The sequence below is a fragment of the Saccostrea echinata genome, unplaced genomic scaffold (assembly GCF_033153115.1).
Source record: "Saccostrea echinata isolate AGI-Se365-2 ecotype Australia unplaced genomic scaffold, CSIRO_AGI_Sech_v1 ptg000053l, whole genome shotgun sequence".
In the NCBI taxonomy this organism is placed as follows: domain Eukaryota; kingdom Metazoa; phylum Mollusca; class Bivalvia; order Ostreida; family Ostreidae; genus Saccostrea; species Saccostrea echinata.
This window is the reverse complement of record NW_026889802.1, coordinates 387,064-531,242: the sequence shown is the minus strand read 5'-3', so window position 1 is coordinate 531,242 and position 144,179 is coordinate 387,064. Positions and strand designations below refer to the sequence as shown.

The following is a 144,179-nucleotide window of genomic DNA, read 5'->3' as shown; positions in this document are numbered from 1 at the left end:
TTCTCAATACATAGAAAATATTCTCTAACATGAATCACCAACTTGTATATACCCGGTATGTACAATGACATGTATTCTCAGTTTGTTTGTTTTTTTTTCAGGTTTCTTTCATACTGGTTTATTGGAGAATTATATAACATGCTATGAAATTAATAACTCTCATAAAATCATGATGATGAACCTGCATCAAGGAACCAAAACATAGAGGAATTTATACGTACACCTTAAAGTGATGTAGCCACAAGTTCCATAGGAATGGGAACCAAGGGTGGCATATCTTTGGTCAACTTTTGTGTCTTCAACCCCACTTATGGACCCAGGGAAGGAGAGGTCTAATTTTCTTAGCTATCCTTAAAAATTAAAAGATTATTATTTTTGGAAAACTCTTCTCTCAAAATGATTACCTGACTATTGTTTCTTGCGAGATCAAGAATATCTGTAAAATATTTCAGTGCACAAATTGTATTAACTTCCCTAAACTACCTAGATATGATGTCATAATAGCATATGACATCATGGCACTGCATCATTATGCCAAAATTATTTAAGCACTGAATTCTTATTTTTAGATGTCATCCAAAAATAAGAATTCAATGCTAATATTTACATTCTCTAATCTTCTCTCTTCATAATCCTTAATTTTGTTGATCTTTATTATGAATTTAGAACTGGTTTGCTTAAAAGACATAAGAGCCATTATGACATGGAAAGTTAAAAAATGCAAATGAATATTACGAGGGAAAAAAATGACAAATTTATTTTAATTCTACAATTTTTTTTTATGATAATAGGGAAATTGTTTTTAATTAAATTGAGCCAAAAATATACATTTTTAATTAGTGTTCCTAGAGTGTTGAAAATGCATATAGTTCCTACGTTGTATTCTACCATGCAGTGACAAGGTTTCATCCAATGAATTTCATAAAGAAAATTACTCCGATTGTAGATATCAACTTTAACAATCCTTTCATGTTGCATGTAGAACATTTTTACGTTAATGATAAATTCATTTGTCTTGATTAATTAATGTCATAAGCAGGGATGGGCATGATTACTGAAAAATGTAATCGATTAATAATCGATTACTTAGAGGAATTTTGTGTAATCGATTATTAATCGATTACACTCATTTTAGTCCTGTAATTGATTGTAATCGATTACTTTGTAAGATGTAATCGATTAATAATCGATTACCTCCAAGTTTTTATCCCTTCAGATATCAAAGCAATATTTAAATGGTAAATGTTGATGTTATCCACTGAAGTTTGAATGTGTTCCTGCAGTTTCAGAGCAGATTCTTTTAAGGTTTTATTCTGGCTAACATTCTCACTAAATGTGTGTATTAATTCTCACTGTATGTGTGTATTAATCCTGTTAATTTGTTTTATGTTATTATTGTTCATGACTGTATCCTGACATGGTAATTGTCAATAAAGTGAATTGAATTGAAATGACCAAATGAGGGATTCTCTACCATGGAAAGTGGAGACATGACTCCTACAATAAAATATGCCAAGGAATTAATTATGAATCCTTTCAACCTTGGATCTGAACCTCCATATTTATTGACTTTTTGCAAAAATTATTTAATACTGTATTGTGAATTACTTCATTAGAAGTATTTTGGCTGCCCGTATGTTGACAGTACACATTAAACATTCCTGTACGTGTCTTTAAAAAAAAAACAACAAGTAAATTAGAACTCTTAGTAATAAACATATAAATTAAATGGGTCTTTTAATAATCAAACTAATACCACAATCTCATTCTGTATTGAAATAAGTGTTTTGAGAGCTATTAATTGTTTTAATGATATTGTTTGTCTTCCATGGAATGAAAGTTAAACACTAGGTAGTTCACAGTTTACACCTCATTATCTGCAAATCATTGATGTCTCAGTCAATTAATTAGCGAAGATAAGCAAACACAGTGACACTCACTCCCTCTCTTACAGACACTTATAACCCCTCACTGATACAAAAGAAACCTTACAATTTTGAATGAAAACATGAGAATGATTTTGCAAATTTTAAAGTTACTAAAACACAAGTTTGAATTTGTTTAAACATTTTCAGATATGAATAAGTCTTTCCATCTTCTTCTTTTTCAAGTACAATGTAGTTTATTTACCAAATTATTTATATATAATATAGCACTTAAATCTGTTTTTGCTATTTACAATTTTCTATTACAAGACAAAGTTTTTCAACATCTGAAACATTAAAAAGGACATGCAGCAAGAGGACAGTGGGTCAAATGCAAAATGCACACGAAAATCTGTATATTTTATTAATAAATGGTTGAAATACACTTCTGAATTATTTAATACTAGACCAGAAGGTCTGTAATGCAAACTTTATTGAGAACATTATTAAACTTATGATAATAAAAGTTAGGAAATACAAACATTACACTAGGTGGTTTATATTTGATATTTATGTGTGACTGACTGGAAATAATTCTCCAAAATAACATCCATTTATGTATAAAATAATCGAAAGTAATCGAAAAAGTAATTATAATTACATTGAAAATTTTAGCTGTAATCGATTAAATTACGATTACAAGTAATCGAAAATCTCTTCGATTACAGATTACTGTCGATTACTTGAAAAAAAGTAATCATTACAATCGATTACGATTACTCGATTACGATTACCCCATCCCTGGTCATAAGCTTATTATAAATGTGCTGTTATGATGGTGAATATTTGGAATTAAAATACAGTTATTTCTTTCTCTTGTCTGATATGCAGCATATTTAAATAATAATAAAATCTAGAATGTTAAACATGTTAAATGTTCCCTCTTATGCACATGTTTAGATAAGAGTAAGAATTTATGAATTGTGTATAGAATTGACTGGTTAAAGTCATTAATTAGGATAAAAGTATGAATCTTTAAAAGGGGTATGTTCTCCAATTGAAATTTGCTAGGGAATTGTATGTTTATATCATTTTTTGTGTAAATTGTGACGAAGAGGGGAAAATACCCTCAGATGTGGGTGAAAGTTGAAATTTTCATGAAATATTTACCATACAAGTAAAATTCAGACTTCCCTGAGGATTGCAATAAGATTAATTGATATATGTAGCAAAAAGGACACAACAGTTATGTTTGTCACTTGTGCCAATATGATTTTTGTGCAACCTTTAGGAAAAAATCAGTGTGTTCCCGAAGAACCGGCTACCGACCAAATTGACCGCTTCAATTGGAAAATGCCACTTTGAAATAAAAAAAATCAAAATGTATTTGTTGCAAGGTCCACAGAAATTTGTCATAATCCTCAACCCAAAGCCTGTTTAGAATCGATCTCTAACCCTTTACTTTGAAATAAAGGGAAAACACCAAAAAATAAAATTGTGCATCACATGATCAACAGTCATGTGACTTCACAAAAATGCATTTTTACATACCTAATAAAACTCTTTTTGCAAACTGGCTGTACTTACATATCTAGTTTACAAATTGAAATAAAACCTAGCTTGAAATGAAATGGTGTGTTTTAAATGTATTTTAAAGCTTCGGACAACCTTATCATAGCTGCAAAGTTGCATATGAAATGAATGTTCAAACTCTGATGCTATTAATTTTTATTATTTAGGAGCACAAGAAGATAGTGTTCTTTCATCCAAAAGACACAGATATAGACAGTCAGATAAAACACATAGGTCTATGTGAGGCAATAGTAAGATTTGCAGAGTAAGTTATACAGTCGTAATTTTCTTTGAAAGTTGGATTATTTATTTTAAATTTATTCTTAGGTCAAAAGTTGCAACTCTGAGAATTTTTTCCTTTTTGTATTTTTTTAACAGAACATTTTCTGATAAACCATGTCAAAGTCTCCATACAACCAAACGAAGGCAGCTTTTCCTAGAACCAGAAAAAGACTTCTGGATGATCATGGTTAGTTCTTCAGTTCTATCCAAGTTGGAACAGATTGCTGTAAAGAAATTTACTTAAGAAATTTGATTGGACAATGAGATATCCATGGTATTTGAGATATAGATGTTCAAGATACCAAAGTTTAACTGTACTTTTGAAGGGATGTTCGAACTTATTTTTCAACTGATGTTTTGATGAATTACAATTGAACTTCGGTATCTCAAACACTGATATCTCAAATACCATGGATATGTCAAAGTGATTTGGAAGTCCCAACTGCTTATTCTTAAAGCATTTTACCTTCGATATCTCGAATCTTCGGGTATGTCAAATTTTTTCTGGGAGATAAAGAGGTTTGACTGTATTTAAAAATTAATCTTACAATTCCACAGACTGTAAGTGTACCCTTCACTGAGAAAACAAAGGATGGTCAGCCTGTGTATGAGTATCACGAGGAAGATGTTCAGGACCCTGTTTATGAAGCTATCCTACAACAAGCCTATAGAATGTTCCAGGTAACTATAGCTTTTCTTCAACAGGCCTCTGAGCATTGCGGTAAATTGGTAATCAGAATTTATCTAATAGCAATCAACCATATCAACTATATAATATAAGGTTTTATATGTAATTGTAGAGAGAGATATATAACACATTTATAAACTTTTATAAGGTTAGCCTGTAGCAGGCTTGGAGTGATTCAGGGTAGAGTTAAGCTAAACAGTATTATCAAAGGTCAGATGCAATCTGTACTACTGTATAATAATTATGGACTTGTGCTTGAATACCAATAAAACAGGAGAGAACTGTACATATAATAATTTTACTGTGATAAACATTGTACCTACTGAAAACTTCAAATCAGAACTTATTCTTTCTCTATTAGGGTTAATTAATCATTAATCGACAAAAATGACTCTTATAAATCCAGATTTTGTATCTAGAATATTTTAATTCTACAATCTCTACCGCTGTTTGATATGTCAGACCAAAATTTCAGGTTAATTTTCACAATATCATTGTTTAAGAAGAAGAATAACAAATTGTAAGATTTATATAGAGAACATTATATAAATATCTTTATTGTTACAGCTATTTAATGGTACATTTGCCTACATATTAGACAGAACAGGAAATAATGTCAAAGTTTTGCAGCAAAGACTGGAACATTTCTATGTTAGAGTAAGCATATATTTACTAGCCATGAGATTTATTTATTTCATCTTTAAATGTTTACAGAAAAAAATAAAGCTTCAATATACTTTGATTGATAAACAGTTAGCTTATCATGTACAATGCCCTGTAAGCTTGAAAGTTTTACTGTATAATTGGAATTTTTCTTTCAGTACTTGCAGACCCTGCGACTGCCACACAGTGACATCCTTGACATTTTTTCTGGGATCCACTTTATGCCACTGGACAAGAATACTTATCTTCATGTTCAGTGTTTCATCAACCTCTTAGAGGCTTCCTTTACCTGTATTAAATACACAGCATTCCTGTATAATGACCAACTAGTATGGTAGGTTGGGATCAAAGGATTAAAATTTGTATTGTAAACATATTATATATTTCTTTAGAAGTTCAAGGTATATGTATGTTTGTGTTACAGACTTATATGCTGATTTATTACTCCCACATTTTGCTCAACTTAAAGAAATTTTCAAGATTGTATTGCTTGTACCAACTAACCACACTAATGTAGAGCTATATATGTGTGTGATACATGCAGGGGCTTTCTTTGTAGGAGTGGGTTAGAGCAGGAAGACATGAGAATTATCTATAAATACCTGATCAGTAGTCTTTTTCCGTCCTACCAAGACCAAGAACTCCAATCAACAACTTCAGCTTCCCCCTCTAGGAACTCCTCAGCCATGGGAGATGTGCATTATGGGAAGTAAGCACATCTGATCGTCTTGTTTTCTTATAGTTCACAGATCATAAATTGCTGGACATGGCTTGCTCTTACACAGCTACTTTTGAATCATGTAGGTTTGTAACTGGACCACCTGATATACAGGATGAGAAAAATTTGGGTAAAATTCCTAGAGTGTACATCAACACAGAGTCTCCCAATGAAGAATGTTATCTCCTGGTATATAGGGCTCATAATGCCAGTGTCTGTATGTTCCTTCAGGGTGAGTGGATTTTAACAAGACTGCTTACTAGTGGTACCTCTGAAAATCATCTACAGCACATCCTGAAAAGTATGCTATTGATATCAATAATTTTTTTCCAGGCTCCACTAAAGTCAGTTTTGATCTTTGTCATAAATTGGACAGTTTCCTTGGTTCACGGCTGTCACAGCTGGCTTCAGACATTGGGGAGCAGTTTTCTAAGAGAGCAAATTCAGGGTGAGACCCATTTAAAATCCCTTAAAAAAATCTATAGTGCTGCTCAATTATTGAGACATTTCACGTACCAATTGATGTTGTTAAATTTCCTTTCTTCCAGTCTTTCTTAAGAGGGCTTATTTGATAGTTTACTTGATTTACTTCAGGCACCTTTATCTCCTTCATTTTTTGATAGGGCTGATTCAGCGTATCGATTTATCTACTTCAACCACATGAACTTGGCTCAGAAGACTACGGTTCACGCAGACATGAGGAAGACGGGCAGTGTCAGTATTCCTCCAGAGACACTGAAACTACTGACAGATATCAGCTCCGACATGTCCAGGTATTTTCTACTTCAAGACAATTAATGACAAGGGACATCATATTTGGGGACAGGATCCATAAACAAAACTTGTCTACACATTGGCTTTCTGTCTGTCTGTTTGATCTATTTTGTTGGTCTTTAGTTTTACAGTAGTTAAGTTTTGAATTAGCTATGCAGAGAATAATCTTAGAATTTAGCACCTGACTAGTAACTATTGAAGATGACCTTGATCATTGACCTTGAAATTGGTAAATTTTTATCTCGGTTGAGTATGTCCTTCTCTGGAAATCAAAGTGTTTCAAACATAGCCATTGGAGTTAACATTGAACAAGACTTAAATTTGATTACTTATGTAATTTTATTTCATTTGAGGATGATTTTGTACATACTTGTATATTAAAAATTACCAGGATGAAATGTTTTCATATGCTGCGATATTGGTTTGATTTTGGACTTGACCTTTGATGATTGGTTAAATGTATTTAACTTTCTGTTGTAGCTGACTAGTTTAGCTTATCATCTTTTGATCATAATCAGATACTGTGGTTTCATTAATATTTGTGGGGCACTAGTTTTCGTGAATTCCATTGTTGTCCACAAATTCAAATTTTCACTGAAATAAGAAATTTGAATCCAATTCAAATTTAAAATTTGAATTTACATATCCTTGTAACTGTGAATTTCATTTAATCCTAGAAAATTGATGCCCTTGAATATTAATGAAACCACAGTAAAATGTTTTATACCACCATGAGTTTGTTGATCTAGGAGTTACTTTGAAATCGATAAATGATACATAATGACCTGTTCTAGGTGACTTTTCCTACCAGTGGAATTTCAGGTGTACATGCACATAAATTAGGATAGAATATTTTGAATATGAAGTTGTAGGCTGACTGCAAGCTTTAATGGGAAAATTATTTACAGGGCCATGCTTGTTTCAGTATGCTTACTGTTCATGTAATTTAGAACCAATCACAGTAAAATCATGATTTCATGTTCCTTACTTGTGAATACTGGTCACATTTTGTCTGTAGTCCATCTGTCTGTATGTCCGTCTGTCTGAAAATTTCACATTTTGGACTTCTTATCCTGAACCACTGGGCCAATTTCAACCAAACTTGCCAAAAATCATCCTTGAGTGAAGGGGATTCAAGTTTTTTTCAAATGAAGGGCCACATCCTCATTCAAGGGGAGATTCTCAGGTAGTGTAAATTCAAATTTGTTGAAATGATGACCTCCGGGGGTAGGGTGGGGCCGCAATGGGGGATCAAAGTTTTACATAGGAATATATAGGAAAAAATCTTCTCAGGAACAGAAAAGCCATGTTTAGTCATATTGATATGGAAGAATCCTCAGGTAGTGTAGATTCAAGTTTGTTCAAATAATGACTCCAGGGGTCAGGGAAGGGCCACAAAGGGGGATCAAACTTTTACAGATGAATATTTAGGAAAAAAATCTTTTGAAAAATCTTTAAAAACTTTGTTATATTGATATGGAAACATCCTCAGGTAGTGTAAAATTCAAGTCTTCCCCCCCCCCCCCCCCCCCATGTAAGCTTTTCAATACTTGACTGATTTTTGCTTTTTCCTAGCCAATGTGCTTAGGTGAGCGATGTGGCCCATGGGCCTCTTGTTTGATAAAAACTCAAGAAATCAGAGAACATGTTTGGCTAACAGGGATACAATGAAAGTCTTCAGGCTTTTGTTATCTTCTACAGCAGCTAAGTATTTGATGCATGTATTATTCTAAACATGTTCATTAATAACATATTTATTGTAGTAGCCCAGAGGACGGTGAGATTATAGTGAAGACTTCTACAGACAACTGGGTGGTGGGGAAGAAATCCGACCAAAGGGAGTTCTTTGTGGTCATTAATCAGAAGAATGCCAACCTCATAGAAATAAATGGTGAGAACCAAACAGTATTCAGTGTTCACTCTTACTGATTATAATTTGGGCTGCTTATTTTTCGTTGGTTTATTTTATTTTTCAGAGGAAGTTAAAAGACTATGTGCATCAAATTTTAACAGTATATTTTTCTTGGATTGATAGACTATGTGTGGATCTTAAATGTTTTTAATTCCTTGTGTGCAATACAAACTCTAACATTGTATCAATGTGAATAGGAAGTCAATGTATTTATTTTAAAATTTTATCAATAAAATGATGTAAACTGGTAATTGTTTTGTGTTTGGCTGAAAGGGCAGAAATGGATCTATAGCCATATCAATCTGTAATGATTGATTGATTGTATATTGTTTTATGTCCCATTCGAGAATTTTTCACTCATATATAGAGTGACGTCACCAGATACCGATGAAGGGCTTCAAATTTTGACCTTTACTCGGCACTTACGGCCATTGAGCAGTGAGGGATCTTTATCGTGCCAACGCCTGCTGTGACAAGGGGCCTCGGTTTTTAAGGTCTCAAGGACCTGCAACTTTCACTTCAAAGTGCTGAACGCATGGCGAAGGAACAGTTGCTACCCATTTTTTATCAACTTAGGTCAGTCGCAGTCGAGATCTGAACTCACGCCCTCCCGATCACGGAGCGAGCGCTCTACCGACTGAGCTTCCGTGAACAGTCAGTCTGTAATGTAATTCATTATTTTTCTCTATCATTCCAAGTTATCTGATTGGCTTAGACTAGATCACATGATCAAGTACAAGATAATATATTGATGCAAAGAATCAAGTCGGCCACAAATTTTTCATGTGCTGATCTTGATACCCTGGATCTATGTCACTTGATGATGCGGAAGATGTCTGCAGGTGATGGATGTCACAATAAATGGGATATGTCGAAAAATAATTGTTGTGTCATTAGCAGCTGTACCTTATTCAAAACAAAATTTAGTACCAGTTTTTCTTTTTTGTAGTTATCTGAAAACTTGTATCAAGTTGTTTAAACATTACACCCCCCCACCCCCCACTCTAGTTAGCACTTCTTGTATAAACTTTTTAGCTCACCTGAGCTGAAAGCTCAAGTGAGTTTTTCTGATCACCCGTCGTCCGTCCGTCCATCTAGCTGTCCGTCCATCCGTCCGTCTGTAAACTTTTCACATTTTCAACTTCTTCTCAAGAACAACTGGGCCAATTTTAACCAAACTTGGTACAAAGTATCCTTGGATGAAGGGGAATTTAAATTGTTAAAATAAAGGGCCAAGTCCCCTTACAAGGGAAGACAATCAAGAAAAGACAAAAATAGGGTGGAGTCATTAAAAAATCTTCTTCTCGAGAACCACTGGGCCAAAAAAGCTGAAACTTATGTTGAAGCATTCTGGGATAGTGTAGATTCTAAATTGTTAAAATCATGACCCCCGGGGGTAGGGCGAGGCCACAATAGGGAATCCAAGTTATACGTTGAAATATATAAGAAAAATCTTAAAAAATCTTCTCAAGAACAACTGGGCCAGAAAAGCTGAAACTTATGCGAAATACCTTTATGATTTATCTTTCTTTCTTTTGTGAATAGATGCCCTGACATATATTCATGCAAGAGACCATGAATTGAAATCCTCAGTCATAAGCCATCCTCTTATCAAGTATGAGCTTCCAATGATTCTCGATTCATGGACATGCATCCATAATTGCTTTGATTCAAACCAAGTTCTGATAAAACTCTTAGTATTGCAAGATATTACTAGGACCTTGAACTTGCCCAATTGACCTTGGTTCAATTCATAACTTTTGCTTTTAACTTTTTGTTGTGACAAGACCTTTCTTTGGGTACCAACATATCTGACCTCTTGACCTTGACATTTGACCTACTTTTTGCAAAATTTTATCCAACTTTAACCTTGACCCTAACTTTTAAACGGTAAGTGTTAGGGCTTTCCCATTTCAAGTGTATTACTTGCATGTGAGAACACTTTCCCTTGGGTACTGACATATTTTACCTTTTAACCTTGGAGTTTTGACCTAATTTTGAAAAACTGTAGCCTTGGTCATAACTTCTGAATGGTTGGTGCTAGGGCTTTCATATTTCTTATGTGTATTCCTTTTGTCAAGACCTACCCTGTAATAAATTTTGACTTTTTGACACTGACTTTGGCCTACTTTTGAAAAACTTTAAAACTTTGGGTATTTCTTTTGAACACTTGGTACTAGGTCTTTCATATTTCACAGATGTATTTCTTGTGACAAGACCTTTCCTTAAGCACCAATGCTTCTGACCTCATGACCTTTAGCTTGGAGTATGACCTACTTTTGAGAAAAACTCTTAACCCTGGCCATTGCTTTTGAACAGTTGGTGCTAAGACTTTCATATTTCACAAATGCTTTCCCTGTGACAAGAAATTCCTTTGAGTACCGAGATTTTTTACATTTTGACCTTGGAGTATAACCCTCTTTCGAAAAAATTTAACCTTGGCCAAAATTTCTGAATGGATATTGCTAGAGCTTTCATATTTAACATGTATATTCCTTGTGATGAAACCTGTCTTTGTGTATCAACATTTTTGACCTTGACCTTGGAGTTTGACTTGAATTTGAAAGACTTAAACCTTGGCCATGAGCTACCTTATTGGGGTATCAGAGTTTTTGCAAAACACATCTTGTTCTTTTGTCCAAAATAATTCTTGATAAAACATCAATCTCCTGTTTGACCTGTAAGTGGATGCCCAACTGCTTTTGTATACTCCTAAAAGTCTTATCTGCTTCATAAGAAATTGAACTTTTATACGTTTGACCTGTGACATTTTCACAGGTTTGAAATCATTTTAAGTCATTTAACACACCTACCAAAGCAGGATTAATATTACTGTAAACATACATTTTTTCCACAGGTCATAATGCCACAGAATCACAATTTCTGTTCAATCTCCAAGTATAAATTATGCAAATTTCTTGGGATTCCCATTGTATATATTTAACGTACTTTAATGTACTTTATGCTGTGACAAATTTTGATGGAAAATCTGCAACTACATAGCATAAATTATTCTCACATGGAAAAATGTATGCTACAATAATTAACAGGAAGATAAATATTCACTACATAAGCAGTTACCACCTGTTATAAGGAGAAGGAAGGAACCTTGAAAGAACTCCAATCTATAATCACTCCTTGTTCCTCTTGTATGTTAGTTACTTTTGGATGAGCCATTCTAACACAGCTAATACAAGATATTGAGGATTCTGAATGTACAAGAAATAAACAAAGGCCAGTCCTGGACAAAGTTTATTTACAAATAACAACAAATGTCCAGCTTCTTGCATCCACCAGCTCACTACTGAAAATACAAAATAATATAGAATTTAATAAGACAACAATGCTTGGAAATTTCTATAGCATTACTTAGCCAGTTTATCATCACAAAGAATAAATATGCAGATGGTTCTTTAACATTACAAATCAAGCAATAAAGTTTACAATTTACTTGCAAAATCACACTGTATTAAAATGGAGGAAATTGAGAAATTTAGTAAAAGTTGGCCACTATTGATATTTATTAAAGTCTTCATTAAGCTAGAAAAGATCTCACACAACACTCCTTATGAAAACTACATAACAAACTGAACTCTCGAATGAAGCATTCCTAGAAGTCAGAATCCAATTTCATATTGATCTATCAAGAAGCTCTAGCTCAAATTTTTAATCATTTCTCCAAAAGAGAAACATGTAGTTACTCAAAAATGTATCAGTTTTTCTTTTCGATGTCAAAAACTTTATAAAATATGTACACTGAAAAAGTAAACGAAATGTTACTCCGAAACAATTCTTCATTAACCGTATTCTCCCTATTAAGGGCCCAAAGCAAGTAGAAAATTGCAAGAAGAGGGCAGTTATTTGGTAGTCATGTTGAAATTAAATGAACTGATTGTGTCAAAAGCTGATTCAAGTTTATGTGCTAACCCTATCCATAAAAAGTTTTGTGGGTAAAACAAATTATTCAAGATTGTGTCAATCACTTGCTCTGCTCACCCAGATCAATGGCATGGTCAATTTCATCGACTTTCAATCAATTTTGCATGGTCTGGTGGATTTGGAAAACTTTGATGAGACCATATCTTGATAAAAAGGGGGCTTATTCTCAGACAAGTAGAAAATACTCCAGGGGCGCTTTAGGGGGTGGGGGAGTATAGGGAGAATACAGTATATCTTTCTTTGTAAAAGTCACTCATTTATTATAATTATCATCATGATTATTTTAACTTGGCTGCACTCACTCTGTTAGTCATCAGTTAAATATTAAAAAAAGGCATTAATTTAAAAGATGTATGCAATTTTTTTTTTTTTTTGGGGGGGGGGGTTAAAAAGAAAAGAAATGTACTTTGGTGCACACAGTATATTGAATAAAGAACACACTGACTGGTGCTGCAGAGATTGAAATTTCACACTTTGGGAAGGGTGCACTCTTGGAAAATGTTCCTTGTACTGTTTATTAGTAAGTTTAAAGGATTGCTATTATAAACCATCAATCTACTACAGGAAAATAAGTGAGATATATAGAATAAATGCTCATATAATGCTTAAAATCTGATCATTTTTTAAAATCATTTTTTGAAGACTTTTGAACAATTTTCAGCAACCTCCATGTCATTTTATTAAAATTCAAACTCACTCATGAAGATTGCTACATACCCTAGTTCAGTGATTTATGTAAGCACATGAAAAGATCTACTGTGAAGTCAAATATTTTCATGGAGGGCAAATTTTCACAGTTTTTATGATAAGAAGAAACCCTCAATTTCAGAGTTGTTGAAAACCATCGGTCCAGTCAGCAAGGTCCACTATTTCGTTAAAAAATTGTCTGGACCAATAACTTACAAGAAAACGTCAGTTTAAACGACCATTTGAAAAAAATCTGGCGTGATGCAAATTCTTAAAACATCTGGATGGGGGACCCCGGGTGCCCAGCTGAAGGTCACAAAAACAGCAGAGATGGCCATGTGGTGAAGGTGGTAGATCAAATATGTTAAAGCAGAGAGATAATTAAATCATGTTATTAGTATTTCTAATTAAAGACTCTCTATCCTAAGAGAAGAAAATTGTGAGATCTAATACTGCTGAACATAGTAAAGGGCATATCTGGTTTGACAAAACTTCCTCTGGTCTGACAGAACCTTTGACTCTGTCAGACCAAATTAAAAATTTCAACAACTCTGCAAATTTATTTCTTGCATAAAATGCTAAAATTTCAAACACGTGCATTATGTTCACATCTTCAACTGCAAAATCAAATCCCAACAAATCAATCTCTCTTCCTTAAACCACAAAAATTTGAGCCCATGAAAATAAGTGACTTTTTTGTAATTTTACTTAGATTGAGAGTGCCAGACATGTGACTTCTTAAAACCTCTCCTTCCCTGACCTACATGTAGCTGCTGAATAAGCAGCTAGAATAAGACCTAGCTTTAATACCAGTAATATACATTATAACTATTACTAGAGAGGGAAGAAAGAGGTAGTAAAGGAGAAAACAGGAACACACAGGCACACACACAAACCTTTACATGTACTGTGGAACCATGGTTTACTTCTGTAAACAACATTGTAAATACCATCTCAAATACACTTTACAATTCATCTGTTCATGATGTGAGGCACATATTTATTACTCAAATGTTTCACTAGGAATTGTTCTCTTAATGAGGCTTTTATTTGTTCTATATGACCATTACTTTATGTTCATTAGTTTTAGCACCATTTGTCTTTCACAAAATAATAATGACCTACAAACTTTGCTATATCTGTAATTTATTTATATTATATCCGTTCAATGAATTTGTTAAAGTATGCATGTATATAGCAAATTCCCAATTAAAGTTTTTTTACCTTGAAGTACATTTATGACTACCAAATGTATAATTCAGGGAAGTATTAAATACAAAAGTTACCTTGGAGGTCAGAAGTTTTCAGATGAACTGAATTTTTTATATAAATACATGTAGTTACAAAATAACTTCATTTCATTAAAAAATAAATTGAGATATTTGAAAATTTGTTATATAAGATGTAAATTATTTTATTTTTAACCTCAAGGGGACACAAAATCAGTTTGCTAAATTTGCTATATCAAAGTTTGTTATATCTGTAGAATTTTACAAGTAATTGTTAAGAATTTCACCAGGAATTCCAAAAAACTTTGCTATATCTGTAAATTGCTATATATCCATGTTTGTACCAAATGATTTTTACTGTATATTATTATATCAGGACTGAATCACTCCTCATTATCTAGTTACTAGTAAATAATACACCTTAGCAAGGAAGTTGCGGATCACTTCACTCTGCAATAATGATTATCTCAAACATCGTGTCATCATGTGAACTGTATTATTTCGTATTCATGATCACTTTCATATGTTGGTTTTAAGAACTGATACATATATATAGGTCTGAAATTTAAAATGATTATTCTGCAGTCACAGACATTTACTGAATAGTTTTCAGGACAAGATTTTTCTTGGACATAAATTGTGTCCAGTTTTAATCTCTGTGTGACATTTCTGGTGTTTAGACCACTATAAATCCCTGGATGAGATCACAATACCCAATAATGAAGACCTGATGTCAACAAGACCTTACCTTCTTTCCTGTTCCCACTTTAGCCTTCTTTGTACCACGGACTTTCTTTTGCCTGTTTTTCCTTTCTTTCCTTTGTTTTCTGCCTGATTTCTTTATTTCAACTAAGCCGTGCTATAAAAAGAGAAACAGCAGGATATTTTTACAGTCCATCTTTGAACAGCTTGATATTACAGGAAGTGACTTTTTAAAATATTTTCATTTTGATGGACAAAGTGTCCATGTCAACATTCATAGGAAATGGCTACCTGAAATGAAAATCGAGCACAAAATTTTGGGAAAATGAGGGTGGAATATTTTCCCCCAGATTGGTCTCCACATTACCAAAATATGAACAAAAGGCCCATGGGCCACAACGCTCACCTGAGTAACTTTGGCCTTGCTGTTTTTCACCTGATCCCCCCTTGTAGTACTTATTGTGGCCCCGCCCTATCCCAAGGGGTCATGATTTGAACAATTAGAATCTACAATACCCCAGGATGCTTCCAAATAAGTTTCAGCCTTTCTGGCCTAGTGGTTCTTGAGAAGAAGATTTTTAAAGATTTTTTCTGCATATTTCAATGTAAAAAACTTGGATTCCCTATTGTGGCCCTGCCCTACCCCCCAGGGCTCGACATTAACTTTTTTACCTACTTGTCCATTCGGACAAGTGACCAAGACATTTACTTGTCCAAACTTCAACTTCACTTGTCCGAAAATTGTTCAATAAAGATACACTACTGTCAACTTGAAAACTAAAATAAAGTCCATTACATGTGATTGATTAGTGATGTTATCTATATCTATAAATACAACAAGCACATAAAAACAAAATTTTATCTAGACTTTCTATCCTGACAGCAACATAAATGTTCACAAAATGAAAATAGCAAAATCAAACGGAATCTAACCTTCGTAACTCCTATGAACTTTCAACAGTCGTTCTTTTTATTATTTGAAGACTTCTTTATAATAAAATGCACTTGTCCAATCGGACAAGTGCCAAGCAATATTCACTTGTCCTTTTTTTTTTTCACTGGTACCGGACAAGCGTTAATGTCGAGCCCTGCACCCGGTGGTCATGATTCAAACAATTTAGAATCTACACTACCCCAGAATGCTTCTACCTAAGTTTCAGCTTTTCTGACCCAGTGGTTCTTGAGAAGAAGATTTTTAAAGATTTTTACTACATATTTCAATGTAAAACATGGATTCCCTATTGTGGCCCCGCCCTACCCCCCTGGGTCATGATTTGAACAATTTAGAATCTACTCTACCCCAGGATGCTTCCACATAAGTTTCAGCCTTTCTGGCCTAGTGGTTCTTGAGAACAAGATATTTAAAGATTTTTACTACATATTTCAATGTAAAACTTGGATTCCCTATTGTGGCCCTGTCCTACTCCCAAGGGTCATGATTTGATCAATTTAGAATCTACACTACCCAAGGATGCTTCCACATAAGTTTCAGCCTTTCTGGCCCAGTGGTTCTTGAGAAGATTTTTAAAGATTTTTACTACATATTTCAATGTAATAGGAGTGAAACGGTTCACCGCGGTATCGATTCACCGCGGTATTTTTTCTCGGTTTGATACACGGTGCAAAATCTCTAATTTTCAGTTCGGTTCATTTTTCGGTCGGGATCGCTATTCAGTCGGGTTTGGCATAAGGTAAAACACATTACTCAGTATAAATAAGTATAGAAAACGTAAATTTTTGATGATTGATATTTTGTAAAATAATTTTTGACAGTCAAATAATTTTAATCAATTTTTTCTAGTCAATTTGCAAATAAAATTCGTAAAATATGTGACTAGATTAACAAAAAGAAAGCATAAAACAACGTTGAATTTGTTTCCTTCTATCAAAATGTATCGTATCGAAAATAACCGAACCGAGACAAAATTATACAATACGTATCGAAACGTGAAGGAGGTGTATCGTTTCACCCCTACAATGTAAAACTTGGATTCCCTATTGTGGCCCCTCCCTACCCCCAGGGGTCATGATTTGAATAATTTAGAATCTACACTACCCCATGATGCTTCCACATCAGTTTCAGCTTTTCTGGCCCAGTGGTTCTTGAGAAGAAGTTTTTTAATGACCCCACCCTATTTTTGTCTTTTCTTGATTATCTCCCCTTTGAAGGGGATTTGGCCCTTCATTTTAAAAACTTAAACTCCCCTTCACCCAAGGATGCTTTGTACCAAGTTTGGTTAAAATTGGTCCAGTGGTTCTTGAGAAGTGGAAAATGTGAAAAGTTTACAGGTGGACGACGGACAACGGGTGATCAGAAAAGCTCACTTGACCTATATTTTCCTGTAAATCTAAAATGGAATTTGTGACTTGAACTGGATGCCAAATTGCGTAAATATAGATAGAAAGTTGTTTGAAGCACAAACTGCCTTTCAATATTTATTCTCAAAGAACTATAAGATTTATTCATCAGTTTCATCTCTCCTTTTCAGCAAACTTGAAAGAATAATAAAATTAATACAACTGTCTTTTTCATATTATAGAGAAATGGTTTAAATAATTACTCTTTGTAATCTGTACTTTGGTTCAAACTTCTTCGCATAATCTAAGCTGTCGTATATTAATCCAAAGCCTGAAGTTTTGCCTCCACCAAACTTCGTCCTGAATCCAAAGCAGAAGATGGTATCTGGGGTAGTTTTGTACATCTTGGCAAGTTTTTCTCTAACTTCTGTTTTAGGAATTGTGGCCTTGCCTGGATGCAGTACATCAACAATCTGAAAAAAAAATTAAACCATGAAAAATGAAATTATCAATGGTTTACTGAACAGTCTTGGTACCATTTCGTACTATGCATGGTCTACATTCAAAATTAATAATACAATTATGCTTAACCATCATTCACTCAAAAAGTGCCAGACACACTCCATCTCTCCAAATGTAGGTTTACCTACTCCAGCTACAAGTAGGCTTCTATTCAGTGATCAATTGCAGCATTAGTTTGCTTTATAAGTGAAATTTATGAATTTTCTGATAAATTTATTAATTCTACTGAAATTGCTCATGGCAGCCCTTACTGTAAATCTGGAAATTTTTACCTCAAATAATTTTTGCGAATTTGAGTCAAAATGCTATACAAGTATTTTTGTTACATTTCTAACATGTCTAATATTTGCAAATTCACAGAATTTTATTGAAATTAATGGTAAGTAAAAATATTTTTTTTGTGCTTCGTCACTTGTTTGTTTATCCAAACACTGCTATTTCAATCAGCGTACATGCGATTGATTAGATAGAACATTTGTTCAGCACGTCATTTTTAAAATTCCTTTGCTTGACTTTAATTTCTTATTGATACCTATATTTTTGTATAAAATGTGAATTTTATTTTGTGAATGTATTGCATGCACAAATTTACTAAAAATTTACTGACAATAAAAATTTACGGATTTATGGAAATGATAAGGAACATAATTTTACCATTTGCTTTCTGCACAACAAACGATTTGTCATGAACTTTCTAGTTCGGATGGTGGCCGCCCCTTCACTCTGAAATATTAAAAGAAAACCAACATATTAAATGCATGTTTACAAAATAAAACTAAATTTGGTTCCTAGCCAGAGACACCCCCCTTTCCGTTGTTCTATCACGGTCCTTATTTTTAATTCTTATGTCCTAAGTGAGAATAACAGAAATTATATAAGTAATAATGTATATATTTGGTGAGCTATATAAAATATTGCCTCTTTTCATATTTTGCTGAGAGAATCGGCAGGATTGCACATAAAAACCTCAAATTATGCAGATGTAAACAAACATCTCAATGGTGTTTTACATCCAAATATGCATCTAAACGTTAAAATATAAAGGGAATATAATCACTATCACTTTAAAATTTTATTTCTTGTTCCTTAAAATGTTTATAAATATTAGATCCAATAGATTTAACGGGATTTAAAATAAGGTATTAAGTCCCACCATGTTGAATGGTTGTACGAGCACCGGAAAAGGACTTAAACCGGAAGTGTTAAAATGAAAGTAGAGCTGTTCGAACTAGTCTCTAGCAAGTGTGCATCTTCTTTTTAAGGATGCCTCTGTAAATTGCGAGTTCTCTTGGTGGGTACGGCTATATGATCAAGCAATTTATTAAGTTCTATATCTCGAAATCACGTGATTTTTGTTATGGTGGCCAATTTGGTAATTGTGCTGGAATCCTTAACGCGAGCGAATGCTGTTTGTTCCACAGATTCAAAGGTTGTAAATTCTAATACTCACACATCAGAACCCATTAGTTTTTGTTTTTTTTTCATGATTTAATATGTGTTTGGGTGAATTTAAAACAGGGTAAATTTTAATCTCAGAGAGATTCCTAGGGACTAAAAATTTTGGTCTGGTGTCCCTACCAGCAGCTGACCAGATCAAAATTTTTAGTCCCTACGAATCTCGCTGAGATTAGGTAAATTTGTTTTCAAGTGTGAAAGGGCAAAAACAGCACGTGGTGAAAATGGTCTTGTACACAATATCAAAGTCACTGAAAGTGATAAAACATTGAAATTTAAAATCACTTTAGATCCCTTAAATGGAGTAGATACAGACTTCAAATAAAAAAAAATCTTGACAATTAGAAAATTCAAATGTGTAAATCTGAAGCAAATGTATTGATTTTATGGTTCTTGCCACTTAAGGTCAATGAGGATGAAGCTGAAATCTTCGAAATTAGTGAAGTCTCTTCTCTTGATCATGAAGCATGCAAACTGGGTGAATAATTATACAGAGAGAAAAGCCCTGTGCTAGAATGTGGAAATTCAACTTCTCTGGTTCCAGCGTTTACGTGCCAGGGTCACATGGACTGTTAGTCATATATATTTGAATGAATTATAGTTAATTTTCTCCTTTACTCAAGGCACCTGATATCTGACAGGCAAACAATTTGTATGATTATAGTAAGCAAGAAGCCCAGTTGTTCTAGCTCTTGTGTACCTTCCTTTGGAAATAGAAAATTCATGACACAATGATTTAGGGTTTTGTCCCAAGATAAAGATGTTAACAATTTTAAAGCTTCTTTGAAAATGTTTATAGAGTTGCACATGAGATCTCTATATTTACACATTTTGACCATGCATTTTTCAGGAATGATCAAGGGTCCTGTGGTCAGGATCACTGGATGGAAAACAAAAATTTTATTAGGGTTATATTTTTAGTATCAGTAACAGAGAATCATTAATTACAGTGACAAGAAAATTTTGAAACTTTTACATGGGTAAAAAAAATTGTGTCAAAAGAAGATGAGGAACTTGTTTCATTATACATGTACCATTCAAAAATTTATGTCTTAGAGAAATGTGAAAATACTGTTGAAACTCAAGTGACTATCAAGGCCCTAAACTTGATGTTTTATTGTAGAAACATTTTTTTTATATAACAGTACTGTATAAAAGCTCTCCTTGTGGTACTTTCTTTTACTAACAGAATAAATTTATTTCTAAATTTTTTTTAGTTCAACACTATTTTTTTCTAACAAGGTGTGGAAGTACAACACAAAGTTCCTTCTTACTAAAAATATCAAGATAAATCATTCTCTTAGTTGAATTGGTGCGTAATAATTTTTTTTATTTCACAGAACTGTTTGATATGAGTGAACCACCTCAGAAGAAAAGAAAAACCATCTTAGATTTTTTCCGCAGAAAAGAAAAAGGTACCCTAGAATGATCATTTAGATTGAAAGATGAGAGCATTATTTAATTTTACCATCTTTCAGTAGATATAGATGAACTCAAATACATGTACTGTGATGTACATTACATTTCTCTTTCATTACAAACAGTGAATTCTACAATTTTTTTCTCAACTGTTAAATTTTCGGATCAACATTTGTTTTCCATTTTTTGTAAATTTTTACTTTTTTCCCAATCCTTTTCAATTAAAACCACTAAAAAAATTTCAGCCAATTTTGATGATTTTGTCACTTTCAAAAGTAAATGATAGATGTGTGGTCTGAAGAGCACTGAAGTAATTGCAGTATTACTTGATGAAATGTGATCAAGTAAAAATTAAAAAAAAAAAAAAATTGACATATATCTCACGTTTAGCATTCATTGAGGTTGTAAACCTTGGAGAAATGGGTACCCACAAAGTCCATGAAAATATTGAATCCATATGAAATATACATGGTAATTCTGCAGAATAAATGAAAGGGAATCAAGGTTCAAAATTTTTATCACTTGTAAATCGAATTTTGTATCAGTAATTCTTGGGAAATGAGAGCATGATTGTAAATTTAAAATATGTACAGCATACAGTACACTTTCTTAGTATTGAAAGTACATGTACAAGTACTGTAAAAGTCTTTAATTTCACATGTTTAAAATTTCACGATTTCCTGTGCTGGTACATTACACAGTGGTTTTTAATTCACAGACATTGAATTTACTATTTTAAATATTTGCAATTTCTTGAAAATATTCTTTGAAAAATGAAACAGTTTTCACTAAGGAAATAGCCATTTTCATGTACTGTACCACGAAATGTCAACATAAGTGAGTCATTGCTCCATAGTCTTCTAAATATGAGTGACACTGTAGACTTTTCACTCATTAAAACAAAATCCTGGAGTGAGGACCCACTATCAGGGCTCAACATTAACTAAAATATCCACTTGGCCAATTGACAAGTTGTCAACGAATATTAATTGTCTGAATTCATTGCTAACTTGTCCAACTCTGAACAGATATAAATAAATTTGTAGAACTTTATTTTCAAAAGTGAAGTAGTTATAGATAATATTAACTGATAGAGATTTGTAAATCATAAAATTAAAAACATAATGACGTGAAATACAGTTACACTATCTGTAACCTATAGTCTTGATCACCCTTACCAGTTAACAATATCCCCTGAAATGAAACTGAACCCTGAGGATTGCAATTTTTGCAATTTTAAATCAATGACAGTGATTAATGAATTATGTAAAAAAAAAAATTAAAAATCATATTTACAGTATTTGATAAAGGGGAAAGAGTCACTGTCCAATCGGACAGGTGTGTCGAGCGATTCACTTTTCAGATCACAAAAGAAACTGGTCATAGACAATGGGACAAACATTAATGTTGAGCCCTGACTACTGTAAATTCCTTATTTTACGCGAGTACTTAATATCGTGAGATGACCCAAGGGCGTCAAATCGCAGGAACAATAATTCGCGAATCGGTGATTTATCTAGAGATTTTACATACATTAAAGCACCATAAAAATAAAAGTGAGTAATTTTATTTCGCAAGTGGTGCTTCTCGCGTATTTACATGATAATTTATTCCTCGCGTATATTTAGGAATCTACAGTAATCACTATACATTAAAAATTAAATTTTATAACAAACCATTTGTATCTTTTATGGAAACAAAGTTTAGTTAAACTATAAAATAATTTTAAGTTAAGTCATATCACAAACAACATTTCTATGCAAATACTTCTTAGTTCCTTTGCTTAGTGGTGAAAGTGCTTGTTGTACTGATGGAAACTGATTAGGAATTTTAATCATTTGGGCCCAATCCTTCCACAACAGCTAATCATCTTCCTTTTTACTGTAGAATGATTTTTACATAGAAAAGTCTTGTTTGGGACATTTTATGTGGCGATAAGGATAAAAACATTGCAATAAACACTCAGTTAAAAATTGAATTAAATTATGGGCATTTTCCATGCCTTGTTCTTCCATGTTTTTTGTTTATTTCCCCAGCCTATGGGGATTGTGTCTTGTTGGCCTCATCAACTTCATTTTTTTTTTATTTTGACATACAGGCAAAGTTTAAATATCATGCACACATGTCTGCTTCAAGGAAGTAAATGCTAAGATAATTATAGATGCTATATTTGGAAAGTTAATTTTTACAAAATTTTAACACTTCATCTGTTTCCTATAAATAATAGACTCTTGTATTCACTTCACCAGATGACAAAATGTTTGGATGGTTATTAGGGCAGGTTGCTTATTTTTTGAGTTGGTTTTTATTTAAAGGTAAAAAAGAGACAGGTACAAACATGGAGGATAAGAAGCCACCTGCTCAAACTCACAGTACATCCCAGTAAGTATTCCATCAACAGAATTTTGATAGAAATTTTTTTAAAATTGTTTTTTGGAATTTTTTTCCCTTGTTTTAGCTCTACCAGTGAGAGACCTGAAGAAATTATGCAAAAGTAAGGTGTCTGTCATCTGTATGTCTGTCTGTAAACATTTTTTTCATATTGCTACTCCTCCTTAAGTTTTGGTCCAATATTAAATAACTTGGTTCATAAGTAGACTACACTATTAAGATACATAATTCTGTCTATTGGTTTTGATTTTGATAAACAATGTTGCCATGGTTACTAAAAATAGAAATTTCTGTTCTACTACTATTTCCTGCTATTTCTCCTATAGTTCAAGTTCAATTTCAGTATAACTTGGTACACAAGTAGACTACACTTAAGTACATAATTCTCTTTATTGGTTTTTGATTTTGATGAACAGTGTTGTCATGATTACTAAAATAGAAATATTGATGAAATTCCTTCAAAACGCTACTCCTACTACATTTTTGTCCAATTTCAATTAAACTCGACTTAGAAAGAGACTAAACTAAAGATTCATTACTTTATTTATTGCTGTTGCTATAGTTTCAAGTCTAAGTGCTACCTTACCCTACCTTTGTTAGTTAAGTATAAACCAGTAGAGATACAGTCTCATCAGAGACTTCTGGTTAATTCACATATACATTACTATAATTTCAGATCTGTCACCTCAGAGTCTGGGAAAAACAAGGCCACCTTGTCTGATAAAAGTTCTACTGGATTCAGTAATAGTGACACAGGTTAAATATTGAGAAGGTTTCATAATACATAATTATGTATAATAGAAATTTAAGATCTTTTTATCTTATTTTTAGTCATGTTACTATTTTTATTGAGAATATGTTCTTTCTTTGTGATACTAATATGATTAATAGATTTAAGCAAACCAGTTTTAGCATGACTAAAGGAGACATGTATGCTTGTGTGTAAATATCAGCTTTTATGGATTCTGCACACTTGACTCAAACTTTTCAAAGTACCACCTGAAATGAACTGGACCATTAAAATCTTAGTACTTTTGGCCTTTTGTTGAAATTCTTCATATTTCTCTTTGAAATCACACGACTGACTCAACTTGGCCTTTTAAGGATAATATATGTAATGATAAAGGACCCCAACTTCCATCAAGATTGTCTTTCACTATTACTTAAAATGGAAATGTCTTTATTATTCCCTCTACAGTAAAGTTGTTGGGGAGAGTGTACTGGAATCACAATATTCCTTTGTCTTTTTTAACTGTCTGTGTATAAGAAAAGTCAAGGTTAAGCTGTGATTTATACTTAGTTTATCTCTTGTGGTGTCTAAACCAAAGTTGCCTATACAGATGCTTTGGTCTGTGCAATACTTTAGGTACACCAAGTTTTTGAATGTGTTAGTCTAAAAGAATCCAATCACCTCATTTTAAAATATGTGATTTTACAAATTTAAATCATTTGAAATCATGTTTATCAAGTTGATAAACAATAATCCGATATCTTCAGGATGACCCAATTTTCTGATGGACATATAATGTGCCCTCTTGATACATGTGTTTATTTTTGTCATCATATTATCATACCTTGCCATAAATAAATGTATTTTTAGATCATTTAAGTAGTATCAAGAAAGCCCAGACTCCTGTTGGCCCCCTAAGCACACCAGTTACGGCAGCATCAAAAGCTGGAACCTTGGATGCAGGCACCTCAATAGCGGCAACATCAAAAGCTGGAACCTTGGATGCAGGCACCTCAATAGCCGGGACCTCTGTGTTAGGAGGAACCTCAGTTAAACCTGGCACCAATCGGTCAGACTCCCAGACCAGTGACTACAGCGATGGAGACCCTACACAGGAGTACTCCCCAGATCTGTTTGAGTAAGTTAAGCTGTATGTTATAACTGATAGAATACTGTACTAGATAATATACTGTATGTTATAAATGATAGAATACTGTACACAGGTAATATGTATGTGAGTAAGTTATTCTGTATGTTATAACTGATGGAATAGTTCTATAGTGTATATAGGTAATATGTATAGGAGTAAGTTAAACTGTATGTTATAACTGATAGAATACTGTTCACAGGTAATATGTATGCCATAAAAGATTGTAGACATTTAAGAAATGAATTTAATTTTTGAAGATTCATGAGGACGTGAACTACGACGCTTCACGCCGGCATATTTCATGAAGCCCATTAGCACTTCATGATAAATATGCCGGCGTGAAGCGTTGTAGTTCATGTACCTCATGAATCTTCAAAAATTAAATTCATTTCTTATATTTACATTATTTTTCTGATGAGTTACCACAAATTTCACCATTCAACTGTCATTTTTAAAGCAAAACAGTTTTCACTATAGTTTTGACGTCAAGTACGGCATTATGACGTAACAATTGAGATATTCATGCTCATCCATGGTAGTTCATGAGAAAATGAACAGCATTCTAATTTGCAAAGAATATTAAGAAAAAATATTTGGAAATGTAAATATGTAGATATGTATGCTAAAGAATACTGTATAAATGTAATGTGTAAGCTATACTTTTTGTGTCGAATTTTTAAGTCAATACTAATTTACATGATACTAAATTTTAGGCTCTTTATAACTATGTCACATTTTTCTTTTTTTACTATTTTTTTTTCTAAAAATGGGACTTTTTTTTGCACCTTTTGTAGTTCAGAACCAAATGAGACAGATCCTGATATACCTGACCACAAACCGAGTCAGAAAAGGGACAGTAGTTTATGGAAGGTCAGTGTCCAATTCCATATCAGATATCCACAAACTGTTGGATTTTAAACCATAAATTTTAACATGGTAGTGCATTTTTTAAGATCCAAGGAACATACATTTGAATATATATACAGATTTTTTTCAATTCTTAAGCTGCAGTGACACTTTGTCTTGTTCATGGATCATTGATTTAGCTGAGGTACGACTTAGGAGCACAATTTACATTGTTATTTATCAGACCTATCATACTGCCAGGCTCTGGCTGTTGGTAATTAACATGTTCACAGGTGTGCATGGTAATGTGATCACTAACAATGGTAAAGATTCAATTGTAAGTCATGTGACTTATAGTAGTGAACATATATCTATAATATGGGTCATACTTACACATATAGTGGACCACTACTAGTTCTGCAGTTAGTCTTACAATTAGATAATTTAATCCATCTTTTTCGATGTGGTCATGAGTGATTGGAGGAGACCTACCAGGTTTCGAACATAAAAATCAATCTAGTGTAATAGGTGGTGAAAATCACACCTCAACAGGGTATTGAACCCAGGACCTCTGGTATACCATGCCAGTGCTCTTACCACTGAGCTACAGAGACCCAATATATTGACTGACTTTCATAAACCTGTTAACCCAGTGACTTATTCACCATCAAAGGTGATATTCGTCCTCAATTCAACAAGTTAAGGAAATGCTGGAAAGCATATTCCAAGGACAAGTGGGTTTTTTATGATTGGCACCAAATGTAACAGATGGTGAAAAATCAAGTTTCAACTAGGGCCTCGGACGTACTGTACCAGCATTCTAATCACAGAGCTGTTGAGACCTGGTATATTGACTAACTTTCACATGTCTGTTAATCCAGTAACACGAGCTCAACTGACTACATGTATGCTTTAGTGATTAAGTATGGATTCTTTGACCATGTTTTCTGGTCTCTACAATTTCCCTCAAGCCCACAGTTTCTGCTTGCAGTGAGGTTGTAACCTTGTTGGTCCATATGAAGCAAAGTTCTGATAAGAATCTCTTTTTATTGTGAAGGAAAGATTTTGTTTGTTTTAGGGGAAGTCGCTAGCCAGCTTGAACAGAAAACCTGACTGCATGAATCCTCTGCCTGCACTGAGAACCCATGCAGACCACGTAGTCTTGTTTAAAGTCCCTGTAAGTGAGCTTGTGGTGCTTTTTTACTTAGTTGTCATTCATCCAAATCTGTATTAATTAGGATTGGCAATTCTATAATTTTTTGTAACCAGTTATATTTTTTTCTGACCGAGTTTGAACATACGAGACTTCTTTATAATCCTATTATGAACTTTCCTATAAAACAATTTGTTAAAAAAAAAAACAAATTATCAATGATATTCAGAATTCTTTACTTTTTAAGAATTTGAAATTTGTGGGAATTTTGCACTCTTTAATGTCAAATCACCACTGAAGGGGAAGTAATCTTCTACATATTTATTGACTCAAGACTCTGTTCTTTTTAATTGTTGGGTGTTAAAAAAAAAGTGAGGAAGTGTAAAGATTGTTTGGTCCCAGTCTCTTAAAATACAGCCAAGCTGTATATGGTGGTGGTGGCCTCTTAAAATACAGCCAAGCTGTATATGGTGGTGGTGGCCTCTTAAAATACAGCCAAGCTGTATATGGTGGTGGTGGCCTCTTAAAATATAGCCAAGCCGTATATGGTGGTGGTGGCCTCTTAAAATACAGCCAAGATGTATATGGTGGTGGTGCTGGAAAAGTTTTGTAATGAATGAGATCAATTTCCATGTAAAACATTGCTGAGAAGAAAATTACTTGTTTTTAATGCATCAATTGAAATAATAAATTGAAATTGAAAAAATAGGCAGAATTTTTTATGATGGGGTTACTTAGTTTTTATTAATATTTAGGGTTATTGTGAGTATAAAATTATCAGGATTGACTTTGACAGTGCTCAGCGACATATTGTGAATAATTTAATTTTTCAATTGCAGCATTTCAGTTTAAAACACCCTATCTAAGAGTTTCTTAAATAATATCATTTAAAAAATACATATACTACACAAAAAAATTGACAAACGGGTTATGAAAATCATGACCAGTTACGATCTTTCTGAATGATTAGTTGGTTAACAAGTTAACTGTTACCATCCCTAGTATTAATATTTTTGTAAAAGAAATTAGAGGATTAAACTTTTCTTTGTTTTAGTACAACTACAATACTAAGTACCCACCAAAACCACATCCAGACCAGTATGTAGATAAATGGGACAGTTATCATGTACGAATGCCTTGCTCAAACCAGAGTGAATTTCCATGGAACAATAAGGTATTTCTTAATAAGAAAACACTAAAAGATTTTGAGACATAAACAGCTCACTTCTTTAAAAAGATATTTTCATTTTTAAAATTATTGATATCAGTAAAATTTCTCTCTTTGATAGATAAGAAGGAGGTGGGAAATAATAGAGAATGCCTTGAGGAGACCAATACCTGGACCAATGGAATTATCAGTAGGTGTTTTTAGCTCACCTGAGCCGATGGCTCAAGTGAGCTTTTCTGATCGAAATTTGTCCATTGTCTGTCGTCATCGATGTCGGTATTGTCGTCATTGTTAACTTTTCACATTTTCATCTTCTTCTCAAGAACCACTGGGCCAATTTCAACAAAACTTGCCACAAAGTATCCTTGGGTAAAGAGGATTCAAGTTTGTTCAAATGAAGGACCACGCCTTCTTCCAAGGGGAGGTAATAATGATTTTGTGGAAAATTAATGGCATCATTTAAAAATCTTCTTCTCAAGAACCACTGTGATTGAAAACATGAAACTTATGTGGAATCATTGTGAGGTAGTGTAAATTCAAATTTGTTCAAATCATGACCCCCAGGGGTAGGATGGGGCCACAATGGGGGATCAAAGTTTTACATGGGAATACATAAGAAAAATCTCTAAAAATCTTCTTCTCAAGAACAGCAAAGCCATGATTGGTCATATTTATATGTTAGCATCCTCAGGTAGTGTAGATTTAAATTTGTTCAAATCATGACCCCCGGAGGTAGGGTGGGGCCACAGTGGGTGATCAAAATTTTACATAGGAATACATAAAAAAAATCTTTAAAAATCTTCTTTTCAAGAACAGCAAAGCCATGATTGGTCATATTTATATGTTAGCATCCTCAGGTAGTGTAGATTTAAATTTGTTCAAATCATGACCCCCGGGAGTAGGGTGGGGCCACAATGGGTGATCAAAATTTTACATAGGAATACATAAAAAAAATCTTTAAAAATCTTCTTTTCAAGAACAGTAAAGCCATGATTGGTCATATTTATATGAAAGCATCCTCAGGTAGTGTAGATTTAATTTGTTCAAATCATGACCCCCGGGGGTAGGGTGGGGCCACAATGGGTGATCAAAATTTTACATAGGAATACATAAAAAAAATCTTTAAAAATCTTCTTTTCAAGAACAGCAAAGCCATGATTGGTCATATTTATATGAAAGCATCCTCAGGTAGTGTAGATTTAAATTGTTCAAATCATGACCCCCGGGGGTAGGGTGGGGCCACAGTGGGCGATCAAAGTTTTACATATTAATACAGAGGGAAAATCTTTAAAAATTTTCTTCTCAAGAACAGCAAAGCCATGATTGGTCATATTTATATGTTAGCATCCTCAGGTAGTGTAGATTTAAATTTGTTCAAATCATGACCCCCGGGGGTAGGATGGGGCCACAATGGGTGATCAAAATTTTACATAGGAATACATAAAAAAAATCTTTAAAAATCTTCTTTTCAAGAACAGTAAAGCCATGATTGGTCATATTTATATGAAAGCATCCTCAGGTAGTGTAGATTTAATTTGTTCAAATCATGACCCCCGGGGGTAGGGTGGGGCCACAATGGGTGATCAAAATTTTACATAGGAATACATAAAAAAATCTTTAGGGAGAGGGCTGAAATAGGCTATGCCTGCTGCCTAATCCCATTCACTTCATGTGAATAAAATTATGTATAAATAAATAAAAAAATCTTTAAAAATCTTCTTTTCAAGAACAGCAAAGCCATGATTGGTCATATTTATATGAAAGCATCCTCAGGTAGTGTAGATTTAAATTGTTCAAATCATGACCCCCGGGGGTAGGGTGGGGCCACAGTGGGCGATCAAAGTTTTACATATTAATACAGAGGGAAAATCTTTAAAAATTTTCTTCTCAAGAACAGCAAAGCCATGATTGGTCATATTTATATGAAAGCATCCTCAGGTAGTGTAGATTCAAATTTGTTCAAATCATGACCCCTGGGGATAGGGTGGGGCCACAGTGGGCGATCAAAGTTTTACATAGGAATACATAAGGAAAATCTTTAAAAATCTTCTTCTCAACAGAACAGCAAACCCATAATTGGTCATATTTATATGGAAGCATCCTCAGGTAATGTAGATTCAAGTTTGTTAGCTCACCTGAGCTGAAAGCTCAAATGAGCTTTTCTGATCACCTGTTGTCCGTCATCCGTCTGTCTGTCTGTCTGTAAACTTTTCACATTTTCAACTTCTTCTCAAGAACCACTGGGCCGATTTTGACCAAAGTTGGTACAAAGCATCCTTGGGTGAAGGGGAGTTTAAATAGTTAAAATGAAGGGCCAACAAAGCGATGATTGGTCATAATAATATTAAAGCATCCTTAAGTAATGTAGATTTAAATTTGTTCAAATCATGACCCCCCTCCCCTCGGAGAACAGAGGGGATATAACAGGGGGATCATAGTTATACAAAGGAATGTAAAGGATATATCGATAAAAAATTTCATCTTAAGAACAGCAAAGCCATTATGTGTCATATTAATTCAAAAAGCATCCTTAGGAAGTGTAGATTCAAGTGTTTAAATCATTTCCCCTTTTATATTTAAACCTTTCAATACTAAAGTGATTTCTACTTTTTCCTAGCCAAAGTGCTCAGGTGAGCGATGTGGCCCCTGGGCCTCTTGTTTTGGAGAATAATACTGTATTTTTTTTTTGCCATTATACAACCAGAAAATGTATTGACACTCATTCTGTTGCCAATTCAAGTCTTACATTTAGTGAACCTGCAGGATTACTTATTGGGGCAGTAACTTACAAATAAATGCCTCCCCCCATCCCCTCCCACAAATGAAGTTTTTTTTGGAGGGGGGAGGGGGTATTTAGGAATCACCTTGTTCATCTGTCCATCCATTGGTCTTTGTGTGCAATCTTGTTCGGCCTATAACTTTGTAATGGAGAATCATTGGAAGCTCATACTTAGTACAGAGATTGCTTATGGCTCGAGAATGTGTCCTGTCCTTGACCCAAGGTCATTCTGGGAAATCAAAGGTCACTGGCAGAAAAAAGTTTCTTAAAATTCTTGTCCAGACTATAACTTAGCAATGGAGAATTATTGGAAGCTCATACTTAGTACAGAGATTGCGTATGATCCGAGGGTGTTTCATGATCTTGACCCAAGGTCATTCTGCCAAGTTTAAGGTCACTGACAGAGAGAAGTTTAACATTCTTCCCTTGGCAAAATAACTTAGCAATAGAGAATCATTGGAAGGTCATGCTAAAGAAACATTTGACTTTAGGGTGTGTCATGACTTTGACCAAAAGTCTTTCTGGCAAGTTCAAGATCACTGGCAGAAAAAGTATATAAAAATTCTTGTCCAGACTATAACTTAGCAATGGAGAATCATTGGAAGCTCATAATTAGTACAGAGATTGCTTATGATGGAGGATGTGTACTGACCTTGACCCAGATTATTCTTGCAAGTTCAAGGTCACTGGTATAAAAAAGTGTAAATTTCATGACAGATATATAATTTTCTAATGGAGAAATAGTGGATGTCAATTTCACTAAAGATTAAATGACAAGAGAATGTGTATTTTTTTTTCACCCAAGGTCTTTTTGGCAAGTACAAGGTCACATTTACAAAGTATAAATGGAGGCTTTTAAAAAAAATTGCAACTGGAGGGGGGGGGGGTGTTATTATTTTGTAAGCTTGCTCTAGTTTAGTTCTGGTCTTAACATTACATTTGATTGGATAGAAAAATTCTTTTGCATAACCTTTGTGGCCAGCTATGTCACAATGAATTACATTAAAAAAATCATAAATCTGCTTGATGTTGCATTAAAATTTGTAGAATTTGAAGACATTTTTGAAGAGAAAATGATTTTTTTTATTTTTTACACTTGTTGATAGAAAATTAAATCATAAAGAATAAATTTTATAGTTATCCAAGTTGGAACAGCTTATGCTTTTTTATGAACCCTTCGTGGTTAGCTGGTTAGTAATAACTAAAGCATAAACTGCCCCAACCCAAGCTATACAATGTAACTTAAGTAGCTATTAATTTCATTTCTTAATTATGATCTGATTCATGGGTTGATTATTGAATGTTATCAGAATTCCAACTCTTTGTTTATCTATTGTTGCTAACTTTTGAATATAAAGCCTAAAATAAATACAGATCAATAATTTGTATTTTTGATGAGGTGAAATGAAAATCTTGATTTTTGTATACAGTTGTTTTATATCCTTTGGTATCAGAATTTTATCCAAATTAATGATATTCTTTACTTGATGTCAGAATGAAAATCCAATATATTGATTTCCATACTGTTTACATGTATTATAATAGAATTATTTTCCTTTTAGGAATCTATCTGTAAATACAACACGAGGCTGTCTGAGAAGAACTTCCAAATGCTGTATCACTTCTGTTTAGATGTATGGAAATTTTGATTGATTTCATTAAATTAGATTTCTTTACATTGTAAATTTATTTGGTAAAGAAGTTTATGATTTAGATATATTTTAATTTGATGTTAGACTCTAAAGAGACATGGATTTCATCATAAACAGGATCTGTTTAAAAATTGCAGGAAATGGAAAATTCAGAAAGGAGACACTTTTTTGAAGACATCTTACCAAAAATGATAAAGCTGGCTCTTAACTTACCAAATCTGATCACTCAGGTGTGTAGCACAATTCACTTTTCTCATTATGTTAATTTTCAGCTTCATTGTATGTTCTTAAAGGAGACAATACAATGTCTATATACCTCATAAAATAGGAGTCAGATCTTGATGAAATATTATTGTAAGTCAGTAGTGGCACCCCTAAATCAGTCTTAGACGTACATATCAATATCATTGTAAGTCAGTAGTGGCACCCCTAAATCAGTCTTAGACGTACGTATCAATATCATTGTAAGTCAGTAGTGGCACCCCTAAATCAGTCTTAGACGTACGTATCAATATCATTGTAAGTTAGTAGTGGCACCCCTAAATCAGTCTTAGATGTACATATCAATATCATTGTAAGTCAGTAGTGGCACCCCTAAATCAGTCTTAGATGTACGTATCAATATCATTGTAAGTCAGTAGTGGCACCCCTAAATCAGTCTTAGATGTACGTATCAATATCATTGTAAGTCAGTAGTGGCACCCCTAAATCAGTCTTAGACGTACGTATCAATATCATTGTAAGTCAGTAGTGGCACCCCTAAATCAGTCTTAGACGTACGTATCAATATCATTGTAAGTCAGTAGTGGCACCCCTAAATCAGTCTTAGACGTACGTATCAATATCATTGTAAGTCAGTAGTGGCACCCCTAAATCAGTCTTAGATGTACGTATCAATATCATTGTAAGTCAGTAGTGGCACCCCTAAATCAGTCTTAGACGTACGTATCAATATCATTGTAAGTCAGTAGTGGCACCCCTAAATCAGTCTTAGACGTACATATCAATATCATGAATTAGGTTCTCTATGAAATGTGATGCAAATAATGCATGTAGATCATTATCAGTATAAAAAAAAAATCAGTAAAATAAACTAATAAGTAAATAAAAATTAAGTTAAAATAAAAATAATATGCCAAGTACTGTAAACGCATTACATTTGACTGTGTTTTCTTTTTAGCACTTTTGGCAGAAAGAAGCTTGCGGCTAATTCAAATACATCGCCAAATGTCTTGTACAGATATACATAAAAAGAACATTAAGAAATGCGCTAAATCAAATCTGCGCTAACTTGTTCAAAAATCAATATCCGCCAAATATCACACACGCTAAATATAATACATTTACAGCATTTTGTCAGATGAAGAAAAACACATGTATTGGAAATGTATATCTGTATTTTATTTTTAACTAAAATGGTGGTTATTCTGAAAAGGTCAAAATTTCAGGTTTCATGAGATCAAAAATTAAGTTAATAGTAGTTTATTGACCCTTGCCTCTGTAGAATTAAAAGAGTGAAATTGTTAGATAATTTCTAAAATATTTTTTTGAAATCAGCTTAAAAGCAAGCAACCATCTTTGTGGCGTATAGATAGCGAGTTGAAGTAAGTTCAAGTGATGACCCCAAAAGTATAATTTTTGAATTAGAAAAGCAGCTCAAAGCTCCACATAGTAATTTAAACACATAAAGGTTATGATCTTTTTTTGAAAGCTTAAATACATGTATATGTACCTGTATATTAAAAATTTTGAATTAAACTCAAGACTCGGTAATCCTGAGCCAATAATTCAGATGCATTATTTCTGGAAAACATTTGTTTGGAACAGAATTTAGGTTTTCATATATAAAGTATAATTATAAAATGTATGTTTCAGAAATCTGAATGCTTCTTTAATCTGGACGATGCACTTTGGAACACAAGTGTTCAGTTATTTAGGCTTAACTGTAGTTAAAGACTACAAGTACAGTAAGGTGCTCAAATATAAATTATATTTTGTTAGACCCAACCAGTGATAATTGTCAGAATTGACACAGGTGGGTATTGTGGCCCATAAGCCTATGGTTTGTTGTTTTTAAGGTGGGGGGGGGGGGGCTTTTTTTTTATTGAATCATTTGATGAGTAAATAAACGTGAATTTTTCAGCCCATTCCTTTACTAAAGAGAGAGAAAAATAAAAGCATTACCATGTCTCAGGAACAAATTGCATGTCTGCTGGCCAATGCATTTTTCTGCACTTTTCCAAGAAGAAATGCACGTGGAAAATCATCTGAATATTTCAATTATCCAACAATCAATTTTAGCAGGTTTGTCAGTTACAAGTCTATTTAAAGCTGATAGAGTTTAAAATATACTGTTTATGTACTTATTTAGTATATGTATTGTATGAAATAGAGAGATTTTCAACTCACCTTGACATGAAGGTGAACTGTATATGCAATTCCCCTGGCAATGGTATTTGATTCCCAGGTTTAAGTTTTCGAGTAGGTCTGTGTACCAAGTAACTTCAAGCTCTATCCAGACTAAACTTTCAATTCATCTAGGGAAACTTGCTGGTATTCATGATTCTAATGCTCCATCAGATGTGAATTTTCCAAAAGAGTTGCAAGGTTAAAGCAAGTCCATTTCCGATTAACTATAGGTCCAACTTGGAACAAACTTGGAAAATGATGTATATTTGGATATTTAGTACTTTCATGAATCACGTGCTTCCACTATATTTTCTGGATGAGTAAGCAAGTTTATTCTTTGGAGCATTGATAAGTAACTGTGAACCTGCCGAGACCAATTTTGCAGGTTGAAGTGTCTAGGGATGCTTGCTTTTCCATTTTGTCTTCAAATGCTTTATTTCCAGATTAGTATGTGAAATACTATTATGATGGAAAGAAGTAATTCTGATATGATATGATATGATAAAATATAGGATAATGTTTTGCAGCTGTAGAACAAAGTTCATCTTAAAATAGAATTGTCAGATTGTAAGAATTAATAATACATACTGTACTGTATAGGAGAAAATAATTTTTTTTGATGATCATTTTATTTATTTCTTTATTCCTGCTCTCAATAAATCTGAGGATTCAAAAAACTGAATAACTGATATGTTTTAAAGATATTACATGCATATATATGTTGAAGACATACTTGATAATTGCATGAATTCAGACACCTGAATTAAAAGTGATAAAGGAAAAAAAATAAGCAATATTATACATCTGTAAATCCTTTAAACACTTTAACAGTATATCAACCATATTTTGAATGTACATATACATTGTATTTTGAATATAGACCTGTTTGTTCAGCTTCACTTAATTAAAATGTTCTTTTCTTTCAGTTTGTACGATGGAAATCCTCATTACCAAACATTAAAATTAGAGAAGTTGAAGTGTATCTTCCATTACTTTAAAAGAGTAACCACAAAGAGTGAGTAGACCTAGCATTCAGATGTTGATTTTCTTCTCATAGTTAATACAATGACATACAATTACATTTACTTGTACATGTATATACAGTAAAACACGCTTATAATGAAGTGCCAAGGATGGACGAATTTGCTTCGTTATAAACGTAATTCTTTATATCTGTTAAGATCACAATATATTTTAGAGGCAAGGGAATAAAAATAACTTTGCTGTAAGCTTCATTTCATTATTAGTACTATAAGCCTGTTTTACTGTATATTAAGCAGCTGTCCATTTTTATTTCTTTGTTTTCCTTAGTGCCGACAGGAGTAGTGACCTTCAAGCGACAGTGTGTGGAACATTTCCCAAAATGGCAAAGTCTGGAGACAAAACTAACTGACATCCATGTGTCAGCAGAGGGAACCATTGAAGACGATGGAGATGGACTCTTACAGGTGTGTGGAGAAGACATGTAATTAATGATTTCAAAACTAATAAGACAGCAACCAAAGACTCACCCCCTGCCCCCAGTACAAATAACGCAAGTCCTCCCAGACAGACAAAATCCCCTCATTATAACAGTTATGTTGACCTCTCCTCTTAAGTAAATCAAAATAATTTAGAACATTTCTGGATGTGAAGCTGAGTTCATGTGCATACTCAGGTTTCTAGTTACACAGTATTTCACATATCCATGACATTTTGATACTTTAACTTCATTGTTAAACTTGTGCCATTATTTGGATGGCAGTGTTTTTAGTCAGATGGATCATGGTATGGCTCTCTCTGCATCTATCTGGCTGTTCCATCTTTGAACAATTAAGTTTTACTGGATGTTTGTCATGCTTTCAGGTAGGAACTTGAAATGTATCATTTGATTTAATTATGATGAAATACAGAGCAAGATTAGGTCTCAAGGATTTTTGCCCAATATTTACAGACATAGGGGCCTTACAACTTCTTTTGGAGAAGTAATTTTTTTAGGCTTTACTAGATCATGCTTTGTGATTATAGAAGAACTTAACCACTTGGAACTTGGCATATTGATTTCAAATTTAATATTATAATTCTGTCCAATTTTTACAGAGTTATAGCCTGTCAAAATAAATTCATTGTATGATTAATTGGCAAGATTATTTGCAGAAGAAGCAGATATAAAACGTGAAGTTTTTTTCTTGGCTTAATCAATTTCAAGATGTATTTGCCAGTTTTTCACATTTATTTGATCTGATTCTTTTTCTTTAGGTTGACTTTGCCAACAAGTACATGGGGGGAGGAGTGCTAGGTATGGGGGCGGTACAGGAGGAGATCCGATTCCTTATATGTCCAGAGATGATCGTAACACGACTTTTTACAGAATGTCTGGAAAAAAATGAAAGTATTCTGATGATGGGTAAGAGATATGGATTATGGAGTGATAAAAGAAAATAAGAGAAAAACATGTTCATGATAGAAATGCCTGCACACTGATACAAGTGAATTTTTAATAGGCAGCATAGCCCAAATAATTTTCATTGAATAAATAATTTATTTAAAAAAAAATTATCCAAAAATTCATTTTTAATTTGCAATTTGCATTTTCATCCTTGAATGTTCTTCATCATTGAATTGCAGGTTGTGAAAGATTCAGTAACTATACAGGATATGCGGGAAAATTTAAATGGTCCAGTGATTTTGTGGATAAAACAGTTAGGTATTGAAGATTTAAATTCTGTTGTTCTAACATCTCGTAGACATGTTAACGTATTCCGTCTAAAACTCATTTAATTGTCTGTGATTTTCTAATAATTTTAAACATTATTAAATAAAATTAACAAATGTATTTATATTTATATCACACTGATATTTTAGGGATGACTGGGGACGATTGTGCACTGATGTTGTAGCTATAGATGCCTTGATAATCAGAGAACACAGTCACCAATTCAAGATTGGCTCAGTCATCAGAGAACTCAATAAAGTCAGTATTGATAATTAAAATCAATTCTAATGATCAGCTACATATCTTTTCACTACAGTACTGTTATGTCTTGTGTGTATACTTGTAGGCATATAGTGGATTTCATGCACCCAGTCTCCGTGTCCCCCTTCCTGCAGTCTGCACAGGAAACTGGGGGTGTGGAGCTTTTGGGGGAGACAAAAGACTAAAAGGTCGAGAATTTTTAAATTTTTTTGGAAATCTCTGGTTTAGTATATCCAGCACTTTTAATGATAGATATCTTCTGGTTTAGTATATCTAGTGCTGTGAATGATAAATATCATGACACTGGTATTTTCTGATTTGGTATATCTGGTTTCATGAAAGATAAATTTGATCCCAATGATATTTTGTGGTTTAATACATCCAGTTTCATGAACGATAAATTTGACCACAATGATATTTTCTGGTTTAGTATATCTGGTTTTATGATAAATTTGACCACAGTGATATTTTCATTTGCCTTCTGTAGCCCTGATTCAATTGATGGCTGCTACCATGGCCAAGAGAGAAGTTTGCTATTACACATTTGATGACAAGTTGTTACGAGATGAATTGCATGATATACATACATACCTCACAAAAACCAACATTCTAGCAATTGGTAACTATAATTTATCAATTAATTTTAGCTTTTATTAGATATCTTAGAATGAGTAATGATTGTCTGCTCCTTCAGCAAACAAGTGATATATAGGAATCACTTTGTCCGTTTGTTCTTCTCTCTTTATGTCTGTCCCAGCTTATTTTTTAATGGAGAAACATCACTAGTTCATTCTTGACACAGGTTGTTAATGACCTTGAAGTTTATCGTAACACTGACTCAAGGACATTAGGACAAGGTCAATGTAACATGGATCAGGAGCTTAAAATTCTTGTCTGTGAAATAACTTAGAAAATTAAAAAAATTGCAGAGACTCCAAAAGTCATAAAGAATGTTTATCATGTGAAGATTTGTCCTGAATGGAAACCAAGGTCACATGGACAAGGTCAACATCACAGGAATAAAAAAAAGTGTGAAACACCAGAGCAAGTCATATAACTTGTCAGTAGAGTGCTGATACAGTAGAAGCTGAGATTATTCTTAACTTGAAGGTTGCTCATGAATTTGTACCATGTGGTAACTAGGAAGCAAGGTATCGAAGGTGAAGGTTGGGGGGTTGAAAAGTGTAAAATTCTTCTCTGTATCATTTAATTTGTAATGCAGCGATACATGTAGTAGGAGCTTAATTTTGACACAAATTTGATTATGACCTTAAGGGTAATTGTCATTTGAATAAAGTGACAGGCTTAGAAGTGTAGTTTTTCTACAGGCAGAAACCCTTGTGATATGGGATAGTAGAAACTTGTACTGGACACAGTTTGTTCATAAATAGAGGGAGTGGCATAACTTCAAGGAAGCTCTAAACACTAAACGAAAAATGTTTTCAGAACTTTGAGAAAAATGTATCATATTGAGGTGTACACACTGAGCATAAAATAAGACTATAGTTCATTTTAAACAAGGGGTACCTGTCATATTTCCTCAGGAAAATGTTAAGAGACAATGAAGTATTAATGACAGAAATAACACTTGAAATACATGTAGATTAGGTTGTTTGATGTGGTATGTAAATTTATTGAAAATATTATTAAATTCTGACATGCAGTTTTACCTGCCCTGTTTAATGTGCTTTAGTTGAGATAAAGGTTCAGTTAGGACAGCTTTTCTTCTTTTTTTGTTTTTTGTTGTTGTTTTTTCTTCTTTTTTTTTTTGTTGTTCAGAAGTAAGTTTGGAATGAATGTAAATGTTATTACTGCTTAAAGTGAAAATTAATAAAAAATCAATATTGACTCTGACCTATCTCTTTTTCTTTAGTAAAGTATGCTGTTTTCATGGCAAAATATGTCTTTTAGGAAATATCATGACACTGATTGAACAATATGGTAAGAAGATTGCCGAGTCAAAAAAGACAAAGAAATCAATGAACCTGTTTCAGTACATACCGCGAGTGTTTGACGGAACTCTCGAGAATACAGACAGTGAACCAGACAGCCCGGCCGTTCAGCAGTCTGACAGTCTGGAAATGCAATATGAACATTGTATGGCTGATGAAGTCATGAAGGATGAACAGGCCAATCAAGCTGGAAGTTCCAAATTACAGAAATCCGAATCAATTGACTATAAAGCCAATACTCCCTGACCTGGAATTCTAACTTATTTGTCATACATGAAGTATATGTGAAGTTACTCCTCTATAAATGAGACTACAAAGCAGACCTATAATTTTGCTGTAGTTGTAGACTTAGATTAACTTCTTTTATGAGGGCAGCAGTACTGATTAAACCATAGCCTATGAAAACAAGCTCATAGGAACCAGTTAAATTAAATACACTGTACTTTAGGTCAGGTAGAATTAATCTTTAGATTCTCATCTCCTGGAATAAAAATTTAATTAAAATAACAAAAAGTATGTTAAAATTTTGAGCATTGTATAAAAAGAATATCCAAACACCTTAGGTTGGGAATCAAAAAAATTATTTTCTGTGGCCTTAAAATTTGTTGTGTCCAAAATGCACACTGTTTAATTCAACATCTTGGAAAAATGAATATACATGTATTTAAATGCTTTGATATATTTTTTGCTTTATTTATTTTTTTCTATTTAATTACACATAATATGAATTAACTGCATTAAGATTTTTTTCTTAATGTTTTCACAATACACCGAAAGGTATATTCAAGAATTTGCCTTTTTAGCTCACCTCAAGAAACTTTAGGGGAGCTTTTGTAATACCCTTAGCATCAGTGCCCCAGGTTAAAGTTTTTGGAGCAGATTTCAAGTACTTCTATGCCCTATATTAATCTGGGATGCGTGAAAGATGCTTCTAGTATGTTTTATTATACAGTAAAACTCGATTAGTACGAACACGGATATAGCGAATTCACAGATATAGAGTATTTTTGAATTCCCAGCGAAATTCTTAATAAATCCTAGGAAAATTTTATGGTTATAGCGAACTCTGATATAAAGAATTTAAGGATATAACAAACTGATTTTCTGTCCCGTAGAGGTTAAAAATAATGAAAATTACATCTTTTATAACAAATTTTCAATATCTTAAACTTCAAAATATTAAACTGACATTACTTTTTATAAGTATTTAGATTTAAAATTTTATTCCTCAGAAATATTTAGTACCCCAAGTAAAATTTTTGTATTTAATACCTCCCAGAACATATTTGGTAGTCATACTTGAAGGAAAAGATGCATATTGCAAATTCATTAAGTACTTTAACAAATTCATTATATTGATATAATGAATTGTGGATATAACAAAGTAAATTCACAGGTCCCTAGAACTTCGCTATAACTGAGTTTTACTGTACCAGTCAAGGTTTCAAATGCTGCAATTTCAGCTAAAAAATGACCAGGTTTATGTTTTGGAGCAGGATAAAAGTTTTCAAAGTTTTTGGAGCAGGTCCATGTCCAAAAAACTTTAAGGCCTACCTGAACCAAACTTGCATAGAAGATGCATCAAGGGATGCACACTACCAGAGTTGCTTCAGATGCTGGATTTGACCTACATTTTCCATATGAGTGACCAGGCAGAAATTTTTGGAGCAGGTCCATTACCAAGAAACTATCGGGCCTATCTGAACCAAACGTGCAAGGATGATGTATCAAGGGATGAATACTCTCAAACTTGCTTCAGATGCTGAATTTGACAACATTTTCTGAGTAACTAGTCTAAAGTTAGATATTAAGTCCATTCCCAAGTAACTGGAAGCCCTATCGGACCAAAATTGCATAAATGTTGCATCTAGGGATGCACACTACTAGATTATTAGTTTAGATTGGGACTTTGCCTTACTTAAAGACAACATTTGTCGAGGTGAGCTCTGTAATCTCTGATTACCTATGTTTTGCAACATGAAATAGAAAATAAAGAGTGTATTTTTTCGCCACCTAATGTTATTTTCATGAATAACTGAAATGTCATTAAATTCTGGAAATGATTCAATTCTTTGGTCTTTCACAAGTGTGTTCAATGTTGAGAAATATGCTTTGTTGTTATTATTCTCTCTATTCTTATCCACTTGCCCTTGTAGTCTGACATATCTGACGCCTTCCAGGCTTTTTTCACGATTTTGATATTTTATGTGCCTTGCAAACCTAAATAGGACATTTTATTTCCTATTTAGCATGTAACTCAAGATTTGATTGGTTAGCAAGCCAGGTGTAAATTTCCACACACCCAGCTTGAGCTGGGGTAAATAACATGATGTCACAATACATAGTTTCTCCATCAAAAAAAAAAACAAATAACATGACAAGAATTTTAGGGCTAATTATTTTAAAACATTCAAGGTCATTATTTTGGAAACTGAGAGGTTTAGAATCATCAAACCTTGTAAGTTGATGCATCCTGGGGCTTTGGAACATATCAAAAAGTAGGTCACAGTGACCTACTTTTTAGCTCACCTGAGCCGAAGGCTCAAGTGAGCTTTTCTGATCACATTTTGTCTATAGTCTGTCTGTCTGTCCGTCCGTCCGTCTGTCTGTAAACTTTTCACATTTTCGACTTCTTCTCAAGAACCACTGGGCCAATTTCAACCAAAATGCCACAAAGTATCCTTGGGTGAAGGGGATTCAAGTTTGTTCAAATGAAGGGCCATACCCTCTTTCAAGGGGAGATAATAAAGAATTAGTGAAAAATTAATAGCATCTTTTAAAAATCTTCTTCTCAAGAACCACAAAGCCAGGGAAGATGAAACTCATGTGGAAGCATCCTCAGGTAGTGTAGATTCAAGTTTGTTCAAATCATGACCCCTGGGGGTAGGGCGGGGCCACAGTGGAGGATTCAAAGTTTTACATAGAAATATATTGGAAAAACCTTTAAAAATCTTCTTCTCAAGAACAGCAAAGCCATGATGAGTCATATTTATATGGAAGCATCCTCAGGTAGTGTAGATTCAAGTTTGTTCAAATCATGACCGCCGGGGGTAGGGCGGGGCCACAATGGAGGATCAAAGTTTTACATAGAAATCTATAGGAAAAATCTTTAAAAATCTTCTTCTCAATAACAGCAAAGCCCTAATTGGTCATATTTATATTGAAGCATCCTCAGGTAGTGTAGATTCAAGTTTGTCCAAATCATGACCCTGGGGGTAGGGCGGGGCCACAGTGGAGGATCAAAGTTTTACATAGAAATACATGGGAAAAACCTTTAAAATCTTCTTTTCAAGAACAGCAAAGCCGTGATGAGTCATATTTATTTGGAAGCATCCTTAGGTAGTGTAGATTCAATTTTGTTCAAATCATGACTCCCGGGGGTAGGGCGGGGCCACAATGGAGGATCAAAGTTTTACATAGAAATATATAGGAAAAATCTTTAAAAATCTTCTTCTCAATAACAGCAAAGCCCTAATTGGTCATATTTATATGGAAGCATCCTCAGGTAGTGTAGATTCAAATTTATTCCAATCATGACCCCCTTGGGGTAGGGGGGGGGGCACAATGGAGGATCAAAGTTTTACATAAAAATATATAGGAAAAATCTTTAAAAATCCTCTTCTCAATAACAGCAAAGCCCTAATTGGTCATATTTATATGGAAGCATTCTCAGGTAGTGTAGATTCAAATTTATTCCAATCATGACCCCCTGGGGGTAGGGGGCACAATGGAGGATCAAAGTTTTACATAAAAATATATAGGAAAAATCTTTAAAAATCCTCTTCTCAGGAACAGCAAAGCCCTGATTGATCATATTTATGTTGAAGTATCCTCAGGTAGTGTAGATTCAAGTTTGTTCAAATGTTAACCCCCTGGGGTAGGGTGGGGCCACAATGGAGGATCAAAGTCTGAAATAGAAATATATAGGAAGATTTCTTCTGATGAAGAACTGCAAAGCCATGATTAGTCATTTTGATATAGAAGCATCCTCAGGTAGTGTAAATTCAATTTTGTTCAAATGATGACCCCTGGGGGTATGGTGGGACCCAATAGGGGGATCGAAAGTTTTACATAAGAACATATAGAAAAAATATTTCTTCTCAAGAACAGAAAAGCTATGTTTAGTCATATTGATATGGAAGCATCCTCAGGTAGTGTAGATTCAAGTTTTTTACAATACTGAACTGATTTGTGCTTTTGCCTAGCCAATGTGCTCAGGTGAGCGATGTGGCCCATGGGCCTCTTGTTAAATTTTGCAGGTATTCATTAGCTCTTCTGAGCCAAAAGCTCAGAGAGCTAATGCTATGGCCATATGTGTGGTGTGTGTAAACTTTTTGGAAAATGGGCCATATCTCAAGAACCCCTTGGTCATTTTTTTTTTCAAATTTGTCACAGAGTATTCTTCTCAGCTACGTTAAGGAAGGCTTGAGTTCACATTTGTGATGCACTGTATGGGAAGTTTCATTGTGACGTCATTAAAAATTTCACAAGCAACAAAAATCTATTTAACTACATAATGCATAAATGAAAACTTGCATTCATTTATTTTATCAATTATTTATAAAAGAATGTAAAATCAGAACATTTGATAACAATACTGCCGAGTAATTAGAAGCAAATCTTATGTCAGAAATGATGTCACTAACCTTGACTTGACGCAGTACAAGTGATCCAGAGGAGTGGATCCATTGGTTTAATAATTACAAAAATGCTTAAATAAATATAAAACCATCGCAAATGTTTAAATCTAATCAATAAAATTGAAAGTCAATAATTTATTTGAAACACATATGTAGATTATTATTTTATCTAGGTGCTATGGAGCCGCACAACGACAGAGAATGTCAAGAATATTGCTAACACGATAATTATATTCCTAATTAACCTCAAAAGTGCAAGGGCATAGACTACACTGTTTGTGCTGAAATACGGAATATCAATTGCATATATCATGTATATTTTAAAAAGTGCTGGGAGCTGATTATGGTCGGTGTAGCATTACATTTATTCATGACAGAATTGAAGCAAAGTAGGAATTTTTAGCTATTGTACGCATTTTCAGCAAAATTACGAGCATTTCCGAAGCAGTTCAAACTAGCTCCCAGCACTTTTCGGGTAGCCGATGTAAATCTTTTTAATGTGTAACAATTTTTCTCTCCAAAAACATGCGTATGCCCTTGCACTAGTGTCATTTTCTACATTCAGCTCATCAATTCTATTTTTATACCAGTCACGTGACACACAGCTGATACATGCGATATAAATGGTACTGTGTGCGGACCCAAACCTATCCATTATGGATATCTATATTACCTTTCCTACATGTAAACAGTTACTTTGTTATAAAGATTTTTAAAAATAATACATTTTAAGAAGGTACTTAGATCGCATTTTTCATTTCCTTCCTTAACATAGCTGAGTTGGCCCAAGGGCTTTCATTTGTACTAAAACTAGGGATGCGTCCCTTAAACAAGGGGAGATAATTAGGGAAATAAAAACAAAAGTAGTGGTTGCTAAAAAATCTTCTTCTCAAGAACCACTGGGCAGATTATCACCAAACTTATCTACAAGGATGAAGATATGTTGTAGATTAAAAATTGATCAAGGCATCTCCCTGGGGCAAAGGACGTGGTCTTCTAAGTTGACCAAAAATTATGTTTTGTTAAAACTTTGATATTTTGCCCACTATAAGGCCTAGGATCATCAAATCTTGTCAGTTGATGCATCTTTGGACCTCATATCCTGTTAACTCACAAGTAGATCATGATGACCTATTTTTCAAACTCATCTGAGCTGAAAGCTCAAGTGAGCTTTTTTGATCACCCGTTGTCTGTCTGTCGTCTGTTGGTCTGTCTGTAAACTTTTCACATTTTCATCTTCTTCTCAAGAACTACTGGGCCAATTTCAACCAAAGTTGGTACAAAGAGCATCCTTGGGTAAAGGGGAATTTAAATTGTTAAAATGAAGGGCCAAGCCCCCTTCCAAGGGGAGATAATCAAGAAAAGACAAAAATAGGGTGGGGTCATTAAAAAAATCTTCTCAAGAACCATTGGGCCAGAAAAGCTGAAACATAAGTGAAAGCATCCTGGGGTAGTGTAGATTCTTAATTATTCAAATCATATACCCTGGGGTAGGGTGGGGCCACAATAGGGAATGAAAATTTTGCATTGAAACATACAGGAAAAATATTTTAAAATCTTCTCAAGAACCACTGGGCTAGAAAAATTGAAAATTACTTGGAAGCTTCCTGTGTAGTTTAGAAATCATGGCCCCCTGCGGTAGTGTGGGGCCACAAGGAGTACTACAAAGGGTGAGCGCTGTGGTCCATGGGCCTCTTGAATTTTGCTGGTATTCATTTTCAGTTTAATTTTGATGCATAACTTGGATACTTTGAAGTCTATGATCATCAAAACTTGTCAGTTTATGCATCATGGGACCTTGAAGTATGTCAACCAAAAAGTAGACCACTGTGACCTACTTTCTGATTTTTTATGGCTAATCATTTTCTAAATGTTAAAGGTCATTATTTCAGATACTAAGCGGTTTAGAATCCTCAAACCTTGTAAGCTGACGCACCTTGGTGCCTTAAAACATATTTATTAGAAAGTATGTCACAGTTACCTACTTTTTGAATTTTACAGGTATTCATTTTCAAATTGTTTTAGAGGCATATTTTAGACTCATAGGATCATCAAACTTTATTAGCTGATGCATCTTGAGTCCTCAGAGTGTATCAACCAAGGAGTAGGTCACCTTGACCTACTTTTGCAATATCAGGGCTTAATTTAAATATTTCAGATACCAATAGGCTTGGAATTTTAAACTTTGTCAATAGGTACATCTTGGGTCCCCAGAGTGTGGCAACCAAAAAGTGTGTCACTTTGACCTACTTTTGGAATTTCATAGCTATATTTCAATACTACAGATACTAATTGGCTTAGAATCATCAAACTTTGTCAGTTGATGCATCTTGGGTTCTAAGTGTGTCAACCAAGAAGTAGGTCACCATTTCTTTTGCAGTTTCATGGCTAATTTAGATACTAATTGGTAAGAATCATCAAACTTTGTCAGTTGATGCATTTTGGGTCCTCGGAGTGTGTCAACCAACAAGTAGGTCATCGTGACCTACTTTTGGAATTTGATGACTATTTTCAGATAGTAATTGGCTTGGAATTATCAGACTTTGTCAGTTGATGCATCTTGGGTCCTCCAAGTATGTCAACCAAAGAGTAGGTCACCATGACCTACTTTTGGAATTTTGATTTCTAATTCAGATACTGATTGGCTTAGAATCATCAAACTTTGGCAGATGATGCATCTTGAGTCCTCAGAGTGTATCAACCAAAAAGTAGGTCACCGTTACCTACTTTTGCAACTTCATGGCTAAATTTAAATATTTCAGATACTAACTGGCTTAGAATTATTGCCAAGGTCAGGTTTTAAATTATAAAAATTGTCTATACTATAAATAAAAGATCATCAGTTGGAGGGACTGGGCAAACAGTAGGTGTTTAGTCTTCAGAACTGAAATCAGTTTTTTCACAGGACCCGACCTACTTAACACAAAACTTAATTGTGGCTTTATTGAATTAGTATAAAGACAAGAAACAAAGCTGGACGGTTGTGGTTCAATATTGTTTATTTCATGTAGTACACAATCAATGATTAGAAAATTTTCATTTATGTTAACTATATATACATGTAGCAGATGTATTCTCACCAGGTGTTGTGAATTTATGACCAAAAAAAAATCTATTAAAAACACTGCAAAATACAAAAGTCACAACCTTATCATTCAAAACAATTAGTGGAAGACATTACTATGGCTAATAATGATACATGAAAAGGTCGAGTCAAGATGTGGAGCTCATAGTTTTAATTTACACAGTCATAAAACATGAATTGACAGACTAATAGTAAGAAAAAGATCTGAACTACATCTTAAAACCATTGAGGTTGAAATTTCTTTAAAACACAGCAATAGGGCTATCTTTGTTGAAATCACTCCTAGGGAAAAGTTCTTCCACTGCAGTTTACTTAAAAACTCTCCTAAACTTTCCAAACTGTGCATTAAAACTCAAGGAGTAACTTTTCATGATAAAGGAATACTGAACTACAATCATAATCTGCAGATCAGATATGACACATACAATAATTCAGAATCACAAAAATGTATAAAATTGTAATCAAAGGTTTCCTTCAGAGTTGTACACTGTATTATAACAAAATTCAATATAAAAATAGTGTTCCTTAAAATAAACATTATTCTACATCAACAATCTTCATCTGCCGATTGTCTTTTTTACCAACAATTTAAATCACATGCCATCTGCTTACAGATTCAAACATAACACATCAAAAAATACAAATTAAAAATATTAATTGTATTTTGTGATATAAACAATGAGGAAGGCAGGTACCTAAAGGGAATTAGTGTGTTAAGATATTAATAACAATCAAAACTAAGCCTCTTTTGATTAACTTATAAAGATACATGATGAATGATTCGTTATGGTGACTAATGACTAGATATACAGAATCAGTGACTGGCTAAGAGTACTGTATTGTATCCCAGTACAACTCCATCAGAACTTTTTACAGAACAACTCTGTTTTACTCTAAGTTGTAACTGGTACATCTTACCCCAGTAAAGCATCCAGAATTTCAGATACACTATTTTTTTTCCCATATGATAGAATTTCAAACAAAAGAAAAAGGACAAACATATTCAATATAGCATACCTTAGATCAAACCAAGAGTACAGTATTTTTCCTATACCTGCCAACAATGTTTAGAAATGAACATTAGAAAGTTTTGCTTTTTATACACGAGTATTTCAACAGACCATGTTTGCTATTACCCATTTGATGATAACTCTTCCAATATTATTATGCCTCCTGCATTGCACTAAAATATGAAACAGAATGTCCATGATGATATTTTAAGCATTAAGTAGATTCCTAAAAATTAAACAACTTTCTTTTGAAAAGTGACAATATACACATACATGTATGTGTGAGAATGTAACTTTCAACTTCAAATGAGTACACATTATTTATTGTCTATTTTCAATTTATAATAATTATATATTCTTTCCACTTTCAAATATGAAATAGCCAGACAAGTTACTGGTTATAAAATTATTTCTAAATCCAAGTCTACCAAAACCAGAACAATTAATAACTTGTATGATAAGAGGGTTTCCTGATTTCTGGTGGTGTTTTAAGGGACAAGATTTTTTTTCATTCACCTACTTTCATTTGCTGAAAAATTAAAGTTAGCTAAGTCCTACTGTAACATTTCAATAAAGCAATATATGTATTAGTAAAATCTTATATAGGTATGTACATATTTCATAGTATTAGTAACATATTGTAAGCAAACTACACAGATAACTGTATCATTACAGCACAATTATAAAAAAAAATTACTGTCCAAATATAATGCTTCAAGCTTTAGTCTGACAACCATTTATAAATGAGCAATAAAAGACAAAGCTGGGTACCAAAAAAAAAAAAAAAACAAAACAAAACAAAATAATGAAAGAAAAAAATATATGGGCAAAATAATACATTTAGGCAAAAGTAACAAAGAGCAAAAAATTCCCATTACAGGAATCAATATAGTTGGAAATTGACGATATGTCAACAATATCATCATTGACATAGAATAATTTTTTCAAAAATAAAACAATAATATGTATTTACATACAAATAGCAATGGATATGAAAAGGACATATTACAAAATGTGCGACAAAGGGACTATGGTATGTTTTTACCCAATGCTACAAATCTACAACTACCTTTAAATAACTGTACTTTTTCTCAGATGTAAACACTACCATAATACAGGTACATGTACTACTCTTTCCTAACAATCACTTTTAGTGATTCATTACAACAAACCATTTTAAAGAAGACAGCAAAAACTAGAAGTATCAAATTTTGGAGAAGTGTAACTAATTGCTGGACAGTAGACATAATTTCTCCTCAGAATGGCGGCAAAAATTGGACAAAAAAGTGAACAGTAGAAAAGTCCGAGACATCTCAATAGGAGAGACACATCATATAATCATAGACCGAGAAACATAGCATTCAGATTTAGCTTAAAAACAAAGCAATAAAAACAAAGATTATAAAACTGCACAAAGAGGTTACAAATACACATACCGGTATAAACAATTTCTACTATCATTTTTCTTGGGGGGGGGGGGGGATTTTCAAACTACATTTTCTGCAAAATAAATATATGAGTATTTCAATCCAATACTTGTGATTATTAAAATAAAACAACAAAATAAACTTTCTTTAAAAGTAAGAATCACTGAAAGTATGCTCCATAAAGAATTCTCCTAGAAGTCATACAAAGGTCACTCTAGGTCATATCTAGCTGGAAACCTGCCAGGATGGTACTGTAATATAAAACAATTAAAGTTATCAATCACAGATATATATACTGAATGGAATCTAGAAATTAAATTGTACTCAAAAAGATTTAAAAATAAAAGATGCTTTGACATCACTTCATGTTTTACTCAAAATTAAAAGATCTAGCTTCTGCAGTAATACACATTAAAACATAATCAATCATCCAATAAATTGATATTTTAATGTCTAGACACAGTATGACGTTGGTAAAGTTATGATCACTGCAATCTTGCATGAAAATGAGATTAAATGCTTAGAATCAGTTAAACTGGAAAATTGAACATGGTACATTGTACCATTAATTAACCAACAAAAACCCACGCAGACTTGCATGCTATCCGTAAAGGTCATATAAATGTGAACAACAGTTCATTGATATTAGATTAATACTGAAAAACTGACAAAGACAACTAGTGCTTTACAGTATCTTAATGTTAATGATCTTTGAAATTTTGACCTTTTCATTTGATTAACCCTAATTCTAACTGGTAATAAATATTACATATAAGTTGTATTGTCTCATAAAATAATCCACAGATATATCAAATATTTCTTTTATGCTTTTTGATCTTTGATAGAGTGACCCAAAATCTAAAGTTGTCTTCCTTTTATGCCTTCATTTTGACCTATAATAAGTGATATTTTAAAATAAGCAATTTGAATATAAGTGGAGTAGGCTGTATCTGTCTTCCTTTTATGCCTTGATTTTGTCTTCCTTTTATGCCATGATTTTGACCTTTGATAGAGTGACCCTATAGTTGTTTCCCTTTTATGCCTTGATTTTATCTTTCTTTTATGCCATGATTTTGACCTTTGACCCTATAGTTGTCTTCCTTTTATGCCTTGATTTTGTTTTCCTTCTATGCCATGATTTTGACCTTTGACCCTATAGTTGTCTTCCTTTTATGCCTTGATTTTTGTCTTCCTTTTATGCCTTGATTTTGACCTTTGATAGAGTGACCCTATAGTTGTCTTCCTTTTATACCTTTATTTTGTCTTCCTTTTATGCCTTGATTTTGTTTTCATTTAATTCCTTGATTTTGACCTTTGATAAAGTGACCCTATATTTGTCTTCCTTTTATACCTTGATTATGACCTTTGATAGAGTGACCCTATAGTTGTCTCCCTTTTATACCTTGATTTTTGTCTTCCTTTTATGCCATGCTTTTGTCTTCCTTTTATGTCTTGATTTCAACTTTCCTTTCACTTGTCTGGTTTGAGGTAAGAAGTCTGGTTTGAAAGAATGCTAGTTATGGTGTAATATAGAGTTTTCAAAGACAACAATTATCTTGACCTTTTGACATTGAATTTTCTTCCAATGATCCTTAAATCTGTAGGACTTTTTCTTTAATGGAGTGCACCTCTTCTTATTTTTTGAAGTAATTTCAAGTTAAAGAGTTGATGATAGAATTATGGATAGATGGACCCAGTGATTACTATATACCACACACCCTTTGAAGTAGGGCCTTAATTATTTACATGCTATTATAATCAGACTGATCCATACACAGGCTTACATAACCTATACCTTAACTCAATTACATAATACATGTACATGTGCTCTACCACACACCACCTGGCACCCAAGTCTTTCTTCCTGTAACTGCATCTTGTATGCTTAATAATTTCATCATCTCTTTATTTGACCACAACTCTATATTAAAGCCTTCTGGCGGCTACGTAACATAACATTTCTTTTGAAATGATGGTTAATGTGCACACAATACCAAAGCAATCTGAATTTTATATAAACAGCCAACTGTTAAGCAAACATTAATGGTTCATATCTCAGTCCTCTTCATATTTCTCCTCTACTTACATTGTAAAAACTCGCCTACAGGAGCAGAATTAGTGTATATTAACAGAAAATAACAAATTGTAACATTTCTTTTTTTATTTCACTGTAGACTGTTGTATGTAAATCTGGATCCAAATTTGTGGCCCCTGGGCCATGGTTTACAATTACTTCAATTCTCATTACAAGGGGAATCTTCTACATTGATTTTACAATTTTAGCCTCATTTTCATTTACATGTACAGTGTATGTTTGAAGATTTCCCCATGTACATCTTTGACCCTTATGTATAAATTTGACCCCTATGTACAACTTAGATCCATTTGTATAACTTTGACCCATATGTACACCTATTGACTCCTACGTATTAATTTGACACGATATATAAATTTGACCCCATGTATAACTTTGGCCCTATGTATTACTTTAATTGCTGAATAATTTTGACCTTGACCCTTTTGTATAAATTTGACCTCTATTTAAAACTTTGATCCCTGTGGTGTCCAGATAATTAAAAAAAATAAGATTTTTATCCTGTATACTCTTTATAGATGTTTTCATGTTTGTATTTTTTTTTATTTTTGGTTATTCCAGGTCTTCACTCTTCAGGGTTGTCTTATTCTTGAAAATTTAATATCCAAGAGACTCTGCCTATTTTAAAACTATATCCCACTTTGAAAAGTGACTCTTCCTTGGTGCTGAACAAACTAATATCCTCAGTTCTTAAGGATTGCCTGTGGTTCTTAAAAAGTTGTAGGAATAAAAGAAACCAACATAGAAAGACAACAAACAAACACAAGTCAGAAAAGGCTCAGATATAAAGCCAGTAACTCAGGAAAACTAATATAATCCCATCACCATGGAAACTAAAATTCAATTAAGCCAATCAGTGAACCTGTTTATAATCACCATAGTAACTTACAGCAGGAGGTGGTGAGTCATTCATTGGGACTCTCTCTTCAGACCGCAGCTCATCAGCACTCCTACAAAATACACATCAAAATTAATGAACCTAGTCATCATATTGATTTATATATTATATACATATATATTTCACCAGCAGTTAAGTCACAATAATGTGAATTTCATTAACTTGAATTGCATGTGATGTCACAATGGTTATCTCACACTACATTACTTCAAGTATGTACAGCGTATATGATACCTGCCATCATAAATGCAAGAGAGTAACTGATTTGTATCATAGCCCAATTTTATGTGAAGTTAACCTTTTGCACTTTTACACATTTGCTACTGTAAACCAATTTTTCTATTGTTCACTCATAATTCACTTCCAGGTAATTGGGGCTTGCTTTATGATCGGGAGGTCTGGGTTAGATTCTTGTTTGCTGCGCCGCATCAAACCATAGATGTAAACATAGGTAGTGACTGTTTCTTCCCCAAGCGTCCGGCATTAGAAGTGAAAGTCACGAGTCTTTCAGATGAGACCAGGGTTCTTTATTGTGCCAATGCCTACCGTGACACTGGACCTTGGTTTTTAACTCACTGCTCAATCAATTCAGGTAATTTTTTTTTATTTTGTTTTAAGAATGATACAAGAAGTTTATGCCCAATATACAGTTGAACATGAACAGAATCGTTTTTGACCTTCATGGACCTCTCACTATTATATGACAATTTACCTGCGAAGATCTCTGTAGTACTCAAGTGTGCAGCTTCCCCGAGCCCCTCCCCCTCCCTCCATTGTACCATAACCATTATATGGTGGTGGGCGGTGACAAAATGGATCTGAGTCATCTACAGGACGATATCCTCTCCTATAAACAGTAGACAAACTAAGTAATTAAAACTATCATAATTAAATTGTCTCAACTTAATTAGTCAAACAAAATTTTCACAGACCTTTGAAATGCCAAACATGACTGTGAAATCACTACAAATTTTTGTGGGGGTTTAATTTTTGTTGTTTTCCAGGAATGATACGACCCACAAATTCATTTCCATCACAAAATGTAGAATTTCATATACATAACTACTCAATACTTTCCCATCCGCGAAATAAAATCCCCCCCCCTTCCCCCCAACCAGAACAATTTTTTTCCTTCAAACTTCGAAAATTTGACCCCACTAAAATATGTGATTCCACAGTATATATATTGATTACCTTTTCCCTGCTAAGTACCAGACCCTTGGTAGGAGACACTGGACAATGATCATACAGATCCCAGCAAAGGGTAACATCAGCAACAGAAGTGCAACACCCACTCTACAATGATATCATACAGATCTCTGTAAAGGGTAACATTAGCAATAGAAGAGCAACACCCACTCTACAATGATATCATACAAATCCCAGCAAAGGGTAACATCAGCAACAGAAGGGCAACACCCACTCTACAATGATATCATACAAATCCCAGCAAAGGGTAACATCAGCAACAGAAGGGCAACACCCACTCTACAATGATCATACAAATCCCAGCAAAGGGTAACATCAGCAACAGAAGGGCAACACCCACTCTACAATGATATCATACAGATCCCAGCAAAGGGTTACATTAGCAATAGAACAGCAACACCCACTCTACAATGATATCATACAGATCTCAGTAAAGGGTAACATTAGCAATAGAACAGCAACACCCACTCTACAATGATATCATACAGATCTCAGTAAAGGGTAACATTAGCAATAGAACAGCAACACCCACTCTACAATGATATCATACAGATCTCTGTAAAGGGTAACATTAGCAACAGAAGAGCAACACCCACTCTACAATGATATCATACAGATCTCAGCAAAGGGTAACATTAGCAACAGAAGAGCAACACCCACTCTACAATGATATCATACAGTTCTCAGCTAAGGGTAACATTAGCAACAGAAGAGCAACACCCACACTACAACGATATCATACAGATCCCAGCAAAGGGTAACATTAGCAACAGAAGAGCAACACCCACTCTACAATGATATCATACAGATCCCAGCAAAGGGTAACATTAGCAATAGAAGAGCAACACCCACTCTACAATGATATCATACAGATCCCAGTAAAGGGTAACATTAGCAACAGAAGGGCAACGCCCACTCTACAATGATATCATACAGATCCCAGCAAAGGGTTACATTAGCAATAGAACAGCAACACCCAATCTACAATGATATCATACAGATCCCAGTAAAGGGTAACATTAGCAATAGAAGAGCAACACCCACTCTACAATGATATCATACAAATCCCAGTAAAGGGTAACATTAGCAACAGAAGGGCAACGCCCACTCTACAATGATATCATACAAATCCCAGCAAAGGGTAACATTAGCAACAGAAGGGCAACGCCCACTCTACAATGATATCATACAGATCTCAGTAAAGGGTAACATTAGCAATAGAACAGCAACACCCACTCTACAATGATATCATACAGATCCCAGCAAAGGGTAACATTAGCAACAGAACAGCAACACCCACTCTACAATGATATCATACAGATCCCAGCAAAGGGTAACATTAGCAACAGAACAGCAACACCCACTCTACAATGATATCATACAGATCCCAGTAAAGGGTAACATTAGCAACAGAAGGGCAACACCCACTCTACAATGATATCATACAGATCCCAGTAAAGGGTAACATTAGCAACAGAAGGGCAACGCCCACTCTACAAGGATATCATACAGATCCCAGCAAAGGGTAACATTAGCAACAGAAGGGCAACGCCCACTCTACAAATATATCATACAAATCTCAGCAAAGGGTAACATTAGCAATAGAAGAGCAACACCCACTCTACAAAAATTCTGCATAATGTAACCATTTCCAATTATGAAAATATTGGTTTATCACATTAATTTATCAGAAAATACTATTCATTTTCTTAAAAAATTGGCATTAAATCAGGCACGTATATACTGAACGATAATTTGAATCATACAATGCGGTCTCACAAACTCCCTCTACAGCTGATTTATAATCCTTGTGTAGGGTTCGACAGCCCAGCAACTCTCCAAGGGAGGTCACATTCCCCACAGCATAGTCAAACTGTGTCCTCAAATGCAGGACTGGTTTACTTATCTATAAAAGAAGAAACGAGAAAAAAATCACCATCCAATGTGTCTGTTTGTTTGTCATTCTTTATCCATCATGGAGACCGTGTGCTGTCAATATAAGCCTCATCTTGGTACATCCAGTATATTGTGAGGGGCTTCAGCACTCTAATGACTTTTAAAGTATTTCTTTTTTTCCCTTTTATTGAGAGATTTCTTTGTGAAATAAGAGATCCTTCATAATGAAAATAATTGATATATACGAATAAATAATTCCAATCTTAATTTCATTTATTTATTTCCTGTGTTTTGATTGGATGAGAACAAATTCAAGAAAAAGTTTACACATCAATAAATCTCTCAACCAGAACTACTTTCTTGGCCTAGCTTTTATTGTAAAAAAAAAAAAATGAAACAAATCCTTACTTCTAGTATGTTTTAGCTAAATGATTACAGAAACTTTAAATTAAATAAAAACAATACTGATGACATACAAGACTGACAGACGGGAATGTTATGTTTATGTAACTGTCAGATCACGAGTGTGAATTTTTATTTAAATCTCTCATAGGATATTTTCGTTGTTCCTAATCTAAGCAAATCAGCTCAGTTCTTGGTAGCTGACAGGAAAGAGAAATGTACCTCAGACTTTTGCCTTATTAGCATTAAATTCATATTTCTACATCCTATATTCTGTCCCGTCTTTAAACAAACCAGAGCAAATCAAGGGTGTCGTCGGTCGGTATGCTACTTTCATTTTAGAGCGTTTGTCGTTAATGTCAACATGGTCAAGGACGAATTCTTCTGAAGTCTACTTGCATTTATGATATTGGTCGACTTAAACAATATTCGAAGAGTTTGTATAAATTTGTTTTATGGAATGTTTTGACAATTTAAGTTAAACTTTATCAATGTTCATCTCAATTACATTTCATTTCCACATCACGACATAAAATATTCCTATGCTGTTTACAGCAATAATGGATTGTATGGAGGCTTCAAAGAGAAATAATTTTAAAACTTCATAATTGGAATTATAAAAATTAAACATTCTTTTTGAAAATTTTATCGAGGTGTAAACTCTTGACATTTTACTCACAAACTTAACATAAAGGTGCTTTGCACTTTTATTTAGTTTGTGAGTAAAATGTCAAGAGTTTACACATCGATAAAATTTTCAAAAAAATGTTTAATCCTATATTGAAACTTACACAGAAAAATTAATACATACTGGGAAATATTGAGTTTTGCTTTGATATTTTATTGTGCATATAAATGGATTGATATGACCACTTCAATATTGCAATGTATCAATATTTTGTTAGACTGTCTTAACAGCAATACCAACCTCACCGACTGGAATGAACTTGGAGCTTTCATTGATAAATTTATTTAGTGTAGAATTAGCTTCTGTTACTTCTTGGACTGCATTCTGGATTTCCTGTTCAAATAAAAAACAAAAACTTTACAGATAATAGAGGTCTAGAATAAGTTTATCTGTAGCTTTCATGTCTCTTGGGTTTCCTTGGATGCATCAAATTCACTTACCTTTCTAAATATGCTGGGGACTCCCTTGCTGGATTGACACTGAGAGTATTCCTTAATAACATCTACAAATATATCAGGCAGGCAAATTATGCATAAAATGTCAAAACCCAAATAAGTATAATATATATATAAACATAATTGTGACCACAAATCTACACTCACTCAAGAGCTTTCTAATCTTACCCTTCTGTGCCTGATCTTTCCCTAGAGATTCTACAAAGCTGTCTGGGTCATAACACAGATCTGACATTCCCTGGAAATAAATATATAAAATAAAAAGCAGGGCATACATCTCAATATCAAAGCTCTGATAAATCATTTGAAAGAAAGTAATGCAAATTAAACTTTCTGCTAATTTTTTTCCCCAGATTATCACAATGTCATTTTGAGTTACCAAAGAGAACCCCAGATATCCCCAAATTCCTGCCCAGACCAATAATGGTCAAAAAAATCCCAGAGTGACCTACTTGAAATATACTCAGCACAGAGATTCTCCAATATGTGCCCAGACCAGTAACAACCCAATGTATCCCAGAGTGACTGATGTCCAATATACTCACCACAGATAACCCCAGATATGTCCCACTTCCTGCCCAGACCAGTAACAACCCAAAGAAGCCCAAAGTGACCGATCTGAAATCAAAGCCAATCAAATCAGTCCACATTCTCTTAAACATTAATGATGATTGTCTATTTTGCTTTATATTAAAATTTTATGAAAAAAATGTATTTATAACTGAATTAAAGGGATTTGAATACATACGTCATGAGGAGACATCTGGACTTCTTGTAACAACCGAGACTGGTTGTTAGGAGTATGAAGAGGGCAAAACACAGCAACACTATTGTGACAGTCCACCTACAAAGACATTCAGTAATTAATGATTCTGAAAATAATAAAGACCTAATTTCAGAGCATTATTTAGCAACTGCTATAAGAGAAAAGCAAATATCTTGAAACAAACACAATGATGCCAGTTATTAATATATAAAATTTTTCCCTTACATAACACTACATGTATTTAAGCATTGTGTATCTATCACTGGATAGATGCAGTTTGTCACATGATCATAAATTTACTGATGCAGTTTCATAGTGACATCATAAATGGTCAACCTGTTTAACATATTCAACTTATACCATAGAGCTTAAAATAAAACATTGTATACATGATTCTAAGATTATAACTGCACATTTGTTACACTTCAATCACAAATGTATAAGTAACAAGGTATCATTTTTAACATCTATCACAACATAGATACAGGTAAGTACATAATGATTAAAGCTACTGTAGAATCATCATTTGAGGGGGACCAATGCTCATGGATTTCCTAGGTCACCCTTTCCCACAAACTTACATCCCAACAAACAACTAATTCTTCAGTGTATTGATTCATTGAATCATCTGTCTAAACAAGTTACTTACGAAATAATGTCCCTACAAACCCGTAAAATTTTGCTTACCCACAAACATTGATCCCCACAAATTAAAATGATTCCACAGTACCCTAAAACCCTTTGACTTTTATGACCAACCCATGTAACACTGTCCAGGTCATTTAAGACACGTTACTTATCACATTTTTTCCATATGAAGCAATGTATAGTGCAGAGACCTGTTCAACAGAGCGAACGTTCCTCTGGTATTCTCATTTTACTCTCAATACTATATACCTTACACAGACAGTATTACCTTATAAACTCTACATCTACTGCTTCTTTGGAGAACTTCTGCAGCAAAAGACTCGGCATGTGAGATTTGACATTATCAATGTCATTCCTGGTTTGTTTAGCATGCTCCTCAATTTTGTTTAATATAGGAGACAGTGTTTTATTGGCAACATCTCCAGATCTTCCTAGTATGTCCTTTAACGCTTCTACTCCAGCTGGTCCATCAACTTTGTCAACTACATCCGCAAGAGTATCCAGCTAGGAATGCAACAAACAGTACCTGAGTTACTTTATTCCTGTTGTTCTTCATCAGATTTTTAAAACATTTTTATATTCTCTTGAAAAATTGTGACATTATATTGCTCTACCCTAACTCTAAGGGGTCTCTGAATCGGATGCTTCAATATCAATATGACTGACATGGCCTTGCATTATGGAGATGAAAATTCTTTTCCTATATGCATTATGTAAAATTTTATCATGATTTTGGCCAGCTCTAACCCAGGGTCCATTATAAAAAAAATCAAATTCACACAACATGGGAATGTTTGCAATCTAATGTCTATGTGTTTCTTTAGATTTTTCTTAATTTTTTTTTATAATTTAGTTCCATGCAGAACTTAAGATTCCCTAGTGTGGCCCCAACCTAACCCCGGGGCCCATGAATTGAATAGTTTAGAATCTTCATTACCACAGGAAGCCTTGTCAATGAGATAAGTTTCATCTTTTCTGGCCCAGTAGTTCTTGAAAAATTAGAATTTTTTAAAATGAAATTTCACTTAAGCATGCAGTCGAGCTCCCCTTTGATCCTACGTACACAGCTGAGGAACAGGGAACCATCTGAAGATTTGTACATGTATTAGTATGTTATGGTCAGTACTGTTTCTTTATTCAACTTAAACAGGCAAGCTCAGGAACATTTTTTTTTGACGGCATGCATTTCGTATGTATACCTTACTAAAGATCTAGTGATATTTTTATATTTTTTTCTCTTCTGTTATTGTTAAGGGTGTGTAGAGGCATCATTACTAAATCTACATAAACTGAACTGCACTTTGGTGCACTGTACTATCATCAAAAGTCACAATTTTTTGTTTTCTGTAGCTACCACTTTCTATTTCAAATGCTCGGGAAACTGCCAAAATAAGGCAAACACACTGAAATTCTCAGAATGATGACATAATAGATAGTTACTTAAAATATGACAATATTTTACCACACCCTGATCTAATTATTACTTTCATTTCGAAATATTATGAGCATATTTCTTTATGAAACCTTGATTTTTTGTGCAGTAAGAGCATACCCTGTGCATATTCAAGTACACATATAATAAAATCCTTAGTGATGTCTATATTTTTCCAGAAAATTTCAGATATACTCAAATATGATAGCTAAACATATAGTGAAAAATTCGGCTTAGTTTGTGCATTATTTTTTTTTTTAAAAAATGCCTTGTTTATGATTTTACCTGACAACTCTAATAAATAAAATGTTGTTTCATATCAATTATTTTTTTGCTCAATGACATGAATTACCATAGATTATCATATACAGTCAAACCTCATTATCTTGAAATCAATGGGATTAAGATATCCAAGGATTTGAGATATCCAGGGTAAAATACTTAAAGAGTAAGGGGTTGGGACTTCAAAATCAATTTAACATATCCATGGTATTTGAGATATCAGTGTTCGAGATACCGAAGTTCAACTGTATTTTCTTGAAAACAAATATTGCCTACAAATATATCAGTAATTATATATTAAAAACTATCATTTAAATAATTTTGAGGCAATTAAAACACTAATATCATATGTAAGGGCTGAGCACTAAATCAATAAACTTTACAGGTGTAAATGTGATTAACACCTATTTGTGTAAACATGGGTGATCATGCAACATCATTGAAGAAAAGGCCATGGGTCTTGACAGCCACCGGAGTATCTTGAGTTTCTCAGGCTATAATCACTTTGACCACTTATGATCACTCATGAGTTTAACTTTCTTTAGTACTTGTGATGACCTCAGAATGTTGGTTTGTATCAGTTTACACTTTGTTCTTTGATATGTTCTCAATGGTTTGACTGGTATATGTTTACACTATGTACTTACAGTGATTGAGATGTTCTCTCAGTTTTATTGACTTACTTTTTATACTTATGGTGACTGAAATGTTCTCTAGGGTTCGACTTGTATCAGTTTACACTTGGTACTTACAGTCCTCAAGGGTTTGATTTATATCAGTTTATAATTAGTACTTGTACAGTCCTCAAGGGTTTGATTTGTATCAGTTTACACTTTGTACTTACAGTCCTCAAGGGTTTGATTTATATCAGTTTATAATTAGTACTTATACAGTCCTCAAGGGTTTGATTTATATCAGTTATTACTTGGTTCTTGTCTTTATGGTTTTTTAAGTTTACACTTTGTACTTATGGAGATAGAAGAAATGTCCTGAAAGGTTTAACACTTTACACTGTGAAATTGAGATGTCCTCAAGGGTTCCTCAGTTTGTACTTACAGTAATGGAGACATCCTCTAGGGTCTGGTTTGTATCATCTAAAGCCTCCAGGAATTGTTTGGCTCCTTTACTGGTTTGCTCATTGCCAAAAAATCCAACTGATATAGCTCCTCTGAGGGGAAAAGAAACAAGATTCATTTTAAATTACACATGCATGTCAGCAAAATAAAAAAGTATGAGTGATCGCAATTTTTATTTCACAGAATTTTCAACAGTTGAAATGACTTACATGTGTATAACATAATTATTCTGAAAGCATACAAAACTTAAGTCTTACTCAAAAAATGTTTGAGTTCATTCTTTTCTGCTTTACTAAGTATCTAAATAGACTAACTCCTAATGTATTCAGCATACTGGTACCATAGCACAGTATATATATACAGTGTGGACTCGTTATTACGGTGACGGTTTTATAAGATAGAACGCTTATTACGTTGTAAATTCAAAGCACAAAACCATTTTTTAACAAATCTATACAAAATAGAACTGTTTATTACGATGTCCTAAAATGCCGGGACTCGGTATTACGATGTAAAAATTCTGTCCAAATTTTTTTTTCCACCCCGTGTTTATTCAGTGTTTATCGACTGTAGACACTTAAGGAGACGCTAAATAAACATTGAAACACCTGTGCTCTGACAGAGTGTTAACTTGCAGGGCCGTTAGGTGATTAGTGATGCTTGACTGCACACACCTTGACTGTTCTAGCGAGGTCAGCAGAATTAGAGACGTGCCAAAGCCATTGTTAAACAATTAAACTGTTTATTTATAAATGTAGTCTCTAGTTTATCTATCTCTGTAAAGTTTATTTTATCATTTTTTTTTACTATGGTTAATAAGTAAATTAATTTATTAAATAAAGGGTAACATTTAATCGCATGCATGTATGTTAAATATGTAATGTGTAATTTCGTTTGCAGTTAAACAGAGGGAATTGACAGCTTGGGTATCAAACATAATTTTGGCAAAATTTGAACTCCAGTAACGTTTTAACAGCTTGGATAGTGGCTTGGACTACTTCACAGGTGTCAGCAGAAATACAAATTGATAATTGCTGAACTGCTAATTGAACTCTGTTCAGTAATTTAAAAATTCAAATTTATTTTGACATTTAGCTTGTGTGTTCTCAAATCCTGTCCAGGAATATGCCTATCACACTGCCCACTTTCATCAGTTGTTCACTGCAGCTCTAAGCTCATTTAACACCCAAAACCGCCGATTGATGTATTGTTTGTTATTTATGTAGTAACGATATGAAGACATTGAAAATTTTACGAACGCATTATCTAGACAGAAACGAAAGTAAAAGTAAAAGGAAATGGTGGCAGATGAATGAAGGTATCACACCGGTAATTGACCAATCAAAATGAACTTAGTCAATTGTAGTTCCATACATAATAAAGAAATATTTTTTTATTGTGAGAATTTTTTTTAATTTCCCTTATTCTATTTTTACATTTTTGGTATCTGTGCTTAGGATATTTTATGTACTTTGTAAAATATTAAAGGTTTTTGACAGGAACTATTTCTTTCGGGGCATAGGAGGCCACTTCCTGGGGTGCACACAGGATGTTTATAAACACATTGAATACACGTGGTTTTGAGGGTATTCCTGTTTGCGGATGGAAAAAATCAGAAAATGCCGTGTAGGTACCCTATTTTTTGGTGTCAGCTGATGTGACTGGTAACGTTTAACACTTCCTGCTAAATATTTTTTCATGAATTCGAATACCTGATTTTTAATGATTTTTTATTCTATATAGAATTACATAGTGAAAACAATTACCGGTGTGATACCTTGAAGGTGATTGTGTAAAATCATCTACACCCATATTAAAAGCAGTTTTAATTTTATAAAGGCATATTTCAACAAAATATGTCATTTTATGAACTTTCTGTGTGAAAGCACATATTTTTAAATTTAGAAGCAGGGTTGACATTAATTTATACAGATTTCTATGTAAAATACTAATAATATGTCATGTTTTAACCTCAAAACTCCAAATTATGACTTTCAAAGGAGGATTATGCATCTGACATGTAGAAAGAAGTTAGAAAATGTTGGTTTTTTATTTTATATGACTTTAAACTCTGTGCACCACCTGACCGCAGTCAATTATAGTGTCTACAGACTTTGCCGTAAAAGCACTTTAGGCTGATTTTTTCAAGAAAAGACTAATTCTGGGTTTGCGAATGAGTTTTCAACAAAAGCGACAACTGCGATAAAATGTGAAGAAGTAAAACATGATTTTAAAAAGTGTTAAATTTTACAGAGACTGGGTTTACTTTCATTTTATTCACCTTAAGTGATTCATTTATTACTGGAGTGGAGGAATAGAAATAATGAAATGAGTTAAATTTGTCTAACAAAAGTAATGCACAAATAAAATTTATTAAGAATTTTTCAAAAATAAGAAGCTTATGACCAAAAATGCATAAATACTGTCAGGGCATGAGAGTGAATACTTATTTTGAGTCCCAACCATGCATCACACATATAGTACAGAATGTCACTTAGCACCATGGTATGCCTGTTATGGTTCTCTAGACTTTTTCCATGCTTTCACAGCTGACATTCAAGATTTTTCAGTTTGCCGGAGAATGTTTTTTGTCATTTTACCACTTTTATGTAGGTGTTGACCCTCTCTTTTAAATTAAGTCTCAGTCAGGATGTTTATTTTAGCATGATTTGTTAAACACATTAATGTACTGAAATATTAATAAATTACAAATTAAAGTGATGAAGAAATTTGACATATTTACACAATCAAAATATCAGAATAACCATAATTCAGCTAATAAAGTGCCATGCTCTTCTTTTGTCACTTCCTATAAATTTTATCAGCATTTTTTGTACACCCACCCACCTCCAAGAATCATGGAGGATGGCCTGATATTAGTTTCTTTGTTGCATTTATTCACATTTAAAAGTGTTAAGACCCATAAAAATGTTTAAGATTTATATTTTTAAATTTAATTGTTGAATTTTTGTGTAAATTTGGTGAAACAAAAAGCTGTAATCTTGAATTAATCATGCAAATTCATCAAACACCTTTGAAATTCCTGAGTAATTCAATGAAAAGAGGATAATTATGCATGTTCAATTGGAATTTCATGGCTAATTTGTGTCTGCAGAGAAAGCCAGTTACATAAATCACAACAATAAATTACATCTGAATTGTTTTCTCCATTTTCTTATCATCAAAGCAAGTTTAATGGAGTGTCAGAGCTGTCTAGAACCTCCCCAGATGCTGATATCATTTGGACTGCCCTGTGTTACAACACAGCTTTTAGATAAACTTCTGCATAGCAGGTTGTAGACAAGTACCTAGGCTTTATTTGGAACATAAATTGACCAGATGCAGATTTTATTATCAGCCTAATATTTAACAATTTCTGTAAATTTTGTCATTCTTAGGAGGGTAAAATGCAATTTTGTTATGTAATAATTGCATAATGGTCTCCGACTTGTGAATTATTTTTTGTTTGTTGTGAAGAACAATGCATATACTCTCCACGGATACAAAATTGGTTGCCAGGCTTAGTCTATTAAGGATGAAATTCTGCTTCAAAATATGCACCAAAAAACTTCTGTCAGAGTGCTCAGTGTGTATTCTTGACAGCTCTGGAGTAAGGGAGATAAATGCATCATATCTCCAGCAATAATGGGAATTAGATCCCCAGACTTCAGGATGTTAGTGACAGTTATTTAAGAAATCTCAGGTGCAAAAATGAAAAAAATCTGACAACTTCAAAGGTCCTTCAAGGTATCACACCGGTAATTGACCAATCAAAATGAACTTAGTCAATTGTAGTTCCATACATAATAAAGAAATATTTTTTTATTGTGAGAATTTTTTTTAATTTCCCTTATTCTATTTTTACATTTTTGGTATCTGTGCTTAGGATATTTTATGTACTTTGTAAAATGTTAAAGGTTTTTGACAGGAACTATTTCTTTCGGGGCATAGGAGGCCACTTCCTGGGGTGCACACAGGATGTTTATAAACACATTGAATACACGTGGTTTTGAGGGTATTCCTGTTTGCGGATGGAAAAAATCAGAAAATGCCGTGTAGGTACCCTATTTTTTGGTGTCAGCTGATGTGACTGGTAACGTTTAACACTTCCTGCTAAATATTTTTTCATGAATTCGAATACCTGATTTTTAATGATTTTTTATTCTATATAGAATTACATAGTGAAAACAATTACCGGTGTGATACCTGAAGAGTGCCGAAGTTTTTATAAAAAATGCCCACATTTCTTTTAAAATGAAGGAAATAGAAGAAATAGCATCATGAAGATATCTATTCAAGATAAGTTATTAATAATTTATATGTATATAGCGTTTTAATGAAGAATTTGAACAGAAGAAGGAAACAAAAGGAGAAAAATACACCTCCTAATACAACAACAAGCTTTCAAAACGATGTTTTACTGGATTTTATTGGGAACTTTTATTACGTTGCCCTCGGTATTACGATATTTTACCGTGACAAAATGAACATCGTAATAACGAGTCCGCACTGTATATAAAAACTCCTCATTAAAGCATTAATTCTAATTTAAAACATAATATCACAAATTTCTCAAAGGGAATTTTGATGACTCCTTTATTTCTGTGACTTACACAGAGAAGATGATGAAGATGGCGACCACGACTCGTAGACAGGTGGTGCGCGGAGGCTTTTGTGGCTTCTTCTTTACACACTGTATACAAAGACAGCAGGAAGCTAGGAACAGAATCACTAATATAAAGGCCACCGGAGCCGCCGCCCATAACACAAGAGACTGAAACAGACAAGGAATCGGAGTCAATTTACAAGAGAAAGAAACTGAATTCTTTATTTAATACTAGTCCAAATGATTATCCATTGTGTATACTGAACATGCTGAAAGAAGATCTGATGGATTATAATCCTGGATCTGCCCCTGAGAATGGATCAAAATTGGATAAAATTTGTTTAACTTATGCACTTTTAAGAATGATATACTGTATACACGGTTATTTTTGCCCTTTCACACTTGCAAACAATTTTGCCCCATCTTAAATTCGCCTAGTCACAATTTTGTTTAAGAAATTATACTGTGCTTTTTGAATTCGCCCCATTTTAAATTCCCCTACCTGTGAGTAAGGCGGAAGGGGCGAAAATTTCCCTGTATACAGTAATCCTTATTTCAAATGCTACTAGATTTGCTTTCTTTTTTTTCAGTCTCATGTTTACACCCCTTACTGAAATTGATCGAATAGTTTTTTTAAGAAATCTTTTTTTCTGAATTTCTTTTACATCTGACCTAATTTGGTGTATCTGAGTTATTCCATTTTTGCTATATCAAAGCACACTTGAAATTTCCAAAGAAATTTTGTGAAGCGGAATAACTTTTAATTAGCCGTAATCCTAATTACAGTAGAACCTTATTTCCTTTGGTTATAGTCTCTCTCTCTCTGTAAAGTTCTATTGCCTTCTAACATTAGTTTGATACTGTTAAGTATAACATACATTGTATACTTTTTTACAGTGATTGCAACTCAGATCAAAGTGTGTGTGGTTTTGTGTATGGTGGGAGGGGGAAGGGGTCATTAAAAATGAAAAGGAATGGAATATTTCCATTTTTTCTGGTGAATTTATGCATATGTATCATATCACAGTAAATTTTGCAAACTTTTTAAAATTACATTTGAAATGTTCTATACCTGTATACATTGGTATACTTTGAAGAACATTTTCATTGGATAATATATTTTTTTTTAGCATAAAACAACTCAAGACTTTTTGATTGATAAAAGTACATAGTATAGATCTGGTAAGGCAGATTGTAGCTGGGATTTCATGGCTGAGATCTAGTATTTCTAAGAATTGAAATTTGTTTTTGCTGTTTATTTATTCTTATTGTCTTTATCTATCTCTAATGACACCTTGTGTTGGTGTTTTCAAAACTGAAATCCTAGGCTTGGCAATTATACAATACTGTGCATGAGTAACGTTCCTAGTGTTATTTGACAAGGTATAGAAAATAACCTTTAGTCAGTAATTGTGTTTCTTTCATTATATATGACACCTTTAAAAAAATTCCCCATTTACAACCACGTTTTTGTGGTTAATTTTAGATGTTAATCTTTTTAATCTATTTTTCATTACACAGTGAAGAAATTATTTACAATCAACAACTGAAACAGGTTCCTCTTCATCTTATTGTCAAGGGGCACAACCCTTTCTGTACTAAAGTTTTAAAATTGACTACTTTCAGTTATTCAGAATACAAGTGGATTTAGTTCTGCCTCTAACTGGTTCCATCTCTACACATTTAATGATACATTATGTAGAATGATGTTTACAAATATTTAAATTATGTCAATTTAAAGGTAGTGCACTTATTAAAATAAGTGTCCTGTATAATTTACCAACTGTCTGAAAAGTGAGTGGAGCTGTATATAACTTAATATATATATCGCAATCAATTTCTATACTTATTGCAATTCAAGACAGCAGAAAACAAACACATGAATCTTTAAAATACATGTACTGTAAAATCACCCATAATGTTGTAAGCAGTGTTTAGATATTTTTATATTTTCTATTACTGATGACGTTAGCAGTACAACAAAATGTAAAACTATCAGTTCATTCAATTCTTGACAGATACATTGTGATACGTTGTATTGCAAGTGTGTATTGTTATTATAGGTATTGTATCATTAGGTTGCTTGTGATACTCAGACCTAAAAATTTCATGATTAGAAAACAGCACATGCCATAAAACACATATAATAGGAAATATTTACTGCTGTAAATTTTCATGAATATATATAGACTCAAAGTATTTTCTTCAATTTTTTATGCATTACATATATATCTAATAGTAATTGAAAACTTTTAATCAGGAAGTTAGTATAACAACTTAATATGAACTCAAGCAAACATCTTTCCCATGTTGTCAACATGGATGGATGAACTGGACATACTAAAACCATATCACCTTCATTCCAACTGGGAATTAACCCAATGTAACTGCATGTAAACAGAAATGTAAAACATAGCTGTGCTTCCTTAAGATGGTCAACAGTCATACCCAAGCTACCTAGACTAGTCCTGGAGTCTCCCAAAATTTCATTTATTTTAATGTATTTCAATTTTAACAAATCTAGAGGTGTGAACAAGCTCACACAATTACAACCCCTGCTGTATTTTTTAAAAAGTTCCTAGTATATACAATATTTCAAATATGACCTTGAACTTGCCAAAACGACTGTGGTTAAAAAATGACTCATCCTGTGATCATAAGTAATCTTTGAGTGAATTATAGACCTCCAATGATTCTGCCATCAGAAAATTATCGACCTGACATGAATTTTACACCTTTTCTTCCAGTGACCTTGAACTTGCCACAATAACCTTGAATCAAGATTATGACACACCTTCAGCTCACAAATAATCTTTGTTTGAATTTCAACCTGCAATACTTATATATTGCAGAATAAAGAACTGAACAAAAATTCTATACTTTTTCTGATAGTAACCTTGGACTTGCCAGAATAACCTTGGTTCATGATCACAACACACTTTCAGGACATAATTAATATTTTTATGAGGTATGGACTTCAAATGTTTTTCCATTAGAAAGTTATAGACCAAGCATGAATTTGAAAACTATTTCACCAGTGACCTTGAATTTGCCAAAATGACCTTGGGTCACCCTGACGTTTGGAACACTCCATCATGTCATAAGCAATCTTTGTGTTAATTATCAACTTCCAATAAGACTCTATTTTTAAGTTGTAGACCAGATAGGAACACAACAATTTTTTAGCCAGTAACTTTGAACTTGCTGGAATGACCTTGGGTGATACATTTCCTCAATCACAGTAGGTCAATAATAGGTCAACAATATGTCAATACATTTCCTCAGGTCACATACAAGACATTTTTCTAAAAGCGACCTTATACTTGATCAAATGACCTTGAGTCAAGGTCATGACATACCTTCAGTTCATAAGTAATCTTTGCGTGAGGTATGAACCTCCAATATTTCTCCATTAGGAAGTTGTAAACCATACATGAATTTTATACATTTTCTGTCAGTGACCTTGAATGTATCAGAATGACCTTTGGTCAAGGTCAAGACAAACCCTTAGGTCATAAACACTCTTTGTACCAAGTTTGAGCTTCCAGTGAATCTCCCTGAATGAATAATACACTTTTTCTGACCTTGACCTTGTTGGAATGATCTTTAGTCAAAGTCAATAATTATTTTCAGGTCACATGCAATATTTGTGACATGTATGAGCCTCTAATGTTCTTCAATTCAAGACAGGGTCAGGATAATAATTACACAATTTTCTACAAGTGACCTTGAACTGATAAAATGACCTTGGGTCAAGGTCATGACATACCTTCAGGCTCGGGGCCATATAACTGAGACAAGCTCACTTTTGATCACAGTCTCCCTTTTCCGCTATGTATTCCTTTTGCAAAAGTGAGACTTAGATCAAAAGTTAACTCATCTCAGTTTTATGGCCCCGGAGCCAGGTCTTAAGCAATCTTTGTGTGAGGTATGAATTTTCTCCACTATGTTTATCCACTAGGAAGTCAAGGACAAGACATACCCTCAGGTCATAAACAAACGTTGTCTGAGCTTCCATTGATTCCCCATAGCAAAGTTATAGCCCAGACAAGATTGTACAGACAGGCGGACAAGGTGATTTCTATATACCCACAAAACTTTGTTTCTGGGGAGTATAAATATATTGTCAATATTTCAAACCATTGCATATCTACATCATAGGCCTCAATATAACCTTGTCCTGAATCATCCTTGGTGAAGTTTGTAAATTAGGTTTCAAATAAAGGTATCACAAACATAGCATGAAAATAAATTGGCAGTGATTTGGACATTAAAACTTATTCTTTGCAAATTTTGAATTAGTTAGAATAGTATCAAAACATAATATGATGATTGGAAAATGGTTAGTTTACATCTGAACTGAATAAGAATTGAAGTATGTACTTAATCTGATGTAATGTGTTCACCAATACACACAATCCTAATGAGGTCAAATTTTACTCCCATGATTTTTATACATTTATTTTAAGCAAATTCATATGTAATAAATGGCAGCATGTAAAAAGTACCTGTTTCATAGTAAAGCAGGGAAAAAAATCTTATCAGGTGTTATAAGATTGTTTTATTACAAGACAATCTGATTTGGTCATATTAGAAAATATATTGTCAGTATTAGATAGAATGTTCTTTTCTTAATATAAAGTTGCACAACAGATCCATTCTATAAACAGGATATGTCAGATGTATGTTCAAGTATCTTAATCTGCAATATAGCAATATAGCAAAATATAACAGGTGTGAACATAACTCTACACATAACAGTGATTTTCACACAGATTTTCAAAGAAGCTATTTGGTTGTAATGTTATTAAGAAAAAACACAGCATTAATTGAAACAATATGTTAGTGATTTAGCAATAGTGAGAACGACCATCAAAAAATTGTTGGTGGAGCGCTACCTTTTGTGTAGGACACCCATCCCCCTGGATTTGCAGAATTATTAAATGTATGCATGTATACTAAGCAAATGAAAAATGCCAATATGGATATATATAGATTTGATTGCTTATTCTTCAATATGTGTACAGAAGACTCTTTTTATATGAAATATTTATCACACTGTAATAATGGTTTTATGAGAAAGTTTGTACACACCAGACATCATAACTTCTTCATTTCATATGTTGAATACTATTAAGTACATAAAAAAAAAAACATTTCAAAGAGAAAAAACTGGGTTGTATGGGATTTGAACCCCGGACCTCTCATACCCTAATCAAGAATCATACCTGTATTATGTGTTACAGTGTAATAACTCTCCACATGCTCCTGTGCTAAAAATAGTACCATACAACTTTTAATACAATAGGAAAAAAGGGGGGCACTTTGATGGGGGCGAGAGAGTTATGGTATAAAATTTCATTGCAAAACCTCAAAAGCCCGGAAACAAAAGTATTACACACACAAAATTTTTACAACCTTGACCTCTGATCTTTTGACCTCAAAATCAATAGGGGTCTTCCTTAGGCCACAGGGAGTTGTTATGTAAAATTTCAATACAAAAGCTCAAAGGCTTCTCAAGATATTTATAAAGTGCAGAAACGAAAGTGTTAAAACAGAAAAAAAATTATGAATTTTGACCTTGACCTTTGACCTCAAAATCAATAGGGGGTCTTCTTTAGGCCATAGGGAGTTGTTATGTAAAATTTCATTGCAAAGCTCAGAGGCTTCTTGAGATAACGCATGGAAACAAGTGTTACAGACAGATAGAAATACAGACGGATGGACAGACCAAAATTAAGATCCCCCACTTTCAGTGAAAGCGGGGGACAAAAATTTGTACAGATTCGATTTGATGTCTGATTGTAAATTTTCTTCAATACTAAAATGCATGCAGTCTTTCTCCTGTTGACAAAGTAAAAATAATAATAATGATAAAAATGCACATTTTTCATTTGTATTTATCATTAATATTGAATGGTACACTCTTACTCTAAAATGCTTAATATGTTTAATTAGTGCATCTTTTTCAGAAGTAATATTTACTTCGTTTGTTTGTATTCACCTCTAACACTCCATTTGGCTGCAGTAAAGGTAACTTGTATTCATTGTTGTGAATCTGTATTTATTTACTTAGTGATTTCACTAAGGTTATGTATTACATGAACTAGTTCCTCCCCACAGCATCCTAATAATATCTCAAATAATATACATGCCATGTATATTCCCTTGTTGCACTGGGACATTAGATTTTAAATAGTCAATTTCTTCTTTTTTTAAATAAGTTACCATAGTCACATTGTCTTTCATGCCTTAACCAATCCCTGATATATGAATAAATACAGTAAAACATGGTTATAGTGAACAAGTTTATAATGAATCCAGGCTTTACCAGAAGCAGAGCTCCAGATAAGGTGCGTATTTGCAGAAATATGCATTGAATTTTTCAAAATACGCATTAAAAATTAAAACAGGGCGTACAATTACGCATTAGCAATCATAAATAAGCATTTCACTACGAAAGTACTGCGTACAACAGATTAAATGATACAAGTATTATTTAACTAATTATGTGAATTGAGGTCAGCTCAGTATTTCAAATTTTATCAAAAGGAATTTTGATTTCTAAGCGTATTCGAAATAACTTAGGCCGATTTCCAGTTCGAAAGAAAGATTTGAATATTAAATACTCGTACTTGTCTGAAAATATCACAGATTTCCACTGTTCATATAACATCCAAATTTTCGTTCTTGACGCGTACACGTCGATCGATATTGTCAAAATTGCGCAAAACACGCCCGGTGTCTAATTTATCCTTTATCACTATTTATTAAACAGTTCTTGTATATTTACTATTTTCTGTAGCAATAATATCATCTAAAGTGCGCTGACAACCTTTATTAATTGTATAAAAATTATTGCTTTTTTGCTTTCCATGTGTTCCTGTGCTATAATAGCGCCAAGCGACTTTTAATGCAAACGGGGAGTAACTCTAAAACTTTTATCTCGATGCCAACAATTTATATAGCAAAACCTAATTATATATTTTTCATTGAAAGCAAACAAACAAAATAGAAAACAACGGGGCAGCATATTTTGAGAGGGGCAGGTGGGGATGAGAATTGAAAGATTAATTTCATCTGGCCAAAGGAAGGATATTTTTCTCGGTAACTCTTGCTACGGTCGATATAGGCCTAATCTTAACGACGTTGGATCCTGATATTTAAAGTCTTAAACTTTTTTTGTCAAGTATATTTTTAGCTTCTACACACATAGCTTAATTAAAAATCAAAACAAAAAATGGGGGTCAATATGCTTCTTTTGGCGCTACAGTACATTTAAATTGACCTTTTTGCACTGAATTTGTGTCTTAATCAAAATAACATCTTCGACATTTTGTCTCCAATATTTTTTATCCAAATAAATCATGGGACAAAGTATGCTGTTATTCTCTCTTAAAAAAGACACATTAAAATTGTGACAAAAAAAAAAATTCAAATTGCTTCGCATAATCAATTATTTGACCTTTCTGCACTCACAAAATGTCATTTTTCGGGCATTAAAAATTTAACAAGCAAGAAAAATATTTTAAAGTCTTAAACTTTTGCTGAATTTAAGTAGATTGATCAGAGTTATCTTATATATTCAGAAAAGAAAATCAAAAGTGGAGGTCTATGATGTTATTTTTTAGATATTGCTAAAAAACTGTTAATTTTATGATAAAATTGGCTCAATTTTTTCCTGGAGTTTCAGAATATATTTTCTATATTTGTCACAATATGATGATAGAATTCACAAAAAACTGATTTAATTAATATTTTAGAACCAGCATTAAACATTTCAATGCACAAAATAGCTCTGTGTGCAACCAGCATGGAAAAATAGGAATCTAAACTTAACTTAACTTATGTGCCCCCGATTTGTAAATATTTCGATTAATCACCCGCATTTAGGGTAAAATTTGTTGATGTGCACCAGCTGGGATGGAAGTGCAATAACGGTAACTCTAACTTTACAAATATTCTGCATTTAAAAAAAAAATCCAGGCTTTGTAATGATTATATTGTGAAATTTGGTTGTCTTGGTCGTATGTAATAATGTTAAAAATGTTAATCTTTATCCATAAGAATCTGCTAGATACAGTTATCTTGTTATACACAGAACTTACCGTTACATGTAATATGAAGAGAAAATTCGGGATTTTTCCCTCTCGCATTTAATGTTCCGAATGACATTACACTTAATGATGACGTCCGAAAATACCGGACACTTCCGTCCCAGCTGGTGCACATCAACAAATTTTACCCTAAATGAGGGTGATTTAATCGAAATATTTACAAATCGGGGGCACATAAAAATTAAATGGAAATATGAAAAGGAAGAAGAAAGTGTAACAAATTTATTGACGTATGCATATTCCATGTATTCTTATGCTTTAGATAAATAATCAGGCGAAGTTTAAGCGAGGTGAGGCAGACGACGAGAAAAGAGTTGCAAGCCTTCTCTCTTTTTATTTATCAGTCGAAAACGATATATTTAAAAACAGCTTATAGAAACAAAAGAGTTACGTTATTGGTAATATATAGTGCATATTAGAATACAAAAATAGGAAAAAGGTGACTCGAACCCAGATTTAAAAAGAAAAAAAAACGGAAAAGGGGGGGTCCATACCCCAAGTGCCTGTGTTATTTTGCTGAAAAGCAAAATCTGCATTGATTTGAAAATCAGGGAGTAAATACACTTTGAGGTAAAAAATTATCTGGAGCTCTGCAGAAGTGATTTTCATTCCCAACAAACAGTTTGATATCGTTTTTTACAATTATTGGATAAAAAGTAGGTTTATAAAGAATCAAAATTTAATTGTCCCTTTCTGACACTTCGCTATAAATATGTTTGACTGTATATATATTGACAAAATAAATTAGACTTCATAATGAAACTGAAAGTAAAATCACTTCCACATTTTAGGTATTGAACGTCCTATATTTTATAATTCTTGCTACATTTTGGGATTTCACGCTTGTTTAAATCAAACTTTAAGCAACAAGTTATTTACCTCTTGATAACTGGTGTTTTCGGGATCAAATGTTGAGTTTGTCTCTCGGAAAGAAAAGTTCAAGTGAGGAAAGTCGTGTAGTATCCTCACATACCACACATCCTTATAGGAATTCATTTTAATTTAAAACTTTTTTTTTTGTTTCACTGCGTTTCAGGTTAAAAATTGTCTCATTCTTCCTACGAAATTGATAATCAATCCTAAGGAATGTGCACTTCGAATATGTTATTCGCCATTTTGTTCTCACGTGACCTGAACGCTTTGCGACAAGCGCATTATATTTTGAATGTCTATTTGGATAATATTTGAAATAATTTACTACTGTTTATAAATCTTAAAATGTAAAAAACAATACTGTTAAAAAAATTTGAAATTATATTGCACAGACAGATGCTTAGTTACTGTTTGATTGTTATTGTCTCTGTAGAAGGCAAGCCCCGTCTCTGAGTCATTTTGTGACGTCAGCGGGTTTCCCTCGCACTAGCCAGGTTCATTGCAACAGGCAGTACCGTGACATCAAGGGGTTATGAAATTGCAGCAGTTATCAAACTGTGCAAAAACTAGGATGCTTTAGCTGTCCAGGAGCTACAATAACGATCTCTAAGGAAGCATTTAGCAGATTTTGAGGTGCACGTGTAGAAGACATTTGTGATCAGGAAGGAAGAGGCTTGCAAAGTTCACCGCCCCGATAGTTGAATGAGTCGGGGATCATGCCAGGTAAACAAGCTGATAACTGATTTGTTTCGGTGCACATTGCATTTAGCATCATTCTTTAGCCGTATGGACTTGCATTTGAGCCTCAGGAGTAAGGAATGCACGTCTCGTGGTTTTGTAGAACGACTTGTCTCAGCCAATGACCTACTGGCCCACTCTCGAGCGTGCACTTTCGCAGAGCAATATATCATATGTGTATCATAAGATATTGGAATTTATTTTTTATTTAAGTAATTAAGAAAACCAACGACCATAAACAGAACCCTTTAATAATTACAAATGGTTTGGGAGTTTGCACCTAGTTTTTCTTGAACATTACCCTTTTGGAGTTAATGACCTTTGCATGATTAAAAAGTATCTAGACTAAAGGCTAATGTAAATTAATCTACCACAGAAGGGCGTATCTAAATATATAATGCTTGGAAATTGAAAGTATTTTAACATATAAGACATCAAACTTGTCTATTATTCAAGGAACAACGGGTTGTTTCCTACTGACGTGATGTCCTGTACTTTTAATATGTAATATTACAGCAATATCGTAAGATTAACTAGGAAACTACAAAATAGGAATATAGAACAGAATAAAATTTTTATTTATTTTTTTTTTTTTTTAGCAAAAAACTTTAAAAATTTTGTTTCAGGCTGCCTAATTATGTTTAAATAATTTTTTGGAATAATTTCAGAACTTTTGACCTCCCTCATTTGGCTGCCTCAGCAGATTGGCAAAGCGCTATGCAAAATTTTTAGCATTTAACATTAAGATGATATAAATATTAAAAGGAACGAACTTTGACTTGTCACCAAAAGTGCAGGTGTCTGCATTAAAAAAAAACTATTCACTTGGAAGAAGTTAAAGAGAATTAATAGGCTACCAAGTCATAAAAAGTTTGATTATTACTGTACATTAAGATGACATGAATGGTATTTTTTATAATTATATATCATACTTGCCATATATACATGAGTTACAAGAAAAAAGAAGTTTTATTTACAACCAGTTGACAAATATTGGTAGCAACAGTTATTGCAATGATCAGTCATATTGATATAAAACTTTAAAAACATCCTCAAGAAGTGCAGATTAAAGTCTGTTCAAATCATGGTCCTTTGGGGGGAGGGGGTTGGAGGGTTGGGTTGGAGGCAGAGGGGGCCACAATAGGGGGTTCATTGTTCTACATATAGAAAAAATATAAAGGGAAACAAATTTTGAAAATATTTCTTCTCAAGAACAGCAATGTGATGATTTGTTAAATTATATATATATTAACATGATTAATATCAGGGTTTTTTTTTTAGGTCTTAAAATCAAGGGCCTGGGCCTTTTCCATTTGGGTCACAATAGGGGATCAAATCATGTACCCTGGGGTAGGATGGGTCACAATAGGGGATCAAATCATGTACCCAGGGGTAGGATGGGTCACAATATGGGATCAAATCTTGTACCCCCGAGTAGGATAGGTCACAATAGGGGATCAAATCATGTACCCTGGGGTAGGATGGATCACAGTAGGGGAACAAATCATGTACCCCTGGGTAGGATGGGTCACAATAGGGGATCAAATCGTGTACCCAGGGAGTAGGATGGGTCACAATAGGGGATCAAATCGTGTACCCAGGGGTAGGATGGGTCACATTAGGGGATCAAATCATGTACCCTGGGGTAGGATGGGTCACAACAGGGCATCAAATCATGTACCCCGGGGTAGGATTGGTCACAATAGGGGATCAAATCGTGTAAACTAGGGTAGGATGGGTCACAATAGGGGAACAAATTTTTAAGTGGGAGTATACATATTATATATATAGTCAAGTGGAAATATTTATAGGAAGAAATCTTTTAAAATCTTCTTCACAACCATTTAAGCCCTATGTTGACTAAACATGCATGGACGATACATCTAAGGATGCACACTACCAGGCTTGCTTCAGATGCTGTATCTGACCTACATTTTCCAGATGAGTGACCTGGTTAAAGTAAACTATAAGGGCTGTTTGAACCAAACTTGCATGGTTGATGCATCACAGGATGAACACTCTCAAACTTGCTTCAGATGCTGGATATGACATTTTCTGGATGAGTGACTAGTTTAACGTTAACGGTTTTTAGGTAAGTTCATTCCCAAGTAACTGCAAGCCCTATCGGATGAAAATTGCATAAATGTTACATCTAGGGATGCACACTACTAGATTATTACTTGGTTTGGGACTTTGCCTTACCTTTAAAGACAATATTTGTTGAGGTGAGCTCTGTAATCTCTTATTACATATGTTTCATTAATCAAGGTTATTGTTTTCAAACAAAAATGTTTTTGACAATTTTTTAAAGTATTGATAGAAATGGATAATTATCACTCAAAAATTTTTTCCAGTCTGATCAGACTTGTGCCAACCAACATTTACTAGCCCGACCGAAATTTCACTAGAGTTCAGGCATCAGGCTAGTGGTTTAAGCACACGCTGAAATGTACGAGGGTTGTTCGAAAAATTCGTGGACAATGTCAATCCTCGTTATGCTACTTTCAAGAAATTTAATATAAGTGCATTATCATATGTAAAAATATTTATTTTGTTGATGTGTGAAGTTTCATTACATTCGATTTAATAGAAATCAATTTACTTTATTTTAAAATCAACATGTTTGATAACCCCATAGCAAACTAAACAACATTATAACGTCAAAAATATAGCATCATGAGGTTCTCAAAATTTTCTCCCTATACATTTCACAGAGTCTGGTCCAATATCTTCTCATTTAAAACATGTCTCTATCAATTGAAATTCATTTTGTAAACAATTGTTCCAGTAGCAAAATTTTGATCGTCAATGTTTTCTTTTTTTACCGCTTAACTATGCTTTCACAAGACCAACAACTGTGAAACGCCTTTCTCTTTCAAAGACCTTACTAACTGAACGTCTTTGGTTGATTCTTTACAGATAATCCGTTTTCTCATAGATCGTCCTCGTCTGATACAGAGTCTCTATCATTTAAATACCGCCTGGGCCATTTACACATACATTTGCATGACCCACTTTTGAGATATTCCATGCTTCTTACATTTTCAGATTTTATTCTGATGTTTTCCAGAGTACAACAGAAAATTGTATCGCAAACTGCTGCTCCATGACGTTCTACGACGTCACCTTTTTTGCCTTTTTCAATGAGGACTACCTATCTTCAGAAATTGATTTCTTTTCCATGAAGCAAACTATTAAGTCATAATTTGGAATATCAAACGATTTAACAGTTCTTAATTTGATCGTCTAGATTTATTTTGGTTTTGAGCTATTTTACAGAGGATATGACTACATAAATTATTAGTGTATTGTTTGTAAATCACTAAATTTTGACTTGCTCCGCAAACCAATATTGGCAGTTTTTATCTCATAATAAGTTTGAAATAAATCAAAATATTTTAAAAATTTTTAATACAAATCATTTGAATTTGTTAAAATATTTCTACCAAATTTGGATTTAATATGGCGTTAAATAAAGAAGATATGACATAAGTCCATGAACTTTTCGAACAACCCTCGTACAGTAAGCCAAGTCATTGAATTGATTATTTTTGTTTAAAAGATGTTTCTTGCACATTTATGGAGTATGCATAGTGGCAATACAAAAAAATTTACAAAGATTGTAGATTCTTAAAAGTTTTAACTTTAATGGTTTCATGAAAAAGAAAAAGACCTGAATATTTTTAATGGGTCATCCTCTTGTAAATGGCTTATATGTTCATTTAAATATATAACACATTTTCATAATTATTTCTTTTTATAATCTAGTGATATTGTTCTAAACTCAATGGTAATTTAACTTGACAAGTATTGGTAATTTACTTCACAATGTATTGAGTATGCTAGATTTCATGGGTCAGTTTTGCTGTTTCTTAGTGCCATTTCCTGAATAAACAAACAAATATTTATAAAAGATATATAGCGATATGAAAAATCAGTTTAAAATGACAAGTAAAAAGAAGTCAAACTCCCAATAGCTAAAAAGAGTTCTTTGGAGGATCCAGTATCAAAACCATTACAAATGAACTGTTAAAATTTCCCAAATCAAGGGTTTCTGATCCACTCCGCTTCACATATGTGAAGTGGAATAGATCAGAAATCCTTGACTTGGGAAGATGAGATGACCAATGACTTTTAATGACTATATTTTTAGCTCTACTGGTCAGAGACCAGAAGAGCTTATGCGATAGTAAGGTGTCCGTCGTCCGTCCGTCTGTCTGTCTGTCTGTCTGTCTGTCTGTCTGTCTGTCCGTCTGTCTGTAAACAATTTTTCAAAACGCTACTCCTCCTACAGTTATGGTCCGATTTCAATATAACTTGGCACACAAGTAGACTACACTAAGATACATAATTTAGTGCATCGGTTTTTGATTTCGATGGACGGTGTTGCCGTGGTTACTAAAAATAGAAATTTCTGTGAAATTCCTTTAAAACGCTACTCCTCCTACAGTTTTGGTCCGATTTCAATATAACTTGGCACACAAGTAGACTACACTAAGATACATAATTTAGTGCATCGGTTTTTGATTTCGATGGACGGTGTTGCCATGGTTACTAAAAATAGAAATTTCTGTGAAATTCCTTTAAAACGCTACTCCTCCTACAGTTTTGGTCCGATTTCAATATAACTTGGCACACAAGTAGACTACACTAAGATACATAATTTAGTGCATCGGTTTTTGATTTCGATGGACGGTGTTGCCATGGTCACTAAAAATAGAAATTTCTGTGAAATTCCTTTAAAACGCTACTCCTCCTACAGTTTTGGTCCGATTTCAATATAACTTGGCACACAAGTAGACTACACTAAGATACATAATTTAGTGCATCGGTTTTTGATTTCGATGGACGGTGTTGCCATGGTTACTAAAAATAGAAATTTCTGTGAAATTCCTTTAAAATGCTACTCCTCCTACAGTTTTGGTCCCATTTCAATATAACTTGGCACACAAGTAGACTACACTAAGATACATAATTTAGTGCATCGGTTTTTGATTTCGATGGACGGTGTTGCCATGGTTACTAAAAATAGAAATTTCTGTGAAATTTCTTTAAAACGCTACTCCTCCTACAGTTTTGGTCCCATTTCAATATAACTTGGCACACAAGTATACTACACTAAGATACATAATTTATTGCATCGGTTTTTGATTTTGATGGACGGTGTTGCCATGGTTACTAAAAATAGAAATTTCTGTGAAATTCCTTTAAAACGCTACTCCTCCTACAGTTTTGGTCCCATTTCAATACAACTTGGCACACAAGTAGACTACACTAAGATACATAATTTAGTGCATCGGTTTTTGATTTCGATGGACGGTGTTGCCATGGTTACTAAAAATAGAAATTTCTGTGAAATTCCTTTAAAACACTACTCCTGCTACAGTTTTAGTCTGCTTCTAATATAATTAGGCATACAAGAAGACTATACTAAGATACATAATTTATTGCATTGCTTTTTGAATTCGATGAACAGTGTTGCCATGGTTACTTAAAATAGAAATTTCTGCGAAATTCCTTTAAAACGTTACTCCTCCTACAATTTTGGTCTGATTTCAATCTAATTTGGCACACAGTTAGAATACACTACGATACATAATATGTATTTCTGTTTTTTTTTATTTGGGTGAGTGGTGTTGTCATGGTTACCGGTACTAAAAATAGAAATTTCCGTGAAATACTTTCAAAACGCTACTACTCCTAGTTTTCATTTGATTTCAATATAACTTGTCACAAAAGTAGACTACATTAAGATACATAATTCTATTTATTGTTGCATGTTGCAATGTTTCAAATCCAAGTGCTACTTTTCTTTTGTTATACAAACAGACCAGTAGAGCTACAGTCTCATCAGAGACTTCTGGTTCTAAGATGAAATGTGTGTGATTTTTCAAAAAAAATAATTTTCACAAAAATATCTAACCCTTGAATCAAGAATAAAAAGTGACAGATCTATAGACAAAGAAGCTTACTCTAGAATAATGTTAATGACATAATTTCATTTCAATGATGCATTTTAATATTACGAATTATTTGGAAGTCTCGATTAAGTAATCACCCAAAACAAGGATTATACTCTGTTTAAGGATAGCCATTTTTATTGGGAAATCGACAACTGATGGTGCTTTTCAGACTTTTTAGCTCACCTGAGCTGAAAGCTCAAGTGAACTTTTCTGATCACTTGTTGTCCTTCGTCAGTCCATCTATCCTTGGGTGAAGGGGAGTTTAAATTGTTAAAATGAAGAGCCTAGCCCCCCTACAAGGGGAGATAATAAAGAAAAGACAAAAATAGGGTGGGGTCATTAAAAAATCATCTCCTCAAGAACCACTGGGCCAGAGAAGCTGAAACTTATATGGAAGCATCCTAGGGTAGTGAAGATTCTAAATTTTTAAAATCATGACCCCCAGGGGCCACAATAGGGAATTCCAAGTTTTACATTGAAATATATAGAAAAAAATCTTTAAAAATCTCCTCCTCAAGAACCACTAGGTCAGAAAAGCTGAAACTTACGTGGAAGTAATCTGGGGTAGTGAAGATTCTAAATTGTTAAAATCATGACCCCCAGGGGTAGGATGGGGCCACAATAGGGAATTCCAAGTTTTACATTGAAATATATAGAAAAAAATCTTTAAAAAATCTCCTCCTCTAGAACCACTAGGCCAGAAAAGCTGAAACTTATGTGGAAGCTTTCTCAGGTAGTGTAGATTCTAAATTGTTCAAATCATGACCCCCGGTGGGGGGGGGGGGGCACAATAATTATTATAAGGGGGAAAATCTGGTGAAGAACAGCAGGGCCAAAGATACTCAGGTGAGTGTTGTGGCCCATTGGCCGCTTGTGTACAAAGAGAAGCAAATGTTGCAAGTAAATGAACTTAATTTGTCTTTGAAACTATAACATTTTAAGGCAAGTACTGTCATATGTACATGCAGTGTGGGTTGAAATCATAGAATTCGATGTAAGAGTTCCAATTTTTTCAATACAAATATATATATCATGTAGGAAAAATCATAAAAACCTTTTATCAAGAACAAAAAGGCAATATTGAATTACCAAGTGTTAATTCTCTCAGATTGATTCATCATGCATATTTTCTGTCTTTCATGTTAAGTTTGTTGAAGTTATTGCACATGGGATGTGAAGGTTGTTAAAACGAAGATCATATCTTCCTATCAAAATAATATGCAGGTATATTTTGTATATATTTAATCATAAAAAAAATGTTGACATCATGTCATGTAGATTGGTTTGAGCCTTGATAAATGGTTTGAATCTTTATTTTGTGTGAATAAAAGCAATTTAATTCAAATCAGCATTATAAACTAGGGCCTCATGTTTAAAAGGGAAGTAGTCTTAAAAATGAAGTGTAAATGTATTTAATCATAATGAAGTAGTAAGAGATAAACTAATTTTAATTGGTCCTTTGTTAATGCAGGGCTTCAATATTTTGCCCTTCATTTGATTATAGATATTTGTAAATAGTTCAAAGTTTGTTACAAAAATAAATGTGATCACATCCTAAGTTTCAGTGTTTCTGTCATGTGATAAACTTACACTTGAAACTTTAATATCATAGATATAAATAAGCTAAGGAAAAACCTTATATATCACATATAGATTCACAGAAGTCCTGCAATCACAAATCTGAAATGAAAATTCTGTTTACTATTATAAAGTTAGTATGGAAATTAGAATTTTTTAAGATATCTTTTTGAGGTTTTGAAGTTTTCATCAATAGTTATTCCATTAATTAAGGTAACTGGTATAAATATATAGTATTTTAAATGCAATATATTTATTAAGCTTAATCTTCTTTGTGTGTCACCTGCAGAGTGACACTTCAGGATCACTTTACCCGGCGTTTGTCTTTCTGTCCGTACGTCCGTCAGTCTGTCCATCTGTCACACCTTATATCTAGAGAACTGTAAGACATATGGATTTGATATTTTGTACATATTGCTTGGCCCTATGGCTTTTGTATAATACCATGGTTAATGACCTCTTGACCTTTGAACTTGACTGTTGACTTACTTTTCAAAACAGTATATATAAAGCCAATATACAGAGAGGCAGAGTTTCGATAGAAACTGTGGAATAAACAGTGAATAAAATGAGAAATAAATTCTAATTTCTAATAATTTCAATTTCATTATTTATTTTGTCTTTGAGAGTTGGGAATCATATTTTATTTAATTGTCACATTTTATATTCTATCAAAGTATTTTTATCCATGGATTTTATTCTTTGCATGCAAAAGCATGAACTTAGTAATACTAGTAGCAGAAAAATAACTGACCAGTCTGAGAGTTATATTCATCTTCAATGATGCTATAAAGCAGGCTACACATGGGTTCCTCAGAAGTATAAATTTTGTGTATATTCTTTACAAATGAAACAAGTTCTTGAATATGTAAATTTGTCAGTCTCTCTGGATGTGTCAGCTAACAAGTCTATCAAAGACATATCATCTTCTGGGACCTTATAAAAGCCTGTTTTCCTTTGTTGGGGGGGGGGGGATGTTTTAAGGATTTTCAGGAACTAAGGAAAATTTTTTCTTGTAGCATATCTAATGACAAGCAAGCTGACAAATTCACAATGTAAGATTTAAAAAGACATGATTATATTGACTTCTTAAAATCAAAATATCGAGACTTCATAAAATACATGTTTACTTATAACACAGTGAAGTCTAAAAGATGTCTCTATGCAAACTGAGAACTCTAAAGAATTTTTTCTTAAAGTCTCTTAATTTCAACAGAGTGGTGTATTAAAATAATGTATATATATGTTAATTCCAAATGAAAGCCATGTAGGTAAAACATGACTCTCACTATATATACCTGAAGATATTTTTATATTAATGAATATTCATGAGAAGATTGTTTTGCCTGTCACCTAGCGGAGTATGAACACAGCAGTCACGATCTGGGTAGTCCCCTTTATGTATTTTAACCTTTACATCAGCCAATCAAATTGCTGCAACCTGCTGACTCATGCCTCCATATGAATGAGCTGTGTGATCAAGGGGAAAATAATACTGTGTAGATTGACCAATAGTATTTGATGATTCATCCGGATATGATCATGTGCTCAGTGCCAAATCTATTGTAAACATGCATGCATTCCTGGAAATTTAGAAGAAAAATATTTTTGTGTATTGATTTCCTAAGGGCATTTTTTGGTTGAATTTCTGTGAGAGTAATTTGGATTGTTTATGTGATTATTGACAAGCAAAATGATGGCTAATCCTTTACCAGTGAAGTATAATGCTGGGATAAATGGGTCACCTAAGGAGTCCCCAAGAAAAGGTAATGGTCATTGTAGTTGTTTCTTTGTCTCTCATGCAATGTCAGTTAAATCCAAGAGCTCTTGTTTTCCGAGTCCCCCCCATGGAAAGCCAAAGTATTGTTGTTAACAAAGAAACAGGATATATACTCAATTTGCAATTTTAATTAATTCATAAATTTAATAATTTCATATATGCATTTCATAAAGCACATAGAAATCCTATGTAAAAGTATCTTTACAAAGACTTTAAAAGAGTGCATAGAGGTCAATGTCTTGGCAGCAGCAGATATATTATCAAAATAATGGTGTCATTTTTAAATATCGTTTATAAACAGTTAATAATGTAGTTTTAATGATCATTGGTAAGAAGGTTGATTTTAATTTGGCATTCCAGACATGCCACACATGCCTACCATAGTGTGGTCGGGGTTTTTAAACCAGTACTGCTCTAGATCATGCACTTGTACTAAGTATGGGATAAATGTTTTGTTAGCGGTACAGTTAAAAGCTTTGTCTGACTTTTGTACCTGGTCACCTTTCTCCCAGAAGTCGGTCTCAGTAAACATGTCTGGGACATTGGGAAATATTTCATTACTACAAAGTGTAAACAGTTTAAACTAGACAGCAATCATGATGTTTCACTCACTATTGTGATCTATTGATCGAGGTTAGTGGGGGCTGTCATTATAGCACTTGTATCATGTTTTCCCCATCAGCACTCCCACAAATGCTGAAGGTCACAAGATTTTACGTACACAAGATTTTAGAAACTGCTATGTCTGGGTTTTCCCCACCTTTTAAAAATGTAGGCCTATCAATTTATCACAGTGAAAAATACACACAGTGTCAGATGAAACAGTGCAGTCGGGAAAAATGAAGTGGAAAGGTAGTGTAAATAAATTAATTGTGTTTTTGTTGCATGTTTATAACCAGGACATGCTTAACTATCAGGCTGGGTTTAATAATAAGTGCACGCGAGTGTATTTTTTATTTTTTTTATTTTTCCAGGTAAAAGACGTGTCCCTCCAGGCTTAGCTAAAATTGCCATGCCAAAGGAGGAAGAGCAGCCTCCAGTTCAGGTGTAAGTTAACCTTATCTAGGACATCATGACATATATTCCTTACTTTTGGTTTTTACAGTGTTATATTTCCTCTCTGATGTGTAAGTAGCCGAGTTCAGACTTCAGACTTTTGTATAAACATAGACAATAGATATAGGAAACAGACTAACACTTTCTAAATTTCCAAACCTGAGTTAAGCCTATCTACATGTACTTCCTTCTCTGATCCAGGCAAATGTTCCTATGTCTGGAAAAAACAAAAGTTTATGATGGTTTATGAAAAATTCTAGCAGCAAATAAGAGTGGGCACATGTTATTTTTCCAGAAAAATAAATTTTTAATCATTGTTATTTAAAATGCTGGAAATTCAGCAAATTAAAAGAAATACAAGTTGTTGTTTTTTCCCCCAATTTTTTGCAAGAAAATTTTCTGACAAATATATCAGTTAAATGATATCAGTTGTCAAAATGTCAAATAAAACTTATAATGGAAAAGAGGGAAATGCATTTTCTTTAAATTTATTGAACTTAAAGATAATCAAAATTTATATGGTCATTCTCCCTTTCTTCAAGGCCTGGAATTCCAGATTCCAAAGTGAAAATCCAGATTGAGGGAAAAGAATTTGAGATTGATGCCAGCGATCTAATAACAATCAGAAATCTGGGACGTGGTGCCTATGGCATTGTGGACCTTGTTCGGCACCGCCCCAGTGGTGCCATTCTTGCTGTCAAGGTATCAGTTCAATTTGATTATACTTTAATCTAACTATAAATGATTGATGTGTCTGTAGATAAGAATGGTGCTTAAAGGATAGCATTAAATGGCACAAGTACCAAGTTCTATTTCTATACTACAGGTACATGTATACTGCAAAGTATTTTAAGATTGTAGGAATGTGCACCTTAGTTGAAATCCTACCAATCCTTTGTTATTATCTTTCATTACCTGCTTTTATAAGTTTCACCCCTGTATGTATGATATACTGCCAGGAAGCCTTTTTAGCCTGCTTTAATTATCTGGTGTTTGTCATGACCTCTGATTTGATGTCCAGAATTTTACTTCCTCTTACATTTCCTGTTTTAATATCTTTTATGGAATAATATTTATTGGTTGCTGAAATTTTAAAAATAAAATAAAAAAAAAAAACAAGCTTTGTTTTATGTGTGACAGTGCCATCTCTGCAAAGCTTTAGTGATGTGTTTATTTTAATTTGTAGAGAATCCCTATGACAGTGAATAGTCAGGAGCAGAAAAGACTGCTGATGGATTTAGATGTCAATATGAGGAGTGGATCCTGTCCTTACACTGTCACTTTCTATGGGGCCCTGTTCAGAGAAGTCAGTTGAAGTTTTATTCAAAAATTTGAAATTTCTTAAACTCAAAATAAAGAAAAGTTTTAAATTGAAAGATATCTGAAGATTTTAAGAGATCTTAAATGTCTTTTTCTAGTTATTTTCTAATGACTAGCATTGTAAATACATTATAATTTTATTTTGTTGCAAATATTATCATTCTTTCAACATGGGACAGAGATAATTTTAAACTATATGTATATTTGATATGGCAGGGGGATGTCTGGATAGTTATGGAGGTGATGGATGCACCCCTTGACAAGTTTTATAAGAAAATCTACGAGAACAAGGACCGAATCCCAGAAGATGTGCTCAGCAGTGTAGCTTTCTCTGTAAGTATACACATATATCAGTTTGAATGCAGGTACTTGGCAACAGCCCTTGGGGTACAGAATGGGGTGGGGGCCTGTCTCCAGGCACCTGTAGGTTTGAAATATGTAATAAGTGGAGTATATTATTATAGTTTGATAAGATTGCCCATTCACTTTGACCCCATTATAGGACACTTCTCTAAACACTTGATGTGACACATCTTTCTACATTGACCTGATCAAAGGACACTTTTTGCCATGTCCTACTGTCCCCCATGTTATTTACACATTCTGTACTTGTAAAAGCTTAGTGGGGTGTCTTGTTTGCCCATCCTTTCAGATAATTTCTGTATTTTCCACTGACCTATTTCTGTATTAATCTCAACATTTCAGGGACTGATAAACAAAATCAGCAAGAATTTTAAAGTCATTTAGAAAAGGGGATTGCTTAAGTCCAAAGATCCATTTTCTTCTGTGAAATCCCCCCCCCCCCCAAAAGAACTTTCTTAGTGTATTTAATTTTTATCAATCCCTTTGAAAAAATCATAACTAATAAAGCAATCTCTGTTGTTTATTTTTACCTGTACAGGTAGTTAAAGCCCTTCATTATCTGCAGTCCGAGCTCAAGGTGATCCACAGGGATGTAAAGCCATCTAACATCCTGATCAATGAGAAAGGACAGGTGAAGATTTGTGATTTTGGAATCAGTGGTTACCTAGTGGACTCTGTGGCCAAAACAATTGATGCTGGCTGTAAGCCATACATGGCAGTAAGTCTTAGTCCTTTTAAATGACATAACACTTTCCACTGTTTTGCAAATTTCTTCAACCCTTGTTGTAAACTTGTTTTACTATTAAATAGTAATCTTAATCTATTTTAAATATTATTTTTACCATTTCTTTGCATGTGCACATGGTTGTTTTTCAAATAAAAGACAGATTAATGGAAAAAAAGTCCAATACACCTTTATTGTTGATTTATAAATGTAATGGAATAGAATGAATTTTGTTTTTAAGCTTAATATATGAATGAAGAATAGTTATAAATTTAAATTTTTCACAGCCTGAGAGAATAAACCCTGAATCTGGACAGAAGGGATATGACATTCGATCAGATGTCTGGAGCTTAGGAATCACAATGGTAAGGGATGCAAAGGACAGGAAAAAGGGGGAGGGGGGTTAATAATAGTAAAATAACATAATCATAATCTCAATAATATTTGGAAGACAGAGGAAGATGCATGCTCTATATTTTATATTTTACTCTAGATTGAGTTGGCAACTGGTCAGTTTCCCTATCCAACCTGGAAGACACCATTTGAGCAGCTGAAACAGGTTGTTCAAGATCCACCCCCCACTTTACCCCCAGGGGAATTCTCAGCAGAATTTGAGGATTTCATCACTAAATGGTACATTTTAGTTCCTAGATCTTTATATTGTATACATTTGGAACTTCAATAGATTTTTTCCTGTTAATGTTGTTTCAATTTTTAATTAATTTTATGATTTCTTTTTGTTTTGCAGCTTACAAAAAAGTGTAACAACTCGGCCCAACTATGTGGAACTTCTGAAACATTCCTTCATCAAGAGAGGGGAAGAAAAACAAGGTGAACTAGCAGACTATGTCAAATCGGTCTTTACCAAGTATGGCAACCCCACTGCAGAATCTATAGAAAAGTCTTAAATTAAGTCCAATGTAGTTAGTGTTGCCAAATGACTCGACAATGGTCATTCTCTCCCAGGAGCACCTGCCCCCAGCATTAGACACCATATCATGGCCTGTGTTCTACTGCACACCAGTCATTTCCATGAGGTGTAACATGCTCTACACTAAATGGAACAAGGGGACATAACCCAGTCATTTATAATTTAGTCATTAGTTTGACATGTGATGTCTGCTAAGAACAGCTGTTTTAAGATGAAACCCTTCTTATAAATATGCTGGCTTCATTGATTGTATTTCCTGTGTTATTTGGACTCTGACTGATGCATGTTGTTACCGTACTTTTAGTTGTTAACTTTTTACATGTACATAGTCATTACCTCAACACTATAATTTATCAATGAGATATTGAAAACAGACAAATATTGCATTATTAATTTATTGAAATAATGTTATGACAGTGCAATGTGAAAACACAAATTTTTATTAATTTGATATAATGTACACCGTTTTAGATATTTATTGTACAGTATATGCCGAAATTTGTAGAAATCTACTTTTAACGTAACATTTTATCAGTCAGTACTGTTTTATAATCAGTTTATTGACTTTTTTGAGCAATAACATTGTTATCATACTGTGATTGCTTTCAATGAAAATGTATACAGAAATATTTATTTGAATGAAATAGTATCTATATATATATTATATGTATTTGGAAAACTGCGATCAGAAAGTGCTCAAGACGAATTAACACTTGTGTTCTTGGACTGTCATTGTACTAGGTGTTATTTATTAACTGCTGTCAAAAAGTAAGTTTGCTGATAGTTTTACTTTAATATATAGTTATTATTTATTGTAAAAAAGAGGACAGGCTTTGACATAGGGGTTCACAATTTTCCCTCGTACATAGAGGGTTTTTTTTTTGTTTTAGTGTGTCTCGCCTTAATTTGTATCTCCACATCACTCCTCGTCACAGTTTTAGATGTCATGACCACATTCACGTTACTCAATTTGTCTCTCAAGGTCATGACTATTTACAGACACGGTCTTTATATTAGTCAGGTATTTACAGGATTTAATGTGAACAAATAATGAGCATCCATATGACCAAAGGAGGCAAGAATACCAAATAATATTATAGTCTTGAAATCATCAACTGATGTTTATTATTATTGTATAAATAGAATGTATTGGTTAATGTAACATGTAAATAAGAATCGTCTACTGAATTTCTTGAACATGTTAGATTAATATATATACGCTGTTAGTGAGTGGTACAGGACACTGTGTGAGAGAGGCTGGATGTGCCGAGGCCTGGTGTGTGTGTAGACTGTGTCTTAGATTTTCCCGGACGCTCAGGTTAACTTAAAGATGAGCAAATAAGTATGTTATCATGTATATCAATGTTTGTTATGATCATTATGTTGATCATGTGTAATGATTATTTACTGTGTTGAAATGATAAAATAAAGAAAACAAGCAATGAATTTGTTGTACATGTATAACTATTATGCCACGTCATCCAAGGAGGAAAATTTTCAAGCCCCCCTGCAAAGAAGGAAGGGCATATTGCTTTGCTGCTGTCTATCAGTCCATCACTAGTTTCCGTTCATTTTCTTCACAGAGGTTGCACATAATTTGGTATACAGATTTATCATGAGAATATCTAGGTCAGGTTCTGTTTTGAGTATGATCGAGCAATTTTTGACAGAGTTATGCCCTTTGGACTTGGAAAAATTCCAATTATTTGCAGTTTCTGTTCATATTTATGCCCCCCTTCGAAGAAGGGAGGGCATATTGCTTTGCTGCTGTCTGTCGGTCCATCAACAGTTTCCGTTCATTTTCTTCACAGAGGTTGCACATACTGAAATGAATTTTGGTATACAGATTTATCATAAGAATATCTAGGTCAAATTCTGTTTTTGGTACGATCCAGCAATTTTAGACAGAGTTATGCCCCTTGGACTTAGAAAAATTCCAATTATTTGCAGTTTCCGTTCATTTTCTTTGCAGAGGTTGCACATACTGAAATGAAATTTGGTATACAGATTTATCATAAGAATATCTAGGTCAAATTCTGTTTTGGGTATGATCAAGCAATTTTTTGTCAGAGTTATGCCCCTTGGACTTAGAAAAATTCCAATCATTGGGGGGGGGGGGGGGGCATAAGTGTTTCACAAACATCTCTTGTCTTTGCAGAGGTTGCACATTTGGTTTACAGATTTATCATAAGAATATCAGAATATCTAGGTCAAGTTCTGTTTTGGGTACGATCGAGCAATTTTTGACAGAGTTATGCCCCTTGGACTTAAAAAAATTCCAATTATTTGCAGTTTCCTTTCATTATCTCTGCAAAGGTTGAACAAATTAATTACTGATATATCATGAGAAACGATGTGATGTAGATGACTATTTCTGGTTGATGCATCTCAGATAGTACCGGTCGATGACCCCTATTGATTTTAAGTTCAAAAGGTCATTTTCATTTCCACGTACACTGCCCACAATGTGTACTGCCCATAATAAAAGCTTGTGCACCCTATGATTTATGTCCAAGGGGGGGGATAAGTGTTTCACAAACATCTCTTTGTGTAATAGAGACAGTTTTGTGCCTCCAAATGGATTTGATCCTGGACCTCTGACATGCCAGTCCTGTGCTCTATCAATTGAACTAAAGGGTTAACCCACTAGCCCAAGCTAGAAGGATGCCATGTATCTTACACTACCACATTTGTACACATTTGTCCATAGTGAAGAATATCTTAAATGACAGATTAATAATAGACTGATTTTTATATGCCCGTCCTAATACGAGATGCATTTTGGTATGGCATTCATTTCTGTTTGTCTGTCTGTTAGCTTTAATTGTTTTTTTTTTAACTTCAATGCTACGAGGCCTAGAATAATCAAACTTTGTCAGCTGATATATCTTGGGTAGAAGGTCTGTCGCACATTAAAAGTAGGTCCCTATGACCTTTAATAAAGATGATATGGCCAAATATGGAAAAATCCTGACAGGCTCTTAGCTGGAAAACTCTTAGACCTAAAAATCATCAAATTTAGTCAATTAAAAGCTTAGATAGAGGATGTGTCACATCCTACTTGAAGGTCAATGTGACCTTTAATTAAAGTGATCGAAATTTTAAAAAATACTACCGTATATACTCGCCTATAAGTCGGTTATATTTTTTAAGCTTATATTAGAGGAACTGACCCTCTAAAATACCAATCATTTTATAACTCGCCTATAACTCAGAAAAAAGAGTTTTGAAACAAAAAGTTTAACTCCCAAAAATACGACTTATAGGCGAGTATATACGGTATGTTTTTAAGTTACAAAATCCCAACAAATGTAAGAGTATTGTAGTAATTATATTAAAAAATGTTCTTTCAAGAAAATACTCATTTTTTTCATAATATACTATACAGCAATCATAAATATATAATTTCTTATGTTCAATAACAGGGAAAATTCCACTTGTCCCATGAGTGTAATTATCAAGCAATAGTGTTTCAATGCACATTTTGATAAGAGACAAATTCCAATCTATCAAATTAGAGATTAATTAGTTTAGGATAAGAAGATTTCTGGAAGAGCATCTCTGACCAAGCAGGTGCTATCTTTATCTCTTAGAAATTGGGCAGAGGAATCTGGCCTCTTTTTGCAACTTTTCACATCTGTTAAAATAAGTTATTGAATTTTTAATAGATAAATTAAAAAGTTCTTATTAGCTAGCCTTTACTTTCAAAATTAATTTTGTAGCAATTTTTAAAAATTTATTTGATATTGTATAATATACCATATTTTTAAGTTTTGTACCAAGGATGACATGATTTTCTTCCTTGCACTCTGATCTGTTTATGATAAATGAACAATATTTGACTGGCGTATCATAAACTTCCAAACTGAGAACTTCCAATCCACTACGTTTTCAATGACTGAAATGGTTATATGTACTTCAGCACAATTTGAATATATGTATATCAGGTGCTACTTTTTGCACATGGCTACAAGAAAAAAAATCTTAAATAAATGTATTTGTTAATTGACACAATACCTCTCTGCTCTAAATCTTGAAATCTATCGAGATTCTAGGATACAACATAAAGGACATATCATTTTATTTCTTATTTAATTTTTGATGAGACTGTAGCTAACTGGTTGAAATACTTTGGTACATGTTTGGAAATTTTCCTTTGAATTTTTTTTAGATAACAAGTCTGCAATTTAAGGAGACAGAAGCTGAACCAGACATGACATGATATCAGCAGCAGCGTTCTTTTAAACTGATTGAATAATTCTGTTTTCTTTGATAGACAAAATAATGATCATTAAATTTGAAATAATTTGGCCAGTAACTTTGCCTTTATTTCAAAAGAGAATTAAAAAAAACATGACATACAAATATTTTTGTTCTAATTAAATCTAAGCAAAAAAATGGTGACTTTTACAGGAAAAAGAGAAGTAAAGTTAATTAAAATGCAGTTATTAGCAACAACCCTGGTGACTTAAGAATCAAAACAGTATGTGAGCATGCATAAGTAAAACATCATTTACAGACATTATAAATTCAGTCTCAAGTAAATTTAAAACAGATTTCATGGTCACTCACTTGGGCACCATTGGTTGTCACATGTGGTCAATTGAGTTTTTTTTTTCACTGAAAAATATTCAAAAAATCTTTGCTTACTGCCACCGTGCATACAGAAAAATAAGATTTTCAAATGGCATCATGTTATAATTTATTTTTGATACATGACCAATTAAGCCCACTCTGGGATCAGAATGGACCCTAGGGCCACAAATTTTACAATTTTGGTAAAGGGCTAAATACGCTTTATAATCATGTTTGCTAGATGTCCTGCAAAAGTTTTCTTCACTATTTTTTTTACAAACAGAGTCAAACCATGTTTTCATTCACATCAATTTCTCTTCTTCACTGCTATTCTTACTTTTAAAAAAAATGATTCATTGACCACTGTTAATTAAATATGACTAAGAACTCTAGAAATTGCTATGATGGCATAGCTGTTCCAGGAATCGCTAGATACTTTATAGATAAAATTGAAAGTTGTTCAAATTTTGCACAATTACATGCATCATGTCACCACTGAAAGGGGGGTGGGTGGGTGGTGTATCTGAACACAGACATAAACTACAGGCGCGGATCCAGGAATTTTTTCGAGGGGGGGGGGGGTTCCATCCCAGTCAAAAAAAATTCTAACCCAAAAATTTCTTGACAAGCAAAAAAAAAAAAGAAGGTAAAATCCATTTTCCAAACATGAAAAACACCTATTTCATGGTGGTGTCCACATTTTCCAGGGGGGGTACAAAGTCATTTTTTATTTGCTTCAGTATATACTTTTTATAACTCTGCACAATTCCTGCCCCCCCCCCCCCACCCCCATGTAGTGAAGATTCAGGTTTATTCAAATCATGACCCCCAGGGGTAGGGTGGGGCCACAATGGAGGATCAAAGTTTTACATAGAAATATATAGAAAAAATCTTTAAGAATCTTCTTCTCAAAAACAGCAAAGCCATGATGAGTCATATTTATATGGAAGCATCTTCAGGTAGTGTAGATTTAAGATTGTTCAAATCATGACCCCTGGGGGTATGGTGGGGCCACAATGGAGGATCAAAGTTTTACATAGAAATATAAAGGAAAAATCTTTAAGAATCTTCTTCTCAAAAACAGCAAAGCCATGATGAGTCATATTTATATGGAAACATCTTCAGGTAGTGTAGATTTAAGTTTGTTCAAATCATGACCCCCTGGGGTAGGGCGGGACCACAATGGAGGATCAAAGTTTTACATAAAAATATATAGGAAAAATCTTCAAAAATCTTCTTCTCAAGAACAGCAAAGCCCTGATTGGTTATATTTATATGGAAGCATCCTCAGGTAGTGTAGATTCAATTTATTCAAATCATGACCCCCTGGGGTAGGGTGGGGCCACAATGGAGGATCAAAATTTTACATAGAAATATAGGAAAATTTTTATAAATCTTCTTCTCAGGAACAGCAAAGCCCTAATTGGTCATATTTATATGGAAGTATCCTAAGGGTATAGATTCTATTTTGTTCAAATCATGACCCACGGGGGGTAGGGTGGGGCCACAATTGAGAATCAAAGTCTTACATAGAAAAAAAATCTTCTTCTGAAGAACTGCAAAGCCATGATTAGTCATTTTGATATGGAAGCATCCTCAGGTAGTGTAGATTCAAGTTTGTTAAAATGATGATCCCTGGAGATAGGATCAGGCCACAATGGGGGATCAAAAATTTTACATAGGAACATATAGGAAAATATCTTCTTCTCAAGAACAGAAAATCATGTTTAGTCATTTTGATATGGAAGCATCATCAGGTAGTGTAGATTCAATTTTGTTCAAATGATGACCCCCGGGGGTAGGGTGGGGCCACGACGGGGGATCAAAAGTTTTACATAAGAACATATAGAAAGAAAATTTCTTCTCAAGAACAGAAAAACTATGTTTAGTCATATTGATATGGAAGCATCCTCTGATAGTGTAGATTCAAGTTTATTCAAATGATGACCCCTGGGATAGGGAGGAGCCACAATGGGGGATCAAATTTCTACAAAGGGATATATGGGAAATTTTTTTTAAAAAATCTTCTCAAGTGCAACAAAGCCATTTGTTAAATTGACATGGAAGCATCATCAGGTAGTTTAAAATTCAAGCCCCCCTTTCCCCGGTAATCTTTTTAATACTAATTTGTGCTTTTGCCTATCTAATGTGCTCAGGTGAGCGATGTGGCCCATGGGCCTCTTGTTTTTTTGATGTGATTTCTTGGTCTTAGGTCTTTGTACACGTTTTAAAAATTTGCTGTTGTGATCTCTCTCAAAATATCCCCAATCTGTCAATGTCTGTTGCATTTCACTGAATGAATTGCAAAGTTTTGCAGTGATTTAATAAACAAGAAAATTACTCAATTTAACACTGCTGGGTAGAAAATTATCTGTTGTTTTCAATTAATCATCTGAAACCAGATAGAATTTTTTGTACAGGGGTATGTAAACTTTAATTATAGTATACAGGTTTACAGGTATAACGATTAAATTGCAGGGATGTTTTAGACAGCAATGGCATCTTATGAACTATTTAACTGGTCAATTGTTGCATTTCAGTTTTAAACATGCTACTTATAATAGTTTTAATTTTAAAACATGGAAATATTATTGAATATGCATGTTTATTTTTCACACTTTTATAAAATTATTTTTATTAGTCCCCTACCGGTGAAACCGGAGGGGACTATAGGTTTCCTCTGAGTCTGTCAGTCCGTCAGTCTGTCCCACTTGGTTTTCCGCACTTTTTTCATAAACGCTTGCAGATATTGAGCTAATTTTTGGTATGTGTGTATCTTGATGAGTTACAGATCACGTTTGCATTTCGTTCCGCTTCATTGATTTTTGACGGAATTACGACCTCTTCAATTTTTAATGGTTTTCCACAATTTTCTTCTAAAAGCTTGCAGATATTGAGGTGATTTTTGGTATGTGACATTACCTTGATGAGTTATAGATCAAGTTTGCATTTCGTTCCGCTTCATTGATTTTTGACGAAATTATGGCATTTTCAATTTTTATGGGAACCAGATTACACTTGCCGGTAGGGGACTAGTATTGCTAATGCGATACTCTCAGAATGCTTGTTAAACTTGCATTAAACTATCAATTAACTGGTTATGAAAATTGTAACCTGTTACAATCTTTCCAACCGATTAGTCATTAGTCATTGCCATCCCTAATTTTTACTAAAAGTGACATTGAACTTAACCAAATAACCTTGCGTCAAGGTTATGACACATCCTTATGTCCTAAGCAATCATTTTGTCAAGTATGAACTTCCATTGTCTCTCCATTTTAATAATTGCACTGAAAGGTCCCTCCAAAACTTTTGAGGAGGGAGGTTATAAATATATGATTTACAGTACTTAAGAATGCCCTCATTTACTGTAGATACCTTGATGTTTATTCTTAGGATGAATAACACAAACATTTATTTTTTACCTCCTTTCAAAGAGTTCCAATTTATACATTTGACAAATTTAGGACCTTTTAGAAAGCTTCCATAGAATAGAGTATCCAATAATACCTATTTATTATTTAATAGCAATATGTGCCCAAAGCAGTTTTTAAGGTCATACACAACATACATGCACATGTTTTTTTTACAATGTACCTTTCCCAGATAATTATCCAAGACATTCTTATAATTATTTTTAAATTATCAGATGTTCTTAGCCCAAGAAGAAAATCAGCACACATTACCAGGAGTTTTGAACAGATATTAAATAATGAAAATCCTTGTGTTTTTACAAGAAAAATTAACCAAAATATAGTTTTAGCCGACATTTCCTCAAAATTTGATTCAGAGGAGGTGTACAGTATTACCAGGCATCATAGAACCGCAAAAAGTCCTTCAATTATTGGAACTCTTATGGAATGGAATAAGAAAATAAAGTTCAAAACTACATTACGTATGCCCTTAATTCATGTTTCAGAAGAGTATCAGATCTCCAGCAAACACTTATAATTTGATCAACTTAACATAATACAGTTTTTTCTTCATTTTGAATATTTCATTACATACTTCACAGCAATACATGTATTTGAAAAACAAAGAAATTTAATATGCTTGTGTTATTTATCCTTAAAACATACAATTAAAAAATATGCTAGTTGATGTTTATTCATATAAGTTTATATATACATGTACAAACAAAATGCCCATGGGCCACAATGCTCAACTGAGTCACTATAGCCCCCGTTCTTCATCAACATTTTTTTTTTCCAGATATATTCCTATGTAAAACTTTGATCTCCTATCGTGGTCCCACCCTACCTCTGTGGGGTCATGATTTGAACAAACTTGAATCTACTCTACCTGAGGATGCTTCTATATTAATATGACTAATCATGGCTTTGCTATTCTTGAGAAGAAGATTTGTAAAGATTTTTTCCTTCATATTCCTATTTAAAACGTTATTGCCTATTGTGGCCCCACCTTACTCCTGGGTGGGGGTGGGGGGGGGTGGGGGGGGTCATGATTTCTACTCTACTCTTCCTGAGGATGTTTCCACATGAATGTGACTTATCTTGGCTTTGCTGTTCTTGAGAAGATTTTTAAATATTTACATATATATTCTTTTGTAAAATTTTGATTGCCATTTGTGGCCCAACCCTACCCACTAAGGGTCATGATTTGAACAAACTTGAACTTACGGTACCTTGAGGATACTTCCATAACAATATGAGTAACCATGGCTTTGCTGTCCTTGAGAAGAACATTTTTTTGAAGATTAGCCTATTTATTCCTTTGTTTGCCCTTTGTGGCCACACCCTACCCCTGGGAGTCATGATTTGAATAAACTTGAATCAACTTCACCCAAGGATGCTTTGTGGCAAGTTTGGTTGAAATTGAAAAATCCAGTGATTCTTGAGAAGTACAGACATAATACACAATAAACAAACAGACGCAGAACACACTTCTATCAGAAAAGCTCACTTAAGCCTTTGGCTCAGGTAAGCTAATAAGGCACTCTGTAGAAAAAAGAAATCATCATTTCTTGTTGATAAATTTCTTAACATTCTCAGCACCAGCTTTGCCTATTATCAAGGAGAGTTCCTACAAAAGAAAAATGTAATCATTCAAATTCTAGCAGCAAGATATGACAACATTTTATTTGAAAAAAGCAGTTTCACCCCTGCAAAAATTACACATTGTAAGAATTAATGTGAATACCAAATTAATTCATTTCCAAAGTGAAATTTTCATTTGCACTACTGCTATAAGAGTAAAACTGTTGAAAATATATCCTCCCTTCACTTTGCTTTAATATGACCTCTAATATCTGATTGGAAGCATGTAGAGTGCAAGTGTGAAAATGAAACACTATTGGCTTTGGAACTCGCTGATGTCGAGTAATGAATAGCATTATCAATTACTGTATATATTTCATTACTGAATTATGCAGAAAGGAAAATATGATATTCATAATTCGAAATAAGGATAAATATCTAGTAACTAGAAGTCTTCATGCACTTGATCTAAACTGGTTTATATTCTTCGGACAGGGGGAGTAAGAAGATAGACTGTGACCAAAACATGTCAAGTACATATGATTCCATCTTATTTACCCTGTCCCTTCTAAGCAGGTATGTGAAGGTGTTGGGATTGCTATCATCCTAAAACCTTTCACGCTAATATTCAGCTGTGAAAGATCACTATTCCAAATGCATTTCAACTGACAGTTACACACTGTTAAAACTTTAAAGTACATCTAATTCTGGCTTTTTTTTCCACATAAAAAATCTCAGTCTGTGAATTTTCTTCTGATCTTTCCATATGATCTTTTGAAATGAAATAACTTTTACATACAAATTTAAGGTTGAGTAAAAACCCTCATCATTGATGGATACATATGTGAGGTTGACCATGAGTTTCTGCATTCTCAGAAACCTTTTGATAAATTTTTTGGCCAAATTACAAATGTACCAATCAGAATTCTGAAATCTTCTGAATTACTATCAGAATCTTAACAAATGTTATAGTACATAGTAATTTTAAATAAGAGAGATAACTCTTTCTTAAACTTTGTCTTTGGAATGTTTTACCTTGCACATTTCTACAAAAAATTACTATATTCTCTCTCTCTCTCTCTCTCTCTCTCTCTGTGTGTGTGACTGATCATGTATATCTCAAAGTTCAAATGTTAAGTGGGGCATTTTTTGTACATTACATGAAATAACTAGAAATATGTCCATAGGAAATGAATGCCCCACCGAGGGTATATTAGTAATGCAACATGAAAATTTGTATTAGTGTATGAAATTTGATGAGATAATCTTGAATAGTTTCTTTAAAATTGAAATCTAAAAAGTTGGATATAGATGATAAATTCTCGCCAAATTATGTATAAGTGCATAAACTTACATAAATATATCTTAAATGGTTTCTTTAAAATTAAGCAAAATGCAAATCTAAGAAAAGTGAGGTCAAGGTCACAGGAAAGTTCAAAGTCAAATGTTTTTGATGCAGTTGAATACTTCTCACAAATATGTATCAGCATATTTAAGCTTGATAAAAATATTTAGAATGGTTTATTTAAAACTGAGCTAAACACTAATTTAAAATAAATGAAGTTAAGGTCAAAGGAAAGGTCAAGGTCAAAAGTTTGATAAAAATATTATGAATGTTTTCTTTAAAACTGAGTTAAACACAAATTGAGAAAAGTGAGGTCAAGGTCAAAGAAAAGGTCAAGGTCAAAAAATATTGATGCAGTTGAACAGCTTAAATCAGTATGTATCAGCATATGAAGTTTGACACTAATTTAAAACAAGAGGCCCAAGGGCCTTAACGGTCACCTGAGTACAACAATTTAGAGGATCCATAAACTGATAAATGAAGCTTTGTTGGAAAAAAGCAAAAAAAATAGTACAATTAAGATCATCAAAATAATTGTTCTAGTATCTATCTATCTGTCCCTCATTTATTACTATTACCATGCAGACTTTTAACAAAATGTCTAATACCTGTCACATTGACCTCACTTGGCCTCTGAAGAACATTTAAAAAGATAAGTTATTTTTGTTTCATTTTTATTCATGTATTATTTCCAAGTCTACCTGATCATTTAGACTAAGAAAGTACTTTTTGTATTATACAATAAATGTTCTTGCATAATTCTCTTATTCTATTAACCTTTCAAATACATTATCTACAGTGATTAATTATCAAAGGTGAATTGCAAAGGGAATTAACTTCACTCTGTAGAATACAAATTGATAGAGCCCTGGCCAGGACCAGAACACTTGACTAAATGGTCCAGATGTTCAAAATTCTGGTAAAAATACCCTTGCTTATTAAAACTTTTACTTTGTTTGCCTCCAATATGCTCAGGAGCAGAGAAGATCTTCAAAGAAATAATGCATTTTCACTATTTAAAACAGCCCTACCCTAACACCAGAACGCATGACTCAGGGTCATGAAATTTACAAATTACATGTAGTTGAAGATTTTCAAATAATTCACTAGGGCTGTATCAATATATGGATATATCGATACGTATCGACATTTAAGAATGTATCATATCGAAAAAATAACTTCCAATACGTATCTGACAGGCGGATTTTCTCATAATTCTGTGAAAAAGTTGGGAATTTCAATCACCAAACATTATATTTTCACTGTTTTGAATTAGAATTGATCAATAATGACATAATCATTAAGGAGATAGCACATCTTAGATAAATACTATTATACATAGACAATTTTATTTTAACATGTTGTTTTTACAGTCATTAAAAGTTTGAATTTGAAGTGTAATTTGTAGAGAGAGTGAGACAAGCCCTTCGAAATGGATTATTAAACAATTGGTTTTTATAAAAATCTTGCAGTAAATGATTTATAAGACTGTTTTGATAGACTTATTAAAGAATCCAATATATCGAATATCGCAATATAAAATATTGTATCGAATCGTATCAATTTTTTTGCTCAATACACAGCCCTAGAATTCACCCATTTTCACTATATTATCAATACCCCCCCCCCCCCCCCCCGAGACACAACAGAACCCCTGGGACCACAAGTTTTAAAATTTTGTAAAAGTGTCCTTGCTCATCATAACTATACACTTGTTTCTTTGCTTTATGACCAGTAGCAGAAAAAATATTTTGAAAGAAATTATGAATTTTCACTATATAATCAATAGAGCCCCACCCTAACATCAGAACCCCTGACCCTGGGGCCATGAAATTCACAATTTTGGCAGAGGCAGCCATGCTCATCATAACTATGTGCTTAGTTAGTTTATTCAATACCCATGAGCAGAGAAGAAGATTTTCAAAGATTTAATGCATTTTCACTATATCATCAATAGAGCCCTGCCCTAACACCAGAACCCCTGACCCTGGGGCCATGAAATTCACAATTTTGGAAGAGGCAACCATGCTCATCGTACCTATGTACTTAGTTAGCTTATTTAATACCCTGGAGCAGAGAAGAAGATTTTCAAAGATATAATGCATTTTCACTATATAATCAATAGAGCCCCACCCTAACACCTGAAACCCCTGACCCAGGGGCCATGAAATTCACCATTTTGGCAGAGGCAGCCATGCTCATCATAACTATGTACTTAGTTAGTTTATTTAATACTCAGGAGCAGAGAAGAAGATTTTCAAAGAATTAATGCATTTTCACTATATAATCAATAGAGCCCCGCCCTAACACCAGAACCCCTGACCCAGGGGCCATGAAATTCACCATTTTGAAAGAAGCAGACTTGCTCAACATAACTATGTACTTAGTTAGTTTATCTAATACCCAGGAGCAGAGAAGAAGATTTTCAAAGAAATAATGCACTTTCACTATATGATCTATATAGCCCTACCCTAGCACCAGAACCCCTGACCCTGGAGCTATGAATTTCACAATTTTGGCAGAGGGCTCAATGTTTATTACAATCATGCCAACAGTTTGACTGCCTGATTTCCAGGAGTAAAGAAGATTTTTAAAGATTGCATTAATTTTGGTGGTTTTAGCCCCACCCCTCAGGCCCCAGGGGGGCAGGGAACATGAAATTCACAATTTTTCTCCCCCTTCACCAATAGATGCTATATGCCAAAATTGGTTGAAATTGGTTGAGTGGTTTCAGAGAAGAAGCTGAAAATGTTTAAATGTTAACGCATGACGACGGACAAAAACGGATGGCAATAGGTCACCTGAGTGACTCATGTGACCTAAAACGTGAGGTCAAGGTCAAAGGAATGGTCAAGGTCAAAAAATGCTGATGCAGTTGAATAGCTTTCATCAGTATGTATTAACATATGAAGTTTGACAACACTGTATTGAATGGTATCTTTAAAACTGAGCTAAACACTAATTTAAGAAAAATGAGGTCAAGATCAAAGGAAAGGTCAAGGTAAAAAAATTTGATGCAGTTGAAAAGCTTACATCAGTATGTATCAACATATGAAGTTTGATAAAAAAATATCTTGAATGATTTCATTAAAACTGAGCTAAACACTAATTTAAGAAAAATGAGGTCAAGGTCAAAGGAAAAGCTAAGGTCAAAAAATATTGATGCAGTTGAATAGCTTACATCAGTATGTATCAACATACGAAGTTTGATTACACTATCTTGAATGGTATCTTTAAAACTGAGCTAAACATTAATTTATCGAAAAGTGAGGTCAAGGTCAAATGAGAGGTCAAGGTCAAAAAATGTTGATGCAGTTGAATAGCTTGCATCAGTATGTATCAACATATGAAGTTTGATTACACTATCTTGAATGGTATCTTTAAAACTGAGCTAAACACTAATTTAAGAAAAGTGAGGTCAAGGTCAAATGAAAGGTCAAGGTCAAAAAATGTTGATGCAGTTGCATAGCTCTCATCAATATCTATCAGCATATGAAGTTTGATAAAAATATCTTGCATAGTTTCTTTTTTTAACTGAGCTTTGAACAGAGCTAAAGGCAAAGTGTGATGGAAAGACAGACGGAAGGACAGAAAACCGACATGACAAACACTATATGCCCCGGCCATATTCATGGCGGGGCATAAAAAAAAGAAAGAAGCTGTAAACTACCTGATCTGAAGCGCTGCATATATTTTCAATACCTAGAAATAAAGAATGATTGAGTTAAATTCAGACCACAAAATGTGGAATTTTTCAGTGCATTCTCTATTAACATCTGCAAGGTGTTTGCGGGAAACTTTCACTCAGGTGAACGCATAGACTGTCTACCACTTTACGTCACTCATGGGAATAAATGGTTCAGTGGCTCACATCACTGATGATACATGTATGTAGGTTAAAAAAAGCTTATATGCAGATATTCACACGGTTACGCTTCTATGAAAAGAACTTTAAAATGAGATTAACGCTTGTAGCTCTAATTTAATTTGACAATATCTCCTCAGGTTCTTACATATATATATATATATATATATATATATATATATATATATATATATATATATATATATATATATATATGTCATATATATATAGATGCCCCACATTCCTTTAACATTAAAATGTTAAATATATATTACAATGTATCATGGTCTGTCAAATGACTGGTGAAAAAAAGAGGCCATGCATCTGTCATACTACACTAAGTCTCATACTAAACAATGTTTGTTTCTACACACTCCCTACATCAATGTACGAGGTTTGCTACTTTATTGTTAACAGCATCAACTACTTCCAGAAACTCTTTTCTTCAATGAATAAACAGACAAGCATCAATAGGTATTTTGTTCAACCAATGTTTTGTATCAGTAGTGATTTCTATATACAGTGCATAAAAATAACCGAGCTGATTTGCTTTCTGATAAATCTGTAGCAAATGCAAGCCAAGTAAGTTTTTTTTAATGTATTCAATCATGTTTAAGTCTGAAATATTATCTCTTACTTCCAAGTCCTTCCAGCAGCGCTCGAGCTTTGACACCTCCGAGGCCTGGAATACATTTGATTGTGGCCAGTAAAGCTTCATCTATAGGATAGATCTTCCTCCTCAGAAATGGATTGGCATTTGTCTGACTCTCACTGACTACCTAAAACATATGTAATCAAAGATTACGAAGCTCACCTCGACGAATGTTATCTTTAAGTAAGGCAGATTTCACATATTTTTTTTTTATTTAGTGTACATCCCAAAATCAATGTCCATGCAAGTTTGGTTTAAGTATGACTTATAGTTTCTTGGAAATAGACCTGTTCAAAAAACATTTATCCTGTTTACTAATCAAGAAAATTTTGGTCAGTTCCAACATCCAAAGTAAGTCTGGAACTTTTCATCCTTAGATGCACCATCTATGCAAGTTTACCGTAATCATAACAGGCCATAATGTTATAAAGCTACTCCAAAAAAATTATCCTGGTCACTCATCTGGAAAATGTAGGTCAGATTCAGAATCCAAAGCAAGTCTGGAAGTGACCATCCCTAGCTACATCATCCATGCTAATTTGGTTAAAGTATGGCTAAAATTCACTCATGTGGAAAATCTAGGTCGAATCCAGCATCCGAAGCAAGTGTGGTAGTGTCCATCCCTAGATGCATCATCCATGCAAGTTTGTTCAAGGTAGAGCTTTCTAGTTAATTGGGAATGGACCTGCTCCAAAAACTTTAACCTGGTCACTCATCTGGAAAATCTGGGTCGAATCCAGCATCCGAAGCAAGTGTGGTAGTGTCCATCCCTAGATGCATCATCCATGCAAGTTTGGTTCAGGTAGGGCTTATAGTTACTTGCAAATGGACCTGCTCTAAAAATTTAACCTGGTCACTCATCTGGAAAATCTAGATCAAATCCAGCATCCCAAGCAAGTGTGGTAGTGTCCATCCCTAGATGCATCATCCCTGCAAGTTTGGTCCAGGTAGGGCTTATAATTACCTGGGAAAGGACTTGCTCCAAAAACTTTAACCTGGTCACTCAACTGGAAAATCTAGGTCGGATCCATCATCCGAAGCAAGTGTGGTAAAGTCCATCCCTAGATGCATCATCCATGCAAGTTTGGTCCAGGTAGGGCTAATAGTTACTTGGGTATGGACCTGCTCCAAAACTTTAACCTGTTCACTCATCTGGAAAATCTAGGTCAGATCCATCATCCGAAGCAAGTGTGGTAGTGTCCATCCCTAGATGCATCATCCATGCAAGTTTGGTCAAGATAGGGTTTATAGTTACTTGGGAATGGACCTGCTCCAAAAACTTTAACCTGGTCACTCAACTGGAAAATCTAGGTCAGATCCAGCATCTGAAGCAAGTGTGGTAGTGTCCATCCCTGGATGCATCATCCATGCAAGTTTGGTCCAGGTAGGGCTTATAGTTACTTGGGAATGGACTTGAACCGGGACGCCGACGCTAACGCCGACACCGACACCAGGGGTATAGCATAAGCTCATCTCGACTTCGTCGAGGTGAGCTAAAAACAAAACTGCAACCAATGACAACATCCTGAATGTCATACACATCCTTAAATTTATATATGCTTGTAATTAATTAACAGTTCCTCCCTAAACAATAAACAAGTAACGCACAAGCTAATGCAGGTTTTATGACAGGTCCATGTACCTTGACACATGTTGAGTATACCTTGACACATGTTGAGTATACCTTGACACATGTTGAGGATACCTTGACACATGTTGAGTATACCTTAACACATGTTGAGTATAATGCAATACATTTGAAGAAACATCCTCAGGTATAGAAAAACTTTAATGATATCCAAAAGGATATGATTTGAACAATTTTTTACAGTACATAAGTAAAGCAACAATCTATAGTATTGCTGGTCTTGCAAGAAATTTTTTGAGATTTTTTTTTAAGCATTTATATTGTGATTTAAGTTAAAACATTGTTATGTCCCATCCCTGAACTGGGGCCATAATTTAAATAAACATAAATCTACAAGAAGATGCTTGCTATGGCCATAAGACAGCATATACTATCATGTTACCAACTCAAATCTCCATTTAAAAGGAATCCTCTACATATCATTTATCATTCTATACAAATTGTTCTAGAGAGGAATATTTCTAAATGAATACACTGCAATGTTCTCTTTATCCTCTGATTTTCTTCTTTTGGGAAGGGGCTTGTTCCTTTATTTAAATAAATGAGAATCACCTTTATGCAAGGGTGCTTTGAGACAAGTTTGCAAAATTTGGCCAAGAGATTTCAAGAAAAGGTTAATGTCTTTTTTACATTCAAAAATTATGGTGCAAAGTTTTTACCAATGACAAAAAAAACCCCGACAACAATCAGTAATCTGAATCACTATTAACTATTTAGTAGAAATTTGGACTTACCATTTAAGACAGTATAGAAGATGCCTGGTTTGACTTACCATTTGTGACAGCATTGAAGCTGCCCCTTTTTGACTTACCATTTGTGACAGCATTGAAGCTGCCCCTTTTGACTTACCATTTGTGACAGCATTGAAGTTGCCTCTTTTTGACTTACCATTTGTGACAGTATGGAAGCTGCCTTGTTTTGACTTACCATCTGCGATAGTATTGAAGCTGCCTCTTTTTGAGTTGGTACAGGAATGATGGTGAAGCCTAGATCCATGAGACAGAACTTCTGGACATCTGGGTAATACTGACCACTGGTGGAAGTCTTCTCTGCGAGCACCACTGCCTGAACACGGTCAGCCTTTAATCAAATCAGTTCACATCGGAGTAACTTTATTTCACAATCTTTACTTCATTGAAATAGCAGAAGTTATGAATATTAATATTTGCAGGGTAACAACTGCATTTCTAATGTTCTAAAAACAAAATTCTTCTTTCACTAAAGTAAAAAATCAAATTGTTAAAAAACACAATAGAAGTGTCCATAAGATGCAAGTAAACCCTGTGTATGCAAAATCTTGCCAATCTATATCTTAAAAATTGATGTATTATTCAAATAATCCAAGATTAATCATGTTAATTTAACTGACATTTTCCAAATTGTAATATCAGTTCCAGGATTTACCTTCTAATCTAACAGAATACAGAAAGAAGTGAACAGTATTCAACAAAGGACAAGAGACATTTAGGGGCCAAATTTGACCCCTCATTTTACATAAAATCAAAAACAAGTAAAATTCCTATAGAATCTGATTGTTACTTGGTTCAAACCTGGAGCATTGATTTTGATTTATATCATTCATAGATTGTCAGAGGTGATAACAGGTTGATGAACATGAATGGAAATATTTTCCAACATATATTTTCGAGACTTTATTAGTTTTGATGAATTTTAATTTCTATTAAGACAACTTTTACTCTCAAAACATTCTATAGGCCAGAGCTCTAACTAGCAACTACTTTACTGTGATATCATCATTGTTCATGGGGGACCAATATTCATGGATTTTGTGGGTCACCTTTTCCACAAATTTACATCCCCATGTATTTACACAATATCACCATTTTCAGAAAAATGGAGAGAATTTGGATTAAAAGTTGGCGATGTTTTTACAGTGTTTTAAACATGTGTTACGACTGTAGCTTTGCTAAATGAGTTAATTAGATGAAACTTACAGATAATCTGACAATTTTACTTTGTGTTTTTCCAAGATAATTAATTATAAAAGCATTGGGAAAAAACACTGCCAAATTGGGAAAAACTGAACTCATTTTCAATTGGGAATGGGGCCGAATTTTGGCCCCTGAGAAGGTACTGATAAATCCCTGCTGCAAGTCGATGTATGATTACAGCAAGATTTATAGCAAAAAATACGTGAATATAAATTTGGTGGAAATGCTAGCAAGCAGTCTATGTTTGCTAAAGTAAATAATTTCTTGACCGTAAGAAATTCCTGTGAAGTCTGTGTATGCTATCACTGAAAAGCAATGTTCATTTTAAAGCAGGATAATTTTAGGCATTAGGACATGGACTATTGCATTGACCATAGTCTCCAAAAAGAGGTGGTTAGAGCCCCTGGACTACCTTTTCTTTACATGTGATTTCTAACCTTTCTCAGCTTGGCTAACTTTTTCTTTTGGCCTGAGAATGCCACTAAGTCTGGTTCAGTGAGGTAGACCACACCTAGTCTACTGGAAGGAAAAAAGTCTACAACTCCAAGATCATCTTCAAACAGGACCTGTACATAACCTACAAAAACAATCATTTATCATATCAGTCAAAGTACCACTTAAAAGGTTCTTTGTCCATACCAGTGGCCTTACCAATAGGTTTATGTTAAGTTGTTACAACCACTTTATAACTATGATGATGTTTACATGTAATCTTATTAATGTGTATCGTTGTATGAAATTTTGATCAAAATATCTTGAAAAGTGAAATTAAAGCGATCATTCATTTTGCAACCAAGTCTGTTGATTTTAGTGATGAGTCTGTTGATCTTGATTTAAGCTGTTTGTTTGTGTTTTTTTCCTTCAAAATTAATTCTTAATGAATTAAGGTCTTTTTTCACCCTTTCTGCCACCCATGGTCGGGTTTACATCCGCAGACGTATGGGTGGGGGTGGGGGTCCGAACCCCTCTCGATTTTTCAGGTATTAAAACTGACCTACCCATAGTTTGGACCCCCCCCCCCTTTCCATAGGAAACACGGAACCCGCTCAAAATGGTAAAGACTTAGAGAGCCATAAATCTGTAACTTTACCTTTGAAAAGAAATTCGGCATCTATTCCTATCATGATAAGTCATACATGTATGCATGGGATATGTCTTACTTTGTAAACTGTGATGCAGTTCCGAATTCCTCCACTTCTGAGAAGCAATTATGTGACCAATAGGAACGTTTATGTTGCGAGTTTTTTCCACAAGGGAAGAAAGATCTAAGTCGTTGTCCATTACTTCATTATCGTTGCCCTAAAACTACTTTGCATACACCTGTGATTTGTGATCATCAATGATCACAATCATTTTTCCCGCACAATGGGGTTTTAATTAAATGAACAACGAACTCAGAATCAATAAAAAACAAAATGTTGACAAATGATTTGAGCATCCAAAATATTGTTTGGGTTTTTTTTTATTCGAAGGAAGATAAGTCATATGTAGATATTTTTATAAATATAATATGGAATAGAAAGAATCTATGAATAGGTCATTTGAAGATAATATATTTCAAAAATCGGGATCGGAAGTCGAACAGATGGGCGGAGCTGATGATTGTGTTTAAAAAAAATGATCTGATATTTTGCATAGAATGATATAATGACATCAGTGAAACTTGAGGGAAGGCTGATTACTCCGGCAGTCGTCCAAGGTTTAACTGATGTATTTACTTCGACGAATTTTACACTTTTGAAAAACAGGTACAATGCAGAAGATCATATCCTACTTTCAGTTTCTCTCATGCCTGGCAAGTGACCTGGAAATAAAAAGAAGTCATTCAGATGAAAGTTTGTTTGAAAATGTTTTTTTTATTTCTAGATGGATATCGGATGATGAGGTGTCTACTTGTCAGTGGTGTAAAAACAAGTTCAATCAGTTGAGGAGAAAGCATCACTGCCGCCAATGTGGAAATGTTTTTTGCAGCAAGTGCTGTAATGAAAAGGTAATAATTAGTATTCATCCTCCATGAACTTAACCAAACTTAAGTTAGTTTGTTTGAAACTGTTTTCCTTGCAGTAATTATTTTTTGGAATATCTTTGATGAATTTAAATTGTACATGTTCATTCTTCCATATGAACTTGACAAAACTTAAGGTAAAGTTTGTAACTGTCTGCCTTGCAATTGTTGGCTCAGCTGAACCAAAGGCTCAAGTGAGCTTTTCTCATAGATGAGTGTCCAGCGTCTGTTTGTCTGTCCCTCTATCAGTTGTGTGTCATCCGGCATCTGTAAACTTTTCACATTTTTGACTCTTCTCCGGAACTATACTTGGCCAACTTCAACCAAACTTGCTACAATGAGCATCATCTGGTGAAGGGGATTCAAATTTTTTCAAATAAATGTCCACACCTTTTTTCAAGGGGAGATAATTAAGAAATAGTGAAAATTTGGTAGATGGTCATTTAAAGATCTTCTTTTCAAGAACCACTTAGCCAGAAAAGATTATACTTATATGAAAGCTTCCTAGCATAGTGACGATTCCAGTTTGTTCAGATCATGACCCCCCGGGATAGGTGGGGCCACAATACATAGGAATATATATAGGAAAAATCTTTATAAATCTTCTGATGAAGAACAGTAGCCCTTTTCACAAAAAATCTTAAGTTTTTGCGTAAGATTTTAACTTAGGAATCTCTTACGACAAATCTTAAGTGCGTTTCACGAACGCATTCGTAGCGGATTCAACTTAAGATTTTACTTACGACAGACTTCATCCCTAGCAACGACTTAAATATGCTTTATAATCCTTAACTAAGTGGGTGAAAATAAAAATAAAACTTAGTTTTCAACATCTGTAAGCATAACAAACATTATTAACAACAAATATCGAATGCAATCGTTTGTGAAGCAAGGAAGTTTGAAATCTGACGTCACAATCACCAGTCTGACGTAAAAGTAGGTCATACGAAAATCTTAAGTGAAACTTACATCATAAATATTTTGAAGTGATTTCATTTAATTTTTCGACAATGATTGTGAAAAAAATATATAATATTATTGGAAGTTGCTTCAAAAAGTTCAATTTAACGTGTATTTTGGTTTTTGCGGTTATATTTTTACAATAAAATTGGTTTTAAAATACTTAAGAGAGGGTTGGGGCTCTCGTAAAGTTACGACAGATTTTGCACTTACGACTTTCTTAAGAATTTTTGTGAAAATGATTTTTATCGTAAGTTTTGACTTAAGATAAAAATATGTCGTAAGATTTTTTGTGAAAAGGGCTACAGCAAAGCCATAATTAGTCATATTTATATAGAACGCTTCCTCTGGTAGTTTTGATTCATGTTTGTTCAAATCATGACTCCCAGGGGTAGGGTGGGGCCACAATGGGCGATCAAAGTTTTACATGTGAATAGATAAACAATATGTGTAAAAATCTTTTTCTCAAGAACAGCAGGGCCCTGATAATTGAAATTAATCCTCAGGTACTATCAGTGCAAATTCAAGTTTGTTCAAATCATGGCCCCAGGGATAGGATGGGCTCCAACAGGGGATCAAAAATTTAACATGGGAATAAAGTAGTGAAAAAAAAAATTTAAATCTTCTCAAGAACAGCAAACTGGAAATGTTATGACTCAATTGGTTAAGAAATCATTGTAATTTGAAGTTAGAAATTTTGCCTTTATGATTTCATAAATTATTCTCAATGATCAGCCATGAGTGTATCATTATGCTTAGCAGCTAAGGTGTTCCATCCCTAACAACCTTAGATTCAATGAACTTGAATATATAACAGATATGTAAGGGTTGAATACTCAGTATAGTAAGACACAATTTATTAATATCAGTATGTAAGAGTAGAATGTGTCCTTATTTATGAACTTGATCTATCCTTGAAGAGCTATCTCCCTCTGCTTTTAATCAATAAAAATCAATTTAAAAAAATCTATCTAGTAAAACAATTATTTTCAATTGTTATTCCATTCTCAATAGTTAAATACATCTTTCCACCACAGCATTTATTGATATTTTTTGTATTTGAATTTATATTTTTAAAAATTTCATGTGTCTCATAGATCTCAATGCAATCTTTGTTGATTAATTACTGCTTATGTAATTATTTTTGAAAAATTTTCTTGGTTAATCCTTTCCTATTCTAAAATGCTTTTCATGAATATCAGAGTCTTATTTATAACTTGTGAATATTTTAGGAGAGAGAATTAGGCCCTATTAGGGATGGAATACCTTAAAAATTTGAACAATTCTGCATAATTTAAAAGTGAAAAAATCATGGATATTTGGCTCAAATGACCCCACAATAAGTTTTTATAACAGTTGGTTTTAGTGTGAAAAATTAAATTATGACTCACTTATGGTCATATAATGTAGTTTATGAAATATTTGAAAAATTCTTGTTTTTCCGCTGCAACCATCATTATTTGAGATGTTTTATTTTGAACCTTCAGACGAAATGATTAGTATACATGTACATGTAGTACATGTAATATGCTGAATTGAGTTACAGTATAGTTATAACTTTTTGCGTTAAAAATCAGCATATATAAGGTAGCAATGCTTTCTATTGTATGTTTATGAATTATATTGATTTTGGGAACTTGGATTTCCTTATAAAGATTGTTTTCACAGATTCCACTACCACAGCTCGGTTTGGAGGATCCAGAGAGAGTGTGTGAGTCTTGTCGTCCTGTGACAGAGTACATCACAAAGTCACTCTCCCCTCTACAGGTACCTGTCCACTTTAAGCACATTCCCAACTCCTGGTCACATGATCATTTTTAGAGATATTTATATATCTCATTTATAAGACATTATGTAGCACTGTTTAACAGGTTATTTCTTTTCTAATCATTTCTGAGAGGGAATGATGCACATTTTAGCATATTTAGTATTTGTAATTAGTTGGTTTCTATATTTTGATCTTTACTTAACAACTTAATTCTGGGAAAAAAAATGCACAGCTTCAGGAATTGCCAGTAACATGATGTGGTAAATATTCTACCACCATGTTATTTACATGTGCAGACATATATTTGTAGAATTTTAAATCAGAAGCTGCAGTTAACCTTGTGAATCAATGTGGAGAAATCACAGGACTCTGTAAGGTATGTCTTTGGTTCATCACATCTCACATTATATAACCATACATACAAAATCTTATAATCATTCTGTATCTTATCAATGCAGAAAATGTTATGCAATGCCAAGTATTATTTATATTCATAACTTTAGATTGACAAAGGTTTTGAATTCTTGTATTTCAGGTTGTTGAACTTGGTGGTGTTCAGGCATTAATAATGTTAGCAAAGAGTGATATTCCTGTTATACAGGTATTTAAGTTAACAAAATATCTTAATTCTTTAATAATTCCTTAACGTATCAAAATCTTATTTAATTCCTTAACATATACTGCCTACATGTAAATTTCTTAATACCGATAAAGGTAGTTTATTTTTTATCTTTTTTTAATTTCATATATTGTCTTCTAATACGACTCTCTGGAGTTGTTTGCCTTTATTTTTCTGTAGGGTAAGGTTATCACTGGTCTTCAGATCCTGTCCACCCATCAACCGCTTCACAGATACCTGGCAGATGCTGGAGCAATCAAAGCCATCTGTAGGTAGGAATGCTAAGCATACTCACTGAACAAATATTAGACGTAATAAAAAAAATATGTTTGTTAAGGTAACCCGACCGACCCTATATTTAATTGCCGACCCAAATTTTTTTTTCATCGTAAAAGTCTGAAAAATATGGTCAAGCGTTTGAAATTGAAATCGAAAGTACTAGAAACAAAATGGCGTGTTTACTATTTACATCAATGTATTCGTGTCCATCGCCCATATGGCAAGCCCAAACAAAAGAAAAGCACCACACAATGGTAAAACTGTTTTGTATTTCAACCAATTCATGTGAATTTGTGTATAAAAAAATCAATTGAATAAAAAAAAAAATCCTACCTACCGACCCTATTAAATTTCAGCATGTAACCGTAAACAAACATTTTTTTTATTTCACCTTACCAGGAAATACTTCCACATTTTGTTATTTTGTACATGATGTACTAAAGATAAATTTTAAGCTCTCTATTATTAAATAATATTAAGAGTTGAAACTTTTTATTAAAAGTAAATAGATGATGTAGAATATGTACTTAAGGATTTTTGAACTCTTTTATCTGTGGATGCAATGGGAATGGAGAATTAGCCACCACTAGGTGTTGTCTGTGTTTCAGTGTACATGTGCTTTAAATTATAGTGCTATTGCAGCATACTGTCAAAGACGGCTATGTCCTTTGAGCAGACCCTAGTGGAGGGGATCAGCACACTGAAAATCTTCTGTAGACTCCCTGATCTGAAGAGTAAAGGTATCTAAAGAATCTCTCCACATCTGTTAAGATTTCATAAGTTACCTGTACTTTAAACATTGAGTATTGGGATCTCTTTTGGTCATGGGTTGTTGAAATGAAACCTGTTCTTGACTACAAATGTACATGTCTGAGCTGCTCATTAACTGATCTGTTCATTAACACAGATGATCAATAACTGAGCCGTTATTGAAAGCAGCTGTTCATGATAGCAGCTGGTCCTTAATGGAGCTGTTCATTAACTGAGCTTTTCATTAACACAGCTGATCAATAACTGAGCTGTTACTGAAAGCAATGAACAGCTCTGTTTATTAACAGAGCTGATCATCAACTGATTTTTTCATGAAAGCACTGTTCATAAATGAACCTTTTTGATAATAGAACTGGTCAGTAAATGAGCTGTTCATTAACTGAGTTGTTCATTAACAAAGCTGTTCATTAACAAAGCTGTTCAATAAAATTTTAGTGGTTTGTTTGCTTATACATGCAAAAGCAAACTTGACTTTGATGTGTTCTATGTACACATTTTTAGAATTAAATAACATTTCAACTTTTAGAAAAAATGCTGATAGTATACCTGTTAAATAGAAAATCAAGTACAATTTCACATCTTAAGTGTCTGCTAATACTTTGATCAGATGGAAGTTAGAAAAGAAATTTTGGTAGTCATTTTTCCTTTAATTTTCATTTCTCTTTTCACAGCTCTAGAGGATGGCGCCCTGGAACCAGTCCTGCGATTGAGCTGTACGTCTGACTGTAATGCCGTCTCACTTGTAGCAGTGAGCACGCTCAGTCTGATAGCAGAGGATACAAGTACGCACAACAAAATCCTAGAGAGTCCACTCAACGTTTTAACTTCTGTATGTTCCCTGGCTGGCTCACAAGATGAACAGGTGAGCATAATTATATACCATCCCCTTAATAAACATTTACTAAACTAAATAATAGTGGCTGCTAATAATCAAGCAATGGATTTATAACTTCATTCCAACCTTTATGTTCCTTAGTATGCACAGTTGATTAAAGATCCCAACAAATCATTTTAGAGATGTGTAAAATTTATAATCCATATATTTCCAGTGAATCCAGCGTAACAATGATCAGCACAGAAGGTGAACAGAATCGTTGTGTTTTACAAAAATATTTGCTTCTAATTTTCCTCAATTTCCTATTTTAGTTTGAGCTTACAGTGTCATTTTTCCATTGGTTTAATCACTAGTAACACCATTATAATGGGTAATTTTAGCAATCAGCAAATGTGATTCCATCCTTAAAATTGGCATTTATTATTATAAATAAGCATAATTTAAAGAGACACAGTGACACAAAAATGGGAATATTGACAAAAAAATAGAGTAAAATAGAAAAATATGATTATGATTTACTGTGTCTCTTTAATTGTAGTGGTTTTCACAATAACTCGATTTTTCGAGATAATCTGTGATTGAATGATGAATAATATTTAATTGTTAGCCTTTCCAAGATCATCTTTAATAACTCCAAATTAAGATGATTGCTAAAATTTCCATTACAGTATATGGTAGTTCATGAAGTGTTTTAATTTGGCTTGATTTAATATTGCAAAGGGTCATTTTCTCTCTTTTTCCTTCTTTTAAAGGACTCTATGCTGCAATAATTGGATTTAATATTCTACAGGTTTTTTGGTTCCAGATCACTTTTTTTTTATTTTCTAACATTTACGGGCATGTTTTACTGATGCTTGATACTGATACTGATATACAAATCAGTTGTTACATTAAAATAAGCAATATTCACTTAATGTTTTGTTGTTTATTTTAGAAAATTTATAATTAACAACCCTTTTAAGTGTCTTATTATTTGCTATTAGTTGTCAAACATTCATGGATTCCAAAAGCAAGGAATAATTTAAGTTTCATACTATACATCAACAGATGCAGGAAGTTGCATTGAAAACCATTTGTTTCCTTTCTTTGGGTTCAAACTGGCAGAAGCATAGGATTGTACAGGTAAGTACTTCCCTCTCTTGATAAATATGGAGTTATTAGTAAAAAAAAATGTCTGATTCTAGAGAGAAGGCAATTCAATGTTATTATGTAGTAAAGGTTATTAACTCTTGTGTGCTATGATGTATTTTGATTGGTTAGGAGGACTTCACTGCTGGCCGTTCCATACAGAAAGCCATCAGAGGAAATCCCAAAAACAAGCAGGTGCTCTGTAATGCTGCCTGTCTCATAGCTAACCTGGCTACAAGTAGTGAAGACCAGGTATCATTCCCCTTACTCAGATTATCTCTTCAGCATTGTTTCCCTTTGATTGGTGCACTCATATGTTTTCTTTGCTCATTCAGAAATCTATGACCTTAGTAAAGAAAGAAAGTTTTTTGTTTGTGAAAACGTTAAAACTATGTTAAAATAAAGTTTGCTAGTCACTCACTTAATACCACTATCATTGTAAGGTACATGTAGATTTTTATTTAATAATGAAAAAAAGTTTTGAAATATGTATGTGCATGTTTTCTGTAAAAATCAATCCTTTTAGGGAGGTTTACAAGATTTATTAGATGGACTGGGAGAGTTACTAAAAAGAGATGATACCAACCCCGACTTACAGAGTCATACAGCCAGAGGACTAGCAAACTTTGCCAGGTTCCAGCAAAATGCCAGCAAGATTGTAAGATTCTTTCAACACTTCGCTTAGGATGAAAAATTGTTTTAGAAAAAAAAGATTACCTAGCCTGACGTTATCTTTCAGAAAAACATGTTGCCAGTGATAATATTCAAATGTTTGAAGTCCCCTAACAGCCATGTTAAGATGCATGCAATGAGAGCTATCTTTAATGTGATGTCTATCAACCCCACTGACACTTGCAGTGAGCTTCTCAGGTACGTACCTGAACTGTTCAAATGTTTTCTGATGCCTGCTTTTCTTCTCTTAACTTCTTCTGAAGCTTGTGCGCAAATGCTTTCTTTCTAAATGGGAATTAATTACCAAAGTTTATTTTCTAATATTTGTTACTTCTGAATTTGTCACAACAATTGCATCTTCTCAAGCCTTACCAGGCAGAGCTCAGAAAAACGTTTTTCTGCTTGTTGGAAAGACCTGGGAAGTTGCAACTGCTTGTCACTATCTATAAAGTTTATCTTCTTTTGTTAGAAAAAGGGGGAGGGATGTTTATAGGTGGGAGGCACTTTTAACCAAACATAAACGCATCCAGGAATTATTTTTTCTAGAGGATAGAAGGGTAGTCAATATCTTACGAAAGCCCATTGAGCTTATTTTCGTAGGTAAAAAAAAAAAAAGAAGAAGAAAAGAAAATACTTTTTGCGTTAGAACGCGAAACTTTCGTGTTATAACGCGTAACTTTCGCGAATAGATGTGTAACTTTCCCGTTATAACGCGAATTTTTTCTGTAAAACAGAGACATTTGCATAAGTCTCCATTTTCTTTTAATCTGGTGATCTACTTTATTTATTACAATGAAAAACGAAAGAATATTTTGAACTTGGATATTATCACAAGCTGAAATTTTACGTTTTCTCGCCATTGAATGTATCTTTCCTCTTTCTAAATCTTTTTTGCCGTCACATTTTGTCTTTCTCAACGCTGTTCAAACATTTTCAAAGTCTATGCGAGTTTTTCCAAAGTGAAATTTTATAATTATGAATTTCGGATTCAAATGACCCCCCCCCTTTCCGGCGTCATTTTTAAAAATCTCTATATAGAATTAAGATCTCAGAAAATTGACAAAAATGAGGTAAATTTGTATATTTTACAATAATTGTGTCACATCACACGAGTAACCTAATGTGAAAATTGGATGACAAATATTCCTATCAAATGATTTGTCTCCGATAATACAACATCGTATTTTAAGATTGTACCACGTGTTCATACCATTACTCACGAAAACATCGACAATTTATTCCTGCCCGGTAAATTTGTGATTAACAGTATATCCTATTATAATTATTCTTTAAAAAGCATCATATGGCACGTTAAGCTCATGAAATGATAGTTACATTGTTCCCTCACTTTTAAGTCAGATTTCTACAGTGTGTAATTTCTAGTCTAAAATGATGGATTTCTTTACTAGTGGTAAAGTTATAGTGAACTTTAATGATAAAAAAGGAAAGTGACAGTGGAGATCTTCATGAAAAAAAAATCAGTCTAAAGAATTTCCTGGATTCAAGAAGTGAAAAAAAGAAAATCTTTAAAGGAATATTCATTTTATTAATTAGTAAGGTTTTGAGATTAAATGCAAATTTCTCAACAGTAATCTATCCATTTCTCGCATCAATTCTCTTTTAGATCTTCTGAAGAAATGTCATTTATAAATTCACAGAAGTCCCCGTCTGCGTTCATGATTCTTATCTGTCAGTCAAGATCACAGGTTCTTGGGTAACATGACTTTATAATTTCGCGTTATAATGTGAAAGTTTCGCGTTTATTCGCGAAAGTTACGCGTTATAACGCGAAAGTTTCGCGTTTATTCGTGAAGGTTACGCGTTATATATGAGCTCAATGAGCTTTCGTAATATATAGTGAAGGGTGCCAGTAATCAAAATATTTTGGTTCTGCTCAAATGTTTTTGTTGTTTTGTTTTTTTTGTTTGTTTGTTTTTGTTTTTGCTTTGTTTTTTCCTCTTTTTTTGTTTTTTGGAGGGGGGAGGGTCTCTCATCAGTTCAAATCAATATCTCATATTCAACTAGAATCAATGTTACTTCCTATTTGATTAGGTTTACTATATTACATAGTAGTGTGAATATCTAGTAATATTTAGTGACCATCTTTTTTCAAATTATCGTTTCACGGTGACAACATTTGGATATTAGACATCACGGTATTGCATTTAATATAATACATTTACTTGACGAATTGTTAGTTCTGGAACAATAAACTGGTATTGAACTAATCTCAGCTGAGATTCGGCTTGACTGGATATTTGGAGTGACGAATCTCAGCCGAGATAAACACATTTATTGGATGTTTATCTAAAACTTGTAGTATAGAAGATATGTGACAACACCGCCGAACCTTTCTTAAGACAGATAGTAAAAAAACATCCGTTCGTTTCAGAGACGGGGCTGGTGAGCTGTTGGAGGGGCTGTCCAGACTGAAGGGACTGACCAGCGCTATACAGGACGCTCTGCTGGCCCAGGCTCCGGACCTCGTCAAACCGTTATAACAGGACCATGACAAGCGATCACTCAGATATAGCTAGGATCGGATTGGAAGTGTGAAATCATCAATCTCCCGTTCAATAGGTGCATAGACGGCAAATTCTTGCATTTTACTGAAAACATCTGTTTTGTGATATACATGTAATTGGATGATATTTTTTTGGAAACAGATGTTTGATGTTTTCTTTAACAGCTGTTTAATGTAAACCGTTTGAAATACTTAAAACAGTTTAATGACATAAATCAAAGTTTATTCTTTAGTTAATGCATTGAAAATTTGAAATGCATGTTTTTATTATATAAAAAAGGAAATAAAAGAGAAAAGGTATGTGTGCCACGCTATTATTTTGAAACAGGTCGGCGGGAGTTGTAACAGGATCTGGTTCATTAATTAATTGTCTCTTTGATAAGACTATGTTAATATTTTGATATTTTATTTGAGTCGCTTATTTACAGTGTTAACTGTGAGTCGGAGCTGACCTGGGAGTCAATATCCCAGTCTGAAAACTGGACATCTCGCATCAGCTCATCGTCGATATATGCCGCTACCTCGGGGTCGTGGAACAAAGAGAATTCTGGGATATGGGTCTTAAGTCTCTCTGTCAGAATTTCTATCAGTTTACTTCTACGAAACAGTGTCATCTCCAACTTCATTATTCTGGTTTCAAATATCACTTGTTCTGGTGATTTTCCTGACACGATATTGCTGCCATGGTCCAATTTACTCGTATCTGGTAGTGCCGCCATGAATTGGGGCGTGCGTGTTCGAGAAGATTGTGCAGAAAATTGTGCAGCCAGCTCGTCACGTTCTTCCTTCATCTGATGGAAGCGCATCCACGCCGAGCGCAGTCTGTTTTGGTTTACTTCGTTTTGTTTGACCAGCAGTGTCTGCAACTGTCGCTTTTCTCTGATGAGCTCCTCTTGTTGGGATTCACACACGACTTTGCCATCGTCCAGCATCGCTAGCTGCGACTTCAGGCTGTTGGTCGTGTCTTTCAGAACTTTCAGCTCTCCCTGCAGATCCGCTTTCTCTTCCTTGTGTTTATCAATGATTTCTGTCAGATCTTTAACTCTTTTATTCAGCATTTCTAACATTTCTGTTGCAAACGAATGTTTGGTGGTAAGTGCCCTGTAATTACTCTCCGCTAAAACCAACTGCTTTTCTGATTCACGATTGATTGCGTCAAGTCGCTTGTTCTCTTGTTTCAGATTGCCGTTCTCTGCTTGTAGTCCTTCGCCTTTCTCTTTGATAAGGTCGGTTAGTTGACGCTCTCTATCGCTGGACATTAACAGACGATCCAGCTTGCCTTCGAAATTCTCCACCATTGCTTTGAGGAGTTCAGTTTCTGTTTGTACTTTCTCATTGTTAGCTGACAAATCCTTACCATAGACATCCCCCTCATCTTGTCCCCTTCGCGAACAGAAAAGTCGCTTTATTGACGATCCTTTCCTACGTGACATCTTGATTGGAACGTTGTGTTTTGTTTATAGCCACTATGACGTCATGATTCTTTTCGCCAAAGTTCTCCCTCTGTTATGAACCAAATCTTCAATATATCCTAAGTGCCGAGTACAGGGACCTGTTTTGCAAAAGAACTTAAAACAGATTCATATTGAAATTTAATTCTTATTATAAATTTCTAATTTACATTAAATTGAAAATGATTTTAAAATTTTTAAATGGAATGTAGAAAGATATTTTTTACGCTGGCAATTTGAAACAGAATTATTAATTTTGCAGGAATTTACAATCCACTAAAGTTTTTGGTCTTCGTCGTAAGTTCTTTTGTAAAACAGGCCCCAGGTCCAAATTTACAGCCCTCCACCGGATAGTGGTGGCGTCTCAATATGAGTGAAAAATTCTCGAAGGGACATTAAAAAACAAACCAAAAAAAATACATGTATTTCCTAATTTATAGTCAAAATCTTGTTAGCTCTACTGGTCAGAGACCAGAAGAGCTTATGCGATAGTAAGGTGTCCGTCGTCCGTCCGTCTGTCTGCCTGTCTGTCTGTCTGTCCGTCTGTAAACAATTTTTCAAAATGCTACTCCTCCTACAGTTTTGGTCTGATTTCAGTATAACTTGGCACACAAGTAGACTACACTAAGATACATAATTCTGTGTATCGGTTTTTGATTTCAATGAACGGTGTTGCCATGGTTACTAAAAATAGAAATTTCTGTGAAAAAAATTCAAAATGCTACTCCTCCTACAGTTTTAATCTGATTTCAATATAACTTGGCACACAAGTAGACTACACTAAGATACATAATTCTGTGTATCGGTTTTTGATTTCGATGAACGGTGTTGCCATGGTTACTAAAAATAGAAATTTCTGTGAAAAACATTCAAAATGCTACTCCTCCTACAGTTTTGATCTGATTTCAATATAACTTGGCGCGCAAGTAGACTACACTAAGATACATAATTCTGTGTATCAGTTATTGATTTCGATGAACGGTGTTGCCATGGTTACTAAAAATAGAAATTTCTGTGAAATACTTTCAAAATGCTACTCCTCCTACAGTGTTGATCTGATTTCAATATAACTTGGCACACAAGTAGACTATACTAAGATGCGTAATTCTGTGTATCGGTTTTTGATTTCGATGAACGATGTTGCCATGGTTACTAAAAATACAAATTTCTATGAAATACTTTCAAAATGCTACTCCTCCTACAGTTTTTATCTGATTTCAATATTACTTGGCACACAAGTAGACTATAATAAGATACATAATTCTTTGTATGGGTTTTTGATTTCAATAAACGGTGTTGCCATGGTTAAAAATAGAAATTTCTGTGAAATACTTTCAAAATGCTACTCCTCTTACATTTTTGGTCTGATTTTCAGTATAACTTGGCAAACAAGTAGACTACACTAAGATACATAATTCTTTATATTGATTTTCTGATTTCGATGAACATTGTTGCCATGGTTACTAAAAATAGAAATTTCCTTGAAATACCTTCAAAATGCTACCCCTACAGTTTTGGTCTAATTTTAGTATAACTTAGCACACAATTAGACTACACTAAGATACATAATTCTCTGTACCAGTTTTCGATTTCAATGAACAGTGTTGCCATGGTTACTAAAAGTAGAAATTTTCTTGAAATACTTTCAAAACGCTACTCCTACACTTTTTGTCTGATTTCAGTATAATGTGGCATACAAGTAGACTACAGAGATACATAATTTGTGTTATTGTTTTTTGATTTTGTTGAGTGATGTTGCCATGGTTACTTAAATCAAAATTTCTGTAGAATTGTTTTAAAAGGCTACTCCTCCTACAGTTTAAGTCTGATATAAAAATAAATCTTGCTACAAAAGAGACTAAACCAAGGATCATTATTCTGTTTATTGCTGTTGCAAAGTTTCAAGTCAAAGTGCTACTTTTATCTTCCTTTATAAATACAACCAGTAGAGCTACAGTCTCGTCAGAGACTTCTGGTTTTTTGGTTGTAAGAATTAATGGTCGATCATGAAGAAATTCATTCTTCCTATGTTAGCATCTAGAAATGTGTATCGTATGTTGAAAGGACATGGATAATTGCCAATGAATGCAGAAGGTCAGAAGAAATGTCAAGGGTACAAAACTAAAGTACCCGCGTACTGAGCTAACTCAAAACCAGCCTGGCAGTAACTGCATGAGAAAGCAGACATTTGCTACGTGAAAAAGTTTGAACCTATCTTTAAGTCGAAATTAAGATTAACATTTCAAAGTAACGTTAAGTCTCTCTAGGGTGTGTCTCTAAAGAATTGACATAATCCTAAATGGTTTAGGAAAAGGAACAAATGCAGAATAAGGTGTTATCTCGGGGTCAGAGGTTTTTTGGTTTGGACCAAACTCTTCTCTAAAATCGTTGCATATTAATGGGGCAGTTTGTAGCCTTGTGGCTTCTTTAACGAACAACCTAGGTGGTGGGTTTACTATCCTCAGGCAAACCGAGCGATTTGACCTTGATTTTTTCTCTCCAATTGGCGAGTAATCAAGGTTTTGGTGTTTCTTTTTGGATATGAAACTGAAATACACTGTTGTATGAATATTTACGAAAAATTATATACAAATTTTGTTTGATGTTTTGATGTAAATCCCATAAATGATCCATTTTCTTTTTTTTTTTTTTCGGAAAGATAGGTATCAAAGTCTTGTTGCAAAGATTTCAATACATTCAGATTTGATTTCATCATAGAGATCTTTACATGACGTGTAACACAATTTGACGTAGAAAGATACAACTCGATCTCACTAAAACAGGAGCTTTAAATATTAAAACTGGAAAGATTGCTACAATCAGTAATCATCCTACAATGAATTGAAAGTTCAATCAGAAATATGATATTTATGTTTTTCTCAACTTAAGCCAATATGTCGGTATTGAAGAGGGGGATTTACATAATAGCCACCTTTCCTGGAATCTGTCTCTGGAGTAGGATTTCCACTTTTAGGGGGGAGGGGCTCACACTAGAGCCAATATTCCTACCCTTCCTTTCCAGGAGAAGGATTTCCCCTATCCTATAAAAGGTAAATTGTATAATCAGTATAAACTACAGAGACAATTTGTTAAAAGTCGATATGAAAGTCATCTGATTTCTATGTAGAAAAAAAAAGTTTTTTGACTTGTATAAAATTGTTCAATTTCTAAAGTACAGTTTGAATTCGAATAATGAAATATATTTCAAATCACGTAAATTCAACCCAAACATTTAAGAGAGAAACTCTTCATTATTTCATACGATTTTTCCCCCAGAGAAATTGTAAAAATTGTTTTGGCTGCAAATAAGACGATTCAGAGCTTAAACTTTGCTGTTAATATCGTGTGAAACATGTCAAAAAGTCCTAGACATGTTACGTTTTTAAATAATAATAATAATAAAAAAAATCCTATGAAAATAAAAGAAAATGTCTTTCTATAGTACATTTTATCCATACATTTAAATATTTGGATAAACTTTTAAAGAAAAAGTTTTTAGAAAAAAAAAAATAAGGCAATCATATTTGAAAAGAAAATATATTAACATTACAAGATTTAAGAGAAAATGATATTTATCAATATTAAACCAATTCCGATTTATCCCCCCCCCCCCAAATATATTGAACTTGTAAAGCGAATTAATTTACCCTAAATAAAGTGATTCCACGATAAGCAGTAATTAAGTTATGAATACACCAAAAATGCTTTTGGGTAAATGAATGTTTTAATTGGGGAGGGGGGCTCTTGGCGAAATCGCACTCAATAACATTTAAACAGAATAGTATTTTCACCGTGAAAGTAATTTTTTTCTGCCGTGGAAAATCTACACTAAAGCCAAATTTCCGGGGGATGGGGATGGGGGTGATCTTACTCCAAAGCCAGTTTTCATGGGAAAGATTTTACAGGGGAAAACCCGATATTAATAAAAGCGCTGCTGAATATAAATGTTATCTATGCAGAGAAATGCATTATGCTTGCAAAATCGAGAGCCTAATCCATAAACTCTGGCTTTAAATCCTAACTCTTGATAAATAATTGAGACTTTATGAAATCCTGAGATAAAGCTCAGACAAGACACTTTCCATTTGCTGTCAACAGACACGATACCAGATTTTTCATAGAACTGTTATCCTGGAATTACAAGTAGCTCTAATTGTATTCATTAATAATCTACAACTTAAAAAACTCTGATCCTGTAATGCCTATAAATAAAAGGTTGTATGCAAAGTCACATGCAAACCCTTTTGGGCTGATATACTCCTTGTTGCATGAAAGATCAATTTCCATATATATGCAGATTTCATTGTTGCAAAGATATTGCTTTTGTGATTCTATTTGCGTCGCTGAAACCAATGTTGAGTGTTGAAAGCTTCAAAATGTTCCTTTGGAACTTTCAGAAGGGATTTCTTTGGTGAATATGAATAAATGCTAAAAACACTAAATTCCACTATTTATTTTTGTTCTGCTCTGGCTCCGTCGTGCAAACCTCCTGCCTGAAATTGCTGAACCTTTTGAAACCGGGTTTGCTTTCTGTGTGTTTTCTGTCCATTGGAAAAAAAAGATCATTGAACGTTCAGGCCCTGTATGGGACTAATCTGATTTTAAAATGAAAACGCATTTATCTTCGAAAATCTTTTCATCTGGACATCTATCAGACAAACTGCTTAGAATTTTGGTTTCTTTGGAATATCTTGGAAATTGGTTTATAATCTCTATAGGTCGACGTACAGCGATGTAATGGGCTTGGGAGATCTTCGAGGGTCGTAGGGTTGTACAGAAACTTGAAATTCTTTTGGATTAAAACTGGGATGCCTTTATGTCTCAAATTCTGATTGTTCTGATAAAGTGGTCAGCCATAGATATTATGATCAGGGGTCAAAGATCGATGTGACTTGTCACTCAGAAAAGAATGTTGAAATAACTTGAGAATACAGGGGGTTGGGGTGTTCAAATTTCAAGTTGCTTAATGTAGAATAGATGCTTCTGGTGTCCTGGTATTAAGACTATTTCTGTGCAATAACTGGAGAGGATGGTTCGGATAACCAGATGACCTATTTTTTGTATAAAATTTCTCAATATAATGTTAACTAATGACAATTTCCAAAACCAGTTTTCATTTTTATGCCCCCGTATCGAAGATTCGGAGGTATATAGTTTTTGCCCTGTCCGTCCGTCTGTCTGTTTGTCTGCAAAAACTTTAACATTGCCCATTACTTTTGATTGGTTGGAGCTATGGCTTTCATATTTCACATGTGTATTTCTTGTGACAAGACCTTTGTTTTGGTACCACCATATTTGACCTTTTGACCTTGACCTTGGAGTTTGACCCAGTTTTGCAAAATTTTACCCAACTTTAACATTGGCCATAACTTTTGAACAGTTGGTGCTAGGGCTTTCATACTTCACATGTGTAATTCTTGTGACAAGACCTTCTTTTGAATACCAACAACTTTGACCCTTTGATCTTGGAGTTTGACCTACTTTTGAAAAACTTTAACATTGGCCATAACTTTTGAATGGTTGGTGCTAAGGCGTTCATACTTCACATATGTAATCCTTGTGACAAGACCTTCCTTTGGACCCTTTGACCTTGACCTTGGAGTTTGACCTACTTTTGAAAAAAACTTTAACCTTGGCCATAACTATTGAACCGTTGGTTCTAAGGCTTTCATACTTCACATGTGTAATTCTTGTGACAAGACCTTCCTTTGGATACCAACAACATTGACCTTGGAGTTTGACCTACTTTTGAATAACTTTAACCTTGGCCATAACTTGTGAACTGTTGGTGCCAGGACTTTCATACTTAACATTATTAATCCTTGTGACAAGACCTTCCTTTGGAGACAAACAACCTTGACCCTTTGATCTTGATGTTGGAGTTTGACCTACTTTTGGAAAACTTTAACCTTGGCCAGAACTTTTGAACCGTTGGTACTAGGGCTTTCATACTTCACCTTTGTAATCCTTGTGACAAGACTTTCCTTTGGATACCAGCAATTGTAATCCATTGACCTGGACCTTGAAGTTTGACCTACTTTTGAAAAACCTAAACCTTGGTCATAACGTTTGAACGATTGGTGCTTCAGCTTTCATATTTCACCAGTATATTTCTTGTGAGAAGGCCTTTCCTTAGGCACCATTCATTTGACCATTTGACCTTGACCTTTATGTTTGACTTACTTTTGAAAAACTTTAACCTTTTCCATATCTATTCAATGGTTGCTGCTAGGGCTCTCATATTTCACAGGTATATTCCTCGAGACAAGACCTTACTTTGGGTATCAACATATTTGATTTGCATTTAAGAAAGTTTAACCTTTGCTATAAGTTGCCACACGGGGGCATCAGTGTTTCACAAACACATCTTGTTTGTTATGGAAATGACTAATGTGCATGCTTAAGCATACAAGCATACTTGAAAATCCTATGTCGGAAGGGGGTGTCTATAACTTTTCGTATTTTTATGCCCCCGTATCGAAGATTTGGGGGTATATAGTTTTTGCCCCGTCCGTCCGCCTGTCTGCTTGTCCGCAAAAACTTTAACATTGCCCATAACTTTTAATTGGTTGGTGCTATGGCTTTCAAATTTCACCTGTGTATTCCTTGTGACATGACCTTTCTTTGGGTACCATCATATTTAACTTGACTTTGGAGTTTGACCCAGTTTTGCAAAATTTTACTGAACTTTAACCTTGGCCATAACTTTTGAACGGTTGGTGCTAGGGCTTTCATACTTCACATGTGTAATCCTTGTGACAAAACCTTTCTTTGGATACCAACAAATTTGACCTTTTGACCCTTGACCTAGGAGTTTGACCTACTTTTGAAAAAAACTTTAATCTTGGCCATAACTTTTGAGTGGTTGGTGCTAGTGCTTTCATACTTTAAATATATAATCCCTGCGACAAGACCTTCCTTTCGATACCATCAACTTTGACCCTTTGAACTTGACCTTGGAGTTTGACCTACTTTTGGAAAACTTTAACCTTGGCCATAACTTTTGAACGGTTGGTGCTAGGGCTTTCATACTTCACAAATGTAATCCTTGTGACAAGACCTTTCTTTGGATACCCTTTGACCTTGGAGTTTGACCTACTTTTGGAAAACTTTAACTTTGAATATAACTTTTGAAAGCTAGGACTTTCATATTTAACGTCTATTCCTTGTGACAAGACCTTCCTTTTGATACCAACAATTGTAATCCATTGACCTACTTTTAAAACACTTTAACCTTGGCCATAACTTTTGAACGATTGGTGCTACAGCTTTCATATTTCACATGTGTATTCCTTGTGAGAAGGCCTTTCCTTGGGCACCATTAATTTTGACCATTTGACCTTTTTTGACTTACTTTTGCAAAACTTTAACCTTTTTCATATATCTATTTAATTTTTGCTGCTAGGGTTTTCATATTTCACAGGTATATTCCTCGAGACAAAACCTTACTTTAGGTACCAACATATTTAATTTGCATTTGAGAAAGTTTAACCTTTATTATAAGTTGTCATACGGAGGCATCAGTATTTTACAAACATATCTTGTCTTAATGCAAGAATTTATCAGAGTTCAACCATACTGCGACAAAAAAGGGGAGCAGACTCAAGAGACTCACTCAAGCCAGTCTCTACTATTTCACTTTGTTGTAGGGACCCTTCCACGAAGTGAAATAGTAGGGTCTGGCTTTAGTCAGACTGGGCCCCCACTGTACTACGAGCCTGACGGGATATAGTTCAGTCAAAAAGCAGAGGGACATTTATTCCATGTATAACATGTTCGTAGAAAGCAGCACTTGGTACAAAACAGTACGATTTCAAACATGAAATAATTCAATTTCAATTGATTTACTGACAACACCATCATACATTGGCATATAGTCATGAATACAACAATTAACATACAGTAAATCAACCCAGTACGCATATCAGTTATGTTGAAGTTTTTTCTTTTCTTATATCAAAGCACTTTTTTAGAAAGTTACATACTCTTCTAGCAATTTTAATACTTTGGAGGGTTGATAATGTCAATAACAGGGTTTTCCTTCATGTAACATTGAGCATTATATAAATTCAGAAACTTAACCTGCGTTTCATATTAAAGTTAAAATGATTACAAAGCATGCACCAGAAGTTTTTTTAAAAAACTTTTTGGGCATGGGGTGAAACGGCATGCCTTATTTTGTCATACACAAGAATGTTGGTTTTCAATGCAACCTGAGAATGGTTTTGGGATGGTTTGAATCAGCCCTTGGGTTGTCTGATGAAGACGTGTTTCACATCATTAGTTTTGATCAACTGGTTCAAAGGAAATGACATGGCATGATTTCTGTTTATCAAAAATAATTTTTGATCATAAATGAAATCATGTACTTCTTAGGCCATAAGATATAGACATAAACTGAAAGCCAGTATTGTAGTATTTGAGAAAGCATACTTGACCACAAACGTAGAGTCATGAAATTTTGTGGTTTTCAACTTATTGTTAGATATTTGGGGGGTGGTTGCTTTTGTTGCAGGAATATTCTATGGAGAAGGCTCACGGGCATCTCATCTTATATATTGGAGTCCCCGCTCTCGCTAAAAGTTGAATCTGTCCGTCATTCTGTCTTTTGAAACACTTACTTCCGGACAAGATCTCAAAAAGCTCTTTAAGGTTTTGTGATGAAATATGACATCAGAACTTCCTTTGACTAGAAGAAAGCACCTTTTGATTTTGAAGTCAAAGGTAGGAAATTTATAGATATCTCATAAAATGGTTTCCAGATGATTAGTTCTCCGAAACTTTGCAATTAATTTTTACACCCTAACAGGTACTGCCAATGGCATAAAAAAGACCACTATTGATCATTTTGAAGTCAAAGTTTAAGGTTAAAAAAATCATATATTGCATAAAATGGTTTAGAAATGATATCTTTTCTTTAAGTTTTCTTTGAGAATATGCAATGAACATACAATTCCCTACCACTTTGATAAAGAACAGGTACCCGTTTTACAGAAGAACTTACGACTAAGACCAAAATTTAATTCTGCTTGTAACTTTTAAATTTACATTATATTGAAAATGGGTCAATGCCCCTCCCCTCCCCCCGATACTACGTGCCTGAGAAAACCCCTATTGATTCTAAAGTCAAAATATCAAAGTCGGAAATTCATATATTGCATAAACAATTTTCCAGATGATAATTTTAGTTATTAGCTTTCGTAATGATATTTTGGTCAGTAAGTTGATTTGGAAGTCAAAGGCCAAGGTCAGAGATTCGTATTTATCTGTTAACGCAAGGCCCTCTATTGATTTAAGGCCAAACGTTTGATAGGTCAAGGTCAATCACCCTCTTCTTTCTTCATCTGCATTTTTTATGTCTTCCACTATTGTCAATAAGTGGAAGACAAATACTCCCTGAATTAGCTTGTCTATTATTTGTTTCTCATACAACAATCTAATTACATTGTAGTATTAAAAATGACAAATATTTCTATATATCAAGAGTTTTTTATTCCATAAAGAAAACAAGTGCTGCCAGGCAATACAACCACAGAATGTATAAAAGTTATAATGCTGATTTAATAAGACTAGAATTTCTCTATGTGAACACAATCATATCATACAGAGAAATGACTAAAAATAGAGCAAAGTGAAATCACGTCAATTCCTAAATGTAGTCTAGAGGGATATGTATGAAAATGCATTATATTGAAATAGAATAGCACCAAATAAAAACAAAGAACCCCCCCCCCCCTTTCAAAGAACCTAAATTGTGCAATGTCTTCTGTTGATAGATTTGGCTACTGATAATTTTTAGTGAACATTTAAAGATTGAAGTGTTAGTGTTATAATTATAAGACTATTTTAGACCAAAATGACAAAATGTTAAATTCTAAACAAAAAGACTTAAAATTCTGTAAGATGAAGTGTATGTTTCTCCCTGATTGAGTGATTGTCTGAGCAGTAATTTACAGAGGGATATATGGTTGATAATTCCTAGACTTCTCTATTCAATGCACTTAGTAAGTATAGCAATGACAATTATAACTTCTCAAAAGTAGCTGCCCTAGCTGGAATATCACCCTACCAGGTGTTCAATCTTAAGCTCCTTGACAATTCATAAAATGTCCTAAATATGGGAATTTAATCATCTACCATGTGGCATTGTTGTAAAGAATCTCTCAAATTTTACCCCAATATAATAATAAAGTAAAAGATTAGAAAAAACACAATGGAAGAAAGACTACTTTTTCCTATGGAGTTTCTGAATGTCTATCTGGTCCTTGAAGGCCAGAATACCAAGCTGTGCATGCGAGGCCTCGCTAAAAGACTTGGACCGGATACAGCCCCTATACTGGTCAGCTGACAAAGTGACTGGACACACCTTGTCATGCCACAGGTGAAATATGCCTGGATCTGTAGCTCTGACCACAATCATATTACTGCGGACATACTTTTTATACAAAAACACATCCTCTCCGCCCCAGCCTATTATCCCTTCACTGAATCCCTTCACTGCCCTGAAATCCGAGAGGTACTGGCACGTCATTCCATAACCAAAGTCCCTCCAAAACCCTGTGGTCTTGGAGATCACTAACTGTCGTTTGATAGATGGAATCGTCCTGTTTTCTAGAGAATACACCAGTTTTGGGTTAAATAAGCTAAAAACAATAGGATAGTAAACCTTCTTCTGTTTTTCAGTGTTAAGTCGACACCTCTCTAAGAATTCAGCATTAAATATAATATCCACATCACACATAAATATAACTACATCCTTACTCCTCCAGGTTTCCATTCCAATCTGAAGTCCTCTTCCCCTTGAAAATTCTTCATTCACGTTGATGACCCTCATGAATTTATATCCATAGGTATGACTGACATTTTTTGTTATATTTTTCACAGTGTCCAACCCCTCCTTACCAAAGTAAACAATGGTTAAGTAAATATGCTTGTCAATTGCAATGCAAACATCTACAAAGTTTTTCATAAATATTTCAAAAGAATCCAACCTTCCCTTTAAAGGAAGTATGATATTTATCCAAGTTTCTCTAGTTCTAACTGTTGTATTGATGGCAGTCATTAATGGACCAAATGGTTTAAGAATGGCAACTTTTGAGTATCTCCCTGATTCTTTGGAATTGATATTTCTGAAATAAAGTTCATAGTGAGTCCCAGAAGCAGGGTCTGTCCTATATATTCCCTCTATAAAATCACTGATGGTGAAAATTTTGGACATATTTTTTCGTTGTTCATTAAGTGTACCGACGCTGTAGGAGATGACTTCATATAAGTCCCTCCTCTTTGAACCTATAGGTTTCTCCACCACTCGCTTTCCCAGTCCTGGATCCACCAGATAAATCCTGTGAAGTGTAAATCTGTTGAAGGCTGTCATCTCAAATTCATTTTTCAGTTCCACTCCATGAAGAATTTCAGCTGCCTGAAGTTTATCACTGAGGTACTTATGTACTATGCTACTTTTACTCTCTGACTCGTTCATGCTGGCAGTGACATTTTCACGCTGTAGCCTCTGGGAATTAAGAATCCCCTCCAGGTCCTTGATTCTGCTTTGAAGTTCCTCAATCCTGGTCTGGTGTCTCTTTTCCGATTCCTCAATGGCGGCCTGGAATAATTCTCTGGTGTGCCGGGTTTGCTGGGGGACAGTTGTTGAGATGTTGTCCATAACGAGACCCCATCTAGTGATGACGACCATAGTTAACACAGACAACAGAAACAGGAGAACCAGTACGCGTGGCATGGGCTTCCCCATCCTCGTTCCCTTCTCTCATGTCACCAACCCTACAAAATAATATCTGTGAAATTAATGGAGGTGATTTAGATATCCTCTTACATAAAATTACATTATTTTTCATCTAAAAGGAATAATTTTCAAAAGTAGCTTTGACCCAAAAATAAAAAAATAGTTTTTAATGGGATATTTTCATGTTTCCATATTATTACCAAGTCATTTCAATGCTAAATCTCCGAGAGTTGTGCCAGTTACCCCTGTTCCCATGCACACAATACTCTCATTAACTATCATTATGGGACATTTTCAAATTTTTATATCCTTTGATATCTCCTTCAAGGTCTCAAAAATAATTGCAATATGGTATTGTCAGCCACTACCACAAAAGACCAGCTAATGCAGTGCAGTTTTTGTGAAGTGAGAAGATAGGGGATCAGAGATTTAATTTGGCTCGTGATTCCAATCGTCATGCCCCACACCTCAGACAATAACAAGTAACCCCTTTATTATACATGCTCAATAGATCAGACAATCAGTCATGCAGCTAGATTATTCTTTTCTTAATATCCCAAATTCCATCTTTTTAAAATAATTTGAAAAATGTCAAGTTTTTAGGAAGGCATTCAATTCCTTCCTGGTATTTATATAATTGAAAATAGTATTGAATTCTAGAATTGGATTGATCTCTTCCAAAACTAATAGCAGATATTTGAGTTTTTGGTCTCAAAGGGATTATGTATTTATCAATGACCAAATCTTTATGCATTAAGGTCTCAGTTTACAGTATACTGTAACAGAAGTATAATTTACAGCTGATTACAGTCACACCATGGCAGTAATATTGAGAATTTTACATTGATGACATTCTCATGATTAAGCACAATACATGTATACCAAACTGAAGTGCCTGAGAAATAGCACAAGTTCCGCAATTATTTAAATCAATTTATCAATGTTCTTCCAAATCTGAAGGAGACAGCTTTAAAAACCTTTAATTGAGTAAGCATGTCGTAAAGATATGCATTAACTAAGAGCTTATAAAATCATCTGCTAAAATACAATTTATCAATAATTTAAAACCTTTCACACTTTTTTTTCAATTTATAACTTTCATGAATTTTCTTATATTTCTTGTAGTTTTTTTGTATAACATACAAGATGATGAAATTGATTGTAGAATAAGTATATAATTGTTTATTACCATATTTTTGATATGCAACTTTCAGTGAGGGGGAGGGGGGGGGGAGAAAGTTTTAATAAAGCTTATGTTATTAAATAAATTTTTACAAAGTATTTAATATAGTTTTTAGTATTCAATTATTTTTTTCTTTTAATTTTAAGCCCCCTGCCCCCCCCCCCCCCCCCCCCCCCCCCCAAAGCCAAATCCAACTGAAAATCTTGGATCCATCCATGCACTGCTTTATGCATGAAAATATATCTTTTTGAACACTATATCTTGACAGAAATTAATTCTTTTACAGTCAAACTTGCAAGAAACAATGATCACATATCAACAAAGTATACATATGTTTTCCAGAAATTAATTCTTTTACAGTCAAACTTGCAAAAAACAATGATCACATATCAACAAAGTACATATGTTTTCCAGATGTCTAGAGCATTCAGTATACAGAAAAATTTTCTTTCATCTGCCAACTAAAAGAGATGAAAGGCCATAAACTTTTACTCGATCTTGGGACCACACAAAACTGCTCTTAAATCAGCAACCAAATCAATCAAGCACATTGCTCATAGCCAGAGGACACTTTTCCAGGTGAGCATTACTGGTTCCTTGACTCTCCTGTCCAATTTTTCATAGCAACAGAGGCTTGCTGCAGTAAAATATTTTGACAGAGAATTTAATGAGTGTCAGCTAATTTGTCACCAACATGTCAATTCAAAATAAATCTCCCGTCTGACACAGTAGTCAACAAATTCTCATTTAATGAAATTCATTCTGGTAAAAGATAAAAATCTCTGGCATACCCCAATACCCTACACAAGGAAGGCTGATTCTCTACCAACATGCAATGATAACATTACTGACATCCATCACAATAGAAATTCTAAATCCAAACCGTTTTCATTCATTAAAGAAAGAAAAAAATCAAATGGAAAGAGGACATTGTCTCATTTGTTTCTCCTTACGTCTGATTCTGTCAAACAGAGGGGTCCCACTGCCTTTAATCAGAGTGTTTTCAATGAGACAATTTGTATATTGCTTATTGCAGGTGAGTTTCCCCGGACTTCACAAGGAACATCACAGACTCCGGAAGCACTTGCATGTCTAGCCTTGAAGAGTGCTGCAAGAGATCCCCACAGAGATTAGAAGGATTTCATCAAAGCTATCCTGACAGACTAATAGCTGATTACAACTAACAACAACAATTCAGGGACCTCATATTCCCTAAACATCAAAGAATTTCCAACTTTGGTGTGAGTCTGACTTGAGTACACATATGTATATACATTAGAAGATCACAGTACCCTCAAATTTTACACATTCAACAAACACAAACAACTGCCGAGCAGATTAGAATATGATCTTATAATACATAGATCTTGTTCACCTGTTATCTATGAATGATCTCCCCTGAAAAACTCTGAACCCCAGAGTCTCACCCACATCCTAATGTCACTTACAATTAACTTTAAACCTTCAGATCAAGTAGCAATAAATGTATGGTTGTAATCTAAGAATACAAGTCAGAAAAAATTAATTCTAGATAATCCATGAAATTTCTAAAGCAGGCTAGCAAGAGAGCAATAAAAACAAGTGAGAACACAAAGCAACATTCCTTCCTAGCTTGCTGCTCAAATCTATATAGTACCATCTCATTATAAAATACAATGGAAAAAAAATTAATACATGTAAATGCTTGAGGGAAAAAAAATGGGATTGCACAACTACATGAACTGTGCTGTATACCTGGAAATACTGCACTTTAATACATTCAGCATTTGAAGGAACTGAAGAGCTAGGTGGTCAGAGGTAAAACTTTTTCAGAATAAAGACATTATATACAACCCTGTATCAATTACACAGCATACATTATTACTAAAGATTTACCATCCTCATTCAAAGAGCATCAAAGAGACAAGATATCTCAATGCATGATATCAGTCTTTATCAGTCATTAGAATAGATACAATGTCTGTCTCTGTTTCACTGGCGCAGTTTGAAAAATCAAAGGAAGGAACATGCTGATTTCTGTCATTCCTGGTGTCCGTTGTCCCCTATTAACAATGTTCTTACTGACACATAGAAATACAAGATATCTAAACCTCCCCTGATATGCAGTAATTTTGCGGATACACAAACAAGTCAGAAAATAAAGGCTAATCATCATACGAAATTCTGGTCACTGCAAAGTTGCCCTTTCAAACTTACAATTGCATATATATTATTATACAATTTTAGTAGATGAAATGTCGATTAGCAATTATTTTTGATATATTTTTAGAGCTGAACAAAAGAATAATTCTTTATATTATGTTCAACCATGCAGTTTAAATACATTCAATTGGTATTGATTAAATTTCTACTTAACTACCAAACATTTAATAAGTGCAATTACTGGCATGGAATACTAAATCCCATTTAAAATGAGCATTTGTAATTTTAACTTTGATATACCAGGTATAAAAAACATGTTTATACTTCTTCAATACCTGGGAAAAAAAAGAATCCGAACCATTACAACTTGAATTTAAATTCAGAGGTTAGGTAGATATTAGAAATGATTTTAAATTGTTTTTAAAATTATTTTTAAAAATCTCAAGAGTAAAAATTCATTAGATAATTAGATGATAGCATTGTCTCTGTATGCTATTCTTCCTCATTTCAAATATTTCCCTTTAAGAACTCGGTCCACCCGAGTAGAACCCGTATATCCTGCTGATACACAACTGACAAATTACAAGAATTAATGGTTAAACCAAAAAATAAAATATCAAGATAAAACAGAAAAAAAGTTTACTGTAAAACTTATTAAAAAAAAATCAAAATTCTAAAGAGTTATTTTAAAAAAGTAGAAACGGTAAAAATCAGAACTCACTGTGTATTTGTGTTTATATCCTCAATCCCAAATGTGCGCTATGCTGCCCACGACAGAGTATCAGGAGATCAGGCAAGCCCACACAATCAACCAATCATCTTGCTCCATTCCACTTAAAGCTCCCAGGGTAAGCCTATATGTAAATGTTTAATATCGTAATAAAAAAAAGCTACAAGATTCCCCTGAGCTTTAACAATGCTGACCTATTACAACTTACTTAAAATGCCTCTTTAATTGTAAACACTGTGTATTTAAATAACCCCAAAGTTCAAGGGGTTACAAACAGAGAGTGGTTTTTAATCTTTCGGAAGTATTAACACATTATATCTGTTTTACAGTGGACAAAAAAATTCTGCATAAAGCACTCTAACCCAATATTTGATAAATCTCCACGAGATGAATTAAGAGGTGTAACCAAAATCCCGAGTAAAATTAGAGGGAGCAAGCAATAAATTACAGTGCAGAGGCATATATTAAATGTAACAGTATCTGTTAATGAAAAAGATAAAACACCTTTTTTCATACAGCTTAATTAAGCATATGCTAACATGCCATAAAATTCTATTATACTTTCACTTTATTATTCTTCAGATGTATTAGATGTTTACTTGAGCTCTTTGTCAATGCTTCAATATTACAATCAAATGAAATACAAGAAAAATGACTTCTAATACAATGTGTCATGCACACTGTTCAGGTGCTACATGTAGTTGCATTTTTTTAAAGGCTAATAAAGGATTAAATTCTCAGAATTCCAGTATTTTAAAGTAACATAGTCCTAAGAACAGTGCTGTATGAATTTTTACTTTTACATGCACTATTAGAAGTTTTAAATTTAGAAATAATCTGTATGCCCTCAAGACTTTACAAAGTTAGAAAATATATCTAGTATAATAGTCTTTTATGCTGTTTTTCTCAAGTATGAATTGATGAAATTCATTTTTCATAGAGAAAACAATGAGGAACCACTAAACCTAAGACCTATAAAAAATTGTTAGAGTACAAATAAAAGAGTACAAATAAATTCAGTACTTGACCTCCCCCCCTAGAATAGGTTGTCTCCTCAATCAAGAAATTTTCTCAATTGAGCTCATACACAGAGAGTTTTTACGAATCTACAAGTGCTCATGAAGGTTAAGTGTTAAAACTGTGTCAAACATGGTTTACTTATCAAAGAATGTTGTTTTATGAGTTTTGAAGGTAATAATTTTTTATTTTTTTTTTTTTACTTTTTTCCTATGTAGTTATTTAATCCTTTGTAATATAGGCCCATGCAATCCAACTGACGTCATAAGGTTAAAATCGCAAATTTAAGATCAACTCCATAAATCTTAGTATGTTTTCAATGGGTGATAAAATTTGATTACTAAACAATTGTTAAGACCCTCATCCACAATATCTATTTCACTCATCTTACTGTTTCCCATTTCTTAACTGCATGCGTGTTCCGCCCCTTCTTTCACTGCCGTATTTGTTTTCCCCACAGCAACAAAGTTGCTTTTAATGGTCACTCAAGTATCACCACCAACGAAATCTGGTTACAAATTAGAGACAAAGTTTGGAACTGGACCTTCTATCCTTTGTTAACTATAAAATGGGGGATTTAGTCCTCATCAAGGAGGCATTCACCCTCCTTGATTGGGCATGCAGGTGAAGGAGGTTATAGCCCGCTGGCGGGGATTCAGGTTCCAATAAGGTATTTCATAGTCCATTGTCACCTATTGTACGTGAGACTGAGAACAGTTATACCTCACGGCAGGCTGACAAACAGCTTATAAAGAAGGTCATACAACCAAACTGATTTTCAAATTTTACAGATGGGACGTTTATAATAAATCATGTCCCTGGTGGCATCATTGTATCAGTGGACAATATACTTCGATCATTTACTATGGGCCCTAATTCAACATTTCTAAAACATGATACCTTTTTATCTTATTTTTGTAAGTTTTCATTTACATTTAATTACATCTATTAGCTGTGGGATACATAGCACCCTTATTAATTGCTGTTAACAGTTGAAATAGTTTTGAGTGCAATCAAAAGCTGTGAGTCATTTCAAACATAAATGTACTAGTACAAATTTCAGTTCAACTTGGATTATTACGTCAGTAGGTAATATCGCCTGATCCTTCTAGCTAATCAAACTTACCTTTATAGTTAATTTTTTTTACAAAAAAAAAAAAAAAAGCCATAGATCATGTCATATAATGAAACTCCCTTTAAATTTCATTCAAAAATATTTTGAAATTTAATAAACAGGAAAGAAATGTTCTCATTTAAATAATTCAAACCTTTGTTGTGAAAATAGCCCCAGAACACTTGACAATCTGACCATATACAAGAGTGCGCCACCCTGTGTCACTATGTCAGAATCTCCTTATCAAGCTTTGTCCAATATTTACCAACACTAAATAAATTGGCCGGGTCCTGACCCCACACTCACCAGTTCACCAGCCAGGCTGTCACATGTTTCCCATCCTAAAACAAACAAACCAATGGTTTACCAGTTTTTCATCACAAAATGAGACTAACAGTTCCCGAGCTCTGATAAACCAACACCAGTCTGTCTGCAGTATAATAGCATGTCAGTGTTTTTCTTCAGAAAACTGACTCTTAAAATACCCAAATTAATTTACCATGCAGTATAATGGTACACAGAAACTCTGCCAAACATTCATATCAGTTTCCTCTTCCTTTCTGATGGAATGCATGCAGTAGCTATAGGATTCTAAATATTCTTTCATCTGTTGATGTAAATTAGTAGTTCACTCTACGGTCAACATGATTATACCACCCCAGACCTGTTGTACAAATCAAATTTCCTTTTTTCCTGCATCAATTTGAAGCATTATGTTAGTTTTTGATGATGATGCCAGATTCTTTTGGCAAATGTACCTTCAGTAAATCACATGCCATTAATGACTTGTAACAATTTGAGGAACAACTTAGATTTCAATTATACTGTTCACACATTTTAACAAAGTATATTCTGGTTCCATTCTCATCTATGAAAAGATTTTTTTAAAAAGAAATTATGCCTTGATCATCCCACACTATTTTTTTTATTTTTATAATGCTTAATTAACTCTAAATGTTTCATTTATAGAAAGCCTGCACTTTACAATGAGAATCTAGTTACTTCCCCTTACTTAGCCATACCTTCTGATGCCAAAAAATCTAAGATTTTTTGAGTTAGAGTATGGTAACATATTTATTTTTACAAGACACTGGTCTGGTAAATCAATTACATTTACAATAAGAAATCTCAGACAAAATATTACATATAAATGTACACCAACAAAGACCGAATTAAAACATAAAAATAATTCATAATTTTTTTTTTGACAATAGCTGCCTGAATTTAGGTCCTTTTCTGAAGGCATTATCTTACATCCTCATTTCATGTCCTACTATTAAATATCTTTAAGTTTTGCATTTTATCTTTAAGGCAAGATTTATAGATGTGTTTTGTGTTCATTTGAGACTGGTCAGGAAGATCTATGACCTTTTTATAAGCAACCCTTGAATAATCCAGGCAACTCTCAAAATGCAGCATTTAAACCTATTTAAACTTCTATCAGTGGCGAATTTCATAGTAAATATCTATTTGCTTAACCCCCACACTTCTGATAAATGACCAGGCACATGAATGTTAAGCTTTATATTATATTAAATTTCTTTACAACTACAGGGCCTTTTTCTTGGTGTTTTCACAATTTCTTAATTCAATAAAAATGGAGAATTATAAATCACTAAAATTACTGACTTCATTAGACATGTGAGACCTTTTGCGGGGTGGCGGGGCGAGTGGTTCTTATTTATCAGCCACATTAAGTATTCCAATCAAAAGTGTCCTATATAAGAGACAGGGAACTCTCTAATGTCAGAGGTGATTACCTATTGAAAATAATTTTTCATCATTACCAATTAATAAATAATAAAAATCTTATCACACAGTAAATTAAAACAATTTTTCAAAGTGTAGTACAGAACACTGATAAAGGTTTTAAATGCTTCTTAATTATCCAGTTATCTGCTAATGCTACAGGAAATTTATTTTTGATTAACATGATTTAAAATCTCACAATTTCAAATTTTCTTTTGAGTTCTGAAAGAATTTGATCAGTACATGTATTTAAATCTTAGTACATGTATAATGAAAAAGCTATAAACTTATACAATAAAAATACTCGCATTTATTTATAAGTTCCATATTGTGCTGAGTTTACATCAACCTTAACAAGCTTTGATGTGAAAAACTCACCAGTAACTCGTGAGAACTTGTACAGTGCACTGTAAAAATATGTAGGCTTGTTCTGGTTGAAATGGAAACTGCAGGTGTATGGGGAAATGACCTGAAGTCACACCAGAGGCTGGCCGACCAATCAGTAGCATCTGCCATAACTGTCTACATTCCATCTGAAAATACCCTCCAACAATGTAAATAAACACGCCCTGTTTATGGAAGTTATAAGCATTTTTTTAAACATTTCATCAGCTAGCACTTAGAATTTTTGTGAAAAATTCCATTAAACAACATATATTTAAAGACCAAATCCAATGGCTACCAAAAAAAAAAAAATAGTGTTAAACATTCACATCTTTCTTAAATAATCCAACCTTCCAATACTACATGAACAAACAATGTACGGCATAAAAAGTCATTAATTTTCATTTTAATCATAACCACTTCCCCTTCCAAAAATAAACAAGAGGCCCATGGTCAACAACACTCACCTGAGTAATTATGACCCTTCTGTTCTTAATCAGCAGATTTTTTACCCAATATATTCCTATGTAAAATTATGATAATATAAGGGTGCAACGATAAACCGTTTGACGGTATATCGCGGTATATTTTTCCACGGTTCAATTCACTGATATCGCGGTTCGTTCAATCGGTCCAGAATTATTCGAATCATCCGTTTTGTTTCCTCTTTCACAATTTCAAAATGGCTTCCCCGCAAAACGTGTGGTCGCCGATAACGCATTACCGGAAGTTAAACTCATCTCCAGCATCTTACAGACCTCAGATTTAACACGGAGAAGGAACTTAATGTGATTATAAGTTATAGATGTTAAGACAAATGATAAACTCTTTAGATCTAAACGTATTCTTTAGAAATACACGATATTTCATCACGTGTGTATTTCGATGAAAATTCATTGTCTTGTTGACTAAAACGTGTTAACACAAGAAATATGACAACTGGTTTTCTACGTAAAATAAAAGGAATAAAAGAATGAACGTATTCCTTTTTCATTCCAATTTAAAAGGAAGATTATTAGGAAAGGTCCCCGTAGTTCCCTGTAAATATTCATCATTGGTTTAGAATATTGTCAAAACTCAAAGATCTACCTAACAATCCAATTCAAGTTAACAAAATTTTATTTTAATTATTATTAAAAAATATGAACATTTTATATAACCCTGTCAAGTTTAAAAAAAATATGATGACAAACTTGAAAGACTTTTTAACCTTGTCATGTATCGTGATACGTATCGTATCGTGAACTGAATACCGTGATACGTATCATATCGTGAGGTTAGTGTATCGTTGCACCCCTATGATAATACATGTATATTGTGGCCCACCCTACCCCCAGGTGTCATTGAATGCTTCCATATAAATAATACTTATCATGGTTTTGCTGTTATTAAGAATTTAAGGACTTTAAAAGATTTTCCTTATGTGAATTTAGTGTCATGATTTGAACAAACTTTCCACCATATACTGTCAAACCTAGTTATCTCAAACTCATTGGGACCGAGAAAAAACTTTGAGATACCCGAGGATTCGAGATATCAAGGGTAAAATACTTAGAGAATAAGTAGTTGGGACTTTCAAATCACTTCAACATATCCATGGTATTTGAGATATCATTGTTCGAGATACCGAAGTTCAACTGTATCAGATATGAATAATCATGGCTTTCCTGTTCCCTAGAAGATTTTTTCTATATATTCCTATTTAAAACTTTGATCACCAATCATGGCCCACCCTTCCCATAGAAGGGGGGGGGGGGGGTTCATGATTTGAACAATCCTGAATCAACACAACCTGAAGATGCTTGCATATAAATATGACTGATCATAACTTTGCTGTTCTTAAGAAGACTTCTCCTATGCATTCTTATTTAAAACTTCAATTGCCCACAGTGGCCCCATCCTACCCCCAGGTGCCATGAATTGAACAAATATGAATCTAAATTACCTGAAAATGCTTCCTTATAAACATGACTAAACATGACTTTGCTGTTCTTGAGAAGAAAAATTTAAGAGATTTTCCCCATGTAAAACTTTGATCGTCCATGGTGGCCCCATTCACTCCCTTGGGTCATGATTTAAACAAAATTGAATCTACACTCCCAGAG

General features: G+C 33.8%; 8 protein-coding genes across 18 annotated transcripts; 4 read left to right on the top strand and 4 right to left on the bottom strand.

Moving 5' to 3' along the window:
* Nucleotides 1–101: 101 nt before the first annotated feature.
* On the top strand, nt 102–8,725 carry LOC133204500 (vacuolar fusion protein CCZ1 homolog). Of its 2 annotated transcripts, none has more exons than XM_061340248.1 (12): nt 102–330; nt 3,605–3,702; nt 3,816–3,906; nt 4,278–4,400; nt 4,975–5,064; nt 5,229–5,404; nt 5,630–5,779; nt 5,875–6,020; nt 6,122–6,236; nt 6,412–6,561; nt 8,329–8,453; nt 8,539–8,725. In XM_061340248.1, exons 1-12 carry the CDS (start codon nt 256–258, stop codon nt 8,592–8,594), a joined length of 1,395 nt encoding a protein of 464 aa, XP_061196232.1. In that variant the 5' UTR covers nt 102–255; the 3' UTR covers nt 8,595–8,725. The 2 variants fall into 2 exon arrangements, with proteins under 2 accessions (XP_061196232.1, XP_061196231.1); XM_061340247.1 differs by having other exon boundaries at nt 8,326–8,453.
* A 2,988-nt stretch (nt 8,726–11,713) lies between these two features.
* Nucleotides 11,714–19,066, bottom strand: LOC133204498 (small ribosomal subunit protein eS24-like). 3 transcript variants are annotated; one of them, XM_061340243.1, is made up of 6 exons: nt 19,005–19,066; nt 18,506–18,574; nt 17,593–17,802; nt 15,078–15,188; nt 13,997–14,028; nt 11,714–11,778 (listed from the first exon to the last, which is right to left on the bottom strand). In XM_061340243.1, exons 1-5 carry the CDS (start codon nt 19,005–19,007, stop codon nt 14,023–14,025), a joined length of 399 nt encoding a protein of 132 aa, XP_061196227.1. In that variant the 5' UTR covers nt 19,008–19,066; the 3' UTR covers nt 11,714–11,778; nt 13,997–14,022. The 3 variants fall into 3 exon arrangements, with proteins under 3 accessions (XP_061196227.1, XP_061196228.1, XP_061196229.1); XM_061340244.1 differs by having other exon boundaries at nt 14,009–14,028; XM_061340245.1 differs by lacking the exon at nt 13,997–14,028.
* Nucleotides 19,067–19,102: 36 nt separating this feature from the next.
* Nucleotides 19,103–41,975, top strand: LOC133204494 (poly(ADP-ribose) glycohydrolase-like). Its single transcript, XM_061340238.1, has 20 exons — nt 19,103–19,280; nt 20,647–20,721; nt 23,041–23,107; nt 23,793–23,872; nt 24,717–24,984; nt 25,791–25,866; nt 26,921–27,019; nt 28,050–28,169; nt 28,285–28,353; nt 32,505–32,576; nt 32,732–32,824; nt 34,738–34,898; nt 35,930–36,018; nt 36,315–36,451; nt 37,242–37,389; nt 37,611–37,689; nt 37,848–37,956; nt 38,045–38,147; nt 38,447–38,578; nt 39,871–41,975. Exons 1-20 carry the CDS (start codon nt 19,157–19,159, stop codon nt 40,155–40,157), a joined length of 2,388 nt encoding a protein of 795 aa, XP_061196222.1. The 5' UTR covers nt 19,103–19,156; the 3' UTR covers nt 40,158–41,975.
* A 5,557-nt stretch (nt 41,976–47,532) lies between these two features.
* Nucleotides 47,533–75,785, bottom strand: LOC133204460 (protein tweety homolog 2-like). Of its 4 annotated transcripts, XM_061340195.1 has the most exons (14): nt 75,523–75,785; nt 66,534–66,694; nt 61,901–62,012; nt 59,399–59,634; nt 58,465–58,560; nt 58,262–58,334; nt 57,885–57,954; nt 57,702–57,763; nt 57,502–57,594; nt 56,042–56,181; nt 54,261–54,362; nt 53,779–53,913; nt 53,058–53,118; nt 47,533–50,324 (listed from the first exon to the last, which is right to left on the bottom strand). In XM_061340195.1, the coding sequence occupies exons 1-14, from the start codon at nt 75,637–75,639 to the stop codon at nt 50,283–50,285; spliced, it is 1,500 nt and encodes a 499-aa protein (XP_061196179.1). In that variant the 5' UTR covers nt 75,640–75,785; the 3' UTR covers nt 47,533–50,282. The 4 variants fall into 4 exon arrangements, with proteins under 4 accessions (XP_061196179.1, XP_061196180.1, XP_061196182.1 ...); XM_061340196.1 differs by lacking the exons at nt 47,533–50,324; nt 53,058–53,118; nt 53,779–53,913; nt 54,261–54,362 and adding an exon at nt 54,514–54,616; XM_061340198.1 differs by lacking the exons at nt 47,533–50,324; nt 53,058–53,118; nt 53,779–53,913; nt 54,261–54,362 and adding an exon at nt 55,370–55,448.
* A 221-nt stretch (nt 75,786–76,006) lies between these two features.
* Nucleotides 76,007–91,415, top strand: LOC133204487 (dual specificity mitogen-activated protein kinase kinase 6-like). 3 transcript variants are annotated; one of them, XM_061340227.1, is made up of 9 exons: nt 76,007–76,239; nt 86,550–86,622; nt 87,174–87,333; nt 87,818–87,937; nt 88,168–88,284; nt 88,853–89,032; nt 89,326–89,403; nt 89,532–89,671; nt 89,787–91,415. In XM_061340227.1, the coding sequence occupies exons 1-9, from the start codon at nt 76,233–76,235 to the stop codon at nt 89,944–89,946; spliced, it is 1,035 nt and encodes a 344-aa protein (XP_061196211.1). In that variant the 5' UTR covers nt 76,007–76,232; the 3' UTR covers nt 89,947–91,415. The 3 variants fall into 3 exon arrangements, with proteins under 3 accessions (XP_061196211.1, XP_061196209.1, XP_061196210.1); XM_061340225.1 differs by lacking the exon at nt 76,007–76,239 and adding an exon at nt 85,270–85,561; XM_061340226.1 differs by lacking the exon at nt 76,007–76,239 and adding an exon at nt 86,400–86,427.
* A 7,220-nt stretch (nt 91,416–98,635) lies between these two features.
* LOC133204382 (Fanconi anemia core complex-associated protein 24-like) lies at nt 98,636–110,336 on the bottom strand. Its single transcript, XM_061340101.1, has 6 exons — nt 110,164–110,336; nt 109,441–109,580; nt 107,979–108,131; nt 105,389–105,530; nt 104,557–104,588; nt 98,636–99,587 (listed from the first exon to the last, which is right to left on the bottom strand). The coding sequence occupies exons 1-6, from the start codon at nt 110,282–110,284 to the stop codon at nt 99,522–99,524; spliced, it is 654 nt and encodes a 217-aa protein (XP_061196085.1). The 5' UTR covers nt 110,285–110,336; the 3' UTR covers nt 98,636–99,521.
* A 266-nt stretch (nt 110,337–110,602) lies between these two features.
* Nucleotides 110,603–120,807, top strand: LOC133204408 (uncharacterized). Its single transcript, XM_061340135.1, has 13 exons — nt 110,603–110,751; nt 110,870–110,993; nt 113,637–113,735; nt 114,047–114,112; nt 114,272–114,337; nt 114,536–114,627; nt 115,277–115,374; nt 116,077–116,267; nt 117,288–117,362; nt 117,501–117,620; nt 117,895–118,026; nt 118,108–118,238; nt 120,433–120,807. Exons 1-13 carry the CDS (start codon nt 110,651–110,653, stop codon nt 120,539–120,541), a joined length of 1,404 nt encoding a protein of 467 aa, XP_061196119.1. The 5' UTR covers nt 110,603–110,650; the 3' UTR covers nt 120,542–120,807.
* Nucleotides 120,808–131,511: 10,704 nt separating this feature from the next.
* Nucleotides 131,512–142,209, bottom strand: LOC133204421 (chondroitin sulfate N-acetylgalactosaminyltransferase 1-like). Of its 3 annotated transcripts, none has more exons than XM_061340149.1 (4): nt 142,069–142,209; nt 140,096–140,282; nt 137,802–137,934; nt 131,512–133,793 (listed from the first exon to the last, which is right to left on the bottom strand). In XM_061340149.1, the coding sequence occupies exon 4, from the start codon at nt 133,762–133,764 to the stop codon at nt 132,241–132,243; it is 1,524 nt and encodes a 507-aa protein (XP_061196133.1). In that variant the 5' UTR covers nt 133,765–133,793; nt 137,802–137,934; nt 140,096–140,282; nt 142,069–142,209; the 3' UTR covers nt 131,512–132,240. The 3 variants fall into 3 exon arrangements, with proteins under 3 accessions (XP_061196133.1, XP_061196134.1, XP_061196132.1); XM_061340150.1 differs by having other exon boundaries at nt 140,248–140,282; XM_061340148.1 differs by lacking the exon at nt 142,069–142,209 and having other exon boundaries at nt 140,096–140,410.
* Nucleotides 142,210–144,179: the final 1,970 nt, after the last annotated feature.

Excerpts from the sequence above, each read along its gene's own strand:
- LOC133204382 (XM_061340101.1), bottom strand. The coding sequence starts at position 110,284 with ATGGACAACGACTTAGATCTTTCTTCCCTTGTGGAAAAAACTCGCAAC. Across the intron at positions 105,531-107,978 it reads CTTCAATACTATCGCAGATG|GTAGTCAGTGAGAGTCAGAC; the intron begins GTAAGTCAAAAC and ends CATATGTTTTAG. Across the intron at positions 99,588-104,556 it reads TATGCAGCGCTTCAGATCAG|GAACTCTCCTTGATAATAGG; the intron begins GTAGTTTACAGC and ends TTTCTTTTGTAG.
- LOC133204500 (XM_061340247.1), top strand. The coding sequence starts at position 256 with ATGGGAACCAAGGGTGGCATATCTTTGGTCAACTTTTGTGTCTTCAAC. Across the intron at positions 6,021-6,121 it reads TGTCTGTATGTTCCTTCAGG|GCTCCACTAAAGTCAGTTTT; the intron begins GTGAGTGGATTT and ends ATTTTTTTCCAG. Across the intron at positions 6,562-8,325 it reads ATCAGCTCCGACATGTCCAG|TAGCCCAGAGGACGGTGAGA; the intron begins GTATTTTCTACT and ends TATTTATTGTAG.
- LOC133204498 (XM_061340243.1), bottom strand. Across the intron at positions 17,803-18,505 it reads TGTTGTGCAGAAAGCAAATG|ATTGTTGATGTACTGCATCC; the intron begins GTAAAATTATGT and ends TTTTTTTTTCAG. Across the intron at positions 15,189-17,592 it reads CAAAGTACAGATTACAAAGA|CACGGCTTAGTTGAAATAAA; the intron begins GTAATTATTTAA and ends CTCTTTTTATAG.
- LOC133204408 (XM_061340135.1), top strand. The coding sequence starts at position 110,651 with ATGACATCAGTGAAACTTGAGGGAAGGCTGATTACTCCGGCAGTCGTC. Across the intron at positions 110,994-113,636 it reads GCAAGTGCTGTAATGAAAAG|ATTCCACTACCACAGCTCGG; the intron begins GTAATAATTAGT and ends TTGTTTTCACAG. Across the intron at positions 118,027-118,107 it reads AGCAAAATGCCAGCAAGATT|AAAAACATGTTGCCAGTGAT; the intron begins GTAAGATTCTTT and ends GTTATCTTTCAG.
- LOC133204487 (XM_061340225.1), top strand. The coding sequence starts at position 85,489 with ATGATGGCTAATCCTTTACCAGTGAAGTATAATGCTGGGATAAATGGG. Across the intron at positions 87,938-88,167 it reads ATGGGGCCCTGTTCAGAGAA|GGGGATGTCTGGATAGTTAT; the intron begins GTCAGTTGAAGT and ends TTGATATGGCAG. Across the intron at positions 89,404-89,531 it reads GGAGCTTAGGAATCACAATG|ATTGAGTTGGCAACTGGTCA; the intron begins GTAAGGGATGCA and ends ATTTTACTCTAG.
- LOC133204460 (XM_061340195.1), bottom strand. The coding sequence starts at position 75,639 with ATGAATTCCTATAAGGATGTGTGGTATGTGAGGATACTACACGACTTT. Across the intron at positions 56,182-57,501 it reads AGTTCATTCCAGTCGGTGAG|ATAAGTAAACCAGTCCTGCA; the intron begins GTTGGTATTGCT and ends CTTCTTTTATAG. Across the intron at positions 50,325-53,057 it reads ATGACTCACCACCTCCTGCT|TACCATCCTGGCAGGTTTCC; the intron begins GTAAGTTACTAT and ends TTTATATTACAG.
- LOC133204494 (XM_061340238.1), top strand. The coding sequence starts at position 19,157 with ATGATCAAGCAATTTATTAAGTTCTATATCTCGAAATCACGTGATTTT. Across the intron at positions 32,577-32,731 it reads TGTATCACTTCTGTTTAGAT|GAAATGGAAAATTCAGAAAG; the intron begins GTATGGAAATTT and ends TAAAAATTGCAG. Across the intron at positions 36,019-36,314 it reads TAAAAGAGTAACCACAAAGA|TGCCGACAGGAGTAGTGACC; the intron begins GTGAGTAGACCT and ends TGTTTTCCTTAG.
- LOC133204421 (XM_061340149.1), bottom strand. The coding sequence starts at position 133,764 with ATGGGGAAGCCCATGCCACGCGTACTGGTTCTCCTGTTTCTGTTGTCT.